This window comes from Pleurodeles waltl, chromosome 3_1 (assembly GCF_031143425.1).
Source record: "Pleurodeles waltl isolate 20211129_DDA chromosome 3_1, aPleWal1.hap1.20221129, whole genome shotgun sequence".
NCBI lineage: Eukaryota > Metazoa > Chordata > Amphibia > Caudata > Salamandridae > Pleurodeles > Pleurodeles waltl.
The window spans coordinates 605,165,627-605,309,805 of record NC_090440.1 but is presented as its reverse complement, the minus strand read 5'-3'; positions in this window follow the sequence as shown (position 1 = coordinate 605,309,805).

The window sequence follows — 144,179 nt, the reverse complement described above, 5'->3', positions numbered from 1 at the left end:
TCCACTACTTATCCCCCTGTCTGCCTTTGAAGTAGGCAAACTTCAAAGGGAAGTCCTTCTTGTTCACATGATCCTGTCTTGACCAGGCCAAGCCCCAAACACACACCAGGGGGTTGGAGACTGCATTGTGTGAGGGCAGGCACAGCCCATTCAGGTGTAAGTGACCATTCCTCCCTCCACTCTAGCTCAGATGGCTCATCAGGATATGCAGACTACACCCCAGCTCCCTTTGCGTCACTGTCTAAAGGAGATTCACAAACAGCCCAACTGTCAGACTGACCCAGATGGGTAATCCACAAACAGGCAGAGTCACAGAATGGTTTAAGCAAGTAAATGCCTAGTTTCTAAGTTCGGGCTGGACTGTTCCCATGGGGAACAGGGTCAAGACTGATTTGCATATGGCTGGGTCCAAACTGGAATGGCATGGTAAGCAAAATAACTGATGGTTTAAACCCAGATCTGTGACTGGGGATGAATGTTTGATTTGTTCTCCATTCTGTCCATCATCTGTTGTTTTTCCGTTTGTCGCCCCTAGTGGGAAGGGTATGCCCAGATGTGGGTGCCGTGCTTGCTATGCCACCAGATTGAAGCTAGCTGGGCTGATGAAGGGTGATACCCTGAAACCGGTCCCAGGATGCTTGTTCTGGTCCAGGGAGGACTTAGCCTGGCAGTTCGGGCTGGACTGTTCCCATGGGGAACAGGGTCAAGCCTGAATTCATATGGCTAGGTCCAAACTGGAACAGCATGGCAAGCAAAAAAACTGATATATTAAATTGAATGTTTGATATGTTCTGCATTCCGTCCATCATCTGTCGTTTTTACTTTCTAAAAGTGGCATTTTCAAACTAACAATTTAAAAACCAACCTTACCAAAAGATACATTTTTTAATTGTGAGTTCAGAGACATCAAACCCCACATTTTATCTGCTCTCAAAGGGAATCTGCACTTTTTTTAATATTAAAAGGCAATGCCCATGTTAACCTATGAGAGAGATATGCCTTGCAACAGTGAACATCGAATTTGGCAGTATTTCACTGTTAGGACATGTAAAGAACATCAGTACATGTCCCACCTTTCAACATATATTGCACCCTGGCCATGGGACTACCTAGGGCCTACCTTAGGGGTACCTTGCATGTATAAAAAGGGAAGGTTTAGGCCTGGCAAGTAGGTGCACCTGACAGGTCGAATTGGCAGGTTAAAACTGCACACACAGACACTGCAGTGGCAGGCCTGAGCCATGTTTAGAGGGCTACTAATGTGGGTGGCACAACCTGTGCTGCAAGCCCACTAGTAGCATTTGATTTACAGGCCCTGGACGCCTCTAGTGCACTTTACTAGAGACTTACTAGTAAATAAAATATGCCAATCATGGAAAAGACAACTACACATACACTTTACAGAGAAGCACTTGCACTTTAGCACTGGTCAGTAGTGGTAAAGTGCATAGAGTACCAAATTCAGCAAAAACAGAGTCCAGCACACAATCAAAACATTGGAGGCAGAGGCAAAGAAGACAGGGGAGACCACGCCAAGGATGCCAGGTCTAACACCCAGCAATCTTAGACTTCAGATTGGTGGGTGTATAACCTTGGTAGTCAAAAACCTTGCTTTAAAAATTGGCCAGTCTCGTTCTATGAAAGGCTACGTTGCTACCATTAGCAACAGCTGTTTTACCAAGTTATATCTGCTGAGAAAGGCTTTCCCTTTTCTTCCTCCTTCATCCAGGAAAACTTTAGTCCAGGCCCTGATTATTAGTAAATTGGACTACTGCAATGCTTTCCTGGACCCTGCTAATGATACTTTATTAGCAATATTGCAAACGGTCTGAAATATGGCTGTTCGGCTTGTCTATAATCTTTCTGCCAATTCAGCTTCGGAACCTCTGTTGAGATCCTTACATTGGTCACCTATCAAGAAAAGGTCTATTTTTAAAATCTGTTGCCTGACTTACAAATCTCTAATTGGCAGCGGTCCCACTTATCTAGCTCAGAAACTCAAACCTTACCGCCTTACCAGGGACTTACACTTTAAAGAAAAAGTCCTACTGTTAGTTCCTTGTATATGCTTGACGAGATGCGGGGGAAGGTCTTTTACCTATTTGGCACCGTTTTACTGGTACAATCTGCCACTTCATGTCTATACTTGTTCTGATTTTGTTAGTTTTAGGAAATCTCTTAAGACTTCTCTGTTTTAACATTGGTGCTCTGTGTCTTGACTGTACTTACTTTAGCACTGAGATACCCCTTTGGGGTGATTTGTGTGCTATACAAGTTATATCAACATAACACCCCTATCTGGCATCCACACCCCTTCACAAGGCAAACGCCCTACTATCCACACTTTCAGTAAGGTGCTAAAGCTCTACTTTATACACCATAAGAAGACCTCACGGAGAACCCACTCCCTTTAGACATCAGCGCCCTAATAGATGTTCAATCCCCCTCACCTTTTGACCTGAACTAGGTGATTTTAAGTGAATCGATCTCTTGGGTGCTGTCAAAGAGACGTGACTGCACAGGACCCTACAAACATAGCCTACACCTTGAAAAGAAGTCTTCAAACAGATCCCACTTCTTTCGGATACCCACATCCTCTCTAGTGGCAAACACCCTACTATGCACACTTTCTATCACAACGTGGGTTGCAGCACGACCTGCGGCTCACTTTACTGCCTCCCTGACATCCCGTGTATTACAGCGGGGCACCCTAAACACTTACCTGCAGCTTGGTGAGTCCTGTAAAGGGCTGCAGAGGGCCATTCTTCACCTCGCTTGTAGGGTCAGCTGAAAGCATTTCCCTCTTTGGGAGCCATATGCTTGCTGTCTGTAGTTTCTTCTTCCCAGAATTCCTGAGGAAGAGTCTTTACTTAACCAATCCATCATGGAGGCTCTATCATGTGTTCCTGCCAGCATTTCCCAATCCATCATGGTGGCCTTGCTTCTTCCTCTATGTCACTTCCTGTTTTGGGTATATAAAGAGCAGAACTGTCTTTCTTCTTGTGTTGCAACATTCCTTGCTCCTGCTGGTGTGTCCTTCGCTCCAGCTGGTTTCCCCTTGCTCCTGCTGGTATACCTTGACTCCTGCTGGTGCCTCCTTTCTCCTGCTGGTGATTCTTGCTGCTGTTGCTTCCCTTCTGTGCCTTTCTGTTACCTGGTTCTTGGTATTTCTACTCGACTTATCTGTGCCTTCTGAGCCTTGCAGAAGTCCTGGTCTTCTGCCATCAGTACCAGTCCTCATCCTCACCATCAGAGGTTTTTTCCTTTTGGGGTTTTTCCTCTTGGGCGTTTCTGCTGGAGGGCACTATCTGCTTAGACGTTCCTTCTTGGTGGCATTGTGGTTACCTGAAGGGGTCACCTCTACCTTTTGCAGACAGTCAAAACAAGGACTTGAGGATTTTCCCATCTTTCCAAGACTGTGAATGGAAGTCCGTCCGCTGAATGAACATGATACCCTCGCTAAGATGGAAAAGCACTTTCTATGCACACACCTCAAGCCTTGCATAGAAGACCTCATAGAGAGCCCACTCCTTTCAGAGATCTACCCCAACCCCCCCTTGGGTGGCAAACACCCTACTACACACACCCTTCAACCTATAACAGTCTATTTGTAGGGAAGTGATCTCCTGGATCCAATCAATGAGATGTGATTTGACAGGCCCCTATAACACCTGGCCTACATCTTGTACAGAAGTGTTCATGTGGAGCCTACTCCCATGTGACACTTACACCATCTTAGGTAGCAAAGATCCTACTATGCACACCTTTACAAAGTTGGCAAAGTGCCTACTACACATACCCTATGTCCTGTACAAAAGGTATCATAGGGGGTTATTCTAACTTTGGAGGAGTGTTAATCCATCCCAAAAGTGACGGTAAAGTGACGGATATACCACCAGCCGTATTACGAGTTCCATAGGATATAATGGACTCGTAATACGGCTGGTGGTAAATCCGTCACTTTTCCGTCACTTTTGGGACGGATTAACACCTCCTCCAAAGTTAGAATAACCCCCATAGAGTCCACTCCTTTCAGACATTCACACCCCAATAGCTGTACAAGCCCCAACTACTTACACCCTTTTCCCTGCGCCAGTCTATTTGGGGGAATACTATTTCTTGGTGTAATCAATAAGATGTGAGTGCACAGGCCCCTACAACACACAGGCCCTCATTCTGACCCTGGCGGTCCTAAACTGCCAGGGTCACGGGCAACGGAAGCACCGCCAACAGGCTGGCGGTGCTTCAGTGCCCATTGTGACCGCGGCGGTAAAGCCGCGGTCAGAAAAGGGGATCCGGCGGTTTCCCGCCGGATTTCCCCTGGGCCAGAGAATCCTCCATGGCGGCGCTGCTTGCAGCGCCGCCATGGGGATTCCGACCCCCTTCCCGCCATCCTGTTCCTGGCGGTAAAACCCAACAGGAACAGGATGGCGGGAACGGGTGTTGTGGGGCCCCTGGGGGCCCCTGCACTGCCCATGCCACTGGCATGGGCAGTGCAGGGGCCCCCTAACAGGGCCCCACAAAGATTTTCACTGTCTGCTATGCAGACAGTGAAAATCGCGACGGGTGCTACTGCACCCGTCGCACCCCTGCAACTCTGCAGGCTCCATTCGGAGCCGGCTTCCTCGTTACAGGGGCTTTCCCGCTGGGCCGGCGGGCGATCTTCTGGCGATCGCCCGCCGGCCCAGCGGGAAAGTCAAAATGACCCCCGCGGTCTATTGACCGTGGTGTGGTCTTTCGGCGGTTTCCACCCAGCGGGTGGCGCCTGCCGCCCGCCGGGCTCAGAATGAGCCCCACAGTCTATGACTTGTAAAGAAGTCTTCAAGCAGAGCCCACTCAATGTACAGAGGTCTTTGCAAAAAGGTCAACCCCATATCAAACCCTATTACACATAGCCTTCACCCTGCACCAAGGTCTTTGCAGACAGCCAGTGCCTCACTAATACTTACAATGCACAACCTTCACCTTGTACATTTCCACATACACACCCTTACACAAACACATTCACACACACACACCACACACACAGAGTAAAACACATATACTCAGGCAAGCACAGAGTCACACTATTAGACACACACTCACAGATATACACACACAATCACTAAAACACAAACACATACACTATGACACTTAAACAAATACATGGGCTCATACACTCTCATGCTCACATGAACAGTTGGGCACACACCTGTACACTCACAGACACCCAGATACATAGATACACAAATGTACACTCCTGCACACATACACTATACCCAAACAAACACATAATTCATATAAACCTACTCAGCTACACACAGAAACACACAATAAATTCTGAATTTCGTATTCAGTTTATACGAAAGAATTTACACCAACAAGTTACAAATGTTTTATGAATGTAAGATACATTTAGGCCCTCGTTACAACCCTGGTTGTCGGTGATAAAACGGCGGTAATACCGCCAACAAGCTGGCGGTAAAAAAATAATGGAATTATGACCATGGCGGAACCAGCCAACACAGACAGCCACTTTAACACACCGACCGCACGGCGGTAGCAATAAGCACCGCGGCGGTAACGGCCAACAGCCAGGCCGAAGACAGTGTACCGCCCACTGTATTACAATAGGCCTATCTGCCACCTTTTCCGGGGTTGTACAAACAACAATAAAAGCACGGCGGAAACAGATCACAGAAGTCACAGGACTCACCTCTGGAGACTCGGAAGAACCACGCCACCATGGAGCCCGAACTGCAGGTGTTCCCCATGCTGGTCTACCTCTTCCTACACCAGAAATACCAACGGCGGCGACAACGACCACAGTGAGTACTGCTGCCTAGCACACAGGGGAGGGGGGAGGGAGAGACAGAGGATACGCTTGGTCAATGGCAGTACACAACACACTGGGAACAGCCCTATGCACTAGGCAATGCACTACCAGTCACAATGCTAGTCACCATGCCATGGACAGTAATACCTAACGCCAGTTGCAGCATACCTAAGACCCACAGAGCCCTGCCCAATAGTGGATGCCCACTAGCTTGGTTGGAGGTGGAGTTCATCTGCCCCTGCCCAACATGGAACTTACCCTGCAATGTCCGTCCTGGCCTATGGGCACCAACAGGCGCACATCCCCCACCGAGAGACCACCCCACCACGCGCAAGTAGTATATTGGGAACTGCACTCACTCCCTTGTAGCTGCTGTGATGCCCTCAAGCACCCATCCAGCTCCAGATAAGCCACTACCAGGGGGGTCAGGGTTCGACAGGCACCACTTCCTCATTGGGAGGCCATCCCCAGCTGGGCCTCTGCCGTCTTCCGTGCCCAGCGTCTCAGGTCCTCCCATCGTTTGCGACAGTGGGTGCTCCGCCTGCCATAGACCCCCAGGGTCCGCACATCCTTGGCGATGGCACGCCATATACCCTTTTTCTGATGGGTGCTAATAAACATAGAAAAAGGTATCAGTCATACCGTCCGGCCTGTTACACTGATGGCCCACCGTATCCCTCCCATTCCCTTATGCACATACATTGCCCACCATACATGCAGCACACTGCCCAGGACCCTTCCACCATCCCCCTTACACAAGGCCCTCACATATAGCACTCCATGCATTCATGCCCCATGCATCATGCTCACAGTGTACTCACCTGTTGGTCTGGGGGCCCATACAGCATTCGGTACTGGGGTAGGACCCCATCCACCAGTCTCTCCAACTCCGCAGCGGTTAAGGCAGGGGCCCTTTCCCCAGTGACATGAGCCATGGTTGGTTCCAGACACAGGTCACAGCAGCACTTGCAGTGTAGGTCCTCTCCTGTTGAAGGTCAGGGAGCAAGTGAGTGAACAAATAGAAAATGGCAGTCAAGCCCGCGGCGGTGCGTACCATCACCGCAAGCGTACATCACCATTGGCTACTATAGCACATAGGGCCCAATGTTAACCAATGAGGAGTTGCACAGCGGTACTCGACCACCTCCTGCAAAGGCGCACAACGTAAGCGGCATTACCTCATTTCCACCTGTCCATCCACACAGGTCAGGTGGCCGCCATTTCAGGCGGGGGCAGGACATGGCACCTAACTGCGTCACAGCAGACATAGGCACCATTTGGGCCTATACATCAACATAATGTTTCTGTCACAACATGCAATGCACTGTACACTTAGGAATGTTGAAAACTGACCAGATGCTCATAGTTTTGCCCTCTAGATTTCAACCGCTGCGGATGAATAGGAGATGGAGACATCCCCCCATGTACAGGCCCCTGGTGGACTTGACAACAATGGAGGACAGGCACGTTATCCTCACCTACAGACTTGACAGGGCCACAATCAAAGAACTGTGTGCCCAATTGGAGCGAGACCTGATCTCTCCTATCTGTCACCCCACTGGGATCCCCCCTCTTGTGCAAGTCCTATCTGTGCTCCATTTCTTGGCAACTGGCTCCTTCCAAGTGACAGTGTGCTTGGCAGCAGGAATGTCTCAGCCAATGTTCTCAATTGTGCTGACCAGAGTATTGTCTGCCCTGATGAAACACATGCACAGCTAAATTGTTTTCCCCCAGGTGGAGGATTTGGCCACAGTGAAAGCTGAAGTCTATGCAATGGGACATATCCCCAACATTATTGGGGCAATAGATGGTACACAGATTGCCTTTGTCCCCCCCCCCAGGAGAAATGAACAGGTGTTCTGAAATCGAAAGAGCTTTCACTCTAAGAATGTGCAGATAGTCTGCCTGGCGGACCAGTACATCTTCCATGTGCATTGCAAAGTATCCTGGGTCTGTGCATGATGCCTTTATCCTGATGAATAGCAGCATCCAATATGTGATGGCTCAACTCCAGAGGCACAGGGTGTGGCTAATAGGTGAGCCCATGGTCCCCACCCAGTATATGTTGGTGTATGGGGTTGGCCGTAAGGGTTAGCGTCTGGCTAACAGGTATCCCTCGGTATTTGCAGGTGACTCTGGTTACCCCAACCTCTCATGGTCACTGACCCCAGTGAGGATTCACAGGACAAGGCCAGAGGAACGTTACAATGAGGCATATGGGTGAACAAGAAGAATTATAGAGCGAACCACTGGCCTCCTAAAGGCCAGGTTTTTGTGCCTCCATCTAACAGGTGGTTCCCTGTGCTACTCACCCAAGAAGGTGTGCCAGATCATCGTGGCATGTTGCAAACTACAGGTCATACCCAAGTATACATTACTGTACAGTTGAATTGCAATGTCTGCAGATTGTGAAACGAATACATAGTTCAATCACTTGATAGACTCAATACCTGTCCACTAGTGTCAGCGGAGGTGGAGGGCTGTTCATCGGTTTGGCTAGTGTCAGGGGCCCGTTGGTGTGCCAATGCCTCCCTCATGGTGTTGGCCATGTCTGCCAGCACCCCTGCAATGGTGACCAGGGTGGTGTGGATGGCCCTCAGGTCCTCCCTGATCCCCATCTATTGTCCCTCCTGCAGCTGTTTGGTCTCCTGCAACTTGGCCAGTATCTGGCCCATCATCCCCTAGGAATGGTGGTATGCTCCCAGGATGTTGCTGAGTGCCTCGTGGAGAGTTGGTTCCCTGGGCCTGTCTGCCCACTGTCGCACAGCAGTCCTCCCAGCCTCCCTGTTGTCCTGTGCCTCTGTCCCCTGAACCGGGTGCCCACTGCCACTAAACCCAGGTCCCTGATTGTCCTGTGTTTGTGGGGTTGCCTGGGGTCCCTGTAGTGGTGGACACACTGCTGATTGACGTGTCCTGGGGACAGAGGTATAGGCCTGCTGGGTGAGTGCTGTGGTGGTGTTTCCTGAGGGGGTAGACTGTGCCTGGGTAACCGACTGTCCGGAGGTCCCTCATGGGCCAGGTTGGTCATCCTGATCCAGGCGAGCAAAGTTGCTGTCAACACTGTGAGCCTCTTCTGTGGGGGGACTGGTTGGTGCTGGCACCTCCTCTCTGGTGATTGGGATGTAAATACAGTGTTATTGTTTCTGCGTGTGACATCTTGTGCATGTGTGTGTTGGCCTCTATGGTTGTGAGTGCCCTGTCAGCTTTGCCTTGTGTGAGTAGTTATTTTGTGGGCTAGGTGATTCTCTCTAGTGTGCAGGCTATGGTGATGGGTGTCCATGTAGGGCTGTGAGTGGTGTCCATGCATTGGTGGTGCATGTGGTACTGGGTACTGGGATGGGTGGGTTGTGATGGTGGGGTGTATGTGAGGTGGTGGGGTGATGGGGGTGAGAGTGGGGGGGTATGTGATGGCATGCAGGTAGGGGGTGATAGTAATAGAGATTTGACTTATCGGAGTCCAGTCCTCCTGCTACTCCTGCCAGGCCCTCAGGATGCAGTTATGCCAAGACTTGCTCATCCCATGTTGTTAGTTGTGAGGGAGGAGGTGGGGGTCCACCGCCAGTCCTCTGTACAGCTATCTGGTGTCTTCCTTCCACGCAATGCACCTTTCCCCGTAGGTCGTTACACCTCTTCCTGATCTCTTCCCTTGTTCTGGGGTGCTGTCCCACGATGTTGACCATGTCCACGATTCTCTGCCATAGCTCCATCTTCCTAGTGATGGATGTCTGCTGCACCTGTGATCCCAATACCTGTGGCTCTACCCAGATGATTTCTTCCACCATGACCCTTAGCTCCTCCTCTGAGAACCTGGGGTGTCTTTGTGGTGCCATGGGTGTCATGTGAGTGGTGTGTGTGAGGGTGTGTGGGGTGATGTGTTGGTGTGTGTGCTGTGAGGTGCATGGATGGTGTATGGGTGATGGTGTTCTGTGGTTCTGGTTCTGTGGGTGCTTTTCCTGTGTGTCTCTCTAGTGGCAATTTTTGTTAGTTGTAAAGGAATGTGGGTAATGTGTGTGTGTGTTTTATAGTGGTGTGGGTGTGGTGTGGGTGTGGTGTGTGTATGTGTGTCAGGTATGTGTTATTCAAATTGTCCAATGCGGTGTTGTTTTGTTAGTGTGTGTGCATTTTGAGTGCAGCGGTATGTACCGCCAATGGTTTACTGCGGTTGAATGTCTGCCGCAATGATTTGTGGGTCATAATATTGTGGCCGTAGTTCTGTTGGCGTAACAGTGTGGGTTTTAGTACCGCCAGTTTATCACTGGCCTTTGGGCTGGCGGATTTGTGTGTGTGTCTGTATAGTGACAGATTGCCATGTGTGTGTTATGACATGGATAGCGGTATACCACTGCGGTTGCGGTATGTTGGCAGCAGTCAGCATGGTGGTAAGCGGGACTTACCGCCAATGTCATAATGAGGGCCTTATTGTTTTAAGTCCTTGAATGTATTTAAAGCACATAACAACGCACCTATCTTTTATTATGAAGGATAGACCACTCTATCAGATTATTATCATTTAGAAACATAAAGATACAACTCTGACAAGCAACAAAAAGTTTCTCCTTTGTTAACCAGTAAAGATGGTTATAAAAATAACCTTTTTTTAAACGATTTTACTGTAATTTTTAAACATTTTTGGGATTCTACTGAAAAATATCAAGAGCACCTAAATTTTGAATTCCAAAGAATACATAACTATTTGTGCTGATGGCACAGCTATCACAGCTATCATCTTATGTTTTGACACCCTGCTCTCTCCAGCCATAACAATGTGCGAGCACTGGCTACAATAAGTAAACGTGCCTGTACTCAAGGACAGCATATCACTCTGGTGTTGGAGGGCTTGTGATGGTGGGGTGTACCCTTGTCCCACTGACTGGCCTGTGCCAGATGAGGATGCCTCCTCTTCATCTAGCTGCTGCTGGTAGTCATGTTCAGCTCTGGAACTGTTTCTTGGATGCATGCTTTGTATGTGTTTTGGTATGCCCGCTGTCCCGAAAGATTACTTTGTCCAACGCCTCTTCTAAATTCTTTGTGGTGCAGTTTGCACGTCATGATCATAGCTGAGACATTCTTTTGTCATTAAGGAATTGTAAAAAATTCCCATACCACTGATTCAGTTTAATAAATTGGAGCCTCCAACATCTGTTCCTTCACTAACCTTTTGTGAGAAATTGGGTTGTTGCTTGAATAAGGGGTGCCCCCTATTCTAGCAACAGCCACAATCCCTGTCAGTGTGAACCGCAGAATTCACCAATTTAATCTGTGCTTAGCCCTCTGGTTGCTTGGCACAAAATAAGTCAGACTCAACTTAGATGCAATGTTTAAAGTATTAATTGAGCATGCAAAGTGTCTAATTTGCTTATCTGTTTTTTTTGTGTATGTTTTAAACGGCCCCATCTCACTATGTTATGTGGGTAGTGTCATCTTCCCAGTAAGGAAATAGGTGCTTGAACATCTTAGGGCCATTAAACATCAAGATTTGACTTACCCTGAAACACACTATTTTGCAAATAAACATGAGCTAACACTTATTTGTTGTCGTTTGTTGGCATAGATAGGATTCACCAAAGTGGAAAAGATAGTGAAAGGATCAAACAACTAAGATAGGTGGAATCCACATACATTATCGAAATAGAAAGCAAACATCCTGGAGAACTGAACATAGAGGAAGAATTTGAAACATATATTGGGTAATTTATGAAGCTCGATAACCCCCAGGTTTCTGCCTGTCCCTCTCTCCTGCCTTTTGATATATTTTCATTGGTATACTGTATTTAGCCACATTTTAATCCCCAAGGTTATCTCCCATTCCCGATTATTTTAGCTGTGGAGTTTGAGTAATATACACATAGTACAGAGCACTGTACCTTAAGATTGTTTTCTTCTTTGTATTTCTAGATTTATTACCTGCCACGATAAGCCCACATGGACTAATGGATATTGTAACTGACATTTTATACTATTGACTTACATTTGTCTGTTTTCATCACAGTTGAGCCATTTATGTGTTGGTGAATAGATTTGTGCTTACTTTACACAGCTGGAGAAATTTCCTGTGTAACTGGTCACATTATGTATTATTCTATTTCCACTATAGAGAACGTTGGTTCACTGCTCTCAAACAAAAGTGCAGACTAATGAATCAAATGTTAGGATTTTGAGACTATCATACGGGTGTTCTCAACATTTATGTTTTTTTTAGTTTTTGCAAATATTTATGGTTATACCTTACATAATATGTATACTATGTTATGTATCAGGAACACAAGGCGTACTGTTACCCGATAGCGGCACATTACAGTGCAAGTTCTGTGATTATAGTTCCACTATTTACTCTGTCTTACAGACAAGAGGATGATCATCCGCAAGACAGCAAGGCTATAAATATATGTGGGATATGCTTGTTTCTTAAAGATACAAACACATGTATGTATTTATGCAGTAAGTGTATCATTTGGGAAAGGCATAATTGTAGGAGGCTGGACTGGCTTGTAGTGAGTACCAAGGGGTACTTGCACCTTGCACCAGGCCCAGTTATCCCTTATTAGTGTATAGGGTGTCTAGCAGCTTAGGCTGATAGATAATGGTAGCTTAGCAGAGCAGCTTAGGCTGAACTAGGAGACGTGTGAAGCTACTACAGTACCACCTAGTGTCATATGCACAATATCATAAGAAAACACAATACACAGTTATACTAAAAATAAAGGTACTTTATTTTTATGACAATATGCCAAAGTATCTTAGAGTGTACCCTCAGTGAGAGGATAGGAAATATACACAAGATATATATACACAATAGCAAAAATATGCAGTATAGTCTTAGAAAACAGTGCAAACAATGTATAGTTACAATAGGATGCAATAGGGAAACATAGGGATAGGGGCAACACAAACCATATACTCCAAAAGTGGAATGCGAACCACGAATGGACCCCAAACCTATGTGACCTCGTAGAGGGTCGCTGGGACTATTAGAAAATAGTGAGAGTTAGAGAAATAACCCTCCCCAAGACCCTGAAAAGTGAGTGCAAAGTGCACTAAAGTTCCCCTAAGGACAAAATAGTCGTGTTAGAGGGAAAATGCAAGGAAAACACAAATCAGCAATGCAACAACGATGGATTCCTGACTGAGGGTACCTGTGGAACAAGGGGACCAAGTCCAAAAGTCACAAGCAGCTCGGAGATGGGCAGATGCCCAAGAAATGCCAGCGGTTGGTGCAAAGAAGCTCTTACTAGGCTAAAGAACTGTGAATACTGCAGAAACGACAAGGACTAGAGACTTCCCCTTTGGAGGATGGATCCCCCACGCCTTGGAGAGTCGTGCAGAAGTGTTTTCCCGCCGGATGGATGCCAACAAGCCTTGCTACACGCAAATCGTGCGTTTGGCGTTTTTGGACGCTGCTGGGGCCCAGGAGGGACCAGGAGGTCGCAAATTGGACCTGCAGAGAGAGGGGACGTCGAGCAAGACAAAGAGCCCTCACTGAAGCAGGTAGCACCCGGAGAAGTGCCAGAAACAGGCACTACGAGGATGCATGAAACAGTGCTCGCCGAAGTTGCACAAAGGAGTCCCACGTCGCCGGAGACCAACTTAGAAAGTCGTGCAATGCAGGTTAGAGTGCCGTGGACCCAGGCTTGGCTGTGCACGAAGGATTTCCGCCGGAAGTGCACAGGGGCCGGAGTAGCTTGCAAAGTCGCGGTTCCCAGCAATGCAGCCCAGCGAGGTGAGGCAAGGACTTACCTCCACCAAACTTGGGCTGAAGAGTCACTGGACTGTGGGGGTCACTTGGACGGTGTCGCTGGATTCGAGGGACCTCGCTCGTCGTGCTGAGAGGAGACCCAAGGGACCGGTAATGCAGCTTTTTGGTGCCTGCGGTTGCAGGGGGAAGATTCCGTCGACCCACGGGAGATTTCTTCGGAGCTTCTGGTGCAGAGAGGAGGCAGACTACCCCCACAGCATGCACAAGCAGGAAAACAGTCGAGAAGGCGGCAGGATCAGCGTTACAGAGTTGCAGTAGTCGTCTTTGCTACTATGTTGCAGGTTTGCAGGCTTCCAGCGCGGTCAGCGGTCGATTCCTTATCAGAAGGTGAAGAGGGAGATGCAGAGGAACTCGGCTGAGCTCATGCATTCGTTATCTAAAGTTTCCCCAGAGACAGAGACCCTAAATAGCCAGAAAAGAGGGTTTGGCTACCTAGGAGAGAGGAAAGGCTACTAACACCTGAAGGAGCCTATCAGCAGGAGTCTCTGACGTCACCTGGTGGCACTGGCCACTCAGAGCAGTCCAGTGTGCCAGCAGCACCTCTGTTTCCAAGATGGCAGAGGTCTGGAGCACACTGGAGGAGCTCTGGACACCTCCCAGGGGAGGTGCAGGTCAGGGGAGTGGTCACTCCCCTTTCCTTTGTCCAGTTTCGCGCCAGAGCAGGGGCTAAGGGGTCCCTGAACCGGTGTAGACTGGCTTATGCAGAATTGGGCACATCTGTGCCCAACAAAGCATTTCCAGAGGCTGGGGGAGGCTACTCCTCCCCTGCCTTCACACCATTTTCCAAAAGGAGAGGGTGTCACACCCTCTCTCAGAGGAAGTTCTTTGTTCTGCCATCCTGGGCCAGGCCTGGCTGGACCCCAGGAGGGCAGCTGCCTGTCTGAGGGGTTGGCAGCAGCTGCAGTGAAACCCCAGGAAGGGCAGTCTGGCAGTGCCAGGGTCTGTGCTACAGACCACTGGGATCATGGAATTGTACCAACAATGCCAGGATGGCATAGAGGGGGCAATTCCATGATCATAGACATGTTACATGGCCATATTCGGAGTTACCATGGTGAAGCTACATATAGGTAGTGACCTATATGTAGTGCACGCGTGTAATGGTGTCCCCGCACTCACAAAGTTCAGTGAATTGGCTCTGAACAATGTGGGGGCACCTTGGCTAGTGCCAGGGTGCCCTCACACTAAGTAACTTTGCACCTAACCTTTACCAGGTAAAGGTTAGACATATAGGTGACTTATAAGTTACTTAAGTGCAGTGTAAAATGGCTGTGAAATAACGTGGACGTTATTTCACTCAGGCTGCAGTGGCAGGCCTGTGTAAGAATTGTCAGAGCTCCCTATGGGTGGCAAAAGAAATGCTGCAGCCCATAGGGATCTCCTGGAACCCCAATACCCTGGGTACCTCAGTACCATATACTAGCGAATTATAAGGGTGTTCCAGTAAGCCAATGTAAATTGGTAAAAATGGTCACTAGCCTGTCAGTGACAATTTGAAAGTAATGAGAGAGCATAACCACTGAGGTTCTGGTTAGCAGAGCCTCAGTGAGACAGTTAGGCACCACACAGGGAACATATACATGCACACCTATGAGCACTGGGGCCCTGTGTGACAGGGTCCCAGTGACACATACATATAGGCCACAAACCTATGAGCACTGGGGTCCTGACCAGCAGGATCCCAGTGACACATAACAACCATACTGAAAACATAGTGTTTTCACTATGAGCACTGAGGCCTGGCTATCAGGATCCTAGTGAGACAGTGAAAACAGTGACAAACACCCTGACATACACTCACAAACAGGCCAAAAGTGGGGGTAACAAGGCTAGAAAGAGGCTACCTTCTCACACACCCCCCCCCCAAACGAAGGACAATAAGGCTAACCTTGGCCAGTTGAGACTTTATTGTCTAAGTGGTGATAAGTAGAGAGTAGCTCTGCAATAGACTGGTTACTCCCTTTATCATCCACTATATGGTTACTTCCCTGTGGGGATGTAAACCACCCTGTTTGAAGTTTTTTAGCTAAGCAACAATGTGAATATGTATTTTCAGAGTTTCTATCAGTAAGTTTTAGTTTAGAGCAGTGGGAATTGTCCACTGTACCTATTTGTAGTGATGGAAATGCCAGACAGGGGTGCTGTCTCAGAAAAGCCATAGCTGGGCAAAAACTTTGTCCACCTGGCTGGAAGAGAGAACAGGGATGCTGTTTCTCTTGAGTTGGAGCAGGGCAGGGATGCTGTCCTATGAGCTCCACACTAGGGCAGGGATGCTGTCCTAAGTGTTGTGAGGTAGTGCAGGGTTTCTGCACTAAAGTTTCTCTGGGAGGGTTGGAGGGATGCTCCATGTTAACTAAAATGGTGCTGTTTTTCTCACCAATGTTAGTTATCCCACAGAGAGGTACTTCCACCTCAGGGAGTCCAGCTTTGCCAGCTGATGATTCCCTTGGAACAGGTGCCACCCCAGGAGAGGTTTCTCCCACCACAGGAATAGTATCCTGAATGGTAGGGTGGTTAGGGGATACTGTGATACCCTTTTTACCTGTTGATGGAGAGGGATCCTGAGTTTTCAGGCCTTCTCTCCTTTGCTTTTTCATTTCACTTGAAATGAGAGGGAACTATTCCTCAGGGATGCCCAGCATGGCTGCATGGGCATAAAACTCTACATCAGCCCAACCTGAGGCCTCTAGGTCATTACCTAAGAGACAGTCGACAGGTAAGCTAGGTGATACCACCACCTGCTTAGGGCCAGTAACTCCACCCCAACTAAACTGAATTATAGCTAAGGGAAGAAACTTAGTGGAGTTATGGACATCAATAATCTTATACTGTTGTCCAATGATGTGTTGTTCAGGAGGCACTAGGTTTTCAGTCACCAAAGTGAAACTGGCACCTGTGTCCCTGTAGGCCAAGGCCTCAACACCATTTATTGAAACTGTCTGCCTGTACTTATCCATTGTAAGGGGACAAGCAGCCAGTGTGGCAAGGCCAATGCCACTAGGTGTGACAGAAACTGTCTTGGGACTGATTACATCAGTTTCCACTATGGACCCATAAGTGAACCCAACTACACCCTTTGCTTGACTGTTGCCAGCAGTCCCACCACTAGTACCACTACTGCTAGGGGCACTAGAGCTTGATGTATTAGTGGTGGTAGGCTCAGGGGGTTTACCTGGACAGGACTTATCCCCTGGCCTATGGCCTCTATTTTTACACACAAAGCACCAAGGCTTTTTAATGTGTGCAGGTTGGGAAGAAGAGGAAGAATTTGTTTTATCCCCACCCTCTGAAGAGTGTTTAAGATTTGAAGTGGGATCTTTGGTTTTACCCTTATCCCCATGCTTATCTTGAGATTTTTCACCATCTTTCTTCTTATTGCCATCTTTGTCACCCCCTGTATGAACTTTTCTGTTCACCCTTGTTCTGACCCATTTGTCTGCCTTCTTTCCCAATTCTTGGGGAGAGGTCAGATCAGAGTCTACCAGGTACTGGTGCAACAAATCAGACACACAATTATTAAGTATATGCTCTCTCAGGATTGTGTTATACAGGCTTTCATAATCAGTAACTTTACTGCCATGTAACCACCCCTCCAAGGCCTTCACTGCCTGGTCAATGAAATCAACCCAGTCTTGTGAAGACTCCTTTTTGGTCTCTCTGAACTTTATCCTGTACTGTTCAGTGGTTAAGCCATAACCATCCAGGAGTGCATTCTTAAGAACTTGGAAATTATTGGCATCATTTTCTTTTACAGTAAGGAGCCTATCCCTACCTTTTCCACTAAATGATAGCCATAGGATAGCAGCCCACTGCTTTTGAGGGACATCCTGTACAGCACAGGCCCTCTCAAGTGCAGCAAACCACTTGTTAATGTCATCCCCCTCCTTATAAGGGGGAACTATCTTGTGCAGATTCCTGGAATCATGCTCTTTTGCAGGATGACTATGGGGAATACTGCTGCTGCCACTATGGGTATCTAAACCCAACTTCTGTCTTTCCCTCTCTATTTCTAAAGACTGTCTATCCAAATCCAGCTGTTGCTTCTTGAGCTTCAGTCTGGTTTGTTCCACTCTCAATCTATTGAGCTCCCTTTCTAACAATCTGTCATCAGGGTGGGTGGGAGGGACATTTCTAGATACAGAGGTATGATGGGAATGAACAGAAGGAGACCTGTCCCTTACAGAGGGCACCCTAACAGCTTGGCTACCAGCATAATGTGAGATCACATCATCAGTATGGTGTGATTCAACCTCTGTACCAACTATGCTAGACTGTCTAGTAATGGGCAGGCTGAGAAGTTTCTTTCCTGAACCTTTTCCTGGGGGAGTCCCTGGATCAGATTGAGAACCATTAGCTACTTTTTCTACAGATTGGGCACTTATGGCCTTATCCTGTACTCTAAGCATATTAATTAACAGTTCTAAGGAAGGATTCTTCCCTACACTCAAACCTCTCTCTATGCAGAGACTCCTTGCTCCTTTCCAGCTAAGGTGATCATATGCAAGTTTGGACAGTTCAACATTTTTTCCTGTGCCAGACATTTTTTTGAGAGAGTTGAAGTGATAGAAAAAGAGAAAAAAGTTTTCAGAACTTTTTGGAAAGACAGAAAAAAAACTTTTTAAACTTTTAAGAACTTTTTGAAAGTTTAGAAGTACTTTTCAGCACTTAGAAAAGAGTGAAAAGAGGAAATGCAAAACTTTTTGGCTATGTGTATATACACTGACCTTGTTTTGTATATTTTTCTCTTATGAAAAGTACAATGACAAGAGTGGTAAGTAGTCTCAAGCACTTATCCCACCACTGCACAACCAATGTAGGAGGCTGGACTGGCTTGTAGTGAGTACCAAGGGGTACTTGCACCTTGCACCAGGCCCAGTTATCCCTTATTAGTGTATAGGGTGTCTAGCAGCTTAGGCTGATAGATAATGGTAGCTTAGCAGAGCAGCTTAGGCTGAACTAGGAGACGTGTGAAGCTACTACAGTACCACCTAGTGTCATATGCACAATATCATAAGAAAACACAATACACAGTTATACTAAAAATAAAGGTACTTTATTTTTATGACAATATGCCAAAGTATCTTAGAGTGTACCCTCAGTGAGAGGATAGGAAATATACACAAGATATATATACACAATAGCAAAAATATGCAGTATAGTCTTAGAAAACAGTGCAAACAATGTATAGTTACAATAGGATGCAATGGGGAAACATAGGGATAGGGGCAACACAAACCATATACTCCAAAAGTGGATTGCGAACCACGAATGGACCCCAAACCTATGTGACCTCGTAGAGGGTCGCTGGGACTATTAGAAAATAGTGAGAGTTAGAAAAATAACCCTCCCCAAGACCCTGAAAAGTGAGTGCAAAGTGCACTAAAGTTCCCCTAAGGACAAAATAGTCGTGTTAGAGGGAAAATGCAAGGAAAACACAAATCAGCAATGCAACAACGATGGATTCCTGACTGAGGGTACCTGTGGAACAAGGGGACCAAGTCCAAAAGTCACAAGCAGCTCGGAGATGGGCAGATGCCCAAGAAATGCCAGCGGTTGGTGCAAAGAAGCTCTTACTAGGCTAAAGAACTGTGAATACTGCAGAAACGACAAGGGCTAGAGACTTCCCCTTTGGAGGATGGATCCCCCACGCCTTGGAGAGTCGTGCAGAAGTATTTTCCCGCCGGATGGATGCCAACAAGCCTTGCTACACGCAAATCGTGCGTTTGGCGTTTTTGGACGCTGCTGGGGCCCAGGAGGGACCAGGAGGTCGCAAATTGGACCTGCAGAGAGAGGGGACGTCGAGCAAGACAAAGAGCCCTCACTGAAGCAGGTAGCACCCGGAAAAGGGCCAGAAACAGGCACTACGAGGATGCGTGAAACGGTGCTCGCCGAAGTTGCACAAAGGAGTCCCACGTCGCCGGAGACCAACTTAGAAAGTCGTGCAATGCAGGTTAGAGTGCCGTGGACCCAGGCTTGGCTGTGCACGAAGGATTTCCGCCGGAAGTGCACAGGGGCCGGAGTAGCTTGCAAAGTCGCGGTTCCCAGCAATGCAGCCCAGCGAGGTGAGGCAAGGACTTACCTCCACCAAACTTGGGCTGAAGAGTCACTGGACTGTGGGGGTCACTTGGACGGTGTCGCTGGATTCGAGGGACCTCGCTCGTCGTGCTGAGAGGAGACCCAAGGGACCGGTAATGCAGCTTTTTGGTGCCTGCGGTTGCAGGGGGAAGATTCCGTCGACCCACGGGAGATTTCTTCGGAGCTTCTGGTGCAGAGAGGAGGCAGACTACCCCCACAGCATGCACAAGCAGGAAAACAGTCGAGAAGGCGGCAGGATCAGCGTTACAGAGTTGCAGTAGTCGTCTTTGCTACTATGTTGCAGGTTTGCAGGCTTCCAGCGCGGTCAGCGGTCGATTCCTTATCAGAAGGTGAAGAGGGAGATGCAGAGGAACTCGGCTGAGCTCATGCATTCGTTATCTAAAGTTTCCCCAGAGACAGAGACCCTAAATAGCCAGAAAAGAGGGTTTGGCTACCTAGGAGAGAGGAAAGGCTACTAACACCTGAAGGAGCCTATCAGCAGGAGTCTCTGACGTCACCTGGTGGCACTGGCCACTCAGAGCAGTCCAGTGTGCCAGCAGCACCTCTGTTTCCAAGATGGCAGAGGTCTGGAGCACACTGGAGGAGCTCTGGACACCTCCCAGGGGAGGTGCAGGTCAGGGGAGTGGTCACTCCCCTTTCCTTTGTCCAGTTTCGCGCCAGAGCAGGGGCTAAGGGGTCCCTGAACCGGTGTAGACTGGCTTATGCAGAATTGGGCACATCTGTGCCCAACAAAGCATTTCCAGAGGCTGGGGGAGGCTACTCCTCCCCTGCCTTCACACCATTTTCCAAAAGGAGAGGGTGTCACACCCTCTCTCAGAGGAAGTTCTTTGTTCTGCCATCCTGGGCCAGGCCTGGCTGGACCCCAGGAGGGCAGCTGCCTGTCTGAGGGGTTGGCAGCAGCTGCAGTGAAACCCCAGGAAGGGCAGTCTGGCAGTGCCAGGGTCTGTGCTACAGACCACTGGGATCATGGAATTGTACCAACAATGCCAGGATGGCATAGAGGGGGCAATTCCATGATCATAGACATGTTACATGGCCATATTCGGAGTTACCATGGTGAAGCTACATATAGGTAGTGACCTATATGTAGTGCACGCGTGTAATGGTGTCCCCGCACTCACAAAGTTCAGTGAATTGGCTCTGAACAATGTGGGGGCACCTTGGCTAGTGCCAGGGTGCCCTCACACTAAGTAACTTTGCACCTAACCTTTACCAGGTAAAGGTTAGACATATAGGTGACTTATAAGTTACTTAAGTGCAGTGTAAAATGGCTGTGAAATAACGTGGACGTTATTTCACTCTGGCTGCAGTGGCAGGCCTGTGTAAGAATTGTCAGCGCTCCCTATGGGTGGCAAAAGAAATGCTGCAGCCCATAGGGATCTCCTGGAACCCCAATACCCTGGGTACCTCAGTACCATATACTAGGGAATTATAAGGGTGTTCCAGTAAGCCAATGTAAATTGGTAAAAATGGTCACTAGCCTGTCAGTGACAATTTGAAAGTAATGAGAGAGCATAACCACTGAGGTTCTGGTTAGCAGAGCCTCAGTGAGACAGTTAGGCACCACACAGGGAACATATACATGCACACCTATGAGCACTGGGGCCCTGTGTGACAGGGTCCCAGTGACACATACATATAGGCCACAAACCTATGAGCACTGGGGTCCTGACCAGCAGGATCCCAGTGACACATAACAACCATACTGAAAACATAGTGTTTTCACTATGAGCACTGAGGCCTGGCTATCAGGATCCTAGTGAGACAGTGAAAACAGTGACAAACACCCTGACATACACTCACAAACAGGCCAAAAGTGGGGGTAACAAGGCTAGAAAGAGGCTACCTTCTCACACTAATGAATAAAGGCACCCTAATATCCACCTTAGGGTGCGTTTATTCTTTCATTCACAATGGATATATATTTATCTATATAACAACAACAAATTGGTCACAAGAGCGGCGCGCACTTACTGCTGGTGCAAGTGTTGGGGATTGACCATCTCCCCACATATAATGTTCAGCAAAAAAAGAAGCACTGCACTCCCGGGAGACTAATTTCCGCCCATTTTATAGCGATAAACATCAGCGTTTTATCCATTACCACCTACGCGTTTTGACTACTGTCTTGATCACGGTGGTTTAAAAAGGATTAGTTGACACCTAATTGGTCATTCCATACTCTAAAAGCATTGTGGGAGTTGTTGTTCATAATTCACAGCAATAGCACAGTACTCACTATGGCAGCGTCATGGAATACAATGTTCACAAAAAGCACTTATAATGTTCATATTTCTTCTTGACACTTCATTTTATCACTTTTCAACTCTATGATTCAAACGCTGTTATTGTCTTTTCCAGTGCTAATAAAGTGTTCGTATTTTATTTTATTTGCCCATGTGTGTCATCCTTAAAGTATCAAAACTTCCACATTCTCTCATGGGATTCATGGTTTTAAACTCCCGGGCCCGTAACATCTGATTAGCACTGGAAAAGACAATAACAGCGTTTGAAACATGGAGTTTAAAAGTGATAAAATGAAGTGTCAAGAAGAAATATGAACATTGTAAGGGCTTTTTGTGAACATTGTATTCCAAGACACTGCCATAGTGAGTACTTGTTATGACTCGGTCGTCCCATCTCTAGGGGGTGCTGTACGGGGACTGTCGGAAGCCTGGGAATCACCTTGAACAGTTATCTAGAGTCCCTTGCTGACTCCGGTTTGTTACTCTTTTTGCCATGGTATACTTGTGTAGTACTACATTTGCTTCCTGGGACTGCAAATCCCATAATGGACAGCCTGGTAGTCAGGAAAGCCTGGATTCTGTTTCCCATTGTTTTCTATGGAAGAAGTCCAGTTGCTCCTTTTCACCGGATCCTCTCCTCCAGGACTTGCAAGTATCTGAAATTACACATCTGAAACCTCTCCTATGCAGCCCAGCTTGAAACTGCTTATAAGCAGCCATTTCCTCAAGATCCTCGTCATGCATTTGAGTTCGATTCCTTTGTGTTACAGACCCCTTGTCGGATGGTGGTCCAGTTTTGTTCCTGTGCTGTTCCATCTTGATCCTGTTTCCTGTTTCTCTGCCCTGCTCCTGATTGTTCCAGCCAGAGTCTGCCCCTATCTCTTAGCCTTGTACCTGTTTGTTTCTTCCAGAGCCTGCTCCCGGTTTCTCTGCCCTGCTCCTGCCTTGTTTCAGCCTGAACCTGCTCTCTGTTTCCCAGTCCTATTTACTACTTATTCCTACTCCCTGTATTGCAGCGTTGTCCTTGCCTCTTCCAGCCAGAGTCTGCTCTCAGTTTCCCTGTCCTATCTCTGCTTGTTCCAGACAGAAGTTTGCACCCTGTTTTCAAGTCCTAGTCCTGCCTTTACTTCAGCCTGAGCCTGTTCCCAGTTCTTGCCTCTGCCTCTTTGTTTGTTCCCTTCTGTTTCTGTTTCTTCTTGGTTCTTTGTGTCTGGTAAGTGTTCTATCAGTCTTCACCAGTGTATAAGTGTTCTCCTTTGTACTGGGGTTGGCTCCTGGTTTCCAGGCAAATCCAGCCCCCATCCTTGTCTAGTGTTATACGTTGTCTTTCGTGCCTAACAGTGACAGTGTGCTATTGCTGTTTTCTCAGGAATCACCACTGTGTTTCCAGCTGGACCCACAAGAGCGTGTCCTGTGTATGTAAGTACTATCCTTGTTTGTGCTCTAGGGTCCAGAGACAGAATGACTTCTGCTGCCTCCTTCCTGTGGGGCTGGCAGGGTGACTATCTGTAAGAGAAAACTGCACAGAGGCATTGCCATTCCCTGTCACTGTGGGAGGTTCTGCGCCTTACTCTGTGTACAACCCCAGCGTGTTTGTCCATTAGTAATCTGTTTCCTGTTTGTTCACGCAAGGGTTGCTCTGCTTTTACTTTCCTGTTTCCTGTGCCTGTCCATAGCTGTCCTTTCCGTGCATGCCTTTAGCTGCTCTTCTGCCCCAGTATACTACCTCTTTAGTATATTTGGTGACCTCAAGGGGTGTCCCAACCAGAGTCCTGATCAGACCTGCCCGAATCTGTGTCAGTACTGTGCTATTGCTGTGATTTATGAACAACAACTCCCACAATGCTTTTAGAGTATGGAATGACCAATTAGGTGTCAACTAATCGTTTTTTAAACCACCGTGATCAAGACGGTAGTCGAAACGCGTAGGTGTCACTGGATGAAACGCTGATGTTTATCGCTATTAAATGGGCGGAAATTGGTCTCCCGGGAGTGCAGTCCTTCCTTTTTGCTGAATATATATAAAAACAAAGGTTAGAGGGATGTTATAGTTAGGTTCTGAATTTACTCTCTCAAAACCATAGAAATTTACCAGATTCAGCCCCATTCTTATCCCTGATGATACAGAGCCAGAACAGCATCATACAACGTCGCTTCTGGCCCCAACGCCCCCACAGGCGCCAGATCATTGCCTGAACCTTATTAACCATATTTAGGCATGGGAGAAGAATGAGAGGTGTTGCTGGACCCTCTACAACACCAGCTGGAACAATCCATGGACTGGTATGAGGAGCTACGAGTGGCCAGTGGTCTGGACACCTTTTCGGACACTGGATTACTCTCTCCCCCTACTGTGGCTATGGAAGAGGGAGCATTGTATGTGATGGTGTTGCATAAGGAAGAGGAGGCTTTTGACCTCAAACTTCCCTCAGTGGCAAGCAAGACGAACATCTTGATGGAAGTGCTTCAGCTTGGGGCTTCCACATCTGAACCCCTTTTGCCTTTTAATGGTGCACTTACAGACATCCTACTGAGAACGTGATCCAAGCCCAGCACAGCAGCTCCTGTTAATAGGACTATTGCCCACCACAATCGACCCACTCTGGGTGACCTAAGCTTTATCACCCTGAACTCCACCTGGAGAGCTTAGTTTTCCAAGCCTCTACGTCCCATGGTGCATTCCTTTCCGCTCCCCCAGATAGGGAATCTAAGAGAATGGATCACCCTGGGAAGAAGCTTTTTTCTTCCACGAGCCTGGCACTGAGGTTGGTGAACACTTCGTGCCTATTGGACCGTTTTTCCAATACCATTTGGGACACAGTTGCGCAAGTGCTGCCTCAGGTCCCGGAGGAGGCCCAGGCCATACTCTCCCAGGCAGTGAAAGATGGGAGAGATGCAGCTAAGTTTACCATTCGGTGTGGAGTGGACACGACTGACTCACTGAACAGAGGGATTGTGTCAACGGTGGCCTTGAGACGCCATGCCTGCTGAGGACATGTGGCCTTTCAGGGGATGTCCAAGCAAATCTGATGGACATGCTCTTTGATGGTACTTGATTATTTGGTGAGAAGGCAGCCTCAGCATGGAGCGCTTTAAGGAATCTCAGGCTATGGCCAAGTCCTTAGGCCTCTCAGCGATCCCCTCATCCAAAGTGTGCCTACCTCCTCTTTTGTGGGTACAGAAGGGGCGTGGCACCGCACCAACCCTATGCCAGCCACTGTCCCAGCAACCAACCCAGGGTTTGCGCAGACGTGGTGTCTTCAGGTCGAGAGGATCTGCAGGCCAGAAGTCGTGTACCACACAGCCCCTTGCAGCTGCAGCCTCTAAGCCTTCCTAGTTTGCATCTGCAGGACCATGCTTGCCCAGTGGGAGGGAGAATATACCATCATCTTCTCTATTGTAAGTCAATAACTTCAGACACATTAGCACTGCAGATCATCAGGAAGGGTTATTCCCTGCCTTTTCTATCCTTTCCTCCTCCTATTCCCCCAACGTTTGAACGACTGACGAAGGATCATTTTAATCTACTCCAAGATGAAGTTTCGGCTCTCTTGGCCAAGAGAGCCATAGAAAGGGTCCCGATATCAGACGTAGGCAACGGTTGTTATTCCTGCTACTTCCTGATACACAGCAAGAACCCATATTCTAAGTTAATAGACCGTGAATCTCTTCCTCCAAAAGGAAAAATTCAAGATGCTCACGGTAGCTCAAGTCTTGTCTGCTCTTGATCCAGAAGACTGGGTGGTACTGCTAGACTTGCAGGATGCGTACTTCCATATCCCAATCCTTCCGGCCCACAGGCACTACCTGCAGTTCAAGGTAGGCCACAAACACTTTCAGTTCACCATGCTGCTATTCGGCAGGTCTGGGGTTTCAGTCTTCCCCTACCTTGATGACTAGCCGTTGAAGGCTAGCTTACCCCAGGCTGTTGTCTCCCACCTCCAGAGGATGGTGAACCTACTGCATTTGCTGAGGTTCAGTATAAACGTGCCAAAGTCACACCTTAATCCTTGCCAGACTCTATCTTTCACCTGAGCTGTTCTGGACACAGGGCAGTTTTGGGCTTATACCCCAGGACAGCAGGTCCATGATATTCAGGCTATGATGCCGATGTTTCAGCCTCTATCCTGGATTTTGGTGAGAATGACTCTGAGGCTGCTGGGCCTCATGGCATCCTGCATCCTGTTGGTGAAACATGCCCGTTGACATATGCGGGCTCTGCAGTAAGACCTAAAGTTCCAGTGGGGCAGCATCAGAGAAATCTCTCCGACATGGTCCAGATCTTGGAGAAAACTGTAAAAGACCTGCAGTGGTAGTTAATGAACTATGCTTGGGTCAGGCTCCTCTCCCTTCCCCAATCAAATCTCACAATAGTGACAGATGTGTCGCTTCTGGAATGGGGCAGCCATCTGTGAGAGGTGGCGATCAGAGGGCTCTGGTCTCCAGGGAATTAAGGCTTCACATCAACATGCTGGAGCTCAGGGCTATCCAATTAGCATTGAAGGCATTTCTTCCCTCTATCAAGGGGAAAATGGTGCAGGTGTACATGGACAATACCATCATCATGTGGTACTGCAACAAACAGGGCGGAATGGGGTCATGGACCATTTGTCAAGAGGCCCTGCATGTTTGGACATGGCTGGAACAGCAGGGCATAATCCTTGTGATTCTACACCTGCAGGTTCCCTGAACTCAGCTGTCAATGTCTAGTGGATCACAAGTGGTCTCTCCACTCAGAGGTGGTGCAAGGACTCTTTAAGCAGTGGGGAGAGCCTTGGTCAGATCTATTCAGCTCAAAAGAGAATGTGCTATGTCAGCAGTATTGCATGTTGGAGATTAAAAGGTGGCACTCTCTCGGCAATGCCTTTTGCCAAGAGTGGAGCTCAGGCCTCCTGTACATCTTTCTGCCCAGATTTCTCAAGAAGAACCAGACTCAATTAGTCGTTGTGGCTCCGGATTGGGCACAGAGGGTCTGGTATCCTAACCTTCTGAAAATGAGCATCGATCCTCTGATCAGGCTGCCCCTTCAGGAGGATCTTCTGTCGCAGCAGCAGGGGAGGGTTCTCCTACCCGAACCTGTCAACTCTGTGCCTTCATGTGTGGAGATTAAGCAGCAACAGTTGACAGTTTTTGACCTGCCTCCCAAAGTCTGTAACGTTATCTTGGCAGCCAGGCGTTCCTCCTTAAAGACGTTATATGCCTCTCCCTACCGGGAGGAAGAAGTGGCGCTCAAATCGAGTGCTTTTAAGTGAACGGTGACCCCGAGCTGAGTAGACAATTTCGATGAAGTAGGTTTGACTGGGGTTACAATTGAGGGGGTGTAAGCACTGATCTGGAGAGGCCCTGTACCCTTCCCTTTGGTGGTGCCAATTGTGGATGGGATGGCCCGGACAAATGGAGGTTTCCACATAACTGCTGGAGAAGACGTGCTGTCCGCACATCTGTGCCTTAGGCCCCTGTTCTGCTGCTTTTGAATGCCCCCCCTTGTGCTACATCGCCTAGTAATGGTCACTACCTGGGGCAAAAGCATCATTCCAAATGAGATTGACTAGCACAGACTCGTCTGTGTGCTGTCGCCCACGCGAGTCCTGTTGTGGAGCGGGTGAGCCCCGGGAGATCTGGGCCTGGACATTGAGAACCCTCATTAGGTACTGTGGCTCACCAGCCATAGAACCTGGCCAACAACACCAGCAGGGTAGATGGGCTTGTAATAGCACACGTGGTGCTGACCAGTCTGGACCATTGGTCAGGGTGGGCCTCTTTTCACCAGATTTATAAAACATTACAGCATGGGTAAGGACAGAGTAGCCAGGAGTTCACAGCAGACAAAAACGGACCGATACACAGCCAGACCACAAGTGGTGGTCAACATGATGGAGGAGGGGCTGCACAGCCCCATACAGAGCCCTCAGGGTCTCAAATATTAGTGGCCATAGAGTCAACGAGGCAAGCCGTGCAAATGAAATTGACGCCATTGCGCTAGATGTGAATCATCTCTGGCCTACCTACGTACAGTGGCCGAAAGATTGACAGAGACAGAAAATCAAGTGAAGGAACTGCGTGAAGAGATGGCAAAACTCTGAGCCACAGTGATAACACTTGAAGTCCGCTCAAAGGCACTTGATTTCCGCATCGAAGAAAGAGAGGGTAGATCCCGTAGAAACAATCTCAGGTTTGTGAGATTCCCTGGGAAGTCAGAGGAGAACAGGCCAGAGGCATTTCTGGAAGAATTGATAGTGTCAACCCTCTTTACGGGCGAATCTCTCAATTTTTTTTGCAATTGAATGGGTCCACAGGTCCTTGGCCCTGCCGCCTCTGCCACCGCTGGAGGTGCCCACGGCACTATCGTAGCATGACTGCTCAATCATAAGGACTGAGATGGGATTCTACATGTAGTTCGAACACACTGTACCACAGTATGAGAATTGTACTATCAGGATCTTCCCAGACTATACCAGAGCAGTGCAGCTGCAGAGAAAGTCCTACAGTGGAGTAAAGCAAAAAATAAAAGCCATGGGACTGAAATATGTGCTTCCTTACCTGGCTAAACTATAGGTACTTCACGTGGGCCGCACACACTTCTTTTCGACATCAGAAGATGCCTGGGACTAGTTGGAGGTCCATGAGGGTGATCGCAGGCACTTCAAACCCACAAGGACCTTGACTCACAGGCGCAGCCGGAGAAAATCCCTCCACTCTGCAGAGAGGGTGATGGTACACCCGAATGGCTCCTTGGACCTTGAATCATGGAGGCTGTAGAGGGAAGAGGCGATGGCTCTGGTTACATCTGTCACTTGTACTCGGTCGCTTGAGGAGACGGCATATGGACAGGGAGGTACCTTGCAGTCACAGAAAGAGGTGGAGGAGAGGAGTGGCAACAACATGGATAGCAGCGAAGTGACTACATGAAAGACAGCCATGGAGGGGTTTGAGCCTGGACGGGAAGACACAATGAATAACGTAGCAGTCTACTACTGATTACAATAATGTCTCCCTGTCCGCATACGGATGCAAGAAGCATCTATGATGGTTAACAGATAGGTTTCCTTCCTGATGCCACTGGGGAATAAAGAGGCATGATGGGGGGCATGGGCCGGGATGGAGTAGGTCATTAGAGAGGGGGCCAGAGGAAAACAGAAAGGGAGTCTTACTTAACCTCTCTGCAAATTTTTGTTTTTGCTCTTACACTTACCATTCATAAGCTGTTCTTTCTATTCACTACAGCTAGCATTATTCAGGTTACATCTTATCTGTATCCTCCACTTCTCTTTAGGGTGTGGGATACGCAGTGGGAACCCTAAACTTACACTGCGTACGAAGGGAGAAGGATTGGGACCCACACATGTGTTGGACCACCTCTTTCCCTTGTAGCTACACAATGTAGGGAGTTTACTCCTTGTGAACCCCGCTATACCTAGCTAGACTGGAGACATTTTAGTGTTGCTGTTTACTGGGGTTGGGCTCTACTGGGGGTTGGGCAAACACCAGCTTTGTTCTGGAATGTTTACCTGGAGGGGAGTGGAGATGGTGTGTTATGCTGCTGTTTTTAAACAACTATGTGCACAGGAGGAAACACACTATGGGGTCATTACGACCCTGGCGGGTGGCGGTAATTTGGGGAAAGGTACTGCCAACAGGCTGGCGGTACCTTTTCCCAAATTATGACATTGGCGGTTTGGCTCAAGCTAAACTGCTAATGTACCGCTTCGTCTGCCAGGGTGGTAACAGCCGCCGGGCTGGAGACTTCGGTCTCCAGCCCTGCGGCCGTCACAATCCCACCCTCAGGATTATGACCCCACCTACTGCCATGGTTTTCATGGCAATCTTACCCCCCATGAAAACCATGGCGGTAGGCCCTATCAGTGCTAGGGAATTCCTTCCCTGGCACTGATGGGGGTCTACCCTCCCTGTCTCCCCAGAACCCATCCCACCCCACCTCCCCACTCCCGACCCCCCGACATCCACACACGCACACACATACACACACGCATACCCACATCCAACCACGCACACACACACATACATACCCACACCCAAAACACACACTAACATACATTGGAGCTTACACGCATTCACAAAACACAACAGACACGTACACTCACATTCATTCACTCACACCTGCATGCACGCATACAAAAGCAGACACACACACACCCAACACAACACCCCCACACACGCACACAACACCGCCCCACACACACACAACACCTCCCACCCGCCTCTCCTGTCAGAACCCGACTTACCTGCTTGCAGGGGGTCCTCCAGCAGTAGACGGGACGCGGCCCTGCTGCCAGCAGCAGCGTCCGCCAGCAAAACGCAGCCAGGCCATATCATGATATGGTAGGCGATGTTTTTCTGGCATGGCGCTGCTGCTGGCAGCAGCGCCACCTTACAGCCGTCCGCCATCATGACCGTTGACAGAATACCGCCAGCCTTCTGGCGGTCTTCCGTCTACGGTCATAATGAGGTTGGCGGCTGGTATCCACGGTGACGGTATGTTGGTGGCCATCGCCGTGGAGGTATGCAGCATTTACCGCCAATGTCATAATGAGGCCCTATGTTGGGTGGATGGGGGGATACATGGATGGAAGAACACAGGGTATCGCTTGAGTTATGGCTAATACAGTTTAAATGCTCACTTTTAAATGTGAGAGGCCTGAATACGTTTAAAAAAGATATCGAAGTCACACATACCTTAAAAGAACACATGCCAATGTAGTGTTCCTCCAAGAAACACACCTGCTAGAGACCGAGGCCCAAAACTTTGAAAAAAGATGGCGGGGACAACTCTATTCTTTTATCTATTCCTCATATACCGAGGAGTGTCTATATGGGTGGCTCCGGGTACCCCGTTCCAGGTGAGGGGACACGTGTTTGATATCACTTAGAGATATGTGCTGCAGCATGGTTTGCTGGATGGCGTGGAAGTATGCCTGATAAATGTGTATGCTCCTAATAGGGATGACGGGGAATTTTTCCCTGCTCTTGCAACTGAATTAATCAACCTGGGGTTGCCTATGATATGGGTGGGAGATTTCAACTGCATCTTAGATGGGCACCGAGACAGGCACCCCCACTAATGGGCACGAAGCCCCGTATGATGTCATGGCTTTGTGAAACTATGTCTAAATTACAGCTGATAGATATGTAAAAAGAATTACAGCCCAGACGTCAGGAATACTCATGCTACTCTCCCACTCATGGAGCACATAGTCGGCAAGATCGTTTCCTGCTTACTAATGAGGGAATCATAGACGTGCTGACTGCAAGCTACCAGGTGCGCTTTCTATCTGATCACTCTTGTTAGAGTGCACACTATGGAGCGGTAGATCAAGTGTCCCCTTGTGGAGCCTACACCTGGGAGTACTAGACGACACTGAATAGACATGAGTGAGGCTCTTGGTGGGTACTTTACTACAAACTGGAACACAGCACGCTAGAGAGACGCAGAGTGAGGGGCATTTAAGGTGGTGGCAAGGGGCCTTAGTAAAACATATGGTAACTGAAAGATACTTGAAAAGGAGCTGGGAGCAGCGGAGGGACGCCACGCAGCAATGCAGGATGAGCTAAGGGGTATCGAAAGTGGGAACGAAGTGCTTGCCGACCTCCAAAAGTGGCAGAAATTTGGGATAGATTAGATCGCTACATCCGGAAAGACTACCAACAGAAATTGCATAGAAAGGGAGATAGAGTGGGTTGTCTATTAGCCTGGTTACTTAAAAGGGAGCATCCACCACCCATTATGCTCACCCTAAGCGGCCCTAAAGGAAGTAAGGTACTAGAACAAAGAGCAATAACACATCTTTTGCATGCCCATGTGGCTCAGGTATATACCACCTCGAGCGGTGTTGACACAAGTCAAATGACAAATTTCTTGGTGCAGAGGCAGCTCCCATGGCTAACAGGGGAATATGTGGAGGAGCTGGGCATGGATCCCATGCTGGAAGAACTTGGGGAGGCTCTCAATGATATGGCTCACAGCAAGAGTATGGGGCCGGACGGTCTCCCGGTAGAAAACTATCAATGGTATGCCACCTGTATACTCCAGGCACTGCTTGATTCAATATTGGAGGCAAAAGAAGCGGGCACACTCCCCCTACACATGAGGGAGGAGGAGCTGGGCATGGATCCCATGCTGGAAGAACTTGGGGAGGCTCTCAATGATATGGCCCACAGCAAGAGTATGGGGCCGGACGGTCTCCCGGTAGAAAACTATCAATGGTATGCCACCTGTATACTCCAGGCACTGCTTGATACCATATTGGAGGCAAAAGAAGCGGACACACTCCCCCTACACATGAGGGAAACTATTATAATCATGCTTCCGAAGCCCGAAAAGGACCCCACTGATACTGGGTCGTATAGGCAATTATCAATGCTTAATGTGGATATAAAGTTATTGGCTAAGGTGTTGGCCCTCTGATTGAATAAGGTCATTACGAGGTTTGTCCCTGCCGATCAATGCGGTTTTATCCCAAGGCGGGGCACACACATGAATATGAGATGACTGTTACATGTTATGCATGACTCGGGCCCTCAGCCCTGAAGGCTGCCCTTGTGGCCTTAAATATTGAAAAGGCCTTTGACACCCTCTCCTGGTCCTATTTGTGGGAGATACTCCGGCGGATGGGACTTGGCAAGGGTTTTGTGGACTGGGTGTGGCTGTTGTATCACAGGCCGATGGCACAGGCGAGAGCGGAGGTTTCTGAGAACCTCCATATCAAACGTCACACGCGACAGGGCTGCCTCCTCGCTCCTATTTGCCCTGGCCATGGAACCACTGGCAATATACCTTAGGGAACAGAGAGGAGAGTGGGAGATAAAGGCGGGCGATTCAACCCACATTGTTTTGATGTATGCGGATGATACATTAGTATATGTACAGGACCCAGAGTGGTTGGTCCCAAGACTGCTACGGGTGATGGAGGATTTTGGGAAGGTGTTAGGGCTCATGGTTAACCTCCCAAAACAATACTGTTCCCACAACCTGCATTGGCTAGGACTAATACTGAGGACCTGCCAAATGTGGGTCTCCCATGGGAGTTACAAAGCTTTCGCTATCTCGGACTGCAGCTAGTGCATGATCCACTAATGCAATATGTCCTTAATATAGAGTGCTGGCAGGTTTACATGAATCAGTCCGGTTCTGGACTGGGCTGGCATTGTCTGTTATGGGCAGAGTGGCACTGAGTGAGATGATCCTACTACCCCGCTGCCCTATACCAGGGGAAAGACTGCAACCATGGCCCTAGCACGTGGAGTCCCAGTTCTGGATATCTGCCAGGCAGCAACATGGGCGCACCCAGTTCTGGATATCTGTGAGGCAGCAACATGGGCGTCACTGTACACGTTTGCAAAGCACTACTGCCTAAATAGTCAGGTTCGGAGGGATGAGAATTTCACCCGTTTGGTCCTGCAGGACTTCTTGATCTGAAAATATTGTCTGCAGCAAACCGCCAAGAGGATATGGCTTGGGTATCTAATCAAAGGTAAGAAATCTGCAGCTAGAAGTCTCTATCAGATGAACAAGTTACTTACCTTCGGTAACGCGTTATCTGGTAAAGACTCCAGCTGCAGATTCCTTACACCAACCCATGCCTCCCCGCTCTGCAGACTTGTTACTAGGGTTAGGGTGACCCCTTTCTCAGGGCCCTAGTTTTGACACACTGCATCAGTTCTTATCATGACTCTGTGCTTCTGGAGCGGAAAGTTGTGGTGTGTGGTAATATAGATAGCTGCAGTGTCACAACCAGCACCAACGACGCCTACGATGCCACGCGGAACCGAATGGAGCCACCCAACGGTGTGCACAAGGGGTAATGCTCAGTAAAAATTTTCAGACCCAGCCTGCCACCTGGGAAAATCAAAGGTACGGAATCTGCAGACAGATAGGGCCAGATGTAGCAAGCAGTTTGGCCCATTCTGTGTCTATGGGAAAATGTGTTCGTACATATGGCCCATAGAGTCTACCAGGTAATGCGTTACTGAAGGTAAGTAACTTGTTCTACTATGCATGCGATTCCATAGATGAAATACCACTGCAGTGCCGCCGGCACCGTCAGGCAGCGCAGACTGCCACAGTGGCGAGATAGGCCAATTACATCATCAGAGCCAGTGTTTCCACCGGGCAGATTATGATGGCGACTTCTGCCAATGTCACTGTGGCAGTCCAACCACCACGTCCCACCTGGCGGACACGGAGGCATAAAAGGCAATAACTTATCTGCAGGCAGCGTCACACATCCTCTGCTGCCATAGAGCCAATCATACATGTCCTGCTATTGCTCATAGATGGAGTGCCAAATCAGCACTGCAAAGGATACAACCGAGAGTAAGACCACACACTACCCATATTCCGAAACTCACCAACCGATCAACGGGCCACAATCCAGCTGGTATGTAGGTTACATTACATGGACCAAGAGCACTTTTTTTGTGTCCCGGGTCAGTGTAGTTCACAACAAATGACCCGTACTCAGCCACATGATGCCCCTTTGGGCAGGTCACTGACATTGCACCGCCGCTCACCACAAAAAACACATGTCTGCACATCCCAGTTTCAGTCGCAGTGAAGTGTACAGCACATTGTGTCAAAACAGCAACACCACATCAACATCATACATAATGAAACAGACACCCTCAGACTGCTCTCATGCCATGGCCGTCAGGACATTGAAGACACATATATATGGATGTGTCATTTAACCCAAACACACTTGTGATAGACCCACACATATCACCCACATTGTAACACAATGGAAGGTCAATGGGAAGCACAATATTTTGTGAGAAAAATATCCAAAGCTCACAATGCAAAAAATACCTGCCCAGTATGGATGGCGGCATCAGGGGCACTCCAGGAAGGATGCTGCCCTGGGATACAGTTCGCTTTGCACTTGCCCCTGAAACACCGTTTGCACAGGAAATGGCCCCTGCTGTATCTCAAGGACAACCAATAGTAGAGCCAAGTGACATGCCAATCTGCCAATTGTGTAAGTGCAAGTCACAAAAGCAAATAAAACAGCAACAGAATGGGTCAGATATGTAGATGACGTAGCTGCAAGGTACTCATATGAAAATGGGCACATTTTCAGTCAGATTTAAAGGAAGGTAGCACAATTGAACACCCTCCATGTGTGGACAAACAAAACTCCACTTGCACGCATGAGACAAAAGTCCAATCAACATCAGGGGGACAAATTTGACACAATACATGTTGACATTGGCCAAGTCAGGATGAAATACTTACCATATCAAACAAAACATAATGCAAGACACCTCAATTAGATTACCACCCACATAACCATACAGTGAACATCTACCCTTGTCCTGGGTGACACCAGCAGTGCCCACAAAGTCAGATCATGCCAACCACAGCAAATGGATTGGCAATCAGTGTGAGACACACACAACTGTAGGCATACAACACAAATTACTCAGGAAAAACAAAAAGGTAGAAAAGTAATGGCAGGACAAATGTGTACCCAAAAAACAACACCTTTGGTTTGTTAGAATAAAAATGATTATGATGAAACGCCAATAGACAGTCCATACCAAAGTCCATGCACAGTACTGTGCACCAGCTTGACTCACTGCCAGATGACCTCCACAGGAAGGGGCACAGGAAGGGGCATCAAGTGGGCATGCAGGCACCTCATGGATCATTCTTGAGTAGGGTGTGGTCGGATTTGGGATGGGTGGGTTAGGGTTTGGGTGGGGCGGTCTTCACCTTTGGAGTGGTGGACTTCTTCTTAGGAGGGGTGACCTCATTTGGAGGGGTGGCCTTCTTCGAGGTGGGAGGGGTATGGCTGCTTGAAGGGGAGGCCGGTGTGACAAGGGAGGACTTGGATGTGGAAGGGATGGGTTGGAAGGGGAATCACAGTGTTAAGGGCAAGGTCTAAAAGGAAACTTTCTTGGGAAAAACTTATAGGGTCTGCAAAAGGTGGTAGGGGTTGGAAGTTTGAGGGAGCGCTTGTCCTGCCTGTGGTTATTGATGCTGCTGGTGTGTGCGTGTCTGAGGAATGCTTGGGCTTGGGTGGTGTCTGTTGAGTGTGTGAGTGTGGGCCTTTGCATTTCTTGGGGGCTGTGAGGTGGAGGTGCTGGGTAATGTGGGAGTGGTGGCTGAGTTTGTAGGTGTTAAGGTGGTGTCTATGGGTATAGTGGATGTGGTGGCTGTGTCTGTGGGTTTTGGGGTGGTGTCTGGGGGTATAGTGTGAGTGGTGGCTGTGTCTGTGGGTGTTGGGGTGGTGGCTGGGGGCATAGTGTCTGTGGTGTGTGGGTCTGTGGGTGTTGAGGTGATGTCTGCGGGTATGGTGGGTGTGGGGGATATATCAGTGGATGTTGGGATGGTGTCTATGGGTACAGCGGTTGTGGTGTGTGTGTATGAGAGAAGGCCTCTTTTTGACATGGTTAGCCCCTCAATTCTTGCCTGATGTTGATGTGTCCTAGGAATTCTAGTGCCCAGGGCCCCTGCTAACCAAATTTTATGGGCCAGAGCTCTTTCCCTAAATCTGTTGTGACGCATTGGCACAATTGGATACACCCTTAACTACCACTATAAGTCCCTAGTAAGTGGATACCTATGTACCCAGGCCATGGGGTACTAGGGATAGGCCCCTGAGGGTGGCAGCACTGATTGTGCCACCCTCTAGGGCCGTGCATCCAGATCCACCCAGCACTGCCATTGTGGGCTGCATGTTCTGGTGCAACACAAAAACACAAAAACGACGTGGCACACTATCTCTGTGCCTGTCCACCATACACTGCATTTACTATGGGTAAGACGCCCCTCTGGCAGCCCTTATAGACCTAAGGCAGGGTGCTCCATATTTTATGTGAGAGCGTAGCTGCATGAGCAATATGACCCCACTGTGTCCTTGCCAAACCTGGGACGAAGTGAGTGAACAGAGCAGCCATTTTAATACATGTGCTGGGCACTGGTCAACACAAGTTTCCCAGCTACATGATGGCCCCTCTGAACCCTCAAACAATTCAGAATGATAAATCCAAACTGGTGCCAATACTGGATTTATCCCTAAATGTACCTAGGGGCCACCTTAGAGGTACCCCCTGCAAAAGATAACTATCCTGTCATGGTTTGGTTGCTGACTGGTCTTATCCATGTGCCACCTCCAGACAGCCAATATACAAACCTTGGGGGAAGGCATGCCTCTCTGGTTTGTTAGACAAGGCCCTTCCTCAGTGGAAGAGCTAGCACCCCTTCCCTCAGGAATGTGCGCTGTCCTGGCAGTGAGCTTCAAAGGGCTTACCACCCTTGAAACCCGACCTCCAAGCCTGTTGCTAGCAGCAACTGGCATCACCCTCTGCACACCCCCACTTTTGGCAGGAAACCTAACAAAGGGTAGGAGGAGTGGCCTCACCTGGCATGCACCACCCCTAAGGTGTTTGCCTGCGAGGTGGACCCTCTTTTCAGTTTGCTCCATCTTGGGATAGAGGAAAGTAACCAATGAGGTTTAGGGTAGTGACCCTTACCACAGGAAGTGGTCACTGTAGTGGGTGTAGCCACCCAAAGGTAAGTGACCAATTGGACTGGCCGATATCTCCCGAACTGGAAGTTACAGTCAGACCCATCAATGCACTGACGACTGCCAGGACAAACCCCATAAGTGTGCCCAGTTTGGTGCACTGCGCCCTCCAGTCGCTGAGTTGTGCCAATACCCCAGGTACTGGTCAGGGGACCTCGGAAACCAAGTAAAACAGCTCCCACTGAGCTGCAACTGGACCAGAAGGAAGCCCCAATTGAGGGACTTCAGAAACACCCTGGATCTCCCTCCAGACTGCCCGCATTGTCCTGCAAGCGACCTTGTCTGTGACCTGCATCTGGATCAGAGAGGCATCTTTGCGTACAGCTCTTGGATCAACAACTCGTCCTGCCCGCCGCCCTGCGCCCTGCAAAGAGGAACCAGCTGTGCCCCAAGGGTCCCTCACCCCTTGCGACCTCGACACCACAAAGGGTCCCCAAGGCACCCCCTTTAAACCTGCTCCTGCAGACCTTTTCCAAGTGGTTCCTCACAGTGGCCCTGCACCAGCTCCAAGAGTCTTTTGAACGCTGCTCCCGGCAGAACTGGGAGCCGCCCACACTTCTCCTGCTGGCACAGCATGCCCACCGACGACTACAACCAGCCTGCCAAAGCTGAACTTTGTAAAGTGAACGTATGATTTTATATGCATGTTTACTTGTGCCTTCCATTGATTCCTATGGTGTGTAATTACGTATAAAAAGACTGCATTTAATAAAACTTGAAAAATTCATAGCTTTAAAAGTACTTAACCAATTCTGATAATCTTGGTCTAAAAAATCATATAAAAAGCTGAAGTATTTTTATAACTTGGTCTTGAGTCATTCCATTGAGTGTGTGAGTTTCGTGATTGATACTGTGAGTACAACAAATGCTTTGCACTTCTCCAAGATTAGCCTAACTGCTTGACCAAGCTACCTCAAAAATTAGAGTATTAGGTTGTTAGAAATGTGGTCCTTGGTTGGCAGTCAGGTTACCCCCTGTCCAAGCAAGGACCCTCACTCTAGTCAGAGTAATAGAGAATCACCCTCAGCTAATCCCTGCTTACCCCCTTGGTAGTTTGGCACGAGCAGGAGGCTTAACTTCAGAGTGCTAGGTGTAAAGTATGTGTACCAACACATACAGTAACTTACTGAAAACACTACAAAATGACACAACACAGGTTTAAGAAAATAGAAAATATTTATCTAAACAAAACAAGACCAAAATTACAAAAATCCACAATACACAAGTCAAGTTATCAATTAAAAAGCAAAAAAGAGCCTTCATGTAGTTTTAAACACACACTAACACTGTTAACGTGAAAATGTACCTTGGGTGCGTCAAAAATAACCCGCATGGGCGAGTGTGCATCAAAAAGGGCTTGCGATGCATCGATTTCACTCATGAGCGAGACCTTGCGTCATTTCTCCTTTCGTCAGGTTGGGGCGCATCATTTCTTCTCTCCGCAGGAGAGTGATGCGTCGATGCGGTCAGCACTCTCGAGTCCGGGCAGGCCTTGCGTTGTTTTTACACGCCCAGCGGTACTTGCGTCAGAAATCCAGCCGCACTATGATCTGAAAACCACACAGCACTGGTCTGCGATTTCACCAGACTCCAACAGCGATGCTGCACTTCGTTTCTCCAGCTCCGTGTGTCAATTTTCAGCCGCGAAGCCGGCGGCACATCGATTTTCCAGCCGCAGATCAGAGTTGCGACAATCTTTTCCCCCCACTGCGTTCTGTGAGTGGATTTCTTGCTCCTAAGCTGCCAGCTTCTCCTTTCAGGTTCCCAGGAACTGGATGGGCACCACAGGGGAGGCAGAGAGAAGTCTTTGCTGTCCCTGAGACTTCAAACAACAGGAGGCAAGCTCTAAATCAAGCCCTTGGAGATCATCACAAGATGGAAGGCACACAAAGTCCAGTCTTTGCCCTCTTACTCTGGCAAAAGCAGCAACTGCAGGATAGCTCCACAAAGCACAGTCACAGACAGGGCAGCTCTTCTTCCTCAGCTCTTCTCCAGGCAGAGGTTCATCATGGTTTCCAGGAGTGTTCTAAAGTCTGTGGTTTTGGTTGCCCTTCTTATACCTATTTTCTCCTTTGAAGTAGGCATACTTCAAAGCAAAGTCTCTCTTGATTGTGAAATCCTGCCTTACCCAGGCCAGGCCCCAGACATTCATCACGGGGTTGGAGACTGCATTGTGTGAGGACAGGCAAAGCCCTTTCAGGTATGAGTGACTAATCCTCCCCCCCCCCCTCCTAGCACAGATGGCTCATCAGGCTATGCAGGCTACACCCCAGCCCCCTTTGGGTCACTGTCTAGTGTGAGGTGCAACCAGGCCTACTGTCAAACTGACCCAGACAGGGAATCCACAAACAGGCAGAGTCACAGAAATGGTACAAGCAAGAAAATGCTCACTTTCTAAAAGTGGCATTTTCAAACACACAATCTTAAAATCAACTTTACTAAAATATGTATTTTTAAATTGTGAGCTTAGAGACCCCAAACTTCACATGTCCATCCTCTCCCAAAGGGAATCCACACTTTAATCAGATTTAAAGGTAGCCCCTATGTTAACCTATGAGAGGGACATGCCTTGCAACAGTGAAAAACGGATTTAGCAATATTTCACTGTCAGGACATATAAAACACAATACTATGGTGGTCATTCGAACCCTGGCAGTCGGTGTTAAATTGCAATTACGACCGTGGCGGCAACCGCCAACAAAGACAGCCACTTTAACACTCCATGCTCCGACCGCCACAGTGGTACAAACAAACAGCTTGGCGGTCACCGCCAACAGACAGGCGGAGGACAATGTACCGCCCACAGTATCAGAACGTACCAATCCGCCACCTTTTCCGTGGCGGATTCACCGCGGACAAAAACACAGCAGAAACAGGACTACGAAAGGAAAACGCTCACCTCTACACACCCCACGAGGAATCCGGACGCCATGGAAACCGAGCTCCAGATCCTGCCAGCCCTCATCTTCTCGCTCCTCTACCAGGAGCATGAACGGCGGCGGCGAAGACAACAGTGAGTACAGCACCTACGACACAGGGGAGGGGGGAGGGAGAGGGAAAAAACAGGGACACACACACGCAACACACCCACCCCCACCCTCACCCACTACAACACACACACTAATACAGCATGACACATTACAGTAACACCCCCCAAACCCCCAGAAGAATGCAAAGACAAAAGCAAATGAGTGTAACCATTGTAATCTATTAAAATCCAGGACGCAAAAATATATATACACTATAAACAAATATATACACCAAGAATAGTAGTCCAGGTAGTGCTCCATTGAAGTCAGTGGAAAACTGGGCCCACACGGCATGGGCGAGGCCCACACTCAATCCCCGAACATGACAGAGAGAACACTGCAGGGGCATCAGATAGCAATAAAACAGGCACCTCAGGGGGAAGGGAAAGGGGGGGCACCTCAGCCGGTTGAGTGCAGACACCAAATCCACGAGGGGGCCACATGCCCACTGTTCAATCCTGGGGAGTGCAAAGCCACAGTCTCCCAAGTCTCTACAGTGGGTGGTTTGCCCACTGCATTATCCTGGGGAGTGCAAAGCCACAGTCTCTCAAGTCTCTCCAGTGGGTGGGTTGCCCACTGCTTTATCCTGGGGAGTGCAAAGCCACAGTCTCTCAAGTCTCTACAGTGGCTGGGTTGCCCACTGCATTATCCTGGGGAGTGCAAACCCACAGTCTCTGAAGTCTCTACAGTGGGTGGGTTGCCTACTACTTCATCCTGGGGAGTGCAAACCCACAGTCTCTCAGGTGGACGCCTTTCTTCACTGGTTCTGGAGGGGGCCTTGTGCCCAGAGTGCTTCATCCTGCCAAGGACAGAGGTAGTGGATGGATCTCTCCACTGGTTCTGGAGGGGGCCTTGTGCCCAGAGTGCTTCATCCTGCCAAGGACAGAGGTAGTGGATGTATCTCTCCACTGGTTCTGGAGAGGGCCTTGTGCCCACAATGCTTCATCCTGCCAAGGACAAAGGTAGTGGATGTATCTCTCCACTGGTTCTGGAGGGGGCCTTGTGCCCAGAGTGCTTCTTCCTGCCAAGGACAGAGGTAGTGGATGTATCTCTCCACTGGTTCTGGAGGGGGCCTTGTGCCCAGAGTGCTTCATCCTGCCAAGGACAGAGGTAGTGGATGTATCTCTCCACTGGTTCTGGAGGGGGCCTTGCGCCCACAGTGCTTCATCCTGCAAAGGACAGAGGTAGTGGATGTATCTCTCCACTGGTTCTGGAGGGGGCCTTGTGCCCACAGTGCTTCATCCTGCCAAGGACAGAGGTAGTGGATGTATCTCTCCACTGGTTCTGGAGGGGGCCTTGTGCCCAGAGTGCTTCTTCCTGCCAAGGACAGAGGTAGTGGATGGATCTCTCCACTGGTTCTGGAGGGGGCCATGTGCCCAGAGTGCTTCATCCTGCCAAGGACAGAGGTAGTTGATGGATCTCTCCACTGGTTCTGGAGGGGGCCTTGTGCCCAGAGTGCTTCATTCTGCCAAGGACAGAGGTAGTGGATGTATCTCTCAACTGGTTCTGGAGGGGGCCTTGTGCCCAGAGTGCTTCATCCTGCTCGTGACGGACTCAGTAGCGTCAGTGCCCTTGGCGCTCAAGGGCCAGCGGTGCTTGTTGCGGCGGTGTCCTTGGCAGCGGTGCTTGTGGCGGTGGTGCCCTGTTCAGTGGTGCTTGTGGCGGCAGTGTCCTGTTCAGCGGTGCTTGTGGCGGCAGTTTCCTGTTCAGCGGTGTTTGTGGCGGCGGTGTCCTGTTCAGCGGTGCTTGTGGCGGCGTGGTCCTTGGCAGTGACTCAGCTGCTGGTGGTCCTGTCTGGCCCAGCGGGGCTAGTGCTGGCGGTCTTGCTTGGCCCAGCGGGGCTGGTGCTGGTGGTCCTTCATGGCCCAGCAGGGCTGGTGCTGGTGGTCCTGTCTGGCCCAGCGGGGCTGGTGCTGGCGGTCCTGTCTGGCCCAGCGGGGCTGGTGCTGGCGGTCCTGTCCTGGGCAGATGGGCTGGTGCTGGCGGAGGCCTCCTGGGCAGCTGGGCTGGTGCTGGCGGTGGCCTCCTGGGCAGCAGGGCTGGTGCTGGCAGTGGCCTCCTGGGCAGCTGGGCTGGTGCTGGCGGTGGCCTTCTGGGCAGCGGGGATGATGGTGGTGGCCTCCTGGGCAGCAGGGAAGATGACGGTGGCCTCCTGAGCAGCGGGGATGATGGCGGTCTTCTCCGCCGTGCTGCTCTTCTCAGAATTGCTGACTTTCTTGTGGCCCTTCCCCACCTTGGAAGGTGTCGCAGCTGACTCCACACTCCCACCTGTACCCCTGGGAGCGGCTTTGGTGGCTGGAGTCTTCCCCGTCTCCTGCCGGGCACTGGCCAACTTTTGATGATTGACAGGTGGGGGACTGTCCGTGCTGTGGCTCTGTGCCACACTGGCTGCCCTGGTGGCCGGTGCACTCCAGATTCCGGTGACTACAGGCACCACTGGTCCCGGAGATGTTGTGGCTGAGGTGCTAGGTTGTGACCTGGAGAGTCGGGCCCTAGGAGACTGACGGGGTGGGGGAGGTGAGGGAAAGAGGTCAAGGTTGGACAGGAAAAGTTTCTTGGGAACACTGGGACGGGTAGCTGGAGGAGGTTTGGGAGTGGAGGAAGAGGTTGTGGTTGTAGGAGGTGTTTGTTTGGTGACTTTGGGTGAAGGTGCATGCGCTGGAGGCTGTCGTGAGGTGGATGGCTGTTGGGTGGGTGTGTGCCTGCGTTTGTGTATCTCGAGTGTAGACGAGACTGGGAGGGAGGAGGGAGACGAGGAGGAGGGTACACAGTGGATGCAGTGGATGTTGGTGTGTCTGCATGTGTGTGATGCTTGCGTGAGTGCCTGTGGGATGTGTGGTGCTTATGTTTGGCAGAGCTTCCCTTGTGTGTTGACGTGTGTGCATGCTGGTCTGAAGGTGTGCTTGGGATAGGCTGAGGTAGAGGGGATTGGGTCTGGGTGGAGGAAGTTGGAGGGGGGAGGCTAGAGACAGGGATAATGGCTGCCATCAGTGCTGAGGCCATAGTTTGAAAAGCTTGCTGAAGGGCCGCCTGACCAGAATGAATGCCCTCCAGGAATGCATTTGTTTGTTGCAACTGCCTTTCTACACCCTGGATGGCATTCAAAATGGTAGACTGCCCAACAGTGAGGGACCTGCGGAGGTCAATGGCCTCCTCACTGAGGGTAGCAGGGGTGACTGGGGCAGGGGCTGAGGTGCCTGGGGCAAAGGTGATGCCCACCCTCCTGGGTGAGCTGGCACGGGGCAAAGGCTGAGGGGCTGTTGGGAGGGCAGTGCTGGTGGGGGGGGGGGGCGGCGGCTGTACCTGTAGATGCGGGGGTACAGATGTTGCTGCCACCACAAGGGAGCTCCCATCAGAGGACGAGTCCGTATCACTGATGTCAGCTCCTGTCCCCGCCATGGAGCTCCCCTCGCCCTCCGTCCCACTGGTGAACTCCGAGTCCGTTGTCTCGCCCTCCAGGGCAATGTGGGATGCAGCTCCCTCCTGCTCCGATGCCACTGCTCCTCTGCCTGATGATGCTAATGCACACAAGAACAGGGAGACCACAAAAAGGGGGGGGGCAGAAGAAAGACATGTTGAATGCATGCATTACCGCTACTGTTGGCGGACACGACAGACACTGAAGCCCCCTGCACTACACCGTGCACTTGGGCTCCACTGTTCAATCCCTGGGACATGGCCTACAAGGCTATGGCCGACATCTGCGCACATGGATGACACAGGAGCCTGACTAGGTGTACTTGGCACTGTACACAGGTGGGGTGGGGTGCCACAGGGTCTGCCCGAACAAGGGGACCTAACTAGCACACTCGCCCTGGCCTAGGGACCCCACAAAGAGACACCTCCACTGCACGTAAAATCAGCAGAATGAGAGTGTACTCACCCCCTTGGGGCTGCTGTGATGCCCTCAAGCGCCCATCCAACTCCGGGTACGCCACCGCCAGGATCCTGAACAACAGGGGGGTTATGGTGCGACGGGCACCCCTCCCACGATGGGAGGCTGTAAGGAAATGTCTCCTTGGCATGGTTACCCCCTGACTTTTTGCCTTTGCTGATGCCAAGTTATGATTTGAAAGTGTGCTAAGGCCTGCTAACCAGGCCCCAGCACCAGTGTTCTTTCCCTAACCTGTACCTTTGTTTCCACAATTGGCACACCCTGGCATCCAGGTAGGTCCCTTGTAACTGGTACCCCTGGTACCAAGGGCCCTGATGCCAGGGAAGGTGTCTAAGTGCTGCAGCATGTATTATGCCACCCTGGGGACCCCTCACTCAGCACAGACACACTGCTTGCCAGCTTGTGTGTGCTGGTGGGGAGAAAATGACTAAGTCGGCATGGCACTCCCCTCAGTGTGCCATGCCAACCTCACACTGCCTATAGGCATAGATAAGTCACCCCTCTAGCAGGCCTTACAGCCCTAAGGCAGGGTGCACTATACCATAGGTGAGTGCATAAGTGCATGAGCACTATGCCCCTACAGTGTCTAAGCAACACCTTAGACATTGTAAGTGCAGGGTAGCCATAAGAGTATATGGTCTGGGAGTCTGTCATGCACGAACTCCACAGCACCATAATGGCTACACTGAAAACTGGGAAGTTTGGTATCAAACTTCTCAGCACAATAAATGCACACTGATGCAGTGTACATTTTATTGTAAAATACACCCCAGAGGGCATCTTAGAGATGCCCCCTGAAACCATACCCGACTTCCAGTGTGGGCTGACTAGTTTTAGCAGCCTGCCACACACCAGACATGTTGCTGGCCACATAGGGAGAGTGCCTTTGTCACTCTGTGGCTAGTAAAAAAGCCTGTACTGGGTGGAGGTGCTTCTCACCTCCCCCTGCAGGAACTGTAACACCTGGCGGTGAGCCTCAAAGGCTCACCCCCTTTGTTACAGCACCCCAGGGCACTCCAGCTAGTGGAGGTGCCCGCCCCCTCTGGCCACGGCCCCACTTTTGGCGGCAAGGCCGGAGGAGATAATGAGAAAAACAAGGAGGAGTCACTGGCCGGTCAGGACAGCCCCTAAGGTGTCCTGAGCTGAGTTGACTGACTTTTAGAAATCCTCCGGATTAGGGATGTGCCCCCCTCCCCTCAGGGAGGAGGCACAAAAAGGGTGTAGCCACCCTCAGGCTAGTAGCCATTGGCTACTAACCCCTAAACACCATACTCGATTTAGGGGCTCCCAGAACCTAGGTAACTAAGATTCCTGCAACCTAAGACGAAGAAGGACTGCTGAGCTGAAAAACCTGCAGCGAAGACTGAGACACCAACTGCTTTGGCCCCAGCTCTACCGGCCTGTCTCCCCACTTCAAGAAAAACTGCAACAGCAACACGTTCCACAGGGTCCAGCGACCTCTGAAGCCTCAGAGGACTACCCTGCATCTAAAAGGACCAAGAACTCCAGAGGACAGAGGCTCTGCTCCAAAGAAGAAACATCTTTGCAACAAAGAAGCAACTTTGAAAGAACACACGTTTCCCGCCGGAAGTGTGAGACTTTGCACTCTGCACCCAACGCCCCCGGCTCGACTTGTGGAGAACCAACACTACAGGGAGGACTCCCCGGCAACTGCGAGCCCGTGAGTAGCCAGAGTTGACCCCCCTAAGCCCCCGCAGCGACGCTTGCAGAGGGAATCAAGAGGCTCCCCCTGACCGCGACTGCCTGCTTCTAAGAACCCGACGCCTGGTAAGGACACTGCACCCACAGCCCCCAGGACCTGAAGGATCCGACCTCCAGTGCAGAAGCGACCCCCAGGTGGCCTTCTCCCTTGCCCAGGTGGTGGCTACCCTGAGGAGCCCCCCCTTGCCTGCCTACATTGCTGAAGAGACCCCTGGGTCTCCCATTGAACTACATTGCAAACTCGACGCATGTTTGCACTCTGCACCCGGCCGCCCCAGTGCCGCTGAGGGTATACTTTTTGTGCTGACTTGTGTCCCCTCCGGTGCCCTACAAAACCTCCCTGGTCTGCCGTCCGAAGACGCGGGTACTTACATGCTAGCCTGGTACCGGGGCACCCCCTTCATAATTGAAGCCTATGCATTTTGGGCACCACTTTGACCTCTGCACCTGACCGGCCCTAAGCTGCTGGTGCGGTAACTTTGGGGTTGCTCTGAACCCCCAACGGTGGGCTACCTTGGACCAACTTTGAACCCTGTAGGTGGTTTACTTACCTGCAAAACTAACAAACACTTACCTTCCCCAGGAACTGTTGAAAATTGCAGTGTGTCCAGTTTTAAAATAGCTTATTGCCATTTGTGTGAAAACTGTAAATGCTATTTTGCTAATTCGAAGTTCCTAAAGTTCCTAAGTGAAATACCTTTCATTTAAAGTATTGTTTGTAAACCTTGAACCTGTGGTTCTTAAAATAAACTAAGAAAATTTATTTTTCTATATAAAAACCTATTGGCCTGGAATTGAGTGTGTGTTCCTCATTTATTGCCTGTGTGTGTACAACAAATGCTTAACACTACCCTCTGGTAAGCCTACTGCTCAACCACACTACCACAAAATAGAGCATTAGAATTATCTCTTTTTGCCACTATCTTACCTCTAAGGGGAACCCTTGGACTCTGTGCATGCTATTTCTTACTTTGAAATAGTACATACAGAGCCAACTTCCTACAGAGGCCATCCCCAGCTGGGCCTCCATCGTCTTCTTGCTCCAGCGGCAAATGTCCTTCCATCTCTTACGGCAGTGGGTGCTCCGTCTGTGGTAGACCCCCAGGGTCCGGACGTCCTTGGCGATGGCACGCCAAATATCCTTTTTCTGGTGGACGCTGACCTACATGAATTGTACAGGGGGAAAAGAAAAGTTATTACCAACTGCACCGTACCAGTCATTGGCCCCCATCCCTACCCTTGCCATGTGGCACATGCACTCACCGTCGTTTCATGCACACCTCAATCTCCCCCCCACATCTTTCATCCACCCCACTCCACACAGGCATAGCCCACACAGCATGACCCAGTGTACTCACCTGTTTGTCAGGAGGACCGTAGAGTAGCGTGTACTGGGGGAGGACCCCATCCACGAGTTTCTCCAACTCCTCCGATGTGAAGGCAGGGGCCCTTTCCCCAGACGCACAAGCCATTGTCTCTTCCAGACCGAGGTCACAGCAGCACTTGCAGTGTAGGTCCTCTCCTGTAGAAGATCAGGTATCGAGTGATTGAACAGATAGAAAATGGCGGTCACGTCCGCGGCGGTGCGTACCGTCACCGCCGGCATACATCGTCTTTGGCTCCTGGGACCCATATGGTCCAATGTTAACCAGTGCAGAATTGCGCTGCGGTCTTCAACCGCCTACCACCACGGTGTACAACGCCAGCGCAGTTACCTTACATCCCATTGTCCCACTTTACAGGTCAGACAGGCGCCATTTCAGGGGCCCACATGGCTTAATTTTTAACTGCGTCACACATACCTAGGCCTTGCTTCAACACTCATACAGGCCAAATTTTGGATTATGATTCGTGTTCTGTGTAAGCTGTGGGTACGTACCTCTGAGTTGGTTGACTCTGTGCTTGCTGTTGTCCTTCATAGGCACCGTCTGCTGGGACATATGAGGAGATGGCGGCATCCTCCGGTGTACAGACCGCTGGTGGACCTGTCGACAATGGAGGAAAGACATGTGATCATCACCTACAGGCTTGATCGTGCCACAATCCTGGAACTGTGTGTCCAGCTGGAGCCAGACTTGATGTCAGCTATCCGCCATCTCACAGGAATCCCCCCTCAAGTGCAGGTGCTGTCAGTACTCCATTTCCTTGCAAGTGGGTCATTTCAAACAACAGTGGCCATAGTATCAAGGTTGTCCCAGCCTATGTTTTCCAGCGTGTTGTCCAGAGTATTGTCTGCCCTGCTGAAACACATGCAGAGCTACATCGTATTCCCTCAGGTGGAGGATTTGCCTACAGTGAAAGGTGACTTCTATGCCCTGGGACATATCCCCAACATCATAGGTGCCATTGATGGGACACATGTGGCTTTGGTACCCCCTGCAGGAGTGAACAGGTGTACACAAACCGGAAGAGTTATCATTCCATGAATGTGCAGATGGTGTGTTTGGCAGACCAGTACATCTCCCATGTTAATGCCAAATTCCCTGGCTCAGTGCATGACGCTTACATCCTGCGGAATAGCAGCATCCCATATGTGATGGGGCAACTCCAGAGGCACCGTGTGTGGCTATTAGGTGAGCACCTGGAAGCAAATCAGTGGGAATGGTTGTCTGGGTTTGGGGATATCCCTACTGGTTAGTGTGTGTCTAACAGTTGTCCCTCGCAATTTGCAGGTGACTCTGGTTACCCCAACCTGTCATGGCTACTGACCCCAGTGAGGAATCCCAGGACAAGGGCAGAGGAACGCTACAATGAGGCCCATGGGCGAACTCAGCGGATTATAGAGCGGACCTTGGGCCTCCTGAAGGCCAGGTTCAGGTGCCTCCATAGGACAGGTGGATCCCTATTCTACTCACCAAAGAAGGTGTGCCAGATCATTGTGGCCTGCTGTATGCTTCACAACAGGTGCCTTTTCTGCAGGAGGATGGTCCAGATGGCAGTGTTGTTGCAGCTGTGAAGCCTGTGGACAGTGAAGACGAGGAAGCAGAAGAAGAGGACATCCACAACAGGAACTCTGTGATCCTGCAATATTTCCAGTGAGATACAGGTAAGAATACAAACCTTCTTACTACATGTACTTTAATACTACTACCTCTCTACTGTCTGTCTTATTCACCCAGTGTATGGTCACTGAGTTTTCACTTTCCCTTACGATTTCACAGATGTGGGTCCCACTGTGTGACGTCTGCTTTGTTTCCTCATGGTCTAGAACTGTGTGACATAGGTATGTTGACATTACATTTGAAAGAGCATTTTGACACTGTAATTGCTAATACACTGTTTCGAAATCACAGACTGACTCCAGATTGTTTTGTGCTTCAAGGGTGTTTATGTTAAGTGCTCAATATTGGAGGGCATTGTAAAATGGTGAGGAATGTCCATGGCAGAGTCCAGTCTATTAGTCTCACAGGTACATTGCCCAAATGGGCATAGGAAGTGGAGCTGGGGCAGTTTCAGGATGGACAGGGTGACAAAGTGGGACAGAAGGAGGACATTCAGGGTGGTCTCATGTCTTGGCGGCGTCTTGGCATCGTTCTCTGTCTTTGTCCTGGATCTCAGGGGCCGTGGTTCACCCTCTGCAGGGGGTGGGGTGCTGGTGTGGTGGTTCTGTGGCGGTGCTTCCTGTCCACTAGCGCCGGCGGAGGTGGTGGGCAGTTCATCGTCCAGGCTAGTGTCAGGGGCCCCTTGTTGTGCCACAGTGTCCCTCCTGGTGTTGAGGACTTCCTTCAGCACCCTTACGATGGTGCTCAGGGTGGAACTGATGGATCTGAGTTCCTCCCTGAAGCCCAAATACTGTTCCTCCTGCATGCTCTGGGTCTCCTGAAACTTGCCCAGTACCGTTGCCATCGTCTCCTGGGAATGGTAGTAGGCTACCATGATGTTGGAGAGGGCCTCGTGGAGAGTGGGTTCCCTTGGCCTGTCCACCCCCTGTCGCACAGCAGCCCTCCCAGTTCCCCTGTGTTCCTGGGCCTCCGTCCCCTGGACCGTGTGCCCACTGCAACTGCCCCCAGGTCCCTGTTGTTGTTGGGGTGGTGGGTTAGCCTGGGTTCCCTGTAGTGGTGGACACACTGCTGCTTGACGTGTCCTGGGGACAGAGGTATGGGCCCGCTGGGTGGGTGCTGTGCTGGTGTTTCCAGAGGGGGGGAAGCTGTGTGGTGGCCTGTGACTGTGTCAGGGGAACCGACTGTCCAGAGGTCCCCGATGGGCCGGGCTGGTCATCTAGATCCAGTTGGACAAAGCTGCTGTCATCACTGTGGGCCGCTTCTGTTGGTGGTGTGGACATGTGTGGACCCTCCTGTCCGGTGACGTTGGGTAGGGGTCCTGTAGGGGTATGAAAGGATGTTTATTACATCTGTGTGTGCCATGGTGTGCAATGGGTGGGTGACCGTGTACCCGAGTGCTTGCTTTCCTGTGTGGGTCCTTGTGTGATGGTGGTTTAGGGGTGTGTATGGGTATGTGCAGTGGCCATGCTTTGGTGATGGGTGTCCATGCTTTGTTGTTGCATGCAGGGCTTGGTGTTAGGATGTGTGGTTTGTGATAGTGGGACATTTGTGAGGAGTTGGAGTGATGGTGGTGAGGGTGGGGGTATGTGATAGCATGCAAGTAGGGTGGGGGATGTAATAGTTAAGATTTGACTTACCAGAGTCCATTCCTCCATCTACTCCTGCGAGGCCCTCAGGATGCAGAATCGCCAAGACCTGCTCCTCCCATGTTTTTAGTTGTGGGGGAGGAGGTGGGGGTCTGCCGCCAGTCCGCTGAACTGCAAGGTGGGGTCTTGAGACCACGGAACGCACCTTCCCCCATAGGTCGTTCCACCTCTTCCTGATGTCATCCCTATTTCTTGGGTGCTGTCCCACTGCATTGATCCTGTCCACTATTCTTCGCCATAGCTCCATCTTCCTAGCTATGGAGGTGTGCTGCACCTGTGATCCGAATAGCTGTGGCTCTACCCGGACGATTTCCTCCACCGTGACCCTGAGCTCCTGCTCAGAGAACCTGGGGTGTCTTTGCCGTGCCATGGGGTGGTGTGGTTGATGTGTGGGCTGGTGTGTGTAGTGATAAGTGGGATGATATGTAGTGGTGTGTTGGGTGAGGTTCGTGGAAGTTATGTGGGTGATGGTATTGTGTGCCTGTGGATGCTTGGTAGTTGTTTGTAGTATCTCTCTCTGGCCTTCTCTCAGTAATTTTGTCGTAGGGGTTTGTGGGTGATGTGGGTGTTTGTTTTATCTTGTAATGGGTGTGTGGGGGTGGTGTGTGTACCGCCAATGGAATACCGCATTTTAAAGACCGCCGCGTGGATTCGTGTGTCGTGATAGTGTGGGCTTGTTTCTGTTGGCGTGACGGGGGAGGTTTTGTTTTCGCCAGTTTATCACTGAACTTTGGTGTGGCAGACTTCTGTGGGTGTCTGAATTTTGGCGGATTCCGAGCAGTGGGTCATAATGACCGTGGCAGAATTCCGCTGCCGTGGCGGTGTGTTGGCGGTCTTCTTCACGGCGGTATGCGGCTTTTACCATCAATGTTGTAATGAGGGGCAATATGTCCTTCCTTAACCATAAACTGCTCCCTGCCATTGGGGCTACCTAGGGCCTACCTTAGGGGTGTCTTACATGTAAGAAAATAGAAGGTTTAGGCCTGGCAAGTGGGTACTCTTGCCAAGTCGAATTCACAGTTAAAACGGTAGACACAGACACTGCAGTGGCAGGTCTGAGACATGATTACAGAGCTACTTATGTGGGTGGCACAACCAATGCTGCAGGCCCATTAGTAGCATTTCATTTACAGGCCCTGGGCACCTCTAGTGCACTGTACTAGGGACATACTAATAAATCAAATATGCCAATCATGGATAAGCCAATTACATACATATTTTTTAAAGGAGCACTGGTTAGCAGTGGTAAAGTGCCCAGAGTAACAAAAACAGCAAAATCAGAGTCCACCACACATCAACAATTTGGGAAACAGGCAAAAAGTTAAGGGAGACCACGCCAAGGATGGAAAGTCTAACACGTGTGTTCCCCCACCTGAAATTGGGGAGCAACTACCCAACCTCATGGGAGTTCTCATCACTATGGCGGAAGAACCTGGACAGGCCATCAGCATTGGCGTGCTCTGTACCAGGACAGTGTTCCACCGTAAAGTCCATCCCCTGTAGGGAAATGGACCACCTCAACAGTTTTGGATTCTCACCCCTCATCTGCATTAACTATCTGAAGTGCCTGTGGTCAGTCTGAACTCGGAAGTGAGTCCCAAACAAGTAGGGTCTTAGCTTCTTCAGTGCTCAGACCACAGCAAACGCTTCATGTTCTATGGCACTCTACCTATGTTCCCTGGGAAGTAACCTCCTGCTAATGAAGGCTAGAGGTTGATCTAGGCCCTCTCCATTAAGCTGTGAGAGTAATGCTCCAACACCATGCTCTGAGGCGTCTGTTTGCCCAACAAACTCCTTGGAGTGATCAGGTGCCTTCAGCACAGATGCTGTGCGCAAGGCAGCCTTCAGGGCATCAAAAGAAGTCTGGCAAGCCTCTGTCCAGATCACCTTCTTTGGTTGCTTCTTCAAAGTCAACTCAGTCAAGGGGGTACCAATGGTACCATACCCCTTGACAAACCTCCTGTAGCATCCTGTGAGGCCTAAGAAGGCTCTCACTTCAGTCTGGGTCTTGGGGGGTTCCGAAGCCAGAATTGTACCATTTTATGGCTGTAGGGGTGCCACCTGGCCACTCCCCACTTGGTGTCCCAAGTACACCACCGACTCCTACCCTATTTTCCACTTGCTCGCCTTAATAGTGAGGCCTGCCTTCTGCAGGACCTTTAACACTCTCCAGAGGTGTTGCAGGTGTTCCTCCCATGTGGAACTGAAAACAGCAATGTCATCCAGGTAGGTGGCACTGAACTCATTCAGCCCAGCCAACACCTGGTTGACCAACCTCTGAAAGGTGGCAGGGGTATTCTTCATCCCAAATGGCATGAGTTTAAATTCTAAGTGTTCATCTGGGATAGAGAATGTTGACCTCTCCTTGGGCCCCTCATTTAAAGCAATCTGCCAGTACTCAGATTTCAAGTCAAACATACTGAGGCACTTGGCTGCACCTAACTGGTCAATGAGCTCATCAGCTAGGGGGATGTGTTGTGTATCAGTCCTGCTGACCGCATTGAGTCCCCAGTAGTCCACACAGAACCTGAGTTCTGGAGTGGCACCAGGTGCAGCAGCCTTTGGGACCAGTACCACTGGGCTAGCCCAAGGACTGCTGGAGTGCTGACTAACCCGTAGGGTAAGCATTTTGGATACTTCATCCTTAATGCATGCCCTGACCCTGTCAGTCACCCTGTAAACTTTTTGTTTAATAGGTGTACTGTTCCCAGTGTCCACATCATGTGTGCACAAATGTGTGACTCCTGGGATCAGGGAAAACAGTGAGGCAAGCTATCCCAATAGGTGGTGACAGTCACCCTGCTGCTCCTCAGACAGGGAGGGGGAGAGGATCACTTTCTCCACTGACCCATCTTTTTCTCCTGCAGACATGAGGTCAGGAAGAGGCTCACTCTTCTCCTCCACCCCGTCATCTGTCGCGAGGAGCATGGACAGTTCAGTCCGCTCAAAGGGAGGTTTGAGGCGGTTGACATGCAGGACCCTTAAAGGGTTCCTTGGAGACTGCAAGTCCACCAGGTAGGTGACTTCGCTCTTGCGCTCCACTACCTCAAATGGCCCATTCCACTTATCCTGGAGCGCCCTTGGCTCCACTGGCGCCATCACCCACACTTTCTGACCAGGTTGAAACTCAACCAGAGTGGCATTCCGGTCATACCACTGTTTCATATCTTCCTGACTTGCTTCTAGGTTCTCCTGAGCGAGACTCCTGAAGCGGGCAGTCTGGTTTCTCAAATCCAACATGTAGCTAAATACATCCTGGTGGGATTTACTAGGAGCTTTCACCAAAGCCTCCTTCACCAGACTCAAAGGTCCCCTCCCAGGGTGGCAATAGATGAGCTCAAAGCGTCTAAACCCAAGTCCCTTTTGAGGCACCTCACTATAAGCGAACAGAAGGCATGGCAAGAGGACATCCCACTTCTGATTCAAGGGTTCTGACAGGCCCTTAATCATGCCTTTCAAGGTGCAGTTGAATCTCTCAACCAGACCATTACTTTGGGGGTAGTAATGTGTTGTGAACTTGTAGGTCACCCCACACACTTTCCACAGAGACGTCATATACGTTGGATATGAAGTTGGTACCCCTATCAGATACCACTTCCTTGGGAAACCCAATGCGGGTAAAAACCCCCATCAGTGCACAACCCACCACAGGGGAAGTGACTGACCTCAGAGCAATGGCTTCTGGGTACCGGATGGCATGGTCCACCAAGACCACGATGAACCTGTTGCCCAAGGCTGTCTTGGGGTCCAGAGTCCCCACAATGTCAATACCTACCCTCTCAAAGGGAGTACTAACCATAGGTAAAGGTTGGAGGGGAGCCTTACATTTCTCCCCACTCTTGTCACTTGCCTGACAAGTTGGGACAGACCTACAGTGTGCAGCAGAATGCTTGTGCATCTGGGGCCAATAGAAGTGGGAGACAAGCCTCTTATAGTTCTTGTCCTGCCCCAGAAGTCCTGCCAAAGTCACATCATGAGCCAACCCCAGTAGGAAGGCCCTGAAGCATACGAGCTGACCCAGGCTCAGAAACCTTAGGCTCACTATACAGGAGGCCATCCTCCCAATAGATCAGGTGAGTACTGGGCTCTTCGCCAGCCGCCTGGGCTGCAGCCTGCTTCCGCAGTCTCTCCAGAGTAGGGCAAGTTTTCTGCGCTTCGCTAAATGCCTCCCTGGTGGGTCCCCCTTCCTGTTGCCACTGCGACAGCTCAGGGACCTCCCCCAGTTCAGCCACCTGTTCCCCTGTAGGCTCTGGGGTGTCACCCTCACGCTCCGCCTCCTCCCGGACCGTGGGAACTTCTGGGGTCGGTTCCGACGCCACCTACCTTTCCTCTTGGCGGTCCCCTGGGCCACTATTTCAGGCTCCAGGGGCTCTTGACCACCCTGACCGGCTGCCATATACATACCCACCAAGGCAGACCCAACATCTCCAAGTGTGACCTGTGTTCCACCTCCTTCCAAGGGGAATCCTCCAGATTATTGCCTAGCAAACAATCAACAGGCATGGTTGGACTCGCATCTACCTTCCAGGAACCGAGACCCACCCCCCCCCATTCAAAGGGAACCTGCTCCACTCTGCACAGGCGCTCTGAGTTGTCCACTGCAACTACTTGGTGAAGTACCCGGGGATCTATCTGCTCTTTAGATACCAGGTGACTCTCAGAGTCTCCACCCTCTGTCATCGATGGCCACCCACTGCCTGTACTTCTTAGTGTTCTCAGGCACAAGGGTTCTATGGACCATCTCAGTGTACCCTAGTGAGACAAGGGTCATCTCAGGTGGCTCCCACCCACCTGGAACCAAATCCTCCCCAAGCGCTACACTGGCCAAACCCTGTGATGGCGCAACAGTGGGTGCCAGTGTACTTTTGGGGCATTTGGGGTCCCCCCTCACATGATCCACTTGGTCACATGCATAGCATTTACGTAGGAGACCACCTGCCACTGGATTCCCTTTGGAGAACCATGGCTTCTTCTCACTGGAGGGGGGGGAATCCTTACCCTGGGAACCAGTTTGGGTCTCTTAAGAGAACTCCCCCTGTTTACCCTTACACCCCCTTTCTTCTGAGAGGGACCCTGCCCACTCTTGGCATAGTCTCCCCCATACCTCTTTTGGACCCTGGTGCTCTTCCAGCGGTCCGCTTCCTGGGATCAGTCAGCTTGCTGTCAATCAGGTGCTGGCACAGATCTGGAAAACATATACTGTACAAGTGCTCGCAAGCAATCAGCTTGTAAAGCCCCTCATACATAGTTGCCTTACTGCCCTTCTCCCAACCATCCAGTGACCTGCAATAAGAATCAACACATTCCAACTATGTTTGGGATTCCTTCTTCTTGTAGGACCTAAACTTATCCTTATACTGCTCAGGAGTGAGACCATATCTTGTGAGTAGGGCATCCTTCATGATAGTGTAGGTGAGATTCTGAGGATCCCCTAAGGCTGTCAGTGTATCCCTCCCCTGCTTGCTGCCACCATCTCTACTGGACCTGCTCCTATGATCTAACTGCTTTAAGCTAAGCTCATGAGCCAGCAGTATCTTCCTTTCCTCAATGGCCAACCTCCTGTCCTCCCTTTCCCTCTCCCTCTTGTGCTTGAGCCATTCCAGCTCCAATTGGTACTTTCTCTCTTCCTGTCTGTCCTGTAACTCTTCGGGGGTCAGACCCCTGGAGGACACACTGCTACCTGCCTTAGGGGCTCTCTCCCTAGGCAGACCAGGCCCACACACTACATCATTGTGAGTGACTTGCACTTCCTCCTCCTCTTCCTCTAGCCCCGTTTTTCTGCTCTGCTCGCTCTAGCCCCGTTTTTTCTGCTCTGCTCGCTCTAGCCTGGTTTTTTTCTGCTCTGCTCGCTCTAGCCCCGTTTTTTCTTCCCGCCGCTGCCTCCCGTGCGGCCCGCCCCTCTGCTCCCATTCTCTGTTCTTCCCTCCCACCTCCCGCCTCCCAGCTGACCCCTCCTCCCCTCCTTCCCTCTTATGGCGGCCGCTGCACAGCGGAGACAGCGACCCTTGACCCTTGGGTAGGTCGCTTCCCCACCGCTGCAGCTCCGCTTGCTGTGCTAGCTGTAGCCCCGTTTTTTCTGCTCTGCTCGCTCTAGCCCCGTTTTTCTGCTCTGCTCTCTGTAGCCCTGTTTTTTCTGCTCTGCTCGCTCTAGCCCCGTTTTTTTCTGCTCTGCTCGCTCTAGCTGTAGGAGGCTGGACTGGCTTGTAGTGAGTACCAAGGGGTACTTGCACCTTGCACCAGGCCCAGTTATCCCTTATTAGTGTATAGGGTGTCTAGCAGCTTAGGCTGATAGATAATGGTAGCTTAGCAGAGCAGCTTAGGCTGAACTAGGAGACGTGTGAAGCTACTACAGTACCACTTAGTGTCATATGCACAATATCATAAGAAAACACAATACACAGTTATACTAAAAATAAAGGTACTTTATTTTTATGACAATATGCCAAAGTATCTTAGAGTGTACCCTCAGTGAGAGGATAGGAAATATACACAAGACATATATACACAATAGCAAAAATATGCAGTATAGTCTTAGAAAACAGTGCAAACAATGTATAGTTACAATAGGATGCAATGGGGAAACATAGGGATAGGGGCAACACAAACCATATACTCCAAAAGTGGAATGCGAACCACGAATGGACCCCAAACCTATGTGACCTTGTAGAGGGTCGCTGGGACTATTAGAAAATAGTGAGAGTTAGAAAAATAACCCTCCCCAAGACCCTGAAAAGTGAGTGCAAAGTGCACTAAAGTTCCCCTAAGGACAAAATAGTCGTGTTAGAGGGAAAATGCAAGGAAAACACAAATCAGCAATACAACAACGATGGATTCCTGACTGAGGGTACCTGTGGAACAAGGGGACCAAGTCCAAAAGTCACAAGCAGCTCGGAGATGGGCAGATGCCCAAGAAATGCCAGCGGTTGGTGCAAAGAAGCTCTTACTAGGCTGAAGAACTGTGAATACTGCAGGAACGACAAGGGCTAGAGACTTCCCCTTTGGAGGATGGATCCCCCACGCCTTGGAAAGTCGTGCAGAAGTGTTTTCCCGCCGGATGGACGCCAACAAGCCTTGCTACACGCAAATCGTGCGTTTGGCGTTTTTGGACGCTGCTGGGGCCCAGGAGGGACCAGGAGGTCGCAAATTGGACCTGCAGAGAGAGGGGACGTCGAGCAAGACAAAGAGCCCTCACTGAAGCAGGTAGCACCCGGAGAAGTGCCAGAAACAGGCACTACGAGGATGCGTGAAACGGTGCTCGCCGAAGTTGCACAAAGGAGTCCCACGTCGCCGGAGACCAACTTAGAAAGTCGTGCAATGCAGGTTAGAGTGCCGTGGACCCAGGCTTGGCTGTGCACGAAGGATTTCCGCCGGAAGTGCACAGGGGCCGGAGTAGCTTGCAAAGTCGCGGTTCCCAGCAATGCAGCCCAGCGAGGTGAGGCAAGGACTTACCTCCACCAAACTTGGGCTGAAGAGTCACTGGACTGTGGGGGTCACTTGGACAGAGTCGCTGGATTCGAGGGACCTCGCTCGTCGTGCTGAGAGGAGACCCAAGGGACCGGTGATGCAGCTTTTTGGTGCCTGCGGTTGCAGGGGGAAGATTCCGTCGACCCACGGGAGATTTCTTCGGAGCTTCTGGTGCAGAGAGGAGGCAGGCTACCCCCACAGCATGCACAAGCAGGAAAACAGTCGAGAAGGAGGCAGGATCAGCGTTACAGAGTTGCAGTAGTCGTCTTTGCTACTATGTTGCAGGTTTGCAGGCTTCCAGCGCGGTCAGCGGTCGTTTCCTTATCAGAAGGTGAAGAGAGAGATGCAGAGGAACTCGGCTGAGCTCATGCATTCGTTATCTAAAGTTTCCCCAGAGACAGAGACCCTAAATAGCCAGAAAAGAGGGTTTGGCTACCTAGGAGAGAGGAAAGGCTACTAACACCTGAAGGAGCCTATCACAAGGAGTCTCTGACGTCACCTGGTGGCACTGGCCACTCAGAGCAGTCCAGTGTGCCAGCAGCACCTCTGTTTCCAAGATGGCAGAGGTCTGGAGCACACTGGAGGAGCTCTGGACACCTCCCAGGGGAGGTGCAGGTCAGGGGAGTGGTCACTCCCCTTTCCTTTGTCCAGTTTCGCGCCAGAGCAGGGGCTAAGGGGTCCCTGAACCGGTGTAGACTGGCTTATGCAGAATTGGGCACATCTGTGCCCAACAAAGCATTTCCAGAGGCTGGGGGAGGCTACTCCTCCCCTGCCTTCACACCATTTTCCAAAGGGAGAGGGTGTCACACCCTCTCTCAGAGGAAGTTCTTTGTTCTGCCATCCTGGGCCAGGCCTGGCTGGACCCCAGGAGGGCAGCTGCCTGTCTGAGGGGTTGGCAGCAGCAGCAGCTGCAGTGAAACCCCAGGAAGGGCAGTCTGGCAGTACCAGGGTCTGTGCTACAGACCACTGGGATCATGGAATTGTACCAACAATGCCAGGATGGCATAGAGGGGGCAATTCCATGATCATAGACATGTTACATGGCCATATTCGGAGTTACCATGGTGAAGCTACATATAGGTAGTGACCTATATGTAGTGCACGCGTGTAATGGTGTCCCCGCACTCACAAAGTTCAGTGAATTGGCTCTGAACAATGTGGGGGCACCTTGGCTAGTGCCAGGGTGCCCTCACACTAAGTAACTTTGCACCTAACCTTTACCAGGTAAAGGTTAGACATATAGGTGACTTATAAGTTACATAAGTGCAGTGAAACATGGCTGTGAAATAACGTGGACGTTATTTCACTCAGGCTGTAGTGGCAGGCCTGTGTAAGAATTGTCAGAGCTCCCTATGGGTGGCAAAAGAAATGCTGCAGCCCATAGGGATCTCCTGGAACCCCAATACCCTGGGTACCTGTAGGAGGCTGGACTGGCTTGTAGTGAGTACCAAGGGGTACTTGCACCTTGCACCAGGCCCAGTTATCCCTTATTAGTGTATAGGGTGTCTAGCAGCTTAGGCTGATAGATAATGGTAGCTTAGCAGAGCAGCTTAGGCTGAACTAGGAGACGTGTGAAGCTACTACAGTACCACTTAGTGTCATATGCACAATATCATAAGAAAACACAATACACAGTTATACTAAAAATAAAGGTACTTTATTTTTATGACAATATGCCAAAGTATCTTAGAGTGTACCCTCAGTGAGAGGATAGGAAATATACACAAGACATATATACACAATAGCAAAAATATGCAGTATAGTCTTAGAAAACAGTGCAAACAATGTATAGTTACAATAGGATGCAATGGGGAAACATAGGGATAGGGGCAACACAAACCATATACTCCAAAAGTGGAATGCGAACCACGAATGGACCCCAAACCTATGTGACCTTGTAGAGGGTCGCTGGGACTATTAGAAAATAGTGAGAGTTAGAAAAATAACCCTCCCCAAGACCCTGAAAAGTGAGTGCAAAGTGCACTAAAGTTCCCCTAAGGACAAAATAGTCGTGTTAGAGGGAAAATGCAAGGAAAACACAAATCAGCAATACAACAACGATGGATTCCTGACTGAGGGTACCTGTGGAACAAGGGGACCAAGTCCAAAAGTCACAAGCAGCTCGGAGATGGGCAGATGCCCAAGAAATGCCAGCGGTTGGTGCAAAGAAGCTCTTACTAGGCTGAAGAACTGTGAATACTGCAGGAACGACAAGGGCTAGAGACTTCCTCTTTGGAGGATGGATCCCCCACGCCTTGGAGAGTCGTGCAGAAGTGTTTTCCCGCCGGATGGACGCCAACAAGCCTTGCTACACGCAAATCGTGCTTTTGGCGTTTTTGGACGGTGCTGGGGCCCAGGAGGGACCAGGAGGTCGCAAATTGGACCTGCAGAGAGAGGGGACGTCGAGCAAGACAAAGAGCCCTCACTGAAGCAGGTAGCACCCGGAGAAGTGCCAGAAACAGGCACTACGAGGATGCGTGAAACGGTGCTCGCCGAAGTTGCACAAAGGAGTCCCACGTCGCCGGAAACCAACTTAGAAAGTCGTGCAATGCAGGTTAGAGTGCCGTGGACCCAGGCTTGGCTGTGCACGAAGGATTTCCGCCGGAAGTGCACAGGGGCCGGAGTAGCTTGCAAAGTCGCGGTTCCCAGCAATGCAGCCCAGCGAGGTGAGGCAAGGACTTACCTCCACCAAACTTGGGCTGAAGAGTCACTGGACTGTGGGGGTCACTTGGACAGCGTCGCTGGATTCGAGGGACCTCGCTCGTCGTGCTGAGAGGAGACCCAAGGGACCGGTGATGCAGCTTTTTGGTGCCTGCGGTTGCAGGGGGAAGATTCCGTCGACCCACGGGAGATTTCTTCGGAGCTTCTGGTGCAGAGAGGAGGCAGGCTACCCCCACAGCATGCACAAGCAGGAAAACAGTCGAGAAGGCGGCAGGATCAGCGTTACAGAGTTGCAGTAGTCGTCTTTGCTACTATGTTGCAGGTTTGCAGGCTTCCAGCGCGGTCAGCGGTCGTTTCCTTATCAGAAGGTGAAGAGAGAGATGCAGAGGAACTCGGCTGAGCTCATGCATTCGTTATCTAAAGTTTCCCCAGAGACAGAGACCCTAAATAGCCAGAAAAGAGGGTTTGGCTATCTAGGAGAGAGGAAAGGCTACTAACACCTGAAGGAGCCTATCACAAGGAGTCTCTGACGTCACCTGGTGGCACTGGCCACTCAGAGCAGTCCAGTGTGCCAGCAGCACCTCTGTTTCCAAGATGGCAGAGGTCTGGAGCACACTGGAGGAGCTCTGGACACCTCCCAGGGGAGGTGCAGGTCAGGGGAGTGGTCACTCCCCTTTCCTTTGTCCAGTTTCGCGCCAGAGCAGGGGCTAAGGGGTCCCTGAACCGGTGTAGACTGGCTTATGCAGAATTGGGCACATCTGTGCCCAACAAAGCATTTCCAGAGGCTGGGGGAGGCTACTCCTCCCCTGCCTTCACACCATTTTCCAAAGGGAGAGGGTGTCACACCCTCTCTCAGAGGAAGTTCTTTGTTCTGCCATCCTGGGCCAGGCCTGGCTGGACCCCAGGAGGGCAGCTGCCTGTCTGAGGGGTTGGCAGCAGCAGCAGCTGCAGTGAAACCCCAGGAAGGGCAGTCTGGCAGTACCAGGGTCTGTGCTACAGACCACTGGGATCATGGAATTGTACCAACAATGCCAGGATGGCATAGAGGGGGCAATTCCATGATCATAGACATGTTACATGGCCATATTCGGAGTTACCATGGTGAAGCTACATATAGGTAGTGACCTATATGTAGTGCACGCGTGTAATGGTGTCCCCGCACTCACAAAGTTCAGTGAATTGGCTCTGAACAATGTGGGGGCACCTTGGCTAGTGCCAGGGTGCCCTCACACTAAGTAACTTTGCACCTAACCTTTACCAGGTAAAGGTTAGACATATAGGTGACTTATAAGTTACATAAGTGCAGTGAAACATGGCTGTGAAATAACGTGGACGTTATTTCACTCAGGCTGCAGTGGCAGGCCTGTGTAAGAATTGTCAGAGCTCCCTATGGGTGGCAAAAGAAATGCTGCAGCCCATAGGGATCTCCTGGAACCCCAATACCCTGGGTACCTGTAGGAGGCTGGACTGGCTTGTAGTGAGTACCAAGGGGTACTTGCACCTTGCACCAGGCCCAGTTATCCCTTATTAGTGTATAGGGTGTCTAGCAGCTTAGGCTGATAGATAATGGTAGCTTAGCAGAGCAGCTTAGGCTGAACTAGGAGACGTGTGAAGCTACTACAGTACCACTTAGTGTCATATGCACAATATCATAAGAAAACACAATACACAGTTATACTAAAAATAAAGGTACTTTATTTTTATGACAATATGCCAAAGTATCTTAGAGTGTACCCTCAGTGAGAGGATAGGAAATATACACAAGACATATATACACAATAGCAAAAATATGCAGTATAGTCTTAGAAAACAGTGCAAACAATGTATAGTTACAATAGGATGCAATGGGGAAACATAGGGATAGGGGCAACACAAACCATATACTCCAAAAGTGGAATGCGAACCACGAATGGACCCCAAACCTATGTGACCTTGTAGAGGGTCGCTGGGACTATTAGAAAATAGTGAGAGTTAGAAAAATAACCCTCCCCAAGACCCTGAAAAGTGAGTGCAAAGTGCACTAAAGTTCCCCTAAGGACAAAATAGTCGTGTTAGAGGGAAAATGCAAGGAAAACACAAATCAGCAATGCAACAACGATGGATTCCTGACTGAGGGTACCTGTGGAACAAGGGGACCAAGTCCAAAAGTCACAAGCAACTCGGAGATGGGCAGATGCCCAAGAAATGCCAGCGGTTGGTGCAAAGAAGCTCTTACTAGGCTGAAGAACTGTGAATACTGCAGGAACGACAAGGGCTAGAGACTTCCCCTTCGGAGGATGGATCCCCCACGCCTTGGAGAGTCGTGCAGAAGTGTTTTCCCGCCGGATGGACGCCAACAAGCCTTGCTACACGCAAATCGTGCGTTTGGCGTTTTTGGACGCTGCTGGGGCCCAGGAGGGACCAGGAGGTCGCAAATTGGACCTGCAGAGAGAGGGGATGTCGAGCAAGACAAAGAGCCCTCTCTGAAGCAGGTAGCACCCGGAGAAGTGCCAGAAACAGGCACTACGAGGATGCGTGAAACGGTGCTCGCCGAAGTTGTACAAAGGAGTCCGACGTCGCCGGAGACCAACTTAGAAAGTCGTGCAATGCAGGTTAGAGTGCCGTGGACCCAGGCTTGGCTGTGCACAAAGGATTTCCGCCGGAAGTGCACAGGGGCCGGAGTAGCTTGCAAAGTCTTGGTTCCCAGCAATGCAGCCCAGCGAGGTGAGGCAAGGACTTACCTCCACCAAACTTGGGCTGAAGAGTCACTGGACTGTGGGGGTCACTTGGACAGCGTCGCTGGATTCGAGGGACCTCGCTCGTCGTGCTGAGAGGAGACCCAAGGGACCGGTAATGCAGCTTTTTGGTGCCTGCGGTTGCAGGGGGAAGATTCCGTCGACCCACGGGAGATTTCTTCGGAACTTCTGGTGCAGAGAGGAGGCAGACTACCCCCACAGCATGCACAAGCAGGAAAACAGTCGAGAAGGCGGCAGGATCAGCGTTACAGAGTTGCAGTAGTCGTCTTTGCTACTATGTTGCAGGTTTGCAGGCTTCCAGCGCGGTCAGCGGTCGATTCCTTATCAGAAGGTGAAGAGAGAGATGCAGAGGAACTCGGCTGAGCTCATGCATTCGTTATCTAAAGTTTCCCCAGAGACAGAGACCCTAAATAGCCAGAAAAGAGGGTTTGGCTACCTAGGAGAGAGGAAAGGCTACTAACACCTGAAGGAGCCTATCAGCAGGAGTCTCTGACGTCACCTGGTGGCACTGGCCACTCAGAGCAGTCCAGTGTGCCAGCAGCACCTCTGTTTCCAAGATGGCAGAGGTCTGGAGCACACTGGAGGAGCTCTGGACACCTCCCAGGGGAGGTGCAGGTCAGGGGAGTGGTCACTCCCCTTTCCTTTGTCCAGTTTCGCGCCAGAGCAGGGGCTAAGGGGTCCCTGAACCGGTGTAGACTGGCTTATGCAGAATTGGGCACATCTGTGCCCAACAAAGCATTTCCAGAGGCTGTGGGAGGCTACTCCTCCCCTGCCTTCACACCATTTTCCAAAGGGAGAGGGTGTCACACCCTCTCTCAGAGGAAGTTCTTTGTTCTGCCATCCTGGGCCAGGCCTGGCTGGACCCCAGGAGGGCAGCTGCCTGTCTGAGGGGTTGGCAGCAGCAGCAGCTGCAGTGAAACCCCAGGAAGGGCAGTCTGGCAGTACCAGGGTCTGTGCTACAGACCACTGGGATCATGGAATTGTACCAACAATGCCAGGATGGCATAGAGGGGGCAATTCCATGATCATAGACATGTTACATGGCCATATTCGGAGTTACCATGGTGAAGCTACATATAGGTAGTGACCTATATGTAGTGCACGCGTGTAATGGTGTCCCCGCACTCACAAGGTTCAGTGAATTGGCTCTGAACAATGTGGGGGCACCTTGGCTAGTGCCAGGGTGCCCTCACACTAAGTAACTTTGCACCTAACCTTTACTAGGTAAAGGTTAGACATATAGGTGACTTATAAGTTACTTAAGTGCAGTGAAAAATGGCTGTGAAATAACGTGGACGTTATTTCACTCAGGCTGCAGTGGCAGGCCTGTGTAAGAATTGTCAGAGCTCCCTATGGGTGGCAAAAGAAATGCTGCAGCCCATAGGGATCTCCTGGAACCCCAATACCCTGGGTACCTCAGTACCATATACTAGGGAATTATAAGGGTGTTCCAGTAAGCCAATGTAAATTGGTAAAATTGGTCACTAGCCTGTTAGTGACAATTTAGAAAGAAATGAGAGAGCATAACCACTGAGGTTTTGATTAGCAGAGCCTCAGTGAGACAGTTAGTCACTACACAGGTAACACATTCAGGCACACTTATGAGCACTGGGGCCCTGGGTTACCAGGGTCCCAGTGACACATACAACTAAAACAACATATATACAGTGAAAAATGGGGGTAACATGCCAGGCAAGATGGTACTTTCCTACACAACCCCCCCCCCAAACGAAGGACAATAAGACTAGCCATTACCTGATGAGTCTTCATTGTCTAAGTGGAAATATCTGGAGAGTCCATCTGCATTGGAGTGGCTACTCCCAGGTCTATGTTCCACTGTATAGTCCATTCCCTGTAGGGATATGGACCACCTCAACAATTTAGGATTTTCACCTTTCATTTGTTTTAGCCAAAGTAGAGGTTTGTGGTCTGTCTGAACAATGAAGTGAGTGCCAAACAGGTATGGCCTCAACTTCTTCAGAGCCCAGACCACAGCAAAGGCCTCCCTCTCAATGGCAGACCAACGCTTTTCTCTAGGGGTCAACCTTCTACTAATAAAAGCAACAGTTTGATCCTGGCCCTCAGAATTAAGTTGTGATAGGACTGCCCCTACTCCTAATTCAGATGCATCAGTTTGGACATAGAATTTTTTAGAGTAACAAGGGCTTTTCAGGACAGGTGCAGAGCACATGGCCTGCTTCAGCTCCTCAAAAGCTTTCTGACAGTTTGCTGTCCATAATACCTTTTTAGGCATTTTCTTGGATGTGAGGTCATTAAGAGGGGCTGCGATGGAGCCATAGTTCTTAATGAACCTCCTGTAATACCCAGTGAGGCCTAGGAAGGCTCTCACCTGAGTCTGAGTGGTAGGGGGAACCCAATCAATAATAGTTTGGATTTTCCCCTGAAGTGGTGCAATCTGTTCCCCACCAACAAGGTGTCCCAGATAAACCACCTTACCCTGCCCTATCTGGCACTTTGAAGCCTTGATAGTGAGGCCTGCCTTTTGCAGGGCCTCCAAAACTTTCCATAGGTGGACCAGGTGATCATCCCAGCTGGAGCTAAAGACAGCTATATCATCCAAATATGCTGCACTGAAAGCTTCCAGCCCTTGCAGGACTGTGTTCACCAACCTCTGAAAAGTGGCAGGTGCATTTTTCAAACCAAAAGGCATTACAGTAAACTGGTAATGTCCTCCAATGGTAGAAAATGCAGTCTTAGGTTTAGCATCTTCTGACAATTTGATCTGCCAATACCCTGCAGTCAAATCAAAAGTGCTTAGATACTTGGCAGATGCCAGTGTATCTATAAGCTCATCTGCCCTGGGTATAGGGTGAGCATCAGTTTTGGTTACCAAGTTGAGACCTCTATAGTCTACACAAAACCTCATTTCCTTCTTTCCATCTTTAGAATTGGGTTTTGGTACCAGTACCACAGGAGAAGCCCATGGACTGTCAGAGTGCTCAACCACTCCTAGTTCCAACATTTTCTGAACTTCTTGCTTTATGCAGTCCCTGACATGGTCAGGCTGCCTATAGATCTTACTTTTGACAGGTAAACTGTCTCCAGTATCTATAGTGTGCTCACACCAAGAAGTGGTGCCTGGCACAATGGAGAAGAGTTCTGAAAATTGTCCTAGGAGATTTATGCAATTATCTTTCTGCTCAGCAGTAAGACAATCAGCCAAAACTACACCTTCCACAAGAGCATCTTGTTCTGTGGACGAGAAGAGATCAGGTAGAGGATCACTGTCTTCTTCCTGTCCCTCATCTGTTGCCATGAGCAGGGTGAGATCAGCCCTGTCATAGTAGGGTTTCAGGCGGTTGACATGGAGCACCCTAAGGGGACTCCTGGCAGTGCCTAAGTCAACCAAGTAGGTGACTTCACCCTTCTTTTCAACAATTGTGTGGGGTCCACTCCATTTATCTTGGAGTGCTCTTGGGGCCACAGGCTCCAAGACCCACACTTTCTGCCCTGGTTGGTACTGAACCAAAACAGCCTTCTGATCATGCCATTGCTTCTGGAGCTCTTGGCTGGCCTGAAGGTTTTTACTGGCCTTTTTCATGTACTCAGCCATCCTTGATCTGAGGCCAAGTACATAATCCACAATATCCTGCTTAGGAGCTTTTAAAGGTTGTTCCCAACCCTCCTTTACAAGTGTGAGTGGACCCCTAACAGGGTGTCCAAAAAGAAGTTCAAAGGGGCTGAAGCCCACTCCTTTCTGGGGTACCTCCCTGTAGGCAAAAAGGAGGCATGGTAGAAGGATATCCCATCTCCTGCGGAGTTTTTCAGGGAGTCCCATAATCATGCCTTTGAGAGTTTTATTAAATCTCTCCACCAGTCCATTTGTTTGTGGATGATAGGGTGTTGTGAACTTGTAAGTTACACCACACTCCTTCCACATGGCCTTTAAGTATGCAGACATGAAATTGCTTCCCCTGTCTGATACTACTTCCTTTGGGAAGCCCACCCTGGAAAATATTCCCAGGAGGGCCTTTGCCACTGCAGGAGCTGTAGTGGTCCTTAAAGGAATAGCTTCAGGATATCTTGTGGCATGGTCCACTACCACCAAGATAAACCTATTGCCTGAAGCAGTAGGAGGGTCAAGGGGGCCAACTATGTCAACCCCTACCCTTTCAAAGGGAACCCCAACCACAGGCAGTGGGATAAGGGGTGCCTTTGGAGTGCCACCTGTCTTGCCACTGGCTTGACAGGTTTCACAGGACTTACAAAATTCTTTTGTGTCCTCAGACATCCTAGGCCAATGAAACAGTGGTACCAATCTGTCCCAAGTTTTCATTTGACCCAGGTGCCCAGCTAAGGGAATGTCATGTGCCAGTGTTAGGAGGAACTTTCTGTACTCCTGAGGAATCACTAATCTCCTGGCAGCTCCAGGTTTAGGATCCCTATGCTCAGTGTACAAGAGGTTGTCCTCCCAGTAAACTCTGTGAGAATCACTGACATCCCCATTAGCCTGTTTGACAGCTTGCTGTCTGAGACCCTCTAATGTGGGACAGGTTTGCTGTGCCACACTCAGCTCCTCTCTGGCAGGCCCCCCTTCACCCAAAAGCTCAGCAGTGTCTGCTTCCAGCTCCTCTGGTGTAGGTTCTGCACAGGGAGGGAATTCTTCTTCCTCAGAAGTAAAATCCACTGTAGAGGGAGGGATAGTAGGAAGTGGTTTGCTTCTACTAGCCCTAGCTTTAGGGAGCACTTGGTCCATTGTTCCAGGATCCAAGCTTCCCTGTCCTTTTTGCTTTTTGGCCTGAGCCCTTGTCAAAGCAAAAATATGCCCTGGGATGCCCAGCATTGCTGCATGGGCCTCCAACTCCACATCTGACCAAGCTGATGTCTCCAAATCGTTCCCTAATAGACAGTCTACAGGTAAATCTGAAGCTACCACAACTTTCTTTGGACCAGATACCCCCCCCCAGTTGAGATTAACAACAGCCATGGGGTGGCTTTGTGTTATGTTGTGAGCATCGGTTACTTGGTACTGGTGTCCAAGTATGTGTTGTTCAGGGTGCACCAGTTTCTCAATCACCATTGTGACACTGGCACCTGTGTCCCTGTAGGCCTGGACCTCAACACCATTTATTAGGGTTAGTTGCTTGTACTTCTCCAAGTTATGGGGGCAAGCAACCAAAGTGGCTAAGTCAATAGCCCCTTCAGAGACTAAAGTAGCCTCTGTGGTCTCCCTAATCAGACCAACCCCAACTAAATTACCAAAAGTGAGCCCAGCTACTCCCTTGGATTGGCTATTAGTAGGTTTGCTCCCACCACCACTGCTATTAGTAGGGACACTAGGTGTAGCAGTAGGGGTTGTGGTGGTAGGAGCTGTGGTGCCTTTCTTTGGACAACTGGGATCTGTTGTACAATGGGCTTTTATTTTACATAAATAGCACCATGGTTTCTTTTCCTTGTTCTGATTAAAGGAGGATTTGGGCCCACCACCCCCACCAGAGTGTTTTTGTGGGCCTGATGAAGACTCATTTTTTGATTTGTCCCCACCCTTGTCAGAAGACTTACCATCCTTCTTTTTGTTGCCATCTTTGTCACCCCCTGTATGAACTTTTCTGTTCACTCTTGTTCTGACCCATTTGTCTGCCTTCTTTCCCAATTCTTGGGGAGAGGTCAGATCAGAGTCCACCAAGTACTGGTGCAACAAATCAGACACACAATTATTAAGAATATGCTCTCTCAGGATCAAGTTATACAGGCTGTCATAATCAGTAACTTTACTGCCATGTAACCACCCCTCCAAGGCCTTCACTGCCTGGTCAATGAAATCAACCCAGACTTGTGAAGACTCCTTTTTGGTATCTCTGAACTTTATCCTGTACTGTTCAGTGGTTAAGCCATAACCATCCAGGAGTGCATTCTTAAGAACTTGGAAATTGTTAGCATCATTTTCTTTTACAGTAAGGAGCCTATCCCTACCTTTTCCAGTAAATGATAGCCATAGGATAGCAGCCCACTGCTTTTGAGGGACATCCTGTACAACACAGGCCCTCTCAAGTGCAGCAAACCACTTGTTAATGTCATCCCCCTCCTTGTAAGGGGGAACTATCTTATGCAGATTCCTGGAATCATGCTCTTTTGCAGGATGACTATGGGGAATACTGCTGCTGCCACCATGGGTATCTAAACCCATCTTCTGTCTTTCCCTCTCTATTTCTAAAGACTGTCTATCCAAATCCAGCTGTTGCTTCTTGAGCTTCAGTCTGGTTTGCTCCACTCTCAATCTATTGAGCGCCCTTTCTAACAATCTGTCATCAGGGTGGGTGGGAGGGACATTTCTAGATACAGAGGTATGATGGGAATGAACAGAAGGAGACCTGTCCCTTACCAAGGGCACCCTAACAGCTTGGCTACCAGCATAATGTGAGAGCACATCATCAGTATGATGTGATTCAACCTCTGTACCAACTATGCTAGACTGTCTAGTAATGGGCAGGCTGAGAAGTTTCTTTCCTGAACCTTTTCCTGGGGGAGTCCCTGGATCAGATTGAGAACCATTAGCTACTTTTTCTACAGATTGGGCACTTATGGCCTTATCCTGTACTCTAAGCATATTAATTAACAGTTCTAAGGAAGGATTCTTCCCTACACTCAAACCTCTCTCTATGCAGAGACTCCTTGCTCCTTTCCAGCTAAGGTGATCATATGCAAGTTTGGACAGTTCAACTTTTTGGCCTGTGCCAGACATTTTTAGAGAGAGTTAAAGTGATAGACAAAGAGAAAAAAGTTTTCAGAACTTTTTGGAAAGACAGAAAAAAAACTTTTTAAACTTTTAAGAACTTTTTGAAAGTTTAGAAGTACTTTTCAGCACTTAGAAAAGAGTGAAAAGAGGAAATGCAAAACTTTTTGGCTATGTGTATATACACTGACCTTGTTTTGTATATTTTTCTCTTATGAAAAGTACAATGACAAGAGTGGTAAGTAGTCTCAAAGCACTTATCCCACCGCTGCACAACCAATGTAGGAGGCTGGACTGGCTTGTAGTGAGTACCAAGGGGTACTTGCACCTTGCACCAGGCCCAGTTATCCCTTATTAGTGTATAGGGTGTCTAGCAGCTTAGGCTGATAGATAATGGTAGCTTAGCAGAGCAGCTTAGGCTGAACTAGGAGACGTGTGAAGCTACTACTGTACCACTTAGTGTCATATGCACAATATCATAAGAAAACACAATACACAGTTATACTAAAAATAAAGGTACTTTATTTTTATGACAATATGCCAAAGTATCTTAGAGTGTACCCTCAGTGAGCGGATAGGAAATATACACAAGATATATATACACAATAGCAAAAATATGCAGTATAGTCTTAGAAAACAGTGCAAACAATGTATAGTTACAATAGGATGCAATGGGGAAACATAGGGATAGGGGCAACACAAACCATATACTCCAAAAGTGGAATGCGAACCACGAATGGACCCCAAACCTATGTGACCTTGTAGAGGGTCGCTGGGACTATTAGAAAATAGTGAGAGTTAGAAAAATAACCCTCCCCAAGACCCTGAAAAGTGAGTGCAAAGTGCACTAAAGTTCCCCTAAGGACAAAATAGTCGTGTTAGAGGGAAAATGCAAGGAAAACACAAATCAGCAATGCAACAACGATGGATTCCTGACTGAGGGTACCTGTGGAACAAGGGGACCAAGTCCAAAAGTCACAAGCAACTCGGAGATGGGCAGATGCCCAAGAAATGCCAGCGGTTGGTGCAAAGAAGCTCTTACTAGGCTGAAGAACTGTGAATACTGCAGGAACGACAAGGGCTAGAGACTTCCCCTTCGGAGGATGGATCCCCCATGCCTTGGAGAGTCGTGCAGAAGTGTTTTCCCGCCGGATGGACATCAACAAGCCTTGCTACACGCAAATCGTGCGTTTGGCGTTTTTGGACGGTGCTGGGGCCCAGGAGGGACCAGGAGGTCGCAAATTGGACCTGCAGAGAGAGGGGACGTCGAGCAAGACAAAGAACCCTCACTGAAGCAGGTAGCACCCGGAGAAGTGCCAGAAATAGGCACTACGAGGATGCGTGAAACGGTGCTCGCCGAAGTTGCACAAAGGAGTCCCACGTCGCCGGAGACCAACTTAGAAAGTCGTGCAATGCAGGTTAGAGTGCCGTGGACCCAGGCTTGGCTGTGCACGAAGGATTTCCGCCGGAAGTGCACAGGGGCCGGAGTAGCTTGAAAAGTCACGGTTCCCAGCAATGCAGCCCAGCGAGGTGAGGCAAGGACTTACCTCCACCAAACTTGGGCTGAAGAGTCACTGGACTGTGTGGGTCACTTGGACAGCGTCGCTGGATTCGAGGGACCTCGCTCGTCGTGCTGAGAGGAGACCCAAGGGACCGGTAATGCAGCTTTTTGGTGCCTGCGGTTGCAGGGGGAAGATTCCGTCGACCCACGGGAGATTTCTTCGGAGCTTCTGGTGCAGAGAGGAGGCAGACTACCCCCACAGCATGCACAAGCAGGAAAACAGTCGAGAAGGCGGCAGGATCAGCGTTACAGAGTTGCAGTAGTCGTCTTTGCTACTATGTTGCAGGTTTGCAGGCTTCCAGCGCGGTCAGCGGTCGATTCCTTATCAGAAGGTGAAGAGAGAGATGCAGAGGAACTCGGCTGAGCTCATGCATTCGTTATCTAAAGTTTCCCCAGAGACAGAGACCCTAAATAGCCAGAAAACAGGGTTTGGCTACCTAGGAGAGAGGAAAGGCTACTAACACCTGAAGGAGCCTATCAGCAGGAGTCTCTGACGTCACCTGGTGGCACTGGCCACTCAGAGCAGTCCAGTGTGCCAGCAGCACCTCTGTTTCCAAGATGGCAGAGGTCTGGAGCACACTGGAGGAGCTCTGGACACCTCCCAGGGGAGGTGCAGGTCAGGGGAGTGGTCACTCCCCTTTCCTTTGTCCAGTTTCGCGCCAGAGCAGGGGCTAAGGGGTCCCTGAACCGGTGTAGACTGGCTTATGCAGAATTGGGCACATCTGTGCCCAACAAAGCATTTCCAGAGGCTGGGGGAGGCTACTCCTCCCCTGCCTTCACACCATTTCCCAAAGGGAGAGGGTGTCACACCCTCTCTCAGAGGAAGTTCTTTGTTCTGCCATCCTGGGCCAGGCCTGGCTGGACCCCAGGAGGGCAGCTGCCTGTCTGAGGGGTTGGCAGCAGCAGCAGCTGCAGTGAAACCCCAGGAAGGGCAGTCTGGCAGTACCAGGGTCTGTGCTACAGACCACTGGGATCATGGAATTGTACCAACAATGCCAGGATGGCATAGAGGGGGCAATTCCATGATCATAGACATGTTACATGGCCATATTCGGAGTTACCATGGTGAAGCTACATATAGGTAGTGACCTATATGTAGTGCACGCGTGTAATGGTGTCCCCGCACTCACAAAGTTCAGTGAATTGGCTCTGAACAATGTGGGGGCACCTTGGCTAGTGCCAGGGTGCCCTCACACTAAGTAAGTTTGCACCTAACCTTTACTAGGTAAAGGTTAGACATATAGGTGACTTATAAGTTACTTAAGTGCAGTGAAAAATGGCTGTGAAATAACGTGGACGTTATTTCACTCAGGCTGCAGTGGCAGGCCTGTGTAAGAATTGTCAGAGCTCCCTATGGGTGGCAAAAGAAATGCTGCAGCCCATAGGGATCTCCTGGAACCCCAATACCCTGGGTACCTCAGTACCATATACTAGGGAATTATAAGGGTGTTCCAGTAAGCCAATGTAAATTGGTAAAATTGGTCACTAGCCTGTTAGTGACAATTTAGAAAGAAATGAGAGAGCATAACCACTGAGGTTCTGATTAGCAGAGCCTCAGTGAGACAGTTAGTCACTACACAGGTAACACATTCAGGCACACTTATGAGCACTGGGGCCCTGGGTTACCAGGTTCCCAGTGACACATACAACTAAAACAACATATATACAGTGAAAAATGGGGGTAACATGCCAGGCAAGATGGTACTTTCCTACAGTACCTCAGTACCATATACTAGGGAATTATAAGGGTGTTCCAGTAAGCCAATGTAAATTGGTAAAAATGGTCACTAGCCTGTCAGTGACAATTTGGAAAGAAATGAGAGAGCATAACCACTGAGGTTCTGATTAGCAGAGCCTCAGTGAGACAGTTAGTCACTACACAGGTAACACATTCAGGCACACTTATGAGCACTGGGGCCCTGGGTTACCAGGGTCCCAGTGACACATACAACTAAAACAACATATATACAGTGAAAAATGGGGGTAACATGCCAGGCAAGATGGTACTTTCCTACACAACCCCCCCCCCCAAACGAAGGACAATAAGACTAGCCATTACCTGATGAGTCTTCATTGTCTAAGTGGAAATATCTGGAGAGTCCATCTGCATTGGAGTGGCTACTCCAGGTCTATGTTCCACTGTATAGTCCATTCCCTGTAGGGATATGGACCACCTCAACAATTTAGGATTTTCACCTTTCATTTGTTTTAGCCAAAGTAGAGGTGTGTGGTCTGTCTGAACAATGAAGTGAGTGCCAAACAGGTATGGCCTCAACTTCTTCAGAGCCCAGACCACAGCAAAGGCCTCCCTCTCAATGGCAGACCAACGCTTTTCTCTAGGGGTCAACCTCCTACTAATAAAAGCAACAGGTTGATCCTGGCCCTCAGAATTAAGTTGTGATAGGACTGCCCCTACTCCTAATTCAGATGCATCAGTTTGGACATAGAATTTTTTAGAGTAACAAGGGCTTTTCAGGACAGGTGCAGAGCACATGGCCTGCTTCAGCTCCTCAAAAGCTTTCTGACAGTTTGCTGTCCATAATACCTTCTTAGGCATTTTCTTGGATGTGAGGTCATTAAGAGGGGCTGCAATGGAGCCATAGTTCTTAATGAACCTCCTGTAATACCCAGTGAGGCCTAGGAAGGCTCTCACCTGAGTCTGAGTGGTAGGGGGAACCCAATCAATAATAGTTTTGATTTTCCCCTGAAGTGGTGCAATCTGTTCCCCACCAACAAGGTGTCCCAGATAAACCACCTTACCCTGCCCTATCTGGCACTTTGAAGCCTTGATAGTGAGGCCTGCCTTTTGCAGGGCCTCCAAAACTTTCCATAGGTGGACCAGGTGATCATCCCAGCTGGAGCTAAATACAGCTATATCATCCAAATATGCTGCACTGAAAGCTTCCAGCCCTTGCAGGACTGTGTTCACCAACCTCTGAAAAGTGGCAGGTGCATTTTTCAAACCAAAAGGCATTACAGTAAACTGGTAATGTCCTCCAATGGTAGAAAATGCAGTCTTAGGTTTAGCATCTTCTGACAATTTGATCTGCCAATACCCTGCAGTCAAATCAAAAGTGCTTAGATACTTGGCAGATGCCAGTGTATCTATTAGCTCATCTGCCCTGGGTATAGGGTGAGCATCAGTTTTGGTTACCAAGTTGAGACCTCTATAGTCTACACAAAACCTCATTTCCTTCTTTCCATCTTTAGAATTGGGTTTTGGTACCAGTACCACAGGAGAAGCCCATGGACTGTCAGAGTGCTCAACCACTCCTAGTTCCAACATTTTCTGAAGTTCTTGCTTTATGCAGTCTCTGACATGGTCAGGCTGCCTATAGATCTTACTTTTGACAGGTAAACTGTCTCCAGTATCTATAGTGTGCTCACACCAAGAAGTGGTGCCTGGCACAATGGAGAAGAGTTCTGAAAATTGTCCTAGGAGATTTATGCAATTATCTTTCTGCTCAGCAGTAAGACAATCAGCCAAAACTACACCTTCCACAAGAGCATCTTGTTCTGTGGAGGAGAAGAGATCAGGTAGAGGATCACTGTCTTCTTCCTGTCCCTCATCTGTTGCCATGAGCAGGGTGAGATCAGCCCTGTCATAGTAGGGTTTCAGGCGGTTGACATGGAGCACCCTAAGGGGACTCCTGGCAGTGCCTAAGTCAACCAAGTAGGTGACTTCACCCTTCTTTTCAACAATTGTGTGGGGTCCACTCCATTTATCTTGGAGTGCTCTTGGGGCCACAGGCTCCAAGACCCACACTTTCTGCCCTGGTTGGTACTGAACCAAAACAGCCTTCTGATCATGCCATTGCTTCTGGAGCTCTTGGCTGGCCTGAAGGTTTTTACTGGCCTTTTTCATGTACTCAGCCATCCTTGATCTGAGGCCAAGTACATAATCCACAATATCCTGCTTAGGAGCTTTTAAAGGTTGTTCCCAACCCTCCTTTACAAGTGTGAGTGGACCCCTAACAGGGTGTCCAAAAAGAAGTTCAAAGGGGCTGAAGCCCACTCCTTTCTGGGGTACCTCCCTGTAGGCAAAAAGGAGGCATGGTAGAAGGATATCCCATCTCTTCGGAGTTTTTCAGGGAGTCCCATAATCATGCCTTTGAGAGTTTTATTAAATCTCTCCACCAGTCCATTTGTTTGTGGATGATAGGGTGTTGTGAACTTGTACGTTACACCACACTCCTTCCACATGGCCTCTAAGTATGCAGACATGAAATTGCTTCCTCTGTCTGATACTACTTCCTTTGGGAAGCCCACCCTGGAAAATATTCCCAGGAGGGCCTTTGCCACTGCAGGAGCTGTAGTGGTCCTTAAAGGAATAGCTTCAGGATATCTTGTGGCATGGTCCACTACCACCAAGATAAACCTATTGCCTGAAGCAGTAGGAGGGTCAAGGGGGCCAACTATGTCAACCCCTACCCTTTCAAAGGGAACCCCAACCACAGGCCGGGGGATAAGGGGTGCCTTTGGAGTGCCACCTGTCTTGCCACTGGCTTGACAGGTTTCACAGGACTTGCAAAATTCTTTTGTGTCCTCAGACATCCTAGGCCAATGAAACAATGGTACCAATCTGTCCCAAGTTTTCATTTGACCCAGGTGCCCAGCTAAGGGAATGTCATGTGCCAGTGTTAGGAGGAACTTTCTGTACTCCTGAGGAATCACTAATCTCCTGGCAGCTCCAGGTTTAGGATCCCTATGCTCAGTGTACAAGAGGTTGTCCTCCCAGTAAACTCTGTGAGAGTCACTGACATCCCCATTAGCCTGTTTGACAGCTTGCTGTCTGAGACCCTCTAATGTGGGACAGGTTTGCTGTGCCACACTCAGCTCCTCTCTGGCAGGCCCCCCTTCACCCAAAAGCTCAGCAGTGTCTGCTTCCAGCTCCTCTGGTGTAGGTTCTGCACAGGGAGGGAATTCTTCTTCCTCAGAAGTAGAATCCACTGTAGAGGGAGGGATAGTAGGAAGTGGTTTGCTTCTACTAGCCCTAGCTTTAGGGAGCACTTGGTCCATTGTTCCAGGATCCAAGCTTCCCTGTCCTTTTTGCTTTTTGGCCTGAGCCCTTGTCAAAGCAAAAATATGCCCTGGGATGCCCAGCATTGCTGCATGGGCCTCCAACTCCACATCTGACCAAGCTGATGTCTCCAAATCATTCCCTAATAGACAGTCTACAGGTAAATATGAAGCTACCACAACTTTCTTTGGACCAGATACCCCCCCCAGTTGAGATTTACAACAGCCATGGGGTGGCTTTGTGTTATGTTGTGAGCATCGGTTACTTGGTACTGGTGTCCAAGTATGTGTTGTTCAGGGTGCACCAGTTTCTCAATCACCATTGTGACACTGGCACCTGTGTCCCTGTAGGCCTGGACCTCAACACCATTTATTAGGGTTAGTTGCTTGTACTTCTCCAAGTTATGGGGGCAAGCAACCAAAGTGGCTAAATCAATAGCCCCTTCAGAGACTAAAGTAGCCTCTGTGGTCTCCCTAATCAGACCAACCCCAACTAAATTACCAAAAGTGAGCCCAGCTACTCCCTTGGATTGGCTATTAGTAGGTTTGCTCCCACCACCACTGCTATTAGTAGGGACACTAGGTGTAGCAGTAGGGGTTGTAGTGGTAGGAGCTGTGGTGCCTTTCTTTGGACAACTGGGATCTGTTGTCCAATGGCCTTTTATTTTACATAAATAGCACCATGGTTTCTTTTCCTTGTTCTGATTAAAGGAGGATTTGGGCCCACCACCCCCACCAGAGTGTTTTTGTGGGCCTGATGAAGACTCATTTTTAGATTTGTCCCCACCCTTGTCAGAAGACTTACCATCCTTCTTTTTGTTGCCATCTTTGAAACCCCCTGTATGAACTTTTCTGTTCACTCTTGTTCTGACCCATTTGTCTGCCTTCTTTCCCAATTCTTGGGGAGAGGTCAGATCAGAGTCCACCAAGTACTGGTGCAACAAATCAGACACACAATTATTAAGAATATGCTCTCTCAGGATCAAGTTATACAGGCTGTCATAATCAGTAACTTTACTGCCATGTAACCACCCCTCCAAGGCCTTCACTGCCCGGTCAATGAAATCAACCCAGTCTTGTGAAGACTCCTTTTTGGTATCTCTGAACTTTATCCTGTACTGTTCAGTGGTTAAGCCATAACCATCCCGGAGTGCATTCTTAAGAACTTGGAAATTGTTAGCATCATTTTCTTTTACAGTAAGGAGCCTATCCCTACCTTTTCCAGTAAATGATAGCCATAGGATAGCAGCCCACTGCTTTTGAGGGACATCCTGTACAGCACAGGCCCTCTCAAGTGCAGCAAACCACTTGTTAATGTCATCCCCCTCCTTGTAAGGGGGAACTATCTTGTGCAGATTCCTGGAATCATGCTCTTTTGCAGGATGACTATGGGGAATACTGCTGCTGCCACCATGGGTATCTAAACCCATCTTCTGTCTTTCCCTCTCTATTTCTAAAGACTGTCTATCCAAATCCAGCTGTTGCTTCTTGAACTTCAGTCTGGTTTGCTCCACTCTCAATCTATTGAGCTCCCTTTCTAACAATCTGTCATCAGGGTGGGTGGGAGGGACATTTCTAGATACAGAGGTATGATGGGAATGAACAGAAGGAGACCTGTCCCTTACAAGGGGCACCCTAACAGCTTGGCTACCAGCATAATGTGAGAGCACATCATCAGTATGATGTGATTCAACCTCTGTACCAACTATGCTAGACTGTCTAGTAATGGGCAGGCTGAGAAGTTTCTTTCCTGAACCTTTTCCTGGGGGAGTCCCTGGATCAGATTGAGAACCATTAGCTACTTTTTCTACAGATTGGGCACTTATGGCCTTATCCTGTACTCTAAGCATATTAATTAACAGTTCTAAGGAAGGATTCTTCCCTACACTCAAACCTCTCTCTATGCAGAGACTCCTTGCTCCTTTCCAGCTAAGGTGATCATATGCAAGTTTGGACAGTTCAACTTTTTTTCCTGTGCCAGACATTTTTTAGAGAGAGTTAAAGTGATAGCAAAAGAGAAAAAAGTTTTCAGAACTTTTTGGAAAGACAGAAAAAAAACTTTTTAAACTTTTAAGAACTTTTTGAAAGTTTAGAAGTACTTTTCAGCACTTAGAAAAGAGTGAAAAGAGGAAATGCAAAACTTTTTGGCTATGTGTATATACACTGACCTTGTTTTGTATATTTTTCTCTTATGAAAAGTACAATGACAAGAGTGGTAAGTAGTCTCAAAGCACTTATCCCACCGCTGCACAACCAATGTAGGAGGCTGGACTGGCTTGTAGTGAGTACCAAGGGGTACTTGCACCTTGCACCAGGCCCAGTTATCCCTTATTAGTGTATAGGGTGTCTAGCAGCTTAGGCTGATAGATAATGGTAGCTTAGCAGAGCAGCTTAGGCTGAACTAGGAGACGTGTGAAGCTACTACAGTACCACTTAGTGTCATATGCACAATATCATAAGAAAACACAATACACAGTTATACTAAAAATAAAGGTACTTTATTTTTATGACAATATGCCAAAGTATCTTAGAGTGTACCCTCAGTGAGAGGATAGGAAATATACACAAGACATATATACACAATAGCAAAAATATGCAGTATAGTCTTAGAAAACAGTGCAAACAATGTATAGTTACAATAGGATGCAATGGGGAAACATAGGGATAGGGGCAACACAAACCATATACTCCAAAAGTGGAATGCGAACATCGAATGGACCCCAAACCTATGTGACCTTGTAGAGGGTCGCTGGGACTATTAGAAAATAGTGAGAGTTAGAAAAATAACCCTCCCCAAGACCCTGAAAAGTGAGTGCAAAGTGCACTAAAGTTCCCCTAAGGACAAAATAGTCGTGTTAGAGGAAAAATGCAAGGAAAACACAAATCAGCAATACAACAACGATGGATTCCTGACTGAGGGTACCTGTGGAACAAGGGGACCAAGTCCAAAAGTCACAAGCAGCTCGGAGATGGGCAGATGCCCAAGAAATGCCAGCGGTTGGTGCAAAGAAGCTCTTACTAGGCTGAAGAACTGTGAATACTGCAGGAACGACAAGGGCTAGAGACTTCCCCTTTGGAGGATGGATCCCCCACGCCTTGGAGAGTCGTGCAGAAGTGTTTTCCCGCCGGATGGACGCCAACAAGCCTTGCTACACGCAAATTGTGCGTTTGGCGTTTTTGGACGCTGCTGGGGCCCAGGAGGGACCAGGAGGTCGCAAATTGGACCTGCAGAGAGAGGGGACGTCGAGCAAGACAAAGAGCCCTCACTGAAGCAGGTAGCACCCGGAGAAGTGCCAGAAACAGGCACTACGAGGATGCGTGAAACGGTGCTCGCCGAAGTTGCACAAAGGAGTCCCACGTCGCCGGAGACCAACTTAGAAAGTCGTGCAATGCAGGTTAGAGTGCCGTGGACCCAGGCTTGGCTGTGCACGAAGGATTTCCGCCGGAAGTGCACAGGGGCCGGAGTAGCTTGCAAAGTCGCGGTTCCCAGCAATGCAGCCCAGCGAGGTGAGGCAAGGACTTACCTCCACCAAACTTGGGCTGAAGAGTCACTGGACTGTGGGGGTTACATGGACAGAGTCGCTGGCTTCGAGGGACCTCGCTCGTCGTGCTGAGAGGAGACCCATGGGACCGGTGATGCAGCTTTTTGGTGCCTGCGGTTGCAGGGGGAAGATTCCGTCGACCCACGGGAGATTTCTTCGGAGCTTCTGGTGCAGAGAGGAGGCAGGCTACCCCCACAGCATGCACAAGCAGGAAAACAGTCGAGAAGGCGGCAGGATCAGCGTTACAGAGTTGCAGTAGTCATCTTTGCTACTATGTTGCAGGTTTGCAGGCTTCCAGCGTGGTCAGCGGTCGTTTCCTTATCAGAATGTGAAGAGAGAGATGCAGAGGAACTCGGCTGAGCTCATGCATTCGTTATCTAAAGTTTCCCCAGAGACAGAGACCCTAAATAGCCAGAAAAGAGGGTTTGGCTACCTAGGAGAGAGGAAAGGCTACTAACACCTGAAGGAGCCTATCACAAGGAGTCTCTGACGTCACCTGGTGGCACTGGCCACTCAGAGCAGTCCAGTGTGCCAGCAGCACCTCTGTTTCCAAGATGGCAGAGGTCTGGAGCACACTGGAGGAGCTCTGGACACCTCCCAGGGGAGGTGCAGGTCAGGGGAGTGGTCACTCCCCTTTCCTTTGTCCAGTTTCGCGCCAGAGCAGGGGCTAAGGAGTCCCTGAACCGGTGTAGACTGGCTTATGCAGAATTGGGCACATCTGTGCCCAACAAAGCATTTCCAGAGGCTGGGGGAGGCTACTCCTCCCCTGCCTTCACACCATTTTCCAAAGGGAGAGGGTGTCACACCCTCTCTCAGAGGAAGTTCTTTGTTCTGCCATCCTGGGCCAGGCCTGGCTGGACCCCAGGAGGGCAGCTGCCTGTCTGAGGGGTTGGCAGCAGCAGCAGCTGCAGTGAAACCCCAGGAAGGGCAGTCTGGCAGTACCAGGGTCTGTGCTACAGACCACTGGGATCTTGGAATTGTACCAACAATGCCAGGATGGCATAGAGGGGGCAATTCCATGATCATAGACATGTTACATGGCCATATTCGGAGTTACCATGGTGAAGCTACATATAGGTAGTGACCTATATGTAGTGCACGCGTGTAATGGTGTCCCCGCACTCACAAAGTTCAGTGAATTGGCTCTGAACAATGTGGGGGCACCTTGGCTAGTGCCAGGGTGCCCTCACACTAAGTAACTTTGCACCTAACCTTTACCAGGTAAAGGTTAGACATATAGGTGACTTATAAGTTACTTAAGTGCAGTGAAAATGGCTGTGAAATAACGTGGACGTTATTTCACTCAGGCTGCAGTGGCAGGCCTGTGTAAGAATTGTCAGAGCTCCCTATGGGTGGCAAAAGAAATGCTGCAGCCCATAGGGATCTCCTGGAACCCCAATACCCTGGGTACCTCAGTACCATATACTAGGGAATTATAAGGGTGTTCCAGTAAGACAATGTAAATTGGTAAAAATGGTCACTAGCCTGTCAGTGACAATTTGGAAAGAAATGAGAGAGCATAACCACTGAGGTTCTGATTAGCAGAGCCTCAGTGAGACAGTTAGTCACTACACAGGTAACACATTCAGGCACACTTATGAGCACTGGGGCCCTGGGTTACCAGGGTCCCAGTGACACATACAACTAAAACAACATATATACAGTGAAAAATGGGGGTAACATGCCAGGCAAGATGGTACTTTCCTACACTAGCCCCGTTTTTTCTTCCCGCCGCTGCCTCCCGTGCGGCCTGCCCCCCTGCTCCCATTCGCTGTCCTTCCCTCCCACCTCCCGCCTCCCAGCTGACCCCTCCTCCCCTCCTTCCCTCTTATGGCGGCCGCTGCGTGGCGGAGACAGCGACCCTTGACCCTTGGGTAGGTCGCTTCCCCACCGCTGCAGCTCCACTTGCTCTGCTCGCTGTAGCCCCGTTTTTTCTGCTCTGCTCGCTCTAGCCCAGTTTTCCTGCTCTGCTCGCTCAAGCCCCGTTTTTTTCTGCTCTGCTTGCTCTAGCCCCGTTTTTTCTTCCCGCTGCTGCCTCCCGTGCGGCTAACCCCCCTGCTCCCGTTCGCTGTCCTTCCCTCCCGCCTCCCAGCTGACCCCTCCTCCCCTCCTTCCCTCTTATGGCGGCCACTGCGCGGCGGAGACAGCGACCCTTGAAACTTGGGTAGGTTGCTGCCTCACCGCTGCAGCTCTGCTTGCTCTGCTCGCTGTAGCCCAGTTTTTTATGCTCTGCTCGCTCTAGCCCCGTTTTTCTGCTCTGCTCGCTCTAGCCCCGTTTTTTCTGCTCTGCTCGCTCTAGCCCTGTTTTTTTCTGCTCTGCTCGCTCTAGCCCCGTTTTTTCTTCCCGCTGCTGCCTCCCGTGCGGCCCCACCCCCCTGCTCCCATTCGCTGTCCTTCCCTCCCGCCTCCCGCCTCCCAGCTGACCCCTACTCCCCTCCTTCCCTCTTATGGTGGCCGCCTGCGCCCGTCCGAGCCTGTCCATCGGCAGAACCCCTGGCCCCCACCGCACACAAAGCACCCAACTGAGATACGACTTCGCCGCCCTCAACACCGGACGAACAGCCAACTGCTACCAAGCCACCCCAAAGCGAACCCATGGACCCTTCACCTGTCAAGCCTACAAATACACATGCCTCCGAACCTGCAAACCACCCACCGGCCCTCGCTGCAACAACAATCACCTCAAGTGCATCCTCCTCAACACACGCTCCGTCCACAAGCACGCCGTCGAACTATGGGACCTCCTGGACACAACAGCACCAGACGTCGCCTTCATCACAGAAACCTGGATGAACGCTTCCTCGGCCCCAGACATCGCCATAGCCATCCCCGACGGCTACAAGATCGCCCAGAAGGACCGCGTCAACCAAACCGGAGTAGGAATCGCCATCATCTACAGGAACACCATCAACATCATGATCACCACCGAAGACACACCCCTCGCCGCCGAACACGTACACTTCCAGATTCACACCGACCCCAAGACCACCCTCAGAGGAACACTCATCTACAGACCCCCGGGCCCACGCGCGCAATTCAGCGAAACCATCGCAGACTTCATCAGCCTGCACGCCCTAGCTTCACCAGAATACTTCCTCCTCAGGGACCTGAACTTCCACCTGGAGAAAAACAACGACATCAACACCACCACCCTGCTCGCCAACCTCGCCAACCTCGGACTCAAGCAACTGGTGAGCACCCCACCCACATCGCTGGCCACACACTCGACCTCACCTTCTCTGCCAGCAACCACGTCTCCTTCAGCCACTCCTCCAGACTACACTGGACCGACCACAGATGTGTCGCCTTCACCTTCAAACGGGAGACTCACCACCATCGCACACAACAAATCCCCCGCAGATGCTGGAGCTAAATCACCACAGACCAGCTCCTCTCAACACTGAGCCAGAACCCACCAGCCAACATCACTGACGTCAACAACGCAGCCCACAACCTCACACAGTGGATCACCAACTGTGCTGACAACCTTGCACCACTTAAGAACCCCCCAGGCGGGACCAGCAACAGGAAAACCCCATGGTTCACTGACGCCCTCAAAGAATCTAAGAAATCCTGCTGAACCCTCGAAAAAACCTGGTGCAACGAACGAACCACAGAAAACATGACAGCCCTCAAGATCGCCACCCGTGAACACCACCAGCTGATCCGCTCCACCAAAAGGACATCATTCAAAGAGCGACTAGACAACAACACCCACAACAGCAAGGAACTCTTCAACATCGTCAAAGAGCTCTACAACCCCAGCGCCAGCTCCAACAACATCACACCGTCACAAGACCTCTTCAACTCCCTCGCCACTTTCTTCCACCGAAAGATCGCAGATCTACACGACAGCTTTGGACCCCAGACCCTGCCTCCTACCACCGGACCAGCTGCCCACACCACTACCCTCAGCTCCTGGACCCCTATCAGCTCAGAAGAGACCAGAAGCATCATGAACACCATCCACTCCGGCTCCCCCTCTGACCCTTGCCCCCATCACATCTTCAACAAAGCCGACACCATAATCGCACCCCATCTCCGGAACATCATCAACAGCTCGTTCGCATCAGCCACCTTCCCCGAGAGCTGGAAGCACGCAGAAATCAACGCCCTTCTGAAAAAACCCACGGCAGACCCCAATGACCGGAAGAACTTCCGCCCCATCTCTCTTCCCTTCCCGGCCAAGGTCATCAATAAGACCATCAATAAGCAGCCGACTGCTTTCCTCGAGGCTAACAACTTGCTCGACCCATCCCAGTCTGGATTTCGAGCCAACCACAGCACAGAAACCGCCCTCATCGCAGTCACCGACGACATCAGGACCCTGATGGAAAACGGAGAAACAACCGCCCTCATCCTCCTGGACCTCTCGGCAGCCTTCGATACCGTGTGCCATTGCACCCTAATAACCTGCCTCTGCACCACTGGAATCCTAGGAAAGGCCCTGGACTGGGTCATCTCGTTCCTCTCCGACAGAACCCAGAGTCCACCTCCCTCCCTTCCGCTCAGAACCCACCGAGATCATCAGCGGCGTACCCCAAGGATCCTCGCTCAGCCCTACCCTCTTCAATATCTGCATGAGCCCCCTCGCCGCCATCGCACGCAAACACAACATCAACATCATCTCCTACGCCGACGACACCCAGCTGATACTCTCCCTCACCAAAGACCCAGCCACCGCCAAAACCAACTTACAGGAAGGAATGAAAGACGTTGCGGAATGGATGAAGCACAGCCGCCTAAAACTGAACTCAGACAAGACGGAGGTCCTCATCCTCGGACAATCCCCATCCGCCTGGGACGACTTCTGGTGGCCCACGGCGCTGGGCACCGCACCAACCCCCTCGGATCACGCACGCAACCTCGGGTTCATCCTGGACTCCCGCCTCACGATGACCAAGCAAGTCAACGCCGTCTCGTCATCATGCTTCAACACCCTACGCATGCTCCGGAAGATCTTCCAGTGGATCCCCGCCGAAACCAGAAAGATGGTTACCCATGCCCTCGTCACAAGCCGACTGGACTACTGAAACACCCTATACGCAGGAACCACCGCCAAGCTTCAGAAACTACTACAACGCATACAGAACGCCTCCGCACGCCTCATCTTCAACATTCCTCGCCACAGCCACATATCCGTCCACCTGAAACACCTGCACTGGCTCCCCATCAACAAGAGGATCACCTTCAGGCTCCTCACCCACGCACACAAAGCACTCCACGACATGGGCCCCGAATACCTCAACAGCCGCCACTCGTTCTACACGCCAACCCGTCATCTCCGCTCAGCCAGCCTCGCCCTCGCCACCGTCCCATGGATCCACAGAACCACCGCTGGAGGAAGATCATTCTCCTACCTGGCAGCCAAAGCATGGAACTCCCTCCCTGCACACCTAAGAACTACCCAGGACCATCTCGCCTTCAGGAAACACCTCAAGACATGGCTCTTCGAGCAGCAGTAACACCCCCCGCTCCAGCGCCTTGAGACCCTCACGGGTGAGTAGCGTGCTCTATAAATGGACTGATTGATTGATTGATTGATATGCCTCAGTGGGATTTGAACTTAGTGTTAGCATTTCGGATGGGTTCACCGTTTGAACCAATGCATTCATCTTCCTTAAGGTTTTTTGTTTTAAAAACTGTTTTCCTGGTTGCCATTACGTCAGCTAGGAGGGAGAGTGAGCTCCAGGCTCCTAGTGTGGAACCCCCATACACTTCCTTTTATAGGGACAAGGTGGTATTAAGGACTGTAGGAGGCTGGCCTGGCTTGTAGTGGGTACCAAGGGGTACTTACACCTTGCACCAGGTATCCCTTATTAGTGTAGAGGGGTGTCTAGTAGCTAGGCTGATAGAAAAGGTAGCTTAGCAGAGCAGCTTAGGCTGAACTAGGAGACGTGTGAAGCTCCTACTATACCACTGGTGTCATATGCACAATATCATAAGAAAACACAATACACAGATACACTAAAAATAAAGGTACTTTATTTTTATGACAATATGCCAAAGTATCTCAGTGAGTACCCTCAGTATGAGGATAGCAAATATACACAAGATATATGTACACAATACCAAAAATATGCAGTAATACCAATAGAAAGCAATGCAAGCAATGTACAGTCACAATAGATTGCAATGAGAGCACATAGGTATAGGGGCAACACAAACCATATACTCCAAAAGTGGAATGCGAATCCCGAATGGACCCCAAACCTATGTGACCTTTTAGAGGGTCGCTGGGACTGTAAGAAAACAGTAAGGGTTAGAAAAATAGCCCACCCCAAGACCCGGAAAAGTGGGTGCACAGTGCACCTAAGTTCCCCAAAGAGCACAGAATCGTGATAGGGGAATTCTGCAAGGAAGACCAACACCAGCAATGCAACAACAATGGATTTCCAGACGAGAGTACCTGTGGAGCAAGGGGATCAAGTCCAAAAGTCACGATCAAGTCGGGAGTGGCCAGATGCCCAGGAAATGCCAGCTGTGGGTGTAAAGAAGCTGCCACCGGATAGTAGAAGCTGTGGATTCTGCAAGAACGACAAGGGCTAGAAACTTCCCCTTTGGAGGATGGATGTCCCACGTCGTGAAGAAGCTTGCAGAGGTATTTCCGTGCAGAAAGACCGCAAACAAGCCTTGCTAGCTGCAAGAGTTGCGGTTAGGGTTTTTGGATGCTGCAGTGGCCCAGGAGGGACCAGGATGTCGCCAATCACGTGAAGAGACAGAGGGGGCGTCCAGCAAGACAAAGAGCCCACTCAGAAGCAAGCAGCACCCGCAGAAGTGCCAGAAAAGGCACTACGAAGTGGAGTGAACCGGAGCTCACCCGAAGTCACAAAGGAAGGTCCCACGACGCCGGAGGACAACTCAGGAGGTCGTGCACTGCAGGTTAGAGTGTCGGGGACCAAGGCTTGGCAGTGCACAAAGGAAATCCTGGAAGAGTGCACAGGAGCCGGAGCAGCTGCAAATCACGCGGTACCCAGCAATGCAGTCTAGCGTGGGAAGGCAAGGACTTACCTCCACCAAACTTGGACTGAAGAGTCACTGGACTGTGGGAGTCACTTGGACAGAGTTGGTGAGTTCAAGGGACCTCGCTCGTCGTGTTGAGAGGAGACCCAGAGGACCGGTGATGCAGTCTTTTGGTGCCTGCGGTTGCAGGGGGAAGATTCCGTCGACCCACTGGAGATTTCTTCGGAGCATCTAGTGCAGAGAGGAGGCAGACTACCCCCACAGCATGCACCACCAGGAAAGCAGTCGAGAAGGCAGCAGGATCAGCGATACAAGGTTGCAGTAGTCGTCTTTGCTACTTTGTTGCAGTTTTGCAGGCTTCCAGCGTGGTCAGCAGTCGATTCCTTGGCAGAAGGTGAAGAGAGAGATGCAGAGGAACTCTGATGAGCTCTTGCATTCGTTATCTAAAGAATTCCCCAAAGCAGAGACCCTAAATAGCCAGAAAAGGAGGTTTGGCTACTTAGGAAGGAGGATAGGCTAGCAACACAGGTAAGAGCCTATCAGAAGGAGTCTCTGACGTCACCTGCTGGCACTGGCCACTCAGAGCAGTCCAGTGTGCCAGCAGCACCTCTGTTTCCAAAATGGCAGAGGTCTGGAGCACACTGGAGGAGCTCTAGGCACCTCCAAGGGGAGGTGCAGGTCAGGGGAGTGGTCACTCCCCTTTCCTTTGTCCAGTTTTGCACCAGAGCAGGGCTGGGGGATCCCTGAACCGGTGTAGACTGGCTTATGCAGAGATGGGTACCATCTGCGCCCATCAAAGCATTTCCAGAGGCTGGGGGAGGCTACTCCTCCCCAGCCCTGACACCTTTTTCCAAAGGGAGAGGGTGTAACACCCTCTCTCTGAGGAAGTCCTTTGTTCTGCCTTCCTGGGCCAAGCCTGGCTGGACCCCAGGAGGGCAGAAACCTGTCTGAGGGGTTGGCAGCAGCAGCAGCTGCAGTGAAACCCCGGGAAAGGTAGTTTGGCAGTACCCGGGTCTGTGCTAGAGACCCGGGGGATCATGGGATTGTCTCACCAATGCCAGGATGGCATTGGGGGGGCAATTCCATGATCTTAGACATGTTACATGGCCATATTCGGAGTTACCATTGTGAAGTTATACATAGGTAGTGACCTATGTATAGTGCACGCGTGTAATGGTGTCTCCGCAATCACAAAGTCTGGGGAATTTGCCCTGAACAATGTGGGGGCACCTTGGCTAGTGCCAGGGTGCCCACACACTAAGGGGGTCATTCTGACTTTAACGGGCGGCGGAGGCCGCCCGCCAAAGTCCCGCCGGCAGAATACCGCGCGCGGTCAAAAGACCGCTGCGGTAATTCTGAGTTTCCCGATGGGATGGCGGGTGACCGCCAGAAGGCCGCCCGCCAGCCCAGCGTGAAACCCCCTTCCATGAGGATGCTGGCTCCGATGGAGCCGGCGGAGGGGAAGGGGTGCGACGGGTGCAGTTGCACCCGTCACGATTTTCAGTGTCTGCTTGGCAGACACTGAAAATCTTGGTGGTGCCCTGTTAGGGGCCCCCGTGACACCCGTTACCGCCAGCCAGGTTCTGGCGGTCAAAACCGCCAGAGCCAGGCTGGCGGTAAGGGGGTCGGAATCTCCATGGCGGCGCTGCCTGCAGCGCCGCCATGGAGGATTCCCTTGGGCAGTGGGAAACCGGCGGGACACCGCCGGTTTCCCGTATCTGACCGCGGCTGTACCGCCGCGGTCAGAATGCCCATGGGAGCACCGCCAGCCTGTTGGCGGTGCTCCTGCGGTCGTTGGCCTTGGCAGTAGACTACCGCCAGGGTCAGAATGACCCCCTAAGTAACTTAGCACCCAACCTTTACCAGGTAAAGGTTAGACATATAGGTGACTTATAAGTTACTTAAGTGCAGTGGTAAATGGCTGTGAAATAACGTGGATGTTATTTCACTCAGGCTGCAGTGGCAGGCCTGTGTAAGAATTGCCAGAGCTCCCTATGGGTGGCAAAAAAAATGCTGCAGCCCATAGGGATCTCCTGGAACCCCAATACCCTGGGTACCTCAGTACCATATACTAGGGAATTATAAGGGTGTTCCAGTATGCCAATGTAAATTGGTGAAATTGGTCACTAGCCTGTTAGTGACAATTTGTACAGAGAGAGCATAACCACTGAGGTTCTGGTTAGCAGAGCCTCAGTGAGACAGTTAGGCATCACACAGGGAACACATACATATAGGTCACAAACTTATGAGCACTGGGTCCTGGCTAGCAGGGTCCCAGTGACACATAACAAACATACTGAAAACATAGGGTTTTCACTATGAGCACTGGGCCCTGGCTGGCAGGATCCCAGTGAGACAGTGAAAACACCCTGACATACACTCACAAACAGGCCAAAAGTGGGGGTAACAAGGCTAGAAAGAGGCTACTTTCTCACAAGGACCAAGGCGGCTTTCTTACCGAAGGTTGTTACACCCTTTCATTTAGGACAGTCCATCACACTTTCCTCCTTCTATCCTCTACCTCATCCATCAAAGGAGGAAGAGAGGCTACACCGACTAGATCCAAGAAGACCATTGAGCTTCTTCGTCGACAGGGCGAGAGAGTTCAGACAGGAGGATCAGCTGCTCGTCGGTTACATGGGGTAGAGGAAAGGCAAGGCTGTCCACAAGAGAACGCTTTCCAGGTGGGTCATTCTTTGCATCAAAGTGTGTTATTCTTTAGCAAAGAAGGAACCTCCTGTTGGGATAAGAGCCCATTCCACCGTGGCTAAGGCGGCCTCTTCGGCCTTAGCTAGAGGTGTTCATGTGGTTGACATCTGCAAGGCCGCAACTTGGGCATCCCTCCACACGTTTGCTAAACATTATTGTTTGGATTCTGAAGTCCGGAGGGATGTCCATTTTGCACAGTCCCTGCTGCAGGATTTCTTGGTTTGACCATTCAGGCACCCACCACCGAGTGGGGTTCTGCTTTGGGACTCTATTCATTAGGTGAGGAATCCACAGGTAGTTGTATCCATCAGAAGAACATGTTACTTACTTTCGGTAATGCCTTTTCTGGTGGATACACTAGCTACCTGTGGATTCCTCACATCCCACCCGCCTCCCTGTTGCCTGGCTGGTCTTACCAAGATTTCCTTGGTTGAGCATCTGTATGTTGTTGATATGTATATACTGATGCAATTATTTATAAATGTGTATATATTTGTATATATATTTATATGTATATATATATATATATATATTTGATATTGTGGAACTGTATACAGTAGGATGTATCTTTTTTCTTGTTATTTTTTCTATTGTTTGAATTAAATGATGGAATATAAATTTTGATTGATGTGTTCATGTCGAATACGTAGTATCAATGTTCTCCTGTTCGCCTCAAAGGCACGTTAAAAATGGTGGTAACTGACATCTGCACGCCGACGAGGACCTCTTATTGCCTGGATGACGTCAGACGGCATCGCGTGGGAGTCGGGCAATTGTGACGTCATTATCGACATGCAGAGCTAGAAGAAAGTTTCCGTCGGATGCTGGCGAATGGGGAAAATTCATTAGGTGAGGAATCCACAGGTAGCTAGTGTACCCACCCCGAAAAGGCGTTACTGAAGGTAAGTAACTTGTTCTTTAGGAAGTACCTTAAAACCTGGCTTGTGAACTGAAGCACAGGACAAACCCCTTCAGCACCCTGAGACCCTTACGTGTGAGTAGTTGCACTCTATAAATCCTGATTTGATTTGAGTTCATGGAGTTACCTCAGTACCCATCCCTAATGTAGTCAATGGACAAAGACCTTCAGGCCAAGTCTTGCAACTGGAGACTCTTTTTGGCTACATGCCAGGATCTGCAAGCCTACAGGGAGTGGGCCTGGTGCCACAGTAGCATAGACCCAGCAACTCTACCCCAGCCTGGCCTATGTCCCATACTGGGAGATACATATGGCAGGTCCTGGTCTGTGCAGGCTGAGCATACAGAACCTACATGGCACTCACATTTCCATCACTTCCATGAATGACAGTACATCATGTGCACATCCTCTATGTGGGTTGTGGCTTGTGTGGCACTCTGAAGAGCACATTCATCATCATCATCAACACATAGCTTTATTCGGTTACTTTCAACCATAAAAGCAAAACAACCAACGTTTAAATAAAAGAGCAAATAAGAGTTAGATTAAAAAAGATAAGAAAGAGATAAAAACATATATGTCAGCCTTAAAACACATAAAATTATTTTCCTTAAAAAAGACACCTAACCCCCTAATACCTAACATTTAAATTAAACATGGGATTTTCTTTCAGTCTAGGTGTGTATTTAAAATTTGGCAGCTAAAACACTTTAAGCATTTGGTCCTCATCATCATTGTTTCCCCAAAAGTTTTGTACGTATATGCCAAGCAGCTACAATATACTTGCTGACCGCACAGGATAGAGGGAAAGAAGTTTCCCTCATCATGATCCTTAAGGCAACAATACAGTGTCTTGTCCCCATATTACTGCACACAGATCGTAACCACTTCCGACGCGCAATCAAATAAGCAGGGCATATAAACATGAAATGTACAATAGATTCCGAAATTTGATTGCAGCTCGGGCAAGTGTCAGGACTTGGGATCGTACTCCGCGTACTGCCATAGGACTTAAGAGGCAGACAACCATATCTGAACTGAATATATAGACTCTTACTTAATGGATCAAGAATTGTATCCATAAATGGTTCCAAACATGGATACCATTTAAAGTCAAAGAATTGTGACGTCAATCTGCCGTGTTGTGCACAGCAGATAGTTTTCCCTGACATGTATCCAGTAAACAGTTTTCAGATGATTCTTCTGATCCTTCCTTATACTTTCTGGATGACTCCAAAACTCACTAAGACCCAATCTATGAAACCATTTTGAGATGTGGTTAAACCAGGAAATGTTAAGTACATTTGGTCTGTCTAGAATGTCTTGAATAGACTCCTTGTATGTGGATAGCTCAGGGGTGGTCCATACACGGACCCAGAAAAGCAATGGTCGTAGGGCAATTACATCTGAAATGCGTGGTAGGTCGAGGTCCCAGAACATTGGCAGCAGTGGGGTACTGCGAGGACAGGCCAAGATTGACCTTACAAAGTTGTTTTCCCCCACTGCTAGCTTGCTAATGTTCGAGGGCCCCCAAATTTCTGCCCCATAGACGGCAGCGCTCTGTGCCTTTGCTCGGTAAATTTTAATAGTTGGAGTAATCACTCTCTCAGAGGTGGACTTGTGGAAGCGTAAAATGGCCCCAGATCTCTGTGCCAGAAGAGCTAAGCTTTTATCGATTTGGGGCCCCCAATACAGGTTGTTGCTAATTCTCACCCCCAAATAATCTATGGAGCTTACCATACCTAGGGGGGTTCCATTATAGAAAATTGAGTATCTCTTTGTGGGACCACAGCCCAGGGTCATGAGTTTGGTTTTGCTGTGGTTGAGTTCAAGCCCATAGTCAACACAGAATGAACTAAACTTATCCACAAGTACCTGGAGACCCATAGGAGTTCTGGAGATCAGGAGGGAATCATCATTGGAATTTTATGGTTATTCAAGGATGGAGCATCATTTTGGCAGTTGGTAACGACTTGCACCACCTCATTGATAAACAATGTAAATAACGTTGGGGCAAGAACACAGCCCTGACGCACTCCTCTCCTAATCTCTATTTTATCGGTGAGTTCCCCCTGATTACCCATCTAACTTGTGCAAATGTTTTTTCATGTAATCTTTTAATTAAATGCACTAAGTTTCCTGGGGTACCGATTTTATTTAATACTCCCCAAAGTTTCTCTCTTGGGACAAGATCAAATGCAGATCTCAGATCTACAAAGGCAACATAAAGTTTTTGCTTGGATAGAGTGACATACTTCCAAAATAATAATGACAGTCTGAAGACTTGGTCCATGGTATTAGTTTTGGGCCGAAAACCGGCCTGTAAGGGGGATAAGATTTGGTTGTCTTGGATCCAATCGATAAGCCTATTTAAGACTTGCTTAGCAAACGTCTTCTGAAGGATGTCAATAAGGCTGATTGGACGGTAGTTTGCAGGTGAACCTACATCACCCTTTTTATAAATCGGTATTATTTCTGCGCCACGCCAAGAATCTGGAATAGGGCTACCAGCTGCTATGGCATTAGACAATAAATTGATGTACCATGCCCATATCTTTGGTTCTGATTTAAACAGGTCCCCTGGGATCTTATCTGGACCAGGGGCTTTTGCTGGCCTCAAAGAATTGATTGCAGCTATTGTTTCGGCTAAGGTAAAAACAATGCTCTCTGTTGAGGTCATGTTAACAGCCCAACACTCATCGTATCCAGGATCCACCGGAGCTTGCGGTGCGGGCAGAGCGTATATTCCAGAAAAATAGGACACCCATCTTTCGGGCTGTATATACATACCGATATCATCATTGCCCCTTTTCGCACTAGAGGTCAACAGCCGCCAGAAGGAACTATCATCTTTGTATTTGACTGCTGCAAGCAGCTTCTGCCATATCTCATTATCCCAGTCTTTTCTTGCTTGTTTCAGGGCGTTAGCATACCTACGTCGGGTCTCTTTAATAGCCACTTGAGTAGAGTTTTTTACAGCCTTGTTTAGATTAGATCTTGCTCGCACACAGTCTTGATTATACCAATCCCTACGGGGGGTATCAGCTGGTCTCGATTTGGAAGGGGTTTCCCTATAGAAGATACCTTGTAGGGAATCCACCAATTTAATGTGGATAGACATAATAGGAATGTCAGGGGCTTCTTGATCCTCGTAATCTATGAAGAGTTTTAAAAATAATGAATATAATTCCCCAATCAAGTACGGATTGGATTCAACCTTTGGCCAACAGACCCGAGAACGTCTATGGTTCAGGTAAGGGAGTGGGACATTAGTAATCGTTGTGTGATGGACTCTTAAGAATGCATGGTTGGTCAGTACAAGGCACAGAGGATTATGATCGCTATCCAAGCGAGATAAAATTTCCATGTCCAGTGAACTTGACCATAGCCTAATGTCCACCAGGATGTAATCAATAGTGCTAAGGGAAAGCCCTCGCTTGAAAGTGATGGCTCGCTCTGAATCAGATTTAGTGCGGCCGTTACATTCTCTCAGGCCATGTTTCAGGCAAAGGGAAGACAACTGAGATGCAACACAGGAAACGGGGGAAAACACCATTTCCTTAGATTGGGGAATACCCCAATGTTCGTCCTCTTCAGTAGTCAGATTACTGATAGTATTGTCCAACACAAAGGAACAATTGAAATCGCCTGCTATGATCAAGAGATCTGAAGGGTCCAAAAGCTCTATGAAGTCCGTCAACTGGGTGAGAACCATTGATTCTGTTCCACGGGGAACGGATCTTGCATAGGTATTCAGAACTATCAGCCTGAATCCGGGTCGGAAAGTAAGTGGCACACCCAGCAGATCATAAGAATTAAACTTTATCATAGAGTGGTCACATTCTAGCTTGTTGTTCAATAAAATCATTAACCCTCCTATCTGTCTTCCAAAGCCACCGGAGGCAGGTTGGGCAGCAGAAAAATAAGTTGTAAAGCCTTGTATGGATAACTGTTCTGCAGTCCAGGTTTCTTGAAAAAGACAGATATCTTGTTTGTTAATAAGGCTTACCCATTCCGTATCATCCAACTTTGACTTAATTCCTGCTACATTCCAAGATATAATATTGATTTTAGGAGGCGTAGTTGTTAATTTGGATCTCATTAAAGAGACGGGAAGTGGAGTCCCTATAGGATGACATTTGTCATTTGCTTTTTTAGGAAGTACTATACAGGGGGTAATCAGTCAATCTGATTCAGAAAGTAAGGGGTAAGGCTTCTCAGAATTAGATGTTACAGAATTATCTGAAGAGGGAATAACCCCGGCTACAATAGTTCCAGATGTACATTCATTTTTATATGGTTCTCATGCAACAGTTTGCCAAGGGCAGATGTGGGCTGAGTGCTCTGTGGCACAATACGCATTGCTAACAAAATCCTCAGATGACTCAAACAGTATGCACCGTTCATGCTGTGATGCACATATATGTCATTTGACATTTACAACCGTCACATCCACAGATATGTCATTGTATGGCTGTAAAGTCTCCTTGCCTAGATATATGAATGCAAAACAAGGAGGCTTTAGGACTTATAATACATCACACAATACAAAGTTAATCTGAAATACATAGAGTACTTCTATGCTACCTGCCTAATGTACATCCCATGTATGGCACAAAAAATGTGACAACAGGCACCCAAAAGTCCAACTGGCACACAGAGGCACATTGTAGCCTATGTGACAGAAAAGGATGATTTTGAACAGAGTCAAATATGCCTATGAGGTTATTACCTGCTCCTGGAGTGATCCACAGAGCTGGCCATACAGGGGAAGGACCACCTCAACAAGCCTCTCCAGCTCCTCAGGAGAGAAGGCAGGGACCCTTTCATCTGCTTGACCTGGCATTATTGCTCCCATAGGTGGCATACAGCAGTTGAAGTGGTGGAGGTGTTCATAGCACCAGTGTCAGGAGTCAAGTGAGTGAATTTGTAAAACACGGCGTACATGTACCCCATGTACGCGGTCATCACCACTGATGGCCACAGCCATTGGCCTGCAACCGTCACAGACAAAATTGTTAGCCTATGGCTGAGTCTGCAACGGGGGGAACCACCCACCATGCGGTCAACTTCCACTGCCAGCCATGATCAGTTTCTAATGTCCAGTTAAGTAGGTCAGGCGTCTGCCATTTTGGCAGTTGGAAATACAGTATTGGGCCTTGATAAATGCATCACAACACCAATATATGTGTCCGATCATCACAAACATTCTAAAGGAGCCTTGCTGTGTAGGTTCTACTACACAATCTACTACACAATTACCAGTGTAGTGTGTTTCTGGGCACCGATGGCATATTACTATGGTGCACTTTCCACCGCCGCTGACAATATTTTTGGCGGTCGGAACATACTGTTAAATTGCGAGGGGCATTTGAGCAGCAGATAGTTGGCTGTTGCCCAAATCCATGTTGTGAACATGTGCTGACAACTATGGGGTTCACATTTGACCCTTGTGTAGTTGACAGCCATGGTTTGTACTGGGTGTAATGTCTTTCCACTCAGAAATGCTTGGTCACGTGATTTTGTTTCTATACATCATGAATGTTTGTGTGAACACAGGGACTAATGCTCCAACTTGCGTATTTTCACAAATAGATACCCTGGGAGAGGAACGAGGTGTACCCTCTATTGCCAGACCTTCAAACCATGGAAGAACTTCACACTATCAAACTAAACTGTCTGAATAGGCAAACAATTGTGGATTTATGTTGTCAGTTGGCACCAGATCTGATGCCTGAAAACACTAAATCCAACATGGATATCACCCATTGCTCAACTCATGGCAGTATTACACTTCCTGGCCACAGGGTCCTTTCAATATACAGTGGCCATATCTGGTGGTGTGTCCCAACCTATGTTCAGTGTTGTGTTAAGAGACGTGTAATCAGCAGTTATGAAACACATTGACAGCTATATAGGGTTCCCAAGAAGTAAGGATTTAGCCAATGTGAAGGTTGACTTCTATGGTTTTGCTCACCTCCCACGTGTTTTGGGAGCCATTGATGGCACACATGTTGCCTTGATACCACTGCAGACCAGTGAACAAGTCCATCGCAACAGGAAACACTTCCATTCTATCAACGTGTAACTTGTATTCTTGTCAGATCTCTGCATCTCAAACGTCTGTGTCCGGTTCCCAGGTTCAGCCCATGATTCTTTTGTAATGTGGACCGGCACCATACCCTAGCTGATGTCACAACTGCAACCAGAGAGGGCCTGGATGGTTGGTAAATCACACCTGTCCTGATATTGTATGTGCAATGGCAGGTGCTACAATAAAGAAGTAAGTGACTCATTGTTGCACTTATGTCTTATTCCTGTACAGGAGACTCAGCATATCCAAACCGTCCTTTATTATTGATGCTTATGAGGAATCCAACTACGCCAGGAGAAGTGCGCTTCACAGAGGCCCATGGAAGAACAGCATGCAGTGGAGCGGGCTTTTGGGCTCCTGAAGGCCAGATTTTGCTGTCTGGACAGGGCTGTGGGAGCCCTCACCTACTCACCTGTGAAAGTGTGTCAGATCACTGTGGCATGCTGCATGCTCCATAACCTCATCCTGCGGAGGAATATCCTCTAGATCCCAGTGGAGGGGGAGCCTGCGGTGCCACCGGGTAAGAATCGTGAAATACCAAATGAAGATGATGGTGTCAGGCCTGTTTCCTTTTTGCAGGAGTGAAATGGACACAACGTAATTCCCTACTTCCCTGCGAATCAAACAGGCTCCAGAGAAGTCAGTCACCAGACTACCACCAAATTTCCACATTGGGATGTTGGTCGTCCTTTCCAGTTTGTAGAACATAAAGAACAGACCTTAGAACTTAGAACGTTTACATTGTGATTTGTTCTTAATTTATGTAACCTATTTCTCATTACCTAATGTCCCTTCTCCCTTAATAGGTGCTGGTTCCTAGTAGGCTGAAATTCGCTATGCCATATGTCTAGAAGACAGAACTCAAGACCATTAAACCAATAGGTAAATTTTGCACATTATTTATAAGAATATAACAGTGATCTCTAACACCTACATAAGTGCATAGGCTCTATGAATCTAGATAGATAAATAAACATCAGTCATTTTGATAATGAATCAATGTTCATATAAATGTGCATAAGCATAACTCAGCTTTCACCTCCTGAAATCATAAACATACATAATTAAGGCTTTGCCCTTGCTATGAATCACTCTTAAATAATTAATGTCATGTACAAGTATTAATATATCAACCTTAATATGAGTCTCTGTTTGATTAGCACAACTTGTACTGGAAATGAATATATGTATTTCTTTTCCTCTTTGTAGAAACAAACACAAAATGGTTGACTTCACTAGTCCTTTCAGTTAGGCTCCATTAGTTAAGAATTTGTATCCTTTGACTTTTATACAATTCTTAAATGTTACCAGCATGGATAGATTGCGCTTGAAAACTAGTTTTTGATTGTCTTTTGCAAGTTGTCAGCGGATACGGAGGTGCAGCAGCAGGAGAACTGACCAACTCGATGGCAAGGAGGGACCCGCTGCAATTCCTGGCAAGGACACCAATCGCTCGGTAAGCGGTTCACTGGAAAGCCGAAGGATGACGCCAAGACAAACGTGGAACAAACAGGCGAGTACGGGAGGAGGCGGGAACACTGACGACGAGAAGTCATCATGGTGTAGTGCGCAGCCTTAAAGGCTACATGCTCCACTCTTAAAGGGGCCACCCACCGGGACACGTGCGGTATGCCCGACAGATAGTGGTGAAGAGGAAGGAGCTGACTTGCGACAGTATGTCATGACTTTGACTGTACAATGAGCTGTATTTGTGATAATGTGTAGAGTTAATTTTTGGAAATTGTTAGGAAGCTGATGCTCAGGCAATATCAGCCAAAGGGTGTCACAGACTTTGGGTGTAGAAGACCTGTGCCAAGGCAGATTGCACAGTGATAGAAGACATCATTGGATTTGTTCCTTGTCGTGCGGTGGCCATGAGGCATCATGTGTGTCATATGTGGTAAGAAAATATGTAGTCCTTGCCCAAATTCATGTTATTTTCAGTTCACAATGGCCAAACACTCTTTTTGTATGAACTGTATGTGGCTGATGATGTGTTTCATCATTGTAGTCCAAAGTGCCTGTGACACATCACTGACATTTATTTGTGTCATACCACCAGATGCAGAAGCACTAGATTGTAACAACCCTGTGATCGGAAACTGTTGTACTGCTATCTGTCTGAGTCTTGCATTATATGATGTTGGATTACTTTTGTGTGGTAGGCAATATGGCTCCAGCTTTCATGACATCAACCATTTTAATGTTTGCCTATTTTACAGGACAATGGCCCTCATCATGACTTTGGCGGTCTTTTGTAAAGAAGCCAAAGCCGTGGGTGCCGAAATACCACCAGTCTTAAGACCTCCCTAATACAACTGATCTCTGAATTCCACCCAAAATCAGGTGGAATTCCAAGACCAGTCGTGCTGGCGGTTGGCGGTGCAGGGGCGGTACCGCCACTGGCACTGCTATGCCAAAAAGAAACTGCACACCGTATTACAACCTGTAATACAGTGTGGCAGTGTCCAGATGGAGAGTCACTGCTGTGAGAAAGTAGCCTCTTTCTAGCCTTGTTACCCCCACTTTTGGCCTGTTTGTAAGTGTATGTCAGGGTGTTTTTACTGTCTCACTGGGATCCTGCTAGCCAGGGCCCAGTGCTCATAGTGAAAACCATATGTTTTCAGTATGTTTGTTATGTGTCACTGGGACCCTGCTAGCCAGGACCCCAGTGCTCATAGGTTTGTGACCTATATGTATGTGTTCCCTGTGTGATGCTTAACTGTCTCACTGAGGCTCTGCTAACCAGAACCTCAGTGGTTATGCTCTCTCTGTACAAATTGTCACTAACAGGCTAGTGACCAATTCCACCAATTCACATTGGCATACTGGAACACCCTTATAATTCCCTAGTATATGGTACTGAGGTACCCAGGGTTTTGGGGTTCCAGGAGATCCCTATGGGCTGCAGCATTTCTTTTGCCACCCATAGGGAGCTCTGACAATTCTTACACAGGCCTGCCATTGCAGCCTGAGTGAAATAAAGTCCACGTTATTTCACAGCCATTTACCACTGCACTTAAGTAACTTATAAGTCACCTATATGTCTAACCTTTACCTGGTAAAGGTTGGGTGCTAAGTTACTTAGTGTGTGGGCACCCTGGCACTAGCCAAGGTGCCCCCACATTGTTCAGGGCAAATTCCCCAGACTTTGTGAGTGCGGGGACACCATTACACGTGTGCACTATACATATGTCACGACATATGTATAGCGTCACAATGGTAACTCCGAACATGGCCATGTAACATGTCTAAGATCATGGAATTGTCACCCCAATGCCATTCTGGCATTGGGGAGACAATTCCATGATCCCCCGAGTCTCTAGCACAGACCCGGATACTGCCAAACTACCTTTCCCGGGGTTTCACTGCAGCTGCTGCTGCTGCCAACCCCTCAGACAGGTTTCTGCCCTCCTGGGGTCCAGCCAGGCTTGGCCCAGGAAGGCAGAACAAAGGACTTCCTCAGAGAGAGGGTGTTACACCCTCTCTCTTTGGAAAAAGGTGTCAGGGCTGGGGAGGAGTAACCTCCCCCAGCCCTCTGGAAATGCTTTGATGGGCACAGATGGTGCCCATCTCTGCATAAGCCAGTCTACACCGGTTCAGGGATCCCCCAGCCCTGCTCTGGCGCCAAACTGGACAAAGGAAAGGGGAGGGACCACTCCCCTGACCTGCACCTCCCCTGGAAGGTGCCCAGAGCTCCTCCAGTGTGCTCCAGACCTCTGCCATCTTGGAAACAGAGGTGCTGCTGACACACTGGACTGCTCTGAATGGCCAGGGCCAGCAGGTGACGTCAGAGACTCCTTCTGATAGGCTCTTACCTGTGTTGCTAGCCTATCCTCCTTCCTAAGTAGCCAAACCTCCTTTTCTGGCTATTTAGGGTCTCTGCTTTGGGGAATTCTTTAGATAACGAATGCAAGAGCTCATCAGAGTTCCTCTGCATCTCTCTCTTCACCTTCTGCCAAGGAATCGACCGCTGACTGCTCTGGACGCCTGCAAAACCGCAACAAAGTAGCAAAGATGACTACTGAAACCTTGTATCGCTGATCCAGACGCCTTCTCGACTGCTTTCCTGGTGGTGCATGCTGTGGGGGTAGTCTGCCTCCTCTCTGCACTAGAAGCTCCGAAGAAATCACCCGTAGGTCGACGGAATCTTCCCCCTGCAACCGCAGGCACCAAAAGACTGCATCACCGGTCCTCTGGGTCCCCTCTCAGCACAACGAGCGTAGTCCCTGGAACTCAGCAACTCTGTCCGAGTGACTGCCACAGTCCAGTGACTCTTCAGTCCAAGTTTGGTGAAGGTAAGTCCTTGCCTCCCCACGCCAGACTGCATTGCTGGGTTCCGCGTGATTTGCAGCTGCTCCGGCTCCTGTGCACACTTCCAGGATTTCCTTTGTGCACTGCCAAGCCTGGGTCCCTGACACTCTAACCTGCAGTGCACGACCTCCTGAGTTGTCCTCCGGCATCGTGGGACCTTCTTTCGTGACTTCGGGTGAGCTCCGGTTCACTCTTCTTCGTAGTGCCTGTTCTGGCACTTCTGTGGGTGCTGCTTGCTTCTGAGTGGGCTCCTTGTCTTGCTGGGCACCCCCTCTGTCTCCTCACGCAATTGGCAACATCCTGGTCCCTCCTGGGCCACAGCAGCATCTAAAAACCCTAACCGCAACCCTTGCAGCTAGCAAGGCTTGTTTGTGGTCTTTCTGCACGGAAATACCTCTGCAAGCTTCTTCACGACGTGGAACATCCATCCTCCAAAGGGAAAGTTCCTAGTCCTCTTCGTTCTTGCAGAATCCACAGCTTCTACCATCCAGTGGCAGCTTCTTTGCACCCTCAGCTGGCATTTCTTGGGCATCTGCCCACTCACGACTTGAGTGTGACTCTTGGACTTGGTCCCCTTGTTCCACAGGTTCTCTCGTCTGGAAATCATCGTTGTTGTATTGCTGGTGTTGGTCTTCCTTGCAGAATTCCCCTATCACGACTTCTGTGCTCTCTGGGGTACTAAGGTGCACTTTGCACCCACTTTTCAGGGTCTTGGGGTGGGCTATTTTTCTAACCCTCACTGTTTTCTTACAGTCGCAGTGACCCTCTACAAGGTCACATAGGTTTGGGGTCCATTCGTAATTCGCATTCCACTTTTGGAGTATATGGTTTGTGTTGCCCCTATACCTATGTGCTCTCATTGCAATCTATTGTGACTGTACATATCTTGCATTGCTTTCTATTGCTATTACTGCATATTTTTGGTATTGTGTACATATATCTTGTGTATATTTGCTATCCTCATACTGAGGGTACTCACTGAGATACTTTTGGCATATTGTCATAAAAATAAAGTACCTTTATTTTTAGTATATCTGTGTATTGTGTTTTCTTATGATATTCTGCATATGACACCAGTGGTATAGTGGGAGCTTTACACGTCTCCTAGTTCAGCCTCAGCTGCTCTGCTAAGCTACCCTTTTCTATCAGCCTAAGCTGCTAGACACTTCTTCTACACTAATAAGGGATAACTGGACCTGGTGCAGAGTGTAAGTACCCCTTGGTACCACTACAAACCAGGCCAGCCTCCTACAGGGACGGTGTGTGAATGTATGTATGCACTGGGGGGCAGGGGGAGTGAATGTGTGTGTGAGTGCGGTGTTTGTGTATATATGTTAGTGTGAATGGGGGTGTATGGCGCGAGTGCGTGGGTGAGTCGAGTGTGTTTGTGTGTGAGTATGTGAGTACATCTGTGTGGGTATGTGGACGTGTGTGCGAGTGTATCCTGGTGACAGGAATGCTTATTCCTGTCACCAGGGTGCAAGACCACCAGCTTTTTCTGTCGATGCGACCACAGAATAATTCTGGCGGCCTCCCGCCTCGTGATACCTCTAGCAGTATCACGCCATCCGCTGTGCTGGAGGTGCTCAGCTCCAGCCCAGTGGAATGTGGTAATGTGGCAGGACAGGTGAAGGCCCAGCGGTTTGACTTTGGCCAAACCGCCAAACTCCTAATTTGGCAGTATTCACCGCCAGCCAACGTCTCATAAATTCCTTCCTTCCATGGTCTGGAAGTTTGTATCTGTAAATTGGATCATTTATCCAGTATGATTCAATCCTGTATGATTTGCTGTTTCAGACATATTGACAGCCTATGCGCTTAACAATGTAATAACATTTCTTCTTTGACAAAACACTTGTATGTAAGTGTTTGTGTGGAATAGTTGTAATCCTGAGCTGAACACTATCTACCTGCAACATATCCCTGCTTGCATAAGTACCTTGGATCATTCTCAAATGGTTCACATGGTCTGACATATCTGCATGGCTAAATGTGAAATTTAAGACAACAGACAATGAGTTTGTGACCGGTGAATTTATTGCAATGCTACTACATATGCTACTACAAACAGAAATCTTTGTGACAGAAAGAAACAAAAATGTAAAGTGAAGGGGTCAGTCATGGTGAATGAAATCATTGAAGTAGATGCCACACCATTGGAATTCAAAAGAACAGAGTGCTCCTCTCATTGGAAATGGAACGTGGTTCAGGATCAGTCTACAGAGTGTATGTGTGGCGCATAAAGGGGGACATTAAGGAAGAGGTTTATTGCTTGCAGTGGTAAGTGTCTTGCCATCCGCACCACTTGACTCCTTTGCTGGATGTTCCCGCTTGCGAGGGGGGAGGATCAGCTGCTGCAGAGGCAGGGGTGTCTGTGGGTGGTTGTGCCTCTGGCAGGGCCTCCCTTCCTGTGGCTGCCGCAGATGTACTTGGGCAGGATGTAGTTGCCACACAGGAAGGGGTAGATGGTGGGTTGAAAGCTCTGCTCAGGGTGGCGTTCATTTCCCTCAGCACCCCTGTTAGGGTGCCCATGTTGTTGTTATGGGCATCCATGTTTTCTACCATGATCCTCTGAAGCTGCTTCATTTCCCACAGTTCAGTCAACACCTGGCCCATCACGTCTTGATACTACTGCTAAACCCCCACGTTGTGGCGGATGGTGTTGTGGCTGACAGCAGCCCCTGTGGCCTCACTACTCTAACCCACAGCATCCCTCCCATGCACCCTAACCCACAAGTCTGTGCCCATGGCACAGGGTGCCCTCTTCAACTGACTCCTTGGGTGTTTAGCTGCACCTCAGGATCCAGGTCTGGGGGGAACAAAATGGTGGCAACTGTGCTAGGTCCACAGGTTGGTGTGGCGCATCATTGCCTGGGATGTTGATGCAACAGGGTTGGGAGGTGACGTTGTAGCCACAGTGAGACTCACTGTTGCTGTCTGATGAGGTTGCCCAGATGGGCCAATACCGTACTCCACGTCCACAAGTCCAGGAATGCTGTCATCACTGAGGGCTTCATCCAGGGGGGTAGTGGGTGTCTGTTCGGTGGCTTCTGTTTGGCTAATGGCAGCTCGACCTCTTGATGAGGGAAGTACATTGTTACTGGTTGAAGTGTGACATCTACCTCCAAAGGTTTTATGTTACAGTAAGCAGAGACATGGGACATTCTTAAGTTGCAGGTTAGCCTATTCTGCCATGTTACAAAGATATTGGAGTATTTGACTTGACGTGTGAAGCTTTCCTAACCTATTAGACTAAAGCAGCTCATGGGATGTACAGATCATTTGCACTTTGGATGATGTAATGAAAATTACATCTTACCAACAGTGAAGTCAACACAGCCGAGAGGCAACATATGCCTTTTACTATTTGGAGGCCTAGTTGAGTGAGATACAGGCAAACACAGAACTTTAATGTATATGTAACTGCAGTCATCATGTGTGCAGTGCTGTGTCAATGTGTTTGCTGCCGCTACCAATCTGGTAATGCAGCTTAAGGCCTTAGGAATACTCTGGGTACACACTTGGTGAAGTGTCATTCCTGTCAATAGTTTAATTTGGGGTAGCAGGTCAACATGGAGCTAGGTAGACAGACACGTCTCTGAGTTGAGCATAATCTGTATATTGCTCACTCACAGGTTAGTAAACTTCAATTAAAAGTTAACAAACAGATGGATGTGGGCAACTGACCACTGGGCTGGTTGAAATACAGACACAGGGCCTCTTGGGAGTTGCAACAGGTCACTTTCTCTACTTCCCACATTAGACAAATGGTATCCTCCCAGGTGAGTACACTTCAATAGAGTGTTAACAATCAGGGGTATATGGGCAAGTGACCGCTGGGCTGGTGTTTGGAATGAAGACTCAGGGCCTCCTGGGAGTTGCAGTCTGGGCACTCCCTCTTCTTCCCACACTTGGCAAATGTAATCCTCCCAGGTGAGTACACTTCAATTGAGAGTTAACAAACAGGGGTATACGGGCAAGTGAACACTGGGCTGGTGGTTTGAATTACAGACACAGGGCCTCCTGGGAGTTGCAGCTAGGTCACTCCTTCTACTTCCCACACTAGGCAAATATTGGGTATTACATATCTGTAGGCAGACTTCATTTAAGGTTGAGCATACATTTACATGTTGAGACATACAATGAGTCCTGGGATTTCTTTTTTTATATTGCAAGACTTACAGGCACCCTTCCGACTTATGGCATGTAATGGGTCTTGGTAGCTGTGATGTTGGGTCCAAGAATACACATGGACAATGTTACATCTCAGATATCCTGGGTATTTATTGTTGGAGGGCATTGCAGTTTTGCGACAGTTTTTGTGTGGTAATTTACCAAATCCCACTCCCCCAGGTATAGCAGTCAAGCCCCTCAGGATGCAAGATGGCAAAGGCCTTCTCCTTCCACGGAAAGAGTATTAATAGGGCACTGGGAGGGCTACTGCCAGTCTTGTTGGCCTCCATCTGTTACCTGGAGTCTAGGGAACACCCCTTGCCCCTCAGATCCTTCCACCTCTTCCTAATGTCCTCCTTTGTGCGCAGAGTGGTGCCTACTGCATTCACTCTGTGGATGATCCTTTGCCAAGTTCCTTTTTCCTGCTGAGAGGCGTATGCTGGACTTGGGCTCCAAACAATTGTGGCTCTGCTCTTATGATTTCATCCACTGCGATTCTCTACGCATCGTCAGAAAAATTGGAATTTGTGGGACGTGACATGGTGGACCACTAAAGTGGGTGACAGGGACTTAACAGGTGAAGTGCAATAGGGAGTAAATGGACAAAAGTGTGTGCCATGTGTTAAATGGAATGGTGAAAAAGGGGTGCCTAATCTATGGAAAATTAAAAAGACGGTGGTTTGTGCTCTTTGTTTTCCAGTGGAGATGCAAAGGATTGTGGTCTGGGAAGGGTTGTGTTTTATAGTGTGATTTGTAGATGTGTCCACTGGACCAATGTGTGTCAGCTGTGTTGTTTTAGATTTAATCCAATGTGCATTTGTCTTTTACTTTGCTGAAGGTGGACTGCGGTGGTCGACCGCCATTGGCTCACCACCGCAAGGGGACCGCCACGGGGACTGTGTGTTTGTAATAGAGTTGATGGTTGACAGCAGCGCTGATGGCTCTGGAGGTCAGACCGCCTAGATAGCTGACTGACGAGCCATGAGTGGTCTGCCTTTTTGTTTGGCAGGCGGCGGTTCTGCCTGTTTACATCATAATACAACAGCCTAGGGACCGCCAGCGCAGCGGTCTTTTTAGGACCGCTAACATGGTGGTGTGGCAGTCCGACTGACAAACTTGTAATCAGGCCCTTAATGTTGAATAGGAGAAAAGAGGACTGGGGTTTTTGCCCTGTACGTGTTGCAAAGCTTGTAAATACAGCAATAAAGTTACTGATTCCAAGGCTCCTCACACAGGAAGAAAAAGACACAGTGATAATTTGATTATGTGTAAACCAGAATATAAGATATACATACACACTAGTGAAGGAAAATCACTGTGATAAAGGTTTAACGACAAGTGGGCAATGCTTTGTTCTAAAAGAGGCTGTCTATTTTAAGGAAGAATCCCCTTTCAAGGAGGAATCCATTGTAAAGATTCCGCCATACCCAGGGCAGACATTGGAATTGCCACCAGCATAGGGCTCTGAGAATACCCTTTACAGGTAGTGTATATTATCAGTACCAACATCACAGAAAAATCTAACATGCAGAAGTAGGGTCCCAACACTCTAATACGATCCTTTGAAGCCGACCTCCACCATTTACAGGGGTCTGTATGGTTAGGGCCAGAGACATTAACAGAAGACTTTACCATACACTTCTAGAATGGGAATGGAAAACAGGCTTTTATCTGTTTTTCATGCAATACTGGCTCTTTGTTCGAGTTCTCTGAGCACAACTAATTGTCTGATGTGCCACAGCCTTGTGCTTAGTGGCACTTAGTGCTGACTGACTTTACAGGGGCACACTATATCAACTGCATATGGGCTAACTTTGGAAGTGTAGATCCCTTAGTTCAGGACCTGACTGAAAAAGACAACTATTGTGGTGAAAAGATGTGAAGTGTCCCAGAAATCACAGAGTGAAAAGGCTCAGTGAGAGTCAGAGCATTGTAATTTACAAACACAAACACCTGTTGCATGGCACCGTGGAGATTTGGAGCTGAGGTATACTGCAACATACAGTGTGAGAGCTCCCAAAGATTGAAGGAGACGAAACTGTTGAAAATGCCACTGTCATAAAGTAATATCTCCATTAGGAAGGGGCGTGTTCAGGGTGTCCCTTCCTAACACCGGATCTGAATGGTATGTATGATTGTTTTGTGACCATGACTGCAGTTGCAAAACAATCAAGTTAAAATCAATTTCAAAATGGTGTTAACCCATAATCAAACTGGAAGAGGTCCCCATGTGACCCCTTCCCCTTTGTGAATGGTGGCAAAAATATTTTTGCAGAGCAGGCAGTGGTCCCAAGAACCACTGCCTACTCGGAAAAAATGAAAAGAAAACTTTTCATTTTTCTTTTTGAAATACATCCCATTTTCCTTGGGGTTGCATTTAAAAAACTGCGTTTTTGAAAAACAGTCACAGACATGGTGCTCTGCTGTCTCCAGCTGGCCACCATCCCTTAATGTGCTGGCCATTCCCAATAGGTTCTCAAATTGCAACCTAACTCATAAAAATTAGTGAGGTAGGTCATTTGCGACCCCATTGGGAATAGCTAAATGTGTCTGAGACACATTTGTACATTTCATTTTGCAAGTCTTTAATTGTGAATTCGCAATTAATTGCAATTAGAGACTCGCATAATGAAATGGGCATATATCTGGCCCCAAATCCCTCTGCTGAATCTGTGGACTCTAACCCGAATTGTACATATTCTTACTGCAGAAGTAAGCACCGCATTGTTGCATCTCTTGATGTGGGTTTGTCCCATCTGCTCCAGTGGAAGATTATGGTTGGTGCTGAGTGAGTTTGACTGCGCTTCTTCAGCAGTCATCATGATGCTGATAAAGATGCCAGTTCATGACCTCAACATCATGCAGCATAATGGTTTCAAGATCCTGCGTAATGACTGAATTGAAGTCTGCGATCCTCTTTGACCCGGAAATGGGCTCCTAAGCACTATACCAGTTGAATTTTCAATGAGGCACTCTTCACCCACACTATAACCAAAGGGATCATGAGGCAGAAACAGGTTAGCAAAAGGGAGTGGTAGTAATTCAGGAATCAGGCGACCCATTGGCTGCAAAGAGGAAGGATTCAGGTTATTACCAGAACATGATACAGGATAGTAATAGGCATATGTAGCAAAGGGGTTAACAAGTAATAAAGCAGAGTAGAGCAGGTAATTACTGGATTTTCGGAGTGAACCTACGGAAGGAACACATGCTTCAGACCAAAGACAAATGTAAACTGTCCCAAGTGCCTGGACTTAATCCAGCAGATACTGCACCACTGGGAATACATAGCCCCATGTGCAAAGGTCTTTATTAGGCTTGGCAACTAAACAGGAAAATATTCAACACAAGAGCAAGGTGGGGCATTGCCGCTCTGTTAGTTCAGTAGTCATAGGAAAAAAAGATCTGCAGGTTCAGTAAGACTTTCTCTTCACTAGCACATGGTAAGCAATGGTAAGCAATATCACGAGTTCTGCATGACAGATGAATTGCTGGATATGTTGAAAGCGTCAAAGCACCTCTCCCCATACAGAGCATGTAGATACATAGGCAGAGGTTGTTGAAGCTAAGTAATCGACGTGTCAGCATGGCACTTGATTGTTACTGTGGTGAATTGTGGCTCGTCTCTCAAAAATGTACACAAAGAACTTCAGCAGTGGCATAACCAAATAGGAAGAATGGCCTTAGATTTGTTAATGGAAAACCAAATAACACCGTCACTCTGCTCCTTACACTGGCGACCCATGGAAGAGAGATGTACTTTTAAGATGCTGTGTGTGACTCTTGAATATTTGAGCCCAATGCCTAAATGATCTATTTCATACCTACATTTTCGTTCACTATTTGAAATCTTCAGCGAATAAAAGATTCTCAAGCATATCTTCCAGGTCAGAGGCTTTAAAGAGATAAGATAACAGAAATGCAGCCCAGAAGCATGAAACAAGCGACCCCTTCACAGGGGACAAAAAAGAGAGTTCAGGAGGAAATTGATTACTACATTGTTCCATAACACCCTTGATGAAAAGTAAACATAGACCTGACTGGGGAACTACGCAAACCCACGCTAACTAAAGCTGTGCCTACGCTATCAAAAACAAGTTGTGGCAGTAGACCATTATCACCGCCAAAAAGCCTAGTTAGTCAACGGGAATGAAATACGGCCGCACACAGCTGTTTCATCTCTTCTCCCCTGTGTTCTATTCTGATGATCTGAAGCTGCTTACATCTGGCACATAAGAAATTCGCCAACAAATAAATAATTGTATTTCTTGGAAAATGGGTTATTGGAAAGGGCAGGTAGGTACCTACACTTAGCAATAGGCCACTAACCTCCACTAAGGTCCAGTTAGGTCTCAGTAAATTAACCCCAGCTCAACCCTTGGTAGCTTGGCAACGAGCGTCAAGGCTTAACTTAGGAGACAGAGTGTAAAGCATTCAAATATCACAAAACAGTATTTAAATAAAACACAGGAACAAAACCAATTCATAAAAATAGATTATATTTTTATCTTTAAAATGACACCAAAACGAATATAATCGGATAAGGGGAACCGGAGATATACATTTTTAAAGAATTATTTTTTTTTTAGCGCCTAGAAACAAAAAGCGCCAATCGGGTCATCTGGTTGCACCTCGACCGGGGCAAAGTCAAAGTTTAAGGCCGACCGCGATGGAGCCCTGCTCGGCTACAGGCTGCGGGAGGCCTCGGTTAAAAGTTTACCTTCACACTTAGGGGGTCATTCTGACCTCGGCGGTAAAAGGCGCTTACCGCCGGTCAGAAGACCGCCATAACACTGCCGCGGTCGCGGTAAACCGCCACGGTCATTCTGACCCGCAACTGGCAAACCGGCAAAAACCCGACAACAACAAAAGTCCGCCACACCAAAGGTCAGCGGGAAACTGGCGATGACCAAACCTCCACCGTCACGCCAACAGAAATACACCCATTCCATTCCGACCCACAAATCCCTGCAGCAGTCTTTCAACCGCGGTATTCCATTGGCTGTACACACCGCCACGCTCAAAATACGCACACCTTTACAAAACACAGCCACATTGAACAAATCAAAATATACACAGCTGAGACACATACACACACCACTCCCACACACCCAATTAAGTATAAAACACACACACACATCACCCACAAACCCTTACGACCACCATTGCGACTGAAGGACAGAGAGAGACAACACAGCATAGAGTAGACCATCACACAGAGGCAAATCACAACATCACCAACACAATTTCCACGCACAAAACACCATACACCACCACACTCACCACCCTCTACAACACATACACCACCCCTCACCTCATCCACACCACCCCATGGCACCCCAAAGACACCCCAGGTTCACTGATGCAGAACTCAGGGTCATGGTGGAGGAAATAGTTCGGGTAGAGCCCCAGCTCTTCGGGACACAGGTGCAGCACACCAGCATTGCCAGGAAGATGGAGCTATAGCAAAGGATAGTGGACAGGGTCAACACTGTGGGACAGCATCCACGCAATCGGGACGACATCAGGAAGCGGTGGAACGACCTACGGGGGAAGGTGCGTTCCATGGTATCAAGGCACAACATTGCGGTGCAGAAGACTGGCGGCGGACCCCCACCTCCTCCCCCCGAATTCACAGCATGGGAGGAGGAAGTCTTGCACATCCTGCATCCTGAGGGCCTCGCAGGAGTAGGCGGAGGAATGGACTCTGGTAAGGCAAATCTCCACTACTTCATTCACCCCACCCCACCTGCATGCCAAATCATACCCCCACCCTCACCCCCACCCCCATCACACCAACTCCTTGCAAATGGCTCACCATCACAACCCACCCATCCCAAAACCTAGCCCTGCATGCCTCCCCAAAGCATGGACACCCATCACCAAAGCATGCCCACTGCACATACCCATCTCCCCCACAAGCCACCGTCACAAAAGCCCCCACAAGGTAATGCCAGCACTGAGGTCCACGGCCACCCACCCATTACACGAAATGCCACACACAGAAGCAATAACCATGCTCTTATACCCCTGCAGGACCCGAACGCCACCACACCGCCACGGAGGGTCCAGAGATGTCCATCCCACCCCCAGAAGAGGCCCCCAGTGATGACAGCAGCTCTGTCTCCCTGGACCCAGATGACCAGCCCGGCCCATCGGGGACCTCGGGACAGTCGGTTCCCCACAGACAGCCACAGGCTACACCAGACCTAACCCCCTCTGGGAACACCAGCACAGCTCCCACCCAGCGGGCCCATGCCTCTGTCTCCAGGACACGTCAATCAGCGGTGTGTCCACCACTACAGGGCACCCAGGTTGACCCACCACCCCAACAACAGGGACCTGGGGGCAGTGGTAGTGGGCACACCGTCAAGGGGACAGAGGCCCAGGGAAACAGGGGAACTGGGAGGGCTGCTGTGCGACAGGGGGGGACAGGCCCAGGGAACCGACTCTCCAAGAGGCCCTCTCCTCCATCATGGGAGCGTACCACCACTCCCAGGAGACGATGGCTACGGTACTGGCCAGGTTCCAGGAGATCCAGGTCATGCAGGAGCAACAGTACATGGGGTTCAGAGAGGAACTGAGAAGCATTAGTTCCGCAATGGGGACCATCGTCCTGGCCCTAAACCAGATAGTCACCACATTGCGGGACCATGTGGCACCACAAAGGGCCCCTGTCACAAGCCTGGACCAGGAACAGCCTACCCCCTCCGCCGGCGCTAGTGGACAGGAGGCCCCCACACAACGACAGGCCACCAGAACCCCACCTCCTGCAGATGAAGAACCACCCCACAAGCGGAACCTGAGATCTCACAAGAAGACAGAGTAGGATGCCAAGACCCCCGCCAGCAAACGATACCCCCTGATGTCATCCCACTGTCCCACATTGTCACCCTGTCCAACTTTGAACTGCCCCTGCTCCATCCTTCCACAGGCATATGGACAATGCACCTGTGAGACTGAGAACTGGACTCTGCCATGGACATTACTCCACCCCCACCCATCACCGTTTTACAATCATTTACCTAAATTTAGCACTTTAATAAATTCACTTATTGCACTTAAATAATCTGGAGTCTGCTTGTATTTTCAACAAATGTATTAGACATAACGTTGCCAAAATGTTCAGTTACATTGTGATGACAACATACCACTGTCACACAGCTGTAGTCCATGGGCAAACAAAGCAGAGGTCACGCAGTGGGGCCCACAGCTCTGAAAACGGAAGGGAAAGTCACAACTCAGTTAACAGGAACTGGGGGGTAACTCAGACAGGAGAGAGGCAGGAGACTTTAAGTAAATGTAAAATGGCGTGGTTGATTCGTACCTGTGTGCTACTGAAAATACTGTTGTATCACTGTGTCCCTGTTGTCTGTGTCGTCCCAGTCGTCTTCCTCCTCTTCACTCTCCACAGGCTCCACAGCTGCTATAACACCACCATCTGGACCATCCTCCTGCAGGAAAGGCACCTGGCGTCGCAAAGCCAGGTTGTGAAGCATACAGCAGGCCACGATGATATGGCACACCTTCTTTGGTGAGTACATTAGGGATCCACCTGTCATATGCAGACACCTAAACCTGGCCTTCAGGAGGCCGAAGGTTCTTTTTATAACCCTCCTAGTTCGCCCATGGGCCTCATTGTACCGTTCCTCTGCCCTTGTCCTGGGATTCCTCACTGGGGTAAGTAGCCACGACAGGTTGGGGTAACCAGAGTCACCTATTAGCCACACACGGTGTCTCTGTAGCTGTTCCATCACATAAGGGATGCTGCTATTTCGCATGATGTACGTGTCATGCACAGACCCAGGGAACTTGGCATTTACATGGGAGATGTACTGGTCAGCCAAACAGACCACCTGGACATTCATCGAATGATAACTTTTTCTGTTCCTGTACACCTGCTCACTTCCACTGGGGGGAACCAAAGCCACATGGGTCCCATCAATGGCACCAATGATGTTGGGGATATGTCCAAGGCCATAGAAATCACCCTTCACTGTAGCCAATTCGCCCACCTCAGGGAAAACAATGTAGCTCCGCATGTATTTCATCAGGGCAGACAACACTCTGGACAAAACCTTAGAAAACATAGGCTGAGACATCCCTGATGATATGGCCACTGTTTTTTGGAATGATCCACTTGCCAAAAAATGGAGTACTGACAGAACCTGCACCAGAGGGGGAATCCCTGTGGGTTGGCGAATGGGGGACATCAGGTCTGGCTCCAACTGGGCACACAGTTCATGTATAGTGGCTCGGTCAAGTCTGTATGTCAGTATGACATGTTGTTCTTCCATTGTGGACAGGTCCACCAGCGGTCTGTACACGGGAGGATTCCTCCATCTCCTCGCAAGTCCCAGCGGACGGTGCCTAGGAAGGACAACATGGAGCACAGAGTCAAGCAACCCACTGGTACGTAACCACAGCTTGCACAAAACACGATTCGCTATGCATTGAATGGCTTGTATGAGTGGCAATGCAAGGCCTAGGCCTGTGTGACGCCGTAGAAATTAAGCCATGTGGGCCCTTGAAATGGTGGCTGCCTGACCTGTGAAGTGTGACAATGGGATGTGAGGTCAATGCGCTGGCGTGGCACACCGTGGCGGTAGGCGGTCGAAGACCGCGGCGCGAAGCAGCATTGGTTAACATTGAACCCTATGGGTCTCAGGAGCCAATGACGATGTGCGCCGGCGGTAGCGGTACGCACCGCCGCGGTACGCACCGCCGCGGGCGTGACCGCCATTTTCTAACTGCTTAATCACTCGAGACCTGATCATCCACAGGAGAGGACCTATACTGCAAGTGCTGCTGTGACCTCGGTCTGGGAGATACAATGGCTGCTGCGACTGGGGAAAGGGCCCCTGCCTTCACATCTGAGGAATTGGAGAAACTTGTGGATGGGGTCCTCCCCCAGTATGCGCTACTCTACTCTATGTCTGTCCTCCAGACCAACAGGTAAGTACACAGGGAGCACGTAGTATGGGCTATGCCTGTGTTGAGTGGGGTGGATGTAAGATGGTGGGGAGGGGAGCGAATGAGGAGTGCAACGCACGACAGATGAGAGCATGTGCCACATGGCACGGTTGGGGAGGGGGGGCCACTCACATCGACCATGCAGGAAAGTGATGATATTTCTTGTTCCACCCTGTCCATGTCACATAGGTCAGCGCCCATCAGAAGATCGACATTTGGCGTGCCATCGCCAAGGACATCCGGGCCCTGGGGGTCCACAACAGACGGGGCACCCACTGCCGCAAGAGGTGGGAGGACATCCGCCGCGGGAGCAGAAAGACCACCGAGGCTCTGCTGGGGATGGCCTCCCAACCTAGGAGGGGTGCCACACGGCAATTGACCCCCCTGATGTCCCGGATCCTGGCGGTGGCCTACCCCGATTTGGATGGGCGCGTGAGGACATCACAGCAGACACAAGGGGGTGAGTATCAGCACATTCTGCTATATTAGCGCACAGTGGAGGTGTCTGGGTGGGGGAGGAGGGCTGTGGCTATCTCTAGGCCAGGGCGGTTTCTGTAGGCTAGGCCCCTCCGTTAGGCATGGCCCTGTGCCCCCGCCCCCCACCTCAGTAGGGTGCTAAGTACAGATATCCATGGTCCGGCCTCACCTATGTGTGCATTTGTCGTCCATAGACTTGTAGGCCAAGTCACAAAAATTGAGTAGTGTACCCCGAGTGCGCGGCGTAGTGCAGGGGGCTTCTGTGTCTGACCTCTCCGCCAACGGTGCCGCCAATGCATGCACTCAACATGTCTTTCTTTCTTCTCCCCCCCCCTTTTTTTGGTTTTCCTGTTCATGTGTGCATTAGCATCATCAGGCGGAGGAGAAGTGGCATCGGCGCACGAGGGAGCTGCATCTCACATGGCCCCGGAGGGCCATGCAACCGACTCAGAGTACACCAGTGAGACGGAGGGCGAGGGGAGCTCCACAACAGGGACCCGTGGAGACGTCAGCGACACCGACACATCCTCGGAAGGGAGCTCCCTTGTGGTGGCGGCAACATCCGTGCCCACCGCAACAACAGGTACAGCCGCCACCCAGCGCACCAGCCCCGCCCTCCCAGCAGCCCCTCAGCGTTCGCCCCGTGCCCGCTCGGCCAGGAGGCCGGGCATCTCCTTCGCCCCTGGCACCTCAGGTCCTGCCCCAGTTACCCCTGCTGCCCTCAGTGCGGAGATCATTGACCTCCTGAGGACGCTCATTGTTGGGCAGTCTACCCTTTTGAATGCCATCCAGGGGGTAGAAAGGGAGGTGCATTGGAGCAATGCATACCTGGAGGGCATTCATTCGGGTCAGGCTGCCCATCAGCGATCGTTCAACGCTCTGGCCTCAGCACTGACGGCAGCAATTGTCCCTGTGTCTAGCCTCCCCCCTCCAACTTCCTCAACCCAGTCCCACTCCCCTGTTCCTCTGCCTATCCCAGACACACCTACAGACCAGCCTGCACACACCTCAACACCCAAGGGCAGCTCATCCAGACATAAGCACCACAGATCACACAAGCATTCACCCAAGCAACATCCACATGCAGACATGCCAACAGCCACTGCCTCCTCTGTGTCCCCCTCCTCCTCGTCTCCCTCCTCCCTTCCTGTGACGTCTCCACTCACACCTGCATGCACACCACCATCAGCCAGTCCGTCCATCACAACCACACCCACAAGAACAGTCCGCACACGTGCAGTCACCACCCCACTGCCATTTACACGTCCCCTCTGTCCTCTCCCAGTGTGTCTGTCACCCCCTCTTCCAAACCACACAAACGCAGGCAGTCACCCACCCAACAGCCATCCACCTCACGACAGCCTCCAGCACAATCACCTGCACCCAAAGACACCACACTTGACTCTCCTACAACCACATCCTCTTCCTCCACTCCCATACCCACTACAACTACCCGTCCCTGTCTGTCTAAATTGATTTTCCTTTCCAACCTTGATCGCTTTCCAACAACTGACCCACCCCCTCCATCTAATAAGACTCCAATCAGCACCTCAGCCACCACAAGCCCTGCACCTACTAGGACCATCGTTCAGGGCTATTGGAGTCCACCAGATCCTAGGGCAGGAACATCGGCCAGCAGCAAGAGGACAGCCAGCCCACCCCCTGGGAAAAAAACAAAAAAAGAGAAGGGCCGGCGCGACAGGGCTGAGACGGCTGCCCCCAAGGACACCACCCTTGCAACGTCACCTGGCCCATCCAGAAAGGGAGGCAAGGGCCCCAGAGTTTCTGCCAAGGAGGGCAAGGGCAGGAGGGCGGACAAGTCCGGCAGCGGTCGAGCTGCCCAGGAGGGCCCCACCAGCCCCATTTGGGGTGTGACGGAGGACACCCACGGGCCCAGGACTCCAGCACAGGAGGGCCCCGCAAGCAAAAGGTCGGATGGCGACTGAGTGGCATTTATTGGCCAGATCTGGTTCCCTGGGAACACAAGACAAGCACCGCTGAACAGGGGCCCGCTGTGAGAAGCACCGCTGAACAGGGCCCCGCCGTGAGAAGAACCTCTGAACAGGGCCCGCCGTAAGAAGCACCGCTGAACAGGGCCCCGCCGTGACAAGCACCGCTGAACAGGGCCCCGCCGTGAGAAGCACCGCTGAACAGGGCCCCGCCGCGAGAAGCACCACTGAACAGGGCCCCGCCAAGACAAGCACCGCTGAACAGGGCCCCGCCGTGAGAAGCACTGCTGAACAGGGCCCGCCGTGAGAAGCACCGCTGAACAGGGCCCCGCCGTGACAAGCACCGCTGAACAGGGCCCCGCCGTGAGAAGCACCGCTGAACAGGGCCCCGCCGTGACAAGCACCGCTGAACAGGGCCCGCCGTGAGAAGCACCGCTGAACAGGGCCCCGCAGTGAGAAGCACCGCTGAACAGGGCCCCGCCAAGACAAGCACCGCTGAACAGGCCCCGCCGTGACAAGCACCGCTCCGCTGGGCCCTTCATCTCAAGCACCGCTCCGCTGGTCACCGCCGTCTCTGCACCGCTCCGCTGGGCCCTTCCTGTCAAGCACCGCTCCGCTGGGCTCTTCATCTCAAGCACCGCTCCGCTGGGCACCGCCGTCTCTGCACCGCTCCGCTGGGCCCTTCCTGTCAAGCACCGCTCCGCTGGGCCCTTCCTGTTAAGTACCGCTCCGTAGGGCCCTTCATCTCCAGCACCGCTCCGCTGGGCCCTTCCTGTCAAGCACCGCTCCGCTGGGCACCGCCGTCTCTGCACCGCTCTGCTGGGCCCTTCCTGTCAAGCACCGCTCCGCTGGGACGTTCCTGTCAAGCACCGCTCCGCTGGGCCCTTCATCTCCAGCACCACTCCGCTGGGCCCTTCCTGTCAAGCACCGCTCCGCTGGGCCCTTCATCTCAAGCACCGCTCCGCTGGGCCCTTCCTGTCAAGCACCGCTCCGCTGGGCCCTTCATCTCAAGCACCGCTCCGCTGGGCACCGCCATCTCTGCACCGCTCCGCTGGGCCCTTCCTGTCAAGCACCGCTCCTCTGGGCCCTTCCTGTCAAGCACCGCTCCACTGGGCCCTTCATCTCAAGCACCGCTCCACTGGGTCCTTCATCTCAAGCACCGCTCCGCTGGGCACCGCCGTCTCTGCACCGCTCCGCTGGGCCCTTCCTGTCAAGCACCGCTCCGCTGGGCCCTTCATCTCAAGCACTGCTCCGCTGGGCCCTTCATGTCAAGCACCGCTCCGCTGGGCACCGCCATCTCTGCACCGCTCCGCTGGGCCCTTCCTGTCAAGCACCGCTCCGCTGGGCCCTTCATCTTCAGCACCGTTCCGCTGGGCCCTTCCTGTCAAGCACCGCTCTGCTGGGCCCTTCATCTCAAGCACCGCTCCGCTGGGCCCTTCCTGTCAAGCACCGCTCCGCTGGGCCCTTCCTGTCAAGCACCGCTCGCTGGGCACCGCAGTCTCTGCACCGCTCCGCTGGGCCCTTCATCTCAAGCACCGCTCCGCTGGGCACCGCCGTCTCTGCACCGCTCCGCTGGGCCCTTCCTGTCAAGCACCGCTCCGCTGGGCCCTTCCTGTCAAGCACCGCTCCGCTGGGCCCTTCATCTCAAGCACCGCTCCGCTGGGCCCTTCCTGTCAAGCACCGCTCCGCTGGGCCCTTCCTGTCAAGCACCGCTCCGCTGGGCACCGCCGTCTCTGCACCGCTCCGCTGGGCCCTTCCTGTCAAGCACCGCTCCGCTGGGCCCTTCCTGTCAAGCACCGCTCCGCTGGGCCCTTCATCTCCAGCACCGCTCCGCTGGGCCCTTCCTGTCAAGCACCGCTCCGCTGGGCCCTTCATCTCAAGCACCGCTCCGCTGGGCCCTTCCTGTCAAGCACTGCTCCGCTGGGCCCTTCCTGTCAAGCACCGCTCCGCTGGGCACCGCCGTCTCTGCACCGCTCCGCTGGGCCCTTCATTTCAAGCACCGCTCCGCTGGGCACCGCCGTCTCTGCACCGCTCTGCTGGGCCCTTCATCTCAAGCACTGCTCCGCTAGGCCCTTCCTGTCAAGCACCGCTCCGCTGGGCCCTTCATCTCAAGCACCGCTCCGCTGGGCCCTTCCTGTCAAGCACCGCTCCGCTGGGCACCGCCGTCTCTGCACCGCTCCGCTGGGCCCTTCCAGTCAAGCACCGCTCCGCTGGGCACCGCCGTCTCTGCACCGCTGGACCATTGGCAGGGCCGGATCTGTGTCGGGCAGGGCTTCACGAAGCACTCTGGCCAACATGCCTCCTCCATAACCAGTGGAGTCTGTAATCCACCTGATGGACTCTGGCTTTGCACTCCCACGGATGGTACAGTGGGCAATCCACCCACTGTAGAGACTTGAGAGACTGGCTTTGCACTCCCCAGGATGGTACAGTGGGCATGGAGGCCCCTCGTGGATCTGGCGTCGTGGACTCCTGTGGCTGAGGTGCCCCCCCTTCCCTTCCTCCTGAGGTGCCTGTGGTTTTATCATCTGATGCCCCAGCAGTGTTCTCTCCAATGGAAACGGGTCTCGTGTGTGGGCTTTGCCCATGTGTTTACGCACATTGGCCCACGAACAATGGAATGTATGTAATATGTCCCAGACTTTTGGACTATGGATATATTGTTAATGTGGTAATATATTTATTTGATAAATCTCATTTTTCAGTTCAGTTCAAATATGCTTTAATATTCTTCAATTTTAATGAACATTTTATTTTGTCTTTGCATTATTCCAGGGGCTTTGGGGGGTGACACTTTGACTTGTTGCTCTGCATTGGTGTGTAGGGATTGGGGGGGGGGGGGGTTTGTCGCGTATGTGTGTGCCTGTAACCTTTTCTCCTCCCCCCTCCCCTGTGTCGTAGGTGCAGTACTCACCGGTGTCTTCTGCACCGGCGTTCGTGCTCCTGGTAGAGGAGCAGGAAGACAATGGCTGGTAGGATGTTTAATTCGGGTTCCATGCTGTCCAGATTCCTCGTGGAGTGTGTATAGGTGAGCGTTTTCCCGTTCGTAGTCTGTTTCCGCCGTGTTTTTATCGGCGGGGCTCCCGCCCCGGAAAAGGTGGCGGATTGGTGAGTGGTGATAGGGTGGGCGGTACATTGTCTCCCGCCTGTCTGTTGGGGGTGACCGCCGCGCTGTTTGTTTGTCCCGCCGTGGCGGTCGGAGTGTTAAAGTGGCGGGCTGTGTTGGCGGTTCCCGCCAGGGCAGAATTCCATTTTTTTTACCGCCTGCCTGTTGGCGGGTTGGCCGCCGCTTTAACACCGACCGCCAGGGTCGGAATGACCCCCTTAGTCTTTTTTTCGAAGATTTTCTTCAGCGGGACGAATCTGCCAGTCCAATCCGACCTCCTGGAGCCCTTCTCCGGATACGCGATGCTGGAATCCTCGGTGGAGATTTCTACCTTCGGACTTAGTCGTTTTTTCAAGGTGAAAATCCTTCGACCGGGGTAAACCTGGATCTTGATCCGACGTCCATGGAGCCCTCCTCGGATACGCTGGCTGGGAGGTCCCGGTCAACTTTTTACCTTCGGACTTAGTCTCTTTTTCGGAGATTTTTCTTTACCGGGACGAACCAGCAAATCAGGCCGGGTCGCGGTTGAAGCAAGCCGGCTAGAGTTGCCGTGGCGGGTCGGTCCCTCTATGGAGCTTTTTTTCAAAAGTTGTCCAAACTTCTCCAAACTTCTGGGGCTTTTTCCAGATGTCCTTTTAAGGTTCTTTTGGGGTCCACAGCTCACCCCAAGGGTCCAGAAGTTCTGAGATGGTCCTTGGGGGGGTGCGGACTACAACTCCCAGAATGCACCTGGCGCAAACTCCTTTTTGGCCACTGGACAGTGGTCAGCTGGTCGCTTTCTTCAGGAGTTGGTGCAGGGGACTCTGGATAGCAATTTTTCACCTGTAGCAAACAGGGAGTCCCTCCTTGAACCAGTTGATGCCAGGCAAAGTCCTTCTTGTGGTGAAGCCCAAGTGTGCAGCTGGTGCAGTCCTTCTGAGTGCAGGTTCCAGGTGCAGGCCAGGGGTCCAGCAGGGCAGTCCTTCTTCTTCTGTTGTTCTTCCTTGATGGATGTGGTAGGGAACTGAGGTGTGGGTGCAGGTCTGCCAGTTTTATCCTTGCTCCTGGGTGAAAAGCAGGGGGTCCTGGTTCCCCAATCAGGTGCAGGGTCCTTCCCTCTGCGATGACCACTTCCTGGGAAGTGTGGCAAAAATCAATCCCAGGAGGCAACATTCTCTAAAAATCCATCATGGCTGAATCTGATTTTTGGAGGTTACATCTGGCTGAGCCCACCCACTGGTGTGGCTAAAAATCATAAACACACCCCTCTCCTGCCCTCTCCTAATCTAATCATGGGGGCACCTAGTTGTCTGGGGTTGCAGGATGTGGGGGTGTTGCTGGTTGCTCCAAATGTCCTTCTCTGCCTTTGAAGACCAGTTTGGCAGTCCTCCCCCTTCCTGCCTCACCATCTGCTGAGGGGAGATTCCTTCCCACAGGCACATTCCTTTGTGTGAAGCCAGGCCACTTCACACCTCATCAAGGCAGCTTGCCCAAGCTGTTACAGGCTGGCCAATCAGAGCACAGCAGCAAAAACAATGCAGGGCTGAAATTGGCAACTTTTTAGGTAAAGTTTAAAACTCTTTACCTGAACAAGTTATATTAAATCCAACAACTGGAAGTTGTGGGATTTATTACAACAATTAATTTGATACCAAACTCTTGGTATGCATCATTTAAGGAGACTTTAAAAATTAAAATAAAGTCTCCCCATTCTAGCCTATGAAGGCCATTTACTACAATGAGGGAAAAACGAATTTGGCTGTTTTTACCTCACCAGGGCTTATAAAACTATGTTTATAAAGTCACTGCTTATAGTTACATGGCACCCAGCCCTAGGGGCACATAGGGCACACCTTAGGGGTGACTTATATGTAAAAATAAGGTAGTTTAAGACTTTGGAACTACTTTTAATTCCAAAGTCGAATTTGCATATAACTTTAATTTAAAAGCAGCCAGCAAGGCAGGCCTGCCTTTAAAATGACACTGGGCACCTCAGCAGTGCACCTATGGGTGCACCACCTATGCTGTGGTCCCTAAACCTACATGCCCTACCATATACTAGGGACCTATAGGTAGGTTAACTTAGACAATTATGATTAGCCTAATTTGCATTTCCATTTTACACAGAGCACAGGCCCTGGGACTGGTTAGCAGTACCCAGGGCACCATCAGAGTCAGGAAAACACCAGCAAAAAGTGGAAAATGGGGGCAAAAAGTTAGGGGGCCTCTGCAATCAGCCCTGTTTTCTCACAGTATTTAAATACAAAGGCTAGCAACTTCGTGCACAACGTTTAAACACTCGATGAACGCTTGGCTATCTGGGCTAGAGCTATACTTCATAGCATAGCTTGTCACATATATATCAGATTGTGAATTCTGCCCTAAGCACTGTCCATTGTCCACGCTACTATCTGCAGTAGTGATGGAGCCATTGCAGCTGAATTATGAATGTGGCCAATAAGTGGGGTGTCCCACTGAGTGAGGAAGTCTACTCAGTCTCACTTTAAGTAGATGATATGTTGCTATTCATCAAAGATGCACGGATGACTATGGCACCAATTGCAGCAGCTCCGAATGCGTTTGAGCCAATTGGCGGATTAAACCCGAACTGGATGTCATCCTGTTTTTTCCCAATAAGCTGGTGAACGAGCCATCACAATGCTGCAATATGGGTATATTAAATGGGAACCTCACACAGCTACAGTGGGGATGTGCTGGCTGAGTGATCGGCACATTTCGGAGACAGCCATCCTGGAGGCCAAGCTCTGATAGGGTGTGGTCCAATATCTGTGCTTATCGTACTTGTCGTATTTTGGTCTCTCTCCCGACTAGTGCAGGTCGCATTGGGCTGTTTTCAGAGGGCACCGTGAAGGACTCAGCAAATGAAGCCCCATGTCCTGGAAGCACCATTTAAGGGGTTCTCAAGACACCAGGGTATTATAATTATATGCCACAGGATTTCACAAAATGGGAAGCAGTGTGGAATTTGAGTGTGCGTCACCTTTGGAGGAGGATCATTAATGACGTTTGATTCTCTGATGACGGGTTATGGCCTTCATAAGGGACAATTTTTGATGAATAGGATGCTAATAGAGGTACTTCACATAGAGTGGGAGATTAAAGATACGGAACAGACAAACTGGTAGATCTTCTATATGTAAGGAGGGATGGGAGCTGACTGATCTGGCTATATAATGTCCTGCTAGAAGTAAGGGAATCTCATTAGATGACCTGAAGGATAAATGGTTAATGGGACATCAAAGGGGGTTCGGAAACATGGTTTGGGCACATGGAATGCACTTGTATATTCGCTTTTGCCCACAAGGTATCAAGAAATGCCTGGTTTAAAAATGTATAATTCAGCTTCTTACACACAGGTCATATGACACTGAAGAAAATGAATAGCAAGCTCTGTTTTCCGCGCTGTGGTGAACGCAGGGAGGCTTTCGGCACATGGCATGGTATGGGAATGCTCATTAATAATAGAATATTGGGGCAGGTGACTCACGCACTGGAGAAGCTGGTGCGATGAATGGGTATGTGAAGGCAGAATGTTGGTGTGTTGGGTCGTTTTAGGCGAGGTAACGGAGAGAAAGCAAAAACCATGTTCCTAGATCTTACATTAATGCTAGCTAGAAGTAATGGACAGTACCCATGACATGAGAATTCTGTGTCTCAGCCAGTTTCAAAATGGCAACACATATTTGGACAGTGAGTGTAGGAAGGGAGCCAATAATGTCACTGATGAATCCACAACGATTTCCAAATATTTAAAATAAGTTTATTTAATACAAAGTCCTGAACTATGCTTGTTCCTTCACTTGCCAACTGTCCTTTCCTCCAACATTCCAACAGGAATTAGAGTCTCTGGACACCCCGCTATGCTGTCCATACTCCGGGTGCATCCATTCTCCAGAATGACAGAATTACATGCGATTTTCACTGGTTTGGAGTGGACATGAATTTAGATTGAACAGAGGAAGGTCTCTTCACAACAACGCATTGTCCTATATACCAATCTCAACGTACAGCTTCTCATTTGTTGTCATGCCATTTTTTATATTTACCACTTTATCTTTAGCATTAATTCTGTTCACCCAAACAGGATCTCCTCCATTAAGCCAATTGGGTGTTAGCTTTGAACCAGGATTCCTTCTCTGCAAGGAAACAAAGGAGACATACCAGACACAGCATTAGGAGTTGTGCGTTAGGACCACAAACCTTTTTTTCCACTGATTTGTTCACAGACCCCCCTATTATCTGGGCCAATTATATGTCTCCTTTGCCATTTTATTAACTCTCTCTACTAGACATTTACACTTTGGACAATATAGAGGAGTCTTAATGTGACCAATTGGCAATATTTAAGGAATTGTGTCATATCTTTGCAGGTGATTGTATCCCGTTATCAGTCACCATGGTACTGGGAGTCCCTTCATTGGAAAATGTGTCAGATAAAAACTCAATCAAAGTGGACGTGTTTATGTTGTTTATTGTTTTAGTAGTGAACCAATGAGAATGATAATCTACCATCACAAACATGTATTTGTTTACCTTTGGAAGATTTATAGGTCATATAGGCCCTCATTTTGACATCGGCAGTAAAAAATGCCTACCGCCGCGGTGACGGCCGCCAAAAGACCGTCGCCACGGCTACCATCCGTCCGCCATAATATGACCACAACCGGATTACCGCCACAAGAAGGGCGGAAATCCGGCTGCGTCAACACTAGCGGATGGCGGTAAGGTGGCACTGCTACCACCAGCAGGGCCACACCAGTAAACCGCCGCCAGCTCTATTATGACAAATAATACAGCCTGGCAGTGTTCTGCTGGCGGGTGCTTCTGGCGGTAGCAGCGCCCCTTCCTGTCCCCTGCCGGAGGACCCCCTGGATGCAGGTAAGTCGGGTTTCTGACAGGGGAGGGGATTGTGGTGTGTTGTGTGTCTGTGTGGGGGTGTGTGCATGTATGTGTGAGTGTGTGCGTGAATGCGGGCGTGTGTTTAGTGTTGATTGCGTGCGTGGATGTATGGAAGTGTGTATGCGTGTATGTATGGAAATAGGAATGCGTGCCTGCGTGCATGTCTTGCAGTGTGTGCGGATGTGTGTGTGAATGGAAGAATGCATGCATGTATGTGTGAATAAGTGTGTGTCTGCGCGTGTGTGTGATTGGGGAGCATGGATGTAGTGGTCGGGGATATCTGGAGAGGTAGAGGGGTTGGGGGTGTCTGGAGAGGTGGGGGGGCAGGGGCCTCATATCAGTGAGAGGAAAGGAATTCTGTGTCACTGATTGGGCCTACTGCCATGGTTTTTGTGGCGTTACGAACGCCATGAAAACCATGGCGGTAGGCGTGATCATAAACCCGCCAGCGGCACAATGACGGTCGCCGGGCTGGAGATGGTTATCTCCAGCCCGGCGGCTGCTACTGCCATGCCGGTCAGAGTGGTACATTGGCGGGTTGGCTTCGGCGAACCCGCCAATGTCATAATGTGGCGGTAGGTACCGCCAGCCTGTTGGCAGTACTGCTGCCAATAACGCTGACTGCTGGGGTCATAATGACCCGCATAATGTCTAGACCTAGTTTATCCCATGATTTTGATGGTTCTTCAACTTGGGAGAGGGGAACCTTCCTAATAGCCTTTGGCATGTCACTAGAACTGCAAGGCAGACGGTTGCTCTCTTTATTCTCCACCATGGCATCCATGCGGGGAAACCAGTAATTGTTTCTGATCTTACTTTTCGTCATGCTCCTCCCCAAATGGCCTTCATGAGCAATTTCAGTAGTGTATTCCTGCTTATTATCTGGTGTTGAAATATTGTTGGACCTCAAAATCAGAATTCCCATAATGGAAACTCATCCCTCACATTCCAATACGGTTAATGTTTCTCTGGTAAATCTTTACATTTGTCAGGCTGAGCAATTATTATTTTTTCTTTGATTAAAGTTAAAGTTTGATCATTTTTGTCACTCTGTCCCCACTCTTCCTTATGAATGGCAGGGACATTTATGGAAAGAACTGCTTCTTCCAGAGGGTTAATTCCCTGGACCCCTCATTCTGCAGACATGCAGGATAAACAATTGGCCACTCGTTTTTTGTCCCAAAATTGTATCCTTGCAAACCTAACACCCATTTGGATATACAAGGGGTGGTCCTCTAAATGCATTTAGCGGATAACATGGGAAAAAGTGGTTTGTGATCTGTCCTAAGAGTAGAAGGCATACCCTTATAGGTAAATATTAAAGTGGATTACAGCCCTATAGCATGTCAATGCTTCTTTTTTGATGCTGTAGTAGTTTAATTCAGCATCCTTCCGCGTTCTTGATGCAAAAGCTATAACCTTTTTTTCACCGTTGGTTATTTGGGACAGAGAGGCTCCTAGTTTTTCGTTTACTGGCATTGGTAGTTAATACTGTTTTGCGTTTAATATCAAGGTTTCCTAAGTGTGGAGCATTAATAATTGCTTCTTTTATCTTACTGAAGATGGTTTTTCATTCTCCATTCAACCCAAAAGGAATGCCTTTCTTAAGTAGATTTCTTAATGAATGTACCTGGTGTGCAAAGTTTTGATTTATATTTGGCTATATTCTCCACTAACCAAAGGGAAAGATTTGAGTTCTTCCTTGCATGTTGGAGATGGAGCCAATCTAACTGAATCTACCAGACTGTTTCTTGGTTTGATTACGTCTTCAGATAAGGTGATTCCCAAATATTCTACCATCTTGACTCCTATCTTACACTTCTCCATCCTTATCCTGAATTCAGCCTTACTTAATTTACATAGAACCTAATTCAGTGTGGTATTGTGCTTACTTTCAGAAACACCATATATGTCTTGGAAACAAAAGACTGTTTCTGTCCCTTGCAATATATGTTGCACTAAGTGTTGGAAGACTGCTGCTGCATATGCCAATCTGAAAGGCATTCTGCAGAATTGGTAAGCTCCAAAGGGAGATATGAATGATGTAAGAGCCTTAGAGTGATGGTGGAGAGCTACCTGATGACAGTCAGATGAGAGATCCAAAACACTAAATTAACTAGCATCCTGGATGAGACTCAACATTCCATTAATATTAGGCAGTGAGTGTCAGTCAACCCATATATTAGCATTCAGGTCTCTAAGATCAACTCACAGCCATATACTTTTCCCTCCTTCTTTTGAGGCAATCCATTCTGAACATTCAGGCCCTCATTACGACCCTGGCAGGCAGGGAAAAGTGGCGGTAATACCGCCAACAGGCGGTTACCGCATGGTCATCCACCACTTCTCCACTCCGACCGCTGGGCTGGAGACTTTGGTCTCCAGCCCGGCGGCCGGTATCAGGACCCTGCATACCGCCATGGATTTCAGGTGGTTTGGAACCGCCATGAAATCCATGGCGGTAGGCACTATCAGTGCCAGGGAATTCCTTCCCTGCCACTGATAGGGGTCTCCCCCAACCCCCTCCCACGAGTCCTCGCCCACACCCCGGCCCCCCTACGACCTCCCAAAGGTGGCAGGACCTTCCTCCCCACCCCCACCCCTAACATACACACACCCCTCCCCACCTCCACCCCCAACATCAACTTACACACACCCCTACACGCACACATACACTACAACAACACATACCCGCACACATACAAACATCCATGCACACAGACCGACCTGCACACATTTCCCATACACGCACTCACACACCCCCTCTACATACTCACTCGCACACCCCCATGCATGCACACAATACCCCCCACCCCTCTTCCCTAAAGGACGATCACCTTACCTTGTCCGGTGATCATCCAGGAGGGAACAGGATCTGTGGGGGCTGCTCTGCCGCCAGCTCTCCATCACCAGAATACCGCCACACCGAATCCTGGGTTGGGATTTGGTGGGCGGTGTTCTGATGACGGGGCGGTGGAGGTGGAGCAGCCTCCACTTCCACGCCGACCGCCAGTATGGCTGCTGGCGGCTCTCCGTCCAAAAAAGGATGGAGGGCTGCCAGCAGTCATGATTCACTGCACGGAAAACCGCCTGCACTGGCGGTCTTCAGCACAGCGGTACCTCGGCGGTCTTGGAAAAAGACCACTGAGGTTGAAATGAGGGCCTCAATCTTTTAAATGACCTCTAGTTTTTCTAGATTGTCAAGTTCTTTTTTAAAGGTTTCTCTTGTGACGGAATGGGTCGTGGCTTGTGTACGACTGAAATAACGTTAGGTTTTCGTTTTATTTTATGAAGAAATTCCTTGAGTAAACCACATTTCTCTGTAAGTACTTCTGGGAATTCTTCACAAACACCCATTCTTGTGATGGACCTATTTACTACAAGAACTAGTTCTTCTGCATTAGGGTCTAATTGATTCCCAAATCTTTCTGGTGTTTCCAACCTAAAAGATTAGATCCTTGTTTGGTGATATACACCTTCCCTAGAGTAGATCTACCCTTGAAAGGTATGTACATTATTAACATTCCTGCTAATGGAATGGGATCTTTATTATACCCTCCCAGGTTGCTATCAGGAGGTAACAATTTGTATTCTTTACCATGGAATTTTTCTTAGAATGTCAATTCAGGAATTAGATTATATAGGGAACATAAATCTGTGAAAACCTGGAAAGGAACATCATCAAGATCCACATTACACGTGAGGGTACCATCTCTGTAAATACTTCTGTGAATTCTTCACATACAACCATTCCTGTGATGGACCTACTTACTAGGAGAACTTGTTCTTTCGCATTAGGATCTAATTTGACTACGAAATCTTTCTGGTGCTTCCAACATAAAAGATTGGACCCTTGTTTGTTGACATACATCTTCCCTAGAAAAGTATGTACATTATTAACTTACCTGCTAATGGCATGGGATCTTTATTACACACTCCTGTGTTGCTATCAGGAGGTAACAATGTGTATTTTTTACCATGGAATTTTTCTTAGAATGTCAATTCATCAATTGGAGTATATGAGGTACATAAAATTGTGAAAACCTCGAAAGGAACACCATCAAGATCCACATTACACATGAGGTATACATCTCTGTAAATACTTCTGGGAATTCTTCACATACACCCATTCCTGTGATGGACCTATTTACTAGGAGAACATGTTATTCCACATTAGGGTCTAATTTGATTCCCAAATCTTTCTGGTGCTTCCAACCTAAATGATTGGACACTTGTTTGGTGATATACACCTTTACTAGAGTGGATCTACCCTTGAAAGGTATGCACCTTATTAACATTCCTGCTAATGGCATGGGATCTTTATTATACACTTCCAGGTTACTATCAAGAGATACCAATGAGTATTTTTACGGTAGACTTTTTCTTAGAATGTCAATTCATCATTAGAGTATATGGAGAACATAAATCTGCGAAAACGTGGAAGGGAACACAATCAAGACTTACATTACAGGTAGGGTATACCATTTCTGAATTAATAATAATAATACATGGCGGAAAGATAATTTTCTTCCCTTCACCATTATTTATCATATGAACAACCTTGTTTTCTGCTTCCTTGCAAATGTTTGCAAAATGTCCCTTTTCATTTCCTGCAAGTCACTCCTCTTGCTGGACATTTGGGGTTATTGGCTAAATTGTTCTCATTTGCACACCCATAACATTTCAGCTTTTCACTTTCAAACGTCTGTTTATGTACATCCACTCTGCTTTCTTTGCATACTTCTATATTGTCTGAATTGGTATTTACACTGGTGGATTTAATTTCATTCGTTTCAAGGGACTCTTGCATTTTTTTCATGCAGAATGCTCTTGGCTATACCTATGGCCTAAGTTAAACCTGGATTTTCAGTCAATAATTTTTCTTGTACTTTAGTCTTGTTAGTACACCTAATCAATTGGTCTCTTGTTAGAGAGTGAGTTAGTGCCCCAAATTCACATGTGGTAGACAGCCCCTGCAAGACAGCAACATGATTTACCACTGTATCATCCTTACTTTGCAACTTGGAGAAAAATGTATGCCTTTACAGAACCACATTATTTTCCCCAGATTTTTCTTCTATTTTTTATCTTGCCTAATATGCATCCAACTGCACATCACCCTGTGCTTCCCTTTCACTCACTTCTTCCGCAACAGAAAATTCAGATAAATCATCAAATATTCTCCTTGCATGAATTCCTACATTATGTAAGGGAATATGTTGCTTCCATACTGAGGAAAATCTGTCTCCCTCAGTGGCAATCATAGAAGATTCAAATATTTTTATCTATATTTTCCATGGTATTAGTGGTTCACCAACATCATTTAGGAACGGGGTAGTTTGGATATATTGAATTCAGTCATTTTCCTGAATATCACGTGGTTCATGCCACCACACCTACGCTTAAAAGAATTAAGGTGGTCATTACAACCCTGGTGGACGGTGTTAAAGCGGCGGTAAAACCGCCAACAGGCCGGCAATAAAAATGTTGCAATTACGACCGTGGTGAAAACCGCTAACAAAGACAGCCACTTTAACACTCCGACCGCCACGGCGGTACAGACAAACAGCGCGGCGGTCACCGCCAACAGACAGGCGGGAGACAATGTACCCCCCACACTATTATGACAGGCCAACCCGCCACCTTTTCTGGGGCGGATTCACCGCGGATAAAAACACGGCGGAAACAGGCATATCGAAGGGAAAACGCTCACCTCTACACACTCCACGAGGAACGACAACACCATGGAGCCGGAACTCCATATTCTTCCTGCGCTAGTCTTCCTGCTCCTGTACCAGGAGCACCAACGCCGGCGGCGAAGACCACAGTGAGTACTGCACCTACGATATAGGGGATGGGGGAGGCAAACAACAGGGACACACACACGCAACACCCCCACCCCCACCCACTACAACACACACACCAATGCATATCCAAACATTACAGTAACACCCCGCCAACCCCCCGGAAGAATGCAAAGTCAAAAGGAAATTAGTGGAACCATTGTAATATGTCAAAATGGAGTAAGCAAAAATATACATATATACGCTATAAACAAAATATACACCACGAATAGTAGTCCAGGTAATGCACCATTCATAGTCCATGGACCACTGGGCCCAAAATGCATGGGCGAGGCCCACACAAGATACCCGAACATGACGGAGAGAACACTGCAGGGGCATCAGATAGAAACACAACAGGGACCTCAGGGGGAAGGGAAGGGGGGGCACCTCAGCCGGATGAGTGCACAATGCCAGATCCACGAGGGGGCTCCAAGCCCACTGCTGTATCCTGGGGAGTGCAAAGCCACAGTCTCTCAAGTCTCTACAGTGGGTGGTTTGCCCACTGTACCATCCTGGGGAGTGCAAAGCCACAGTCTCTCAAGTCTCTACAGTGGGTGGTTCGCCCACTGTTCAATCCTGGGGAGTGCAAAGCCACAGTCTCTCAAATCTCTACAGTGGGTGGTTTGCCCACTGTTCAATCCTGGGGAGTGCAAAGCCACAGTCTCTCAAGTCTCTACAGTGGGTGGTTTGCCCACTGTACCATCCTGGGGAATGCAAAGCCACAGTCTCTCAAGTCTCTACAGTGGGTGGTTTGCCCACTGTACCATCCTGGGGAGTGCTAAGCCACAGTCTCGCAAGTCTCTACAGTGGGTGGTTTGCCCACTGTTCAATCCTGGGGAGTGCAAAGCCACAGTCTCTCAAGTCTCACAAGTGGGTGGTTTGCCCACTGTACCATCCTGGGGAGTGCAAAGCCACAGTCTCTCAAGTCTCTATAGTGGGTGGTTTGCCCACTGTACCATCCTGGGAAGTGCAAAGCCACAGTCTCTCAAGTAGATAACAGTCTCTACTGGTTCTGGTGGGGGACTGGTGCCCAGAGTGCTTCATCCTGTGCAGGACAGACGGAGTGGATGCATGTCTCCACTGGTTCTGGAGGGGGACTGGTGCCCAGAGTGCCTCATCCTGTGAAGGACAGACGGAGTGAATGCATGTCTCCACTGGTTCTGGAGGGGGACTGGTGGCCAGAGTGCTTCATCCTGTGCAGGACAGACGGAGTGGATGCATGTCTCCACTGGTTCTGGAGCGGGACTGGTGGCCAGAGTGCTTCATCCTGTGCAGGACAGACAGAGTGGATGCATGTCTCCACTGGTTCTGGAGGGGGACTGGTGCCCAGAGTGCTTCATCCTGTGCAGGACAGACGGAGTGGATGCATGTCTCCACTGGTTCTGGAGCGGGACTGGTGCCCAGAGTGCCTCATCCTGTGCAGGACAGACGGAGTGGATGCATGTCTCCACTGGTTCTGGAGGGGGACTGGTGCCCAGAGTGCCTCATCCTGTGCAGGACAGACGGAGTGGATGCATGTCTCCACTGGTTCTGGAGGAGGACTGGTGCCCAGAGTGCTTCATCCTGTGCAGGACAGATGGAGTGGATGCATGTCTCCACTGGTTCTGGAGGGGGACTGGTGCCCAGAGTGCATCACTCACCCCGTAACGGTCCCTGTTGCGTCACTGCCCCTGCCGCTCATGGGCTAGCGGTGCTTGAGTTGGCAGTCCTTGCCCTGTTCAGCAGTGCTTGCCCTGTTCAGCAGTGCTTGACTTGGCGGTCCTTGCCATGTTCAGCAGTGCTTGCCCTGTTCAGCGGTGCTTGAGTTGGCGGTCCTTGCCCTGTTCAGCGGTGCTTGCCCTGTTCAGCGGTGCTTGACTTGGCGGTCCTTGCCCTGTTCAGCGGTCCTTGCCCTGTTCAGCGGTGCTTGCCCTGTTCAGCAGTGCTTGAGTTGGCGGTCCTTGCCCTGTTCAGCAGTGCTTGCCCTGTTCAGCGGTGCTTGAGTTGGCGGTCCTTGCCCTGTTCAGCAGTGCTTGCCCTGTTCAGCGGTGCTTGACTTGGCGGTCCTTGCCCTGTTCAGCGGTCCTTGCCCTGTTCAGCGGTGCTTGCCCTGTTCAGCAGTGCTTGAGTTGGCGGTCCTTGCCCTGTTCAGCGGTGCTTGCCCTGTTTAGCGGTGCTTGACTTGGCGGTCCTTGCCCTGTTCAGCGGTGCTTGCCCTGTTCAGCGGTGCTTGAGTTGGCGGTCCTTGCCCTGTTCAGCGGTGCTTGAGTTGGCGGTCCTTGCCCTGTTCAGCGGTGCTTGCCCTGTTCACCGGTGCTTGACTTGGCGGTCCGTGCCCTGTTCAGCGGTGCTTGACTTGGCGGTCCTTGCCCTGTTCAGCGGTGCTTGCCCTGTTCAGCGGTGCTTGACTTGGCAGTCCTTCATTGCCCAGCTGGGCTGGGGCTGGCGGTCCTTCATTGCCCAGCTGGGCTGTGGCTGCCGGGGCCCTCCTGGGCAGCTGGGCTGTGGCTTGCGGGGCCCTCCTGGGCAGCTGGGCTGTGGCTTGTGGGCCCTCCTGGGCAGCTGGGCTGTGGCTGGCGGGGCCCCCCTGGGCAGCTGGGCTGTGACTTGTGGGGCCCTCCTGGGCAGCTGGGCTGTGGCTTGCGGGGCCCTCCTGGGCAGCTGGGATGTGGCTTGCGGGGCCCTCCTGGGCAGCTGGGCTGTGGCTGGCGGGGTCCTCCTGGACAGTGACGATGGGGCTGGCGGGGGCCTCCTGGCCAGCGGGGATGATGGCGGTCTTCTCCGCCGTGCTGGTCCTCCCAGACTTTGCAGGTTTCTTCTGCCCCTTCCCCACTTGGGAGGAGTCACTGCTGGGTCCACACTCCCCCTGGGACCCCTGTGAGCGGCTTGGGTGGCTGGAGTCTTCCCCCTCTCCCGCCGGGCACTGGCCAATTTCTGGTGCTTCACAGGGGGGGGGGACTGGCTGTTCTCTGGCTCCGTGATACACTGGCTGGCCTGGTGGCCGGTGCACTCCACATACCTGTGACAACAGGCACCACTGGTCCCGGTGATTTTGTGGCTGAGGTGATAGTACGGGACCTATGAGTTGGACGGGGTGGTAGGAAATAGGTTAAGGGTGGACAGGAAAAGTTGTTTGGAGACACTGGGACGGGTAGCTGGAGGGGGTTTGGGAGTGGAGGAAGAGGTGGTGGTTGTAGGAGGTGTAACTTTTGTGGATTTGGGTTCAGGTGCATGCGCTGGAGGCTGTCGTGAGGTGGATGGCTGTTGGGTGGGTGTGTGCCTGTATTTGTGTATCGTCGGAGGGGGCGTCACAGACACACTGGGAGAGGACACAGGGGACGTGTGAATGGTAGTGGGGGTGGTGAGTGCACGTGAGCGGGGTGTGGTGGTGGGTGTGCTGGAGAGGGACGTAGTGGCTGTAGTGGTAGTGCATGCAGGTGTGAGTGTAGATGAGACTGGGAGGGAGGAGGGAGACGAGGAGGAGGGGGACACAGTGGAGGCAGTGGATGTTGGTGTGTCTGTATGTGTGTGATGCTTGCGTGAGTGCCTGTGGGATGTGTGGTGCTTATGTTTGTCTGAGCTACCTTTGTGTGGTGAGGTGTGTGCAGGCTGGTCTGATGGTGTGCTTGGGATAGGCAGAGGTACAGGGGATTGGGTCTGGGTGGAGGAAGTTGGAGAGGGGAGGCTGGGCACAGGGACAATGGCTGCCATCAGTGCTGAGGCCAGAGCCTGAAAAGCTCTCTGTTGGGCTGCCTGGCCAGAATGAATGCCCTCCAGGTATGCATTTGTTTGTTGCAAAAGCCTCTCGACACCCTGGATGAAATTCACAATGGTAGATTGCCCAACAGAGAGGGATCTTAGGAGGTCAATAGCCTCCTCACTGAGGGCAGCAGGGCTGACTGGGGCAGGGCCTGAGATGCCTGGGGCGAAGGAGATGCCCACCCTCCTGGGTGAGCGGGCATGGGACACACGCTGAGGGGCTGCTGGGAGGGCGGTGCTGGTAGGGGGGGTTGCGGCTGTACCTGTTGATGCGGGGGGCACAGGATTCACACATCCCCTGTGTCCTGTACCAGTGTGTCTGTGAGCCCTCCTCCCAAAGTACACAAACGCAGGCACACCCCACCCAACATCCATCCACCTCACAACAGCCTCCAGCCCATGCACCTTCATCCAAAATTCATCAAACGTACACCTCCTACAACCACTACCTCTTCCTCCACTCCCAAACCACCTCCATCTACCCATCCCAGTGTGTCTAAAAAAGCTTTTCCTGGCTAATATTGACCTCTTCCCTACACCTCCCCCCGTCCGTCCCCTAGGGCCAGGCTTTCCAGGTCCCAACCCAGCACCTCAGCCACCACATCACCAGGCACAGTGGTGCCAGAAACTGCGGGCTATTGGAGTGCACCACCTATCAGGGCTGCCAGTGTGCCACGGAGCAAGGGCAAGGACATTCCGCCACCTGCAAAAGTCAAAAAGTTGCCCACATCTCGGAGGGAGAAGCACAAAACCCCTGCCACCAAGGGCTCAGGAAAAAAGAAAGGGGATAGTGGCAAGACAGCAGTGCCACCATCCAAGGTGAGGAAGGGCCAGAAAATAAAGGGCAGGTCAGGAGAGGGCATGGTGGCACCAACAATGGGACCAGTGTCACCCCTTCTGTCCACGTCGACGCCAACCTGTATGGCAGAGAAGACCGACCTGCACCGCCACCAGCACGGCAGTCACTGAGCCTGCCACCAGCAGCGCAGCCACTGAGCCTGCCACCAGCACCGCCGCCACAGAGCCCGCCACCAGCACCGCAGTCACTGAACGCGCCACCATCACTGCAGTTACTGAGCCCGCCACCAGCACCCCCGCCACTGAGCCCACCACCAGCACCGCTGCCACAGAGACCGCCACCAGCACCGCCGCCACAGAGACCGCCACCAGCACCGCCGCCACAGAGCCCGCCGCAAGCACTGATGCCACAGAGCCCGCCGCAAGCACCGATGCCACAGAGGCTGCCGCCAGCACCACCGTGACTGACACTGCCGCAAGCACCGCCAGCGGCCCGCAACATCCTGAGCCAGTGGCACCACCGCAGACATGGCTGCCATCCCCAGTGGTCAGTCGTCCGAGGCTGGTGGTCAGTTCCAGGAGCCTGGGCAGCTTTCATGATGCACCACTTTCAGTGGAGAAAGGCATCCACTACCTCTGTCCTTGGCAGGATGAAGCACTCTGGGCACAAAGCCCCCTCCAGAACCAGTGGAGAATCAAATCCACTACCTCAGTCCTTGGCAGGATGAAGCACTCTGGGCACAGAGCCCCCTCCAGAACCAGTGGAGAATCACATCCACTACTTCAGTCCTTGGCAGGATGAAGCACTCTGGGCACAAAGCCCCCTTCAGAACCAGTGGAGAATCACATCCACTACCTCAGTCCTTGGCAGGATGAAGCACTCTGGGCACAAAGCCCCCTCCAGAACCAGTGGAGAAACACATCCCCTAAAACAGTTCTTGGCAGGATGAAGCACTCTGGGCACAAAGCCCCCTCCAGAACCAGTGGAGAAACACATCCCCTAAAACAGTTCTTGGCAGGATGAAGCACTCTGGGCACAAAGCCCCCTCCAGAACCAGTGGAGACTGTTATCCACTTGAGAGACTGTGGCTTTGCACTCCCCAGTATAAAGCAGTGGGCAACCCACCCACTGGAGAGACTTGAGAGACTGTGGCTTTGCACTCCCCAGGATAAAGCAGTGGGCAACCCACCCACTGGAGAGACTTGTGAGACTGTGGCTTTGCACTCCCCAGGATAAAGCAGTGGGCAACCCACCCACTGGAGAGACTTGTGATACTGTGGCTTTGCACTCCCCAGGATAAAGCAGTTGGCAACCCACCCACTGGAGAGACTTGAGAGACTGTGGCTTTGCACTCCCCAGGATAAAGCAGTTGGCAACCCACCCACTGGAGAGACTTGTGAGACTGTGGTTTTGCACTCCCCAGGATAAAGCAGTGGGCAACCCACCCACTGGAGAGACTTGAGAGACTGTGGCTTTGCACTCCCCAGGATAAAGCAGTGGGCATGGAGCCCCCTTGTGGAGCAGTGGCATTGTGCATTCATCAGGCTGAGGTGCCCTCCCCGAGGTGCCTGCTTCATTTCGATCTGATGCCCCTGCAGTGTTCTCTCCGTTTGAAGTCTGGTGTCTTGTGTGGGCCTCGCCCATGCATTTTGGGCCCAGTGGTCCATGGACAATAATTTGTGCACTATCCAGACTTGTGTAGTTGGTGTACATAATTGTATATACTGTATTTGGAGTTTTTAGTACTGGATTTTTATTGATTACAATCATTCAAATCAATTCATTTTGTCCTTGGGTTCTTCTGGGGGGGTGGGGGGGTGTATAGGTAAAGTTGCTGCATGTATTTGTGTGTATGTTGTTGTGGGTGAGGGTGGGGGAGTTGCGTATTGTGTGTGTGTCACTCTCTTTTCCCTCCCCCCTCCCCTGTGTTGTAGGTGCAGTACTCACCATGGTCGTCGCCGCCGTCTTTGTTGCTCCTGATAGAGGAGCAGGAAGACTATCGCAGGGAGTATCTGGACTTCTGACTCCATGGCTTCCTGGTTCCTCGTGGGGTGTGGAGAGGTGAGTGTTTTCCCTTCCAAGTCCTGTTTCTGCCGTGTTTTTGTTCGCGTTGGTACCGGCCCGGAAAAGGTGGCGGATTGGCATCTTGTGATAGGGTGGACGGTACATTGTCTTCCGTCTGTCTGTTGGCGGTGACCGCCGCGCTGTTTGTTTGTACCGCCCTGGCGGTCGGAGTGTGAAAGTGGCTGTCTATGTAGTGGTTTCCGCCACAGTCGTGATTCCATTTTTTTTCCCGCCGGCCTATTGCCAGTATTACCGCCGCTTTAACACCGACCGCCAGGGTTGTAAAGAGGACCTATGTCTTTTGATTCAACCGAACTCACAAATTTGATCTCAGGCCATCGCGAGTACATATCAATGCAGACCAAGACATAACGGTCAGCAGATTTTAACCTAACTGGGCCCAAGATGTCCAAAGCTATGTCAGCCCAGGGCCCAGAAGCCTCCTCTCTTGTGACCATGGGTTGTGTCCTATGTTTCAACACTTTGTCAGAACGCACGCACTCATGGCAATTCCTCACCTCCCTTTCTACCATCATATCTATGGCAGGCCACCAGCAGGCATTTCTTAATCTTTCCCTCATTTTAGAGATGCCCATATGACTTGCGTGGGCTTGATCAATAAGTTTCTTCCTCAAGATTACAGGTGGAACTAATTTGCTGCCCCTCATCAACACCCCATCCACCATGGACAATTCATTCCTGACTTGCCAGTAAGCCAAGAGATTTTCATTTTGTTCTTTCCTCACACCCCAACCATTCATGACCTTGCCTAGTATTTCTTGCAAAATGATATCCTTTGACAATTCCTCCATCCACACCGACTCCGGTATCATTTCTTCAGTAACCATGCAGACTTTTATTTCTTCATCAGACAGAATATCTGCAAAACAACCTCCTTCAATTGTCTCTTCTTCCTTTCCTGTTTTCCTACATAGTCTTGAAAGGCAATCAGCCTGAACATTCAATGCCCCAGGCATGTAGGAGATCACATACACGAATTCTTGCAATGCTACTACCCACTTCCTAATTCTATGCGAGACCATATCAATCCCTTTTTTAGCAAATACTTCTACAAGTGGTTTATGATCTGTTATTATCTGAAATTTGTGTCCCCACAGAAACTTCCTTAGTTTTCTTATGGCCCAAAACACTCCTAGGGCCTCTTTTTCCACTACCGAATAGTTAAATTCTGCCCCCTGCAAACATCTTGATGCAAAGAGTATCGTTCTGACTTGCCCTTGTTTCTTTTGCAACAAGACTGCCCCAAGCCCTTTGGAGCTAGCGTCAGTCATCAAGATAATTTCATCATGTGCATCAAAACTCCCTAAATCAGCCACCTTATCCAGACCAACCTTAATGTCCTGATACTCCCTTTCACATTCTTGATCCCACCTAAACTCTGACCCTTTCTTTAATAACAGTCTCATGCAATATGTTCTTTCTGCAAAACGTGGAACAAATGTATTGTAGAACTCCGCCATCCCAAGAAACTTTACTAGCTCTTCTTTGTTTTGTGGACTGGGTAGGTTTTTAATGGTATTAACTAGGCTTGCCTTGGGACGAATTCCTTTTGCTGAGATTTCATGACCCAAATACTCAATGTTGGGAATGTTTATCCTACACTTCTCATCTTTTAGCATTAGGCCATTGATTTGCAATCTCTCTAACACCAGCCTTAGCCTTTCGTTGTGTTCTTCCAAGCTGATCCCTGTGATTAAGAGATCGTCCTGATACACCTTCACCCCTTCCGTACCTTTCAATATTTTCTCCATGGCCCTCTGAAATACCGACATCACTGAAATTAAACCAAACGGCATCCTAAGAAACTTAAATGTGCCAAAAGGCGTTATAAAGGTGGTTCGTTCTTGAGAAGAACTGTGTAAGTTTATCTGGTGGTGGGCGGAAGTCAAATCAAGAGTTGAGAAGTGCTTCACTCCACCAAGAGAGCACAACAACTCCGTTATGTTTGGAAGGGGAGAGTGATCTATTATGACTGACTTGTTTAATTCTCTGAGATCAACACAGAGCCTGGCCTCCCCGTTGGCCTTCCTTGCCATAAGTACCGGTGCCACCCACTCAGAAGCTTCAACTTCTTGAATAATCCCATTCACAATGAGTTTATCGATTTCATTTTTCATTTTTTCCCTAACCAACACCGGGACATTCCTCACCTTCGCTGCTTTGGGTAGCACTCCAGGCTTGAGCCTAATCTGATGTACATAGTTCTTGAGACAGCCTAAATTTCCGCTGAACACATCTGGAAACTCGCTCACCCTCACACTCACATCGTCTGAGACAGCTTTAGATGCTGGTCATAGAATGTTTTCGGTATTAATGTGATCTTTGCCCCAGAATCAAAGAGGATTTTGACCGATTTACCATTGACTAAAATCGACTCTACAGGACCATCATAAGACCCAACTTTTGTTTGCAAAATCTGTACAACATTCACTGCCGCTGCATCGCTTGTGTCACAATCACACCATACCTCTCTTATTCTTTTTGTATTACTCTTCACCCTGCAACATTTTGCAAGATGTCCAGTTTTACCACAATTTTTACAAACTACCCTCCAAGCAGGTCATTCTTTGTTATTGGCCCTGTGGCCAACACCCCCACACCTAAAGCATTTCCCAGTAAATGCTTTCTTTAATTTCACAGAATCGCTACCACATCTATTGTCATTCTGGAACATATGGCTGTTCTGTACAGTTTTTACAGTAGCTCCTTCTTCTTTCCTGGAGTGTTCGCACGTTTTGGCTATGACTAAAACTTCTTCCCGTGATGGATTGTCTTTTTGCCACATCTCTCCTTTGCCTTCTCTAGAGAACAGCCAAGCATGAATTGGTCCCTTAAACGTTCCTCATAGGAGTTTCCAAACACACAAGTAGACGCAAGTCTCCGGAGCTCTGTTATATACTGTTCCATTGTCTCACCTTGGCATTGCATCCTCTTCCCAAACTGATACCGTTCGAGAACAGTACTCATTTTGGGTAAGTAATGTAAATCGAGCTTCTTTACACATATATCAAATTCATTGAGACCGGTGGAGTCCCCATCTGATAGATCCGGCAAATTCTCAAAGACTTCCTTGCCCTCAGTGCCCAAGCAGTGCATTAACAAAGACGTCTTCCTTTCTGCGCTGAGGGAAGTTCCACGCACCCTAGCGTAATTGTTAAAAACCTTTTTACACTTTTGTCATGGAATGGGCGGATCACCAGGAGAAGACAGAAAGAACGGTGCAGTTGGTACATTTTACATGCTGACAGGCGCAGGATGAGTCGGTTATATGCAAATAAAACCTGAACTTGAGGAAGGATGCACCCACTGTTATTGGTAAGATGTGCGTATCATTGCAAGGAATGTGAAGTATACGGTAATGACCAAGGTGGCCTCTGTAGGGGTTTAGCCTGAGTTTAATGTGTATGATCTGCACCCTACATTTACTGTAAAATAAATCCACACGATTTAGAGAATAAAGAGGAGACACATGCGTTAAAGGGCCTGGAATACGCGCCCAGTAGTGCCTCCGTCGTCAAGGAACCCGAACGCAGAAGACGCGTTCAATCAATATGCATCATTTTGGCTCCATTGGTTACTGTTGCCACGGAGATCAAGGGTGCGCATGTCAGGGTAAAGCTCGAGCCTTGGGGCTCATGTGCGCGGAAGATGCGCATAGTCAAGATGGGTCCCCTTGGCTTCGTTGGTTACTGTTGCCAGGGAGACCAAGCGTAAGCGCGTCAGGGTTTGTCCCCGCGCAGTACAGTTCGAGCCTCGGCGCTCACATCATCATGGAGTGCAGGCAGAAACCGTCTGATGAAGTGTACACAGGGGCACAGAGGTAATGCAGCAATAAAGTACCTTAAATTTAAGGAGAGCTTTTGCCGAGATGTCTCTTTGTCGTGTTGTTAGGGCTCAGCTTGTCTGCGCTTATTTCCGTCTCTGCCGCCTGCACATCGCTCATCGCCAATGTAAGAGCGGCACTCACAGGGTAGCGCGGGTAAGACTAGAAATCACACAAGTGAGCATAGGAGGAAGGCTGAGGGTTTATTGTAGATTACAAGGTAGAGTAAGCAGCCCTACGCCAACCAACGACTAGGGCTGCTTACTCAACTTTGTAATCTACAAAAAAACATCAGCCTTCCTCCTACGCTAACCAACGACTTCTTCCAGCTCTTCAACTGTCCCTCTAATTCCTCACGTTCCCAGCGTTCTACCCGCGTCATCCATCCCGAGCCTGGAACCCTCTACACATCGCTAACACTCTACACATCACATTGCTAGGATACTACAGTTGGCCATCCTGATCTATCTCTCCAGCAATTCTTAGGTAAGGTTTGCATAGATACCAACACAGACACCCAACTGCAGTTTAATTACTAGTTACATGTTTGCTGTTAACATGAGAAGACAGAAGCAATATTACTGTAAGACAAATAGGCCAAGATAAACCACCTGAGGCTCACACCTGCCAACAAAGGTTTTTATTGAGCTATTTGATTATGTAACTACAAATAGTGATAATGTACATATGAATGCAAAACATATGACTTATGAGCCACTGCACTCTGGCTATTACTTTTGTTCTGGCCCAGTTTTCACAGGAACTGTCCAATCAATAGAGTGGTCCTTGCAAAGTGACCACTCTCCATGTGACTTTACTAAATGGAGAGTGGAGAGAGGTGGTCATGTTGCAAGTACCACAGGCTGTCACAGTGTGTGTTTGTGTGTAAGTTTGCAGCACTGCCTTTGGTTTGGTTGGTGGCTAGTCAGAGGATATGAATATGAGTAGTACTGTTGTCCTCAAAACAACTAGACCCTCTGAATTACATTCTGTACTGGGCTGCACTTCAGGGATCTATGTCCAGACTTCTTGTAAGCTACCAGTAACTCTTGTGATACCCACTGGAGACCCTGAATTATGGTATGTAAGGATGCAGTTGTGTCAGTGGAGATCATAATGTCTATAATGCCTTGGCTAATAATGACACATTAATAAAGCTTGTTTAAAAAGAAAGCATAATGTGTAAGGCATTCGTAGTTTCATAATGTTTATAAGAGTGGTCTGAGATATTAAAGTATGTTTACTTGTTAACTGTGCAGTGAGGCACACATGAAGTATAAACTATACTTCATCTTCCACAGAGTGCATAGTGATAAGCCTCCAGCTGCGGCTCCTCCGTGATGGAGGAACAGCGTTGTCCCACTGCTGAGAGCCAGCATAGGCAAACATGAAAAATGAAATGATAATAAAACAATTTTTTTTTTTTTTTTTCACTGAGCCAGAGCCAGCCAAGTCTTAGGGTGGGAAATTCTGATGGACAGCAGCAGGGAGGAGGAGTGGTGGGCACTGTTAGTGCACATGTTGATTTGGTTGGCTGTTTTAAGGCTGCCAAACTAACATGCAAACTTAGATTTCTCCAACCCAAGCTGTGTTGCACAGCTGGTTGGAGAATAGGCACAGGTTCCCTCTACCTGGGCGAGCAACAAACCAGCCCGCTCAGACCAATCATGATGCTTCTCTAATGCTGGGTAATAGTATTCCCAGCATGAGAACTGCTTCTGGATTGGCATCTGGGAACAGTGTGCACCAGCTTGCGGACTCCTGGGAGTCGGGAATCGGGACAGGAGCACAGGAGCAGAAAAGCACTGAGGCGGCAGCCGGCAGCTGCAGGTAAGTACTCTTAGACATTTTTTTTGTTATTTCCCTTGTGCTTTTTTTACTACTTCCCCCACCACTTGTTATTTAGAGCAATCATCGCTGGGTACTTCTACTCTTCATAGAGTAAAGTTCATCACATATTTAAGATACTTAGGCCCATATTTATACTTTTTGACTCAAAACTGCGCAAACGCAGTTTTGTTTCAAAAAAAGATTAGTGCCTGCTAGCGCCATTCCTCAGCACAAACCGGGCCCCATATTTATGCAATGAGCATAAAACAATTACGTTAACCATTGCGCCCTGTCGTAAAGAAATATGACATTAATGCTGCAAACGTGGTGCAAAACCGTTTTGCAGCACATAAACATGTTGCAAAAGGGTTACTGCCTTTTTTAACCCACATTAGCGCCAAATTTAAATGCACAAACAGGAAAATGTGCAAGTGCAACTGAAAATGGAAGAAGCAAGCCAGGATAAACCCCAATTGCCCAATCCGCAGGCAGGAGGATTCACAGAAGTCCTTGGAGAAGGAGAGGAAAAAGTGCAAGTGTTGCTTCATTGAGGAGGCAGAGGTGAAGAGAACTGTCACTGAGTGCAAGAAGTGCTGGCATGACTGCAAGCGTAGAACTAAGGAGAAATTGGCCAAGAACAGACATGCAGCACTGCAGACTGGAGGTGGAAGTCCTGCACCACAGGAGCACCTTAATGAGCTGGAGGAGATGGTTGCAGTGGTCATCCCGGAAGAGCTGGTCACAGGAATCCAAGGACAGGACAGCGCAGACTATCAACAACCAACACAAATGCAGGGTAAGTCGCATCGGGGAATTAATGGTAATCTTACAAATGTTAGATGGGGGAAGTAGATAGGACACACCCAATGCATGCTAAAGGAGTACATAGGGACACATGCACTCTGAATCCAGATTCCCCATCCCTATACAAGCAACACATGTACACACGCATTGGATGTGCTATGCCCCCCAACATTTCCACAACGTGGATATACACCAATCACCAGGACTGTACTCCACCACATAAATAAGGAGCACATTGGCTGGAAGGGATGTG